The 144,179-nt window shown below is 43.3% G+C and overlaps 1 protein-coding gene across 1 annotated transcript; it reads left to right on the top strand.

Moving 5' to 3' along the window:
• Nucleotides 1-27,873: 27,873 nt before the first annotated feature.
• Nucleotides 27,874-130,477, top strand: CYTL1 (cytokine like 1). The gene is made up of 4 exons (XM_078678994.1): nt 27,874-28,054; nt 28,168-28,212; nt 128,876-129,004; nt 129,123-130,477. Exons 1-4 carry the CDS (start codon nt 27,911-27,913, stop codon nt 129,219-129,221), a joined length of 417 nt encoding a protein of 138 aa, XP_078535120.1. The 5' UTR covers nt 27,874-27,910; the 3' UTR covers nt 129,222-130,477.
• Nucleotides 130,478-144,179: the final 13,702 nt, after the last annotated feature.

Below are 144,179 nucleotides of genomic sequence, written 5' to 3'. Positions count from 1 at the left end.
CAGTCCCTAGGCTGGGGGAGCAGTGGCAGGGTAGAACCCCTGCACTGGTGGAGGTAGAGTGGAGCAAGGATGCTTTGCACTTGGGGCTACAGCCCCCAATCTGAGAGATTCCGGGGACCAGAAACCCCTGGATGGGATGCAGCCTGGTTCTAGCCATTGACAGCAAAGGAATCCCAATAGGTTAGCTTAGTTTGTCCTGACACCATAGACAGAGGGTTCCAACTGGGTTCAGAATGGCATAAACCTGGAACGTGCCCCTGCAGCTGAGGGCCAGGGTGCGTGTTCTGTCTCCCCAAGCCAGGAAGCCCATCAAGGTATTGATTAGTTCACCCTGGCTTTAGGCTGAAAGGGGTTGTGTTAGACTTGGCCCTTTTTGCAGGGCTTTTTCCAAACTTTTGCCTTCCTACTGTAGTTTTTTTCAGACCTGTTTTTGTTGGCTTTATGACTCTGAGCATTTTACCACTGCTGACCAGAGATGAAAGTGCATCTGATCTCTCCTTTAAACTTGGTATGAATAGCTTACACCAGTTTGCCATATTTAATTTACCTGTAAGTCCCTTGTACAGTGGTATTCCATATACCCAGGGCCTGTATATTAAATGCTACAAGTAGGCTTGCAGCGCTGCTTGCGCCACCCACAGAAGTAGCCTTTTAAGCCTGTCTCAGTCAACTGACACAGCAGGGCTTGCGTGTGCAGTTTGCCTGAAACTCCCCTTTTACTACATATAGATAGGCCCTATGTAGCCCTATGGGCAGGGTGCTATGTAGGTAAAAGGTAGGACATGTGCCTTGATTATGTAGCATGTCCTGGTAGCGACAAACAGCGTATTTGGTTTCATTGGGAATTCCCTGATATGTGTTTCACTGATAATTTCTTTTCCTTAAGGAGTAGTGTTGGCTTGTTTGGTATGTTTGGAATAGTGGTGTTAAATCTTGCTTATTGGTGTAGGTATATTTTTTATTACTATTTTATAAATGCCACTTTTAGAAAGTGTATGTAACAAAATGGGCAACCCAATATACCTGAGTGGGCTTAGGTAGATAAGTATTGGGTAATGTTGCCAACAAGGGATATATTTACTCGTAAATATATCCCTTGTTTGCAAAATTACCTGATACTTTTAGAAATTGGGAATTTCTATGTGCTTATGTCTGTTTGTGCTTTGCAGTCTGACTACACTCCATATCTGGTTTCGACTGACAGGGCCCTGTTGGGAATTCACTCTAGACAGTCACACAAAGATGTTGAGGTGTGTTCTGCATATCCTGATGGCCCATCACCCAACTGATAGGCCTTCCTGAGCTAGAGTGGTAGGAGTCGTTGTCACTGACACCTGAATAGGGTTGTGCCTGTCCTCTCAGAATGCTGTCTCCACCCGCTGTAGTGTGTTTGGAGCCAGGGCTGGGAACAAATGATCAAGTGGTGCACACTTCTGAAAAATGTTTGAAGTTACCTCCACATCAAAGACATTTTGAGTTAAAGTACAGGGGCTCTGACCCCATGTTTTTAGACACTGCGTGGGACTTGTTACCAGATGCTGCTGGCTCTAAATACTGCTGTGCTGTCAGGAGGAACCGCCAGACTGATTTCGGCCTACTGATCGTTGGGCTGCAGAAGGGTCTGCCACTTTGCACTTGTTGCCTTATGTGCTGGCCTGCTGCCTGCCCTCTGCTTGTGCCCCCAGTGCTCTCCAGGGGCATGTTGGCTCTTGCTACATCAGTGCATGGTGAGCGCTGCATTTGGAAACTCTACCTATGCCAAGATTAGTCATTGCAGAGCACTTTATACTTTCCCGGCAATTAGCACATGTGAGTATTTCATTGGTGCCAATCTGCTCAAAGTGAGACGTGTCCAGCGCTTTCATCGCGCACTGGAGCAGCATATTCCCTAGCCAAAGCATGTGCAGTGCACTCAGCTGACTGTCAGTCAAGCCCAGAGTCGCTCGAAAGCCTCCAATCTGCGTGGGGATTATTGACGCTGCAGCACCTGCTAGGCGGCCCCATTATCACCTTCACGACTCAGAGAGCTGTGGTCGTGACTTTGGGCCTGGGTCCTCTAAGGCCACCTGAATCTCTGATGCTTCCTGCACAGCTCCAAGGAGTTCCCAGGGCCAACAGAGCTTTCCCCCACCCCTGAGAAGGCACCGGGAAGTTGCAAGAAGCTTTGCTCAGGTGAGTGGATTGGGGCCAGTGAATGGCTGCATTTGGAAGCAGCTGCACTGCGCTTTTGCAGGCAGCTGCCTGTGATCACTCTTAGTGCAGGAGGACCCAACGAGGCCTCTCGTATATCTACAGTACGGGTGCCCCACACTTGCTAGCTTCTACTTTTGTTTGACACTGATGTCAATTGTGTGGATAATCCTTGATGGAGGCCCCAGTATCATTAAGTAAGGTAGCTGAAAATTACTGTGTCCCGTGCAATAGGCACACTGGTGCTCTGGGCTCTACTCTTAGTGATTTTTTACCGTATAACCCATAATAAGTAAGCTTCAACCTATAATTTTATAGGGACATTGGTGATCCATGTTGTTACAGTGACAGGTGATGATTTGTGGGATTTATTTCATAACCTGTTGCATTTTTGGGCCCTGATGTGAGGAAGTTTGTTGTGTTTATGCCTTGCACAGTCAGGATAATTAGGACTAATGCAGTATTGCCTAATATGCACATCATGTATGACTCTATGTGATCTCCCTAACCTAACTACTGCATTTACTACCCTGATGTTATGATATGTGTTGTTTGATGCCTTGCAATGACAGCATAATGAGCATTATTTCAGGATCTGCATAATAGGTACAGTAATGGTGTTTGCATGACCTGTGCAACATGTACGTCTTTATCTTATTGCACTAACTGTGATGTTATGAAAATTGCCTAGCTGGCAAAGTGATTATTGGTTTATGATGATTTGGTGTATGTTCATATGCAATACAGAAACATATTTTTATATACCACTGTGTGCAGTGCTTAATTTGTAAAATTTGAAGTCCAGGTGCTCAAATGTTTTTCGCTGGCCACACCCATTTTTCTCTGGCTCCACCCACTTCCTACACTGGGTCCACACACAATTAATCCTACGTATGTAAATCACCATACATGAAATCTTACATAAGCCAGGTCCAGAGGACTACAAGTTGTTGGAGTGACATGTCCATATGGGTAGGCAGTACAGCTTAAGACTGCTTGATCTGGAGAAGCACAACCTCTGAATTGAAAATGGAACACCATACTGGAGGGTTCTCTTTAATATTAAGAATTGATTTCTACCCAAATTAACACTTTTTGCAACATTAATCTATGCCCTAACCTACATTTTGAACTGTGCATGCAGTTCTTTGACGCCAGTTAATAATTTACTGTTCTATGTTAGTATTTTTAATTTATAAACAGTAACAATGGCTGTCTCTTAGAAAAGCAGTAACCCACTGACCTATTTACATTATGTGCACTTTTCATCTGCATGGTACGAATTCTTTACAGCAGGCACATTAACCCTCACCTAATGATGAGTCAAAAAACCTCTATTAGACACAATTCCCATCGCTCTCCATGAAGGACATTAATGACTGAGTTATCTTGGCATCTTTATTGTTGCCCCGGAAAATTGCTGAAGACAAGGAACCGGGCAGCAGATGCTTTTCAGTGTGAGACGATCCACTGGGGCCCTGCCCTTGAAGTAGCACAGAAAAGCCAGAGCTACACGTGGCTCAGACACGTTGTGGTGAGGAACATTCACAAACCAGTAAGGGAGGAAAAGGCACCGTGTGGCCTCGACAAGCCGAGCAGGAAGCTGCCCCTAGGGTGGCTGAGCACCCGCTATCTAGAATCGCTCTTCCTCAGAGAAAACTGTAGAAGCGAATCTGGGTGCAGTCCAGCTTTTAGCCCGCGGGTGCCGCTATGAAGCACCAGTTCCTGCCACGGGTTTTACGTCTCCGACCCCAGATTAAACAGTGGCAAATGAAGCCTGGAGCCCCGAGAAAGGTTCTATTTAGTCGCTAGAGCAGGAAGAGCAGCATGTTACTGAATCTACAGCCAGTGCTGCGTGAGAGTCGTGAATTGCCGCTGGTGGGCTCAGGGACTCATTTTAGAATAATGGAACTCACTGTTAGCAGCCTGGCTGGCCACTGAGGTGAAAAGACCGGACGGCGTTGTTATAGCATCAAGCGCATTTCCTCTAAATTAGCAAAAAAAATGGAATTGTTGATCTGACTGGCTTCATGCATATTTGTTTTACAGGAAAAAAATACAACTATTTCACCAATGAAGTTCCCCACAAAACGCAAGGGTGCCCTACCTTATATGTAATGTGCCGCCATGAGGAAGGCTACGGAGCCGGACAGTGCCGAGTTTGGTTGTTTATGAGAACCGAGCTGTCCAAAGGATTATGCAACTGCTCTTCTGCAGTCCTGCCCCGCATCGCACCCCCAGAGCAGGGCACAGGGCCTCTCTACATACATACATGGCATAGTGCGTACTGCTTTGATTGTCAAGGCCACCGAGCGCAGTAGCCCGGTCCGGGGGCGGCCTGTGTGTGCGTCGCGCATCCAGACTAGTCCCTCCTGGCACGTACTCCTGCCTGCCGTGGTACCTCAGGTGCCTTTCCACGTGGACTCTGCAGATTCCGCACGACAGCTGCCCCTACACAGCACGCAGCGGCACCGGGAGGACGGGAGGCAAACCAGAGACAGGACAGGGCCCACCTCCCCAGGCACTGCGCCGGCCGCCTACACCCTTCCCGCACAGCAGCAGCTCGAGCCTGGGGACCTGCCCTCTAGTCTTTTGCCCAGTTGTACATGTCCTGCACTGGGCGCAAACTGCCACTTCCTGAAAGTGGGGAGCGCCAAACTAATCAGAGAGTCTTGCCTCAGGTCCCCTCAAGGCATCCATGGAACTCTATCAGGAGCTCTCCGGAGGAACTAAGTGCTGTGCTGAGGGAGCCCCCTGGAGCTTGAGGCCCCCCCGCACTGCGGGGCCCTGTGTTACGCCCCTGACCCACCAACACCACATCTGCCAAAATTTGCCTCGTGGTAATTATACTCAAAGTAAAGTTAAACAGACTTCGAGTCCGGTGGCATGATTGCTCAGACTCGACTGTTTAACTTTACTAAACACGGTGACTGTCACACCACACGGCACGCAATGAAAAGCATAGTTAATATTTGGGGCCTTACTTGTTTACCGGTGGCACTTCCTTTATACGTCATGCTGAACTGGCAGTGACTCCAGCAGTGAGTGTATGCAGGCGTTGGAATAAAAAAAAAATGTTACGCACACGCACGCTGCTGGCGCCCCTACCCCACATAAAATCCAGCCCAATCATTCGCCTGCCCACAACAACACGGAACTGACGGCAAATTTGCACCGAACCACGATATGGATTTATTATCGCTACAACAGCAGCGTTCGCGGGGACTATGATAGTGTGAATTACTCTGTAGTGAGTCAATTATTTATACTGCTATATATTACAGGCAGTTCAGTCATTGACGTGAGTTGACACAGGTGTAGACCCGGCCCTGAAAAATAAGGGCCGGTGCTAAGCACCGGAAAGTACCGGCACAAATTAAGCCCTGACTGTGTGGTATATTCATTGTGTCACTGGTGTGTGTGTGTGTGTTGCGCAAATGCATTACACATTACCTCTGGAATAAGCCTGACTGCTTGTGCAAAGTTACCAGGGGGATGAGCAGGGGTTATCTTAGGTGTATAACTCTCTTACCCTGACTAGAGTGGTGGGTTCTGCCTGGCTTAGGTGCATACCCTAGACAACAAGAAAACCCATTTCTAACCATCTTCAAATTAAATTATTGAGATCTTAAAGGGAAGCACGATATCAGCCAGGGGTTTCATAAATAAATTAAAAAGGAAGTGGCTCAATGAGGCTCCCGGGGTACACAGCATTTTAGGGGGAAAATGTCTGATGTACAATCCCCCCCAAAAAATCTGAAAACTTGTGTCTCCGAAGATGGACATTAGCCATACTTGTGCAGTACTGGTGACTCCAGCACTCTGTATTCTGTTCATGAGTATATCAGGACTTACAGTGTCAAACGCTGAGCTGAGATTTAAAAGAATGATTCGAGTTGATCCTCCCTGATCAAGAAGCTTTTTAGCTTCTTCAATCACTGTCAAGAGAGCTACAACTGTGCCATGATAGGACGAATTCCAGTCTGTGTTGCATGTAAAAAAACTGCTTTCCTCAAAGCCTCTGAAAACTGAGAAATGACATGTTTTTCAAGTGTTTTGCTTATCCCAGGCAAACGAGATATAGGTCTTTAGTTCCGGGGCATAACATAGGCCCCCCCGCAGTGCGGGGGCCCCCCGAGCTGCAGTGGGACCTCAGCACTGTACTCACACCGGAGCGCTCTGGAGTGAATCCGGAGCGGGGGCCCCTCAGTGTGGCAGGGGGGCGCTTTCAACTTTCGTTACACCACTGTATAGTTCCTTAAGTCCTTGGGGGTCAAGGTTCAGCTTTTTCAGAAGAGCTTTAACCATAGCGTGGTTAAAGAGAGGTTAGCCAGTTCAAGCAGTGAGGGGAAAATCACAAACCCTGCTTTGGCTAAAATAGATTGGGAAATCGGATCCTTCGGGGAGCCTGATCTGATTTTACTCCAGAACTCAGAGAAGCTTTGGACAGGGGGAAAATATGGTGAGTTTGGCCAGGTTTGCGCTGGTCATATTTTTCTTAAAAATACAGTATTTATATGTGACATAGATTGTCTGGATTTTTCTCTGGAAGAAGGATGTCAGACAATTTGCACCGTGCTGAGGAATATTGTGGAGCTTGACCATTTGAAGGGGGCTCTAGAAGAGTTTTGACCACACAAAACATTTTGTGTTGGGAGCTAGAGGCACAATTTATTTTCTCCTTACAATATACCACCTGGGCTTTTTTGATTTTGTCCTTGTAGGCTCCAATGGTATCTCACTATTTCTGCTTGGATAACTCCCCATAATCTTGCCTCCAAATCCTTTAAGCTCTTTTACCCTTTTGCTTAAGTGTTCGAAGATGAGGAGTATACCAGGGGGCAGATTTTACTTTAATGTTGCTGGTATAGGTTTTTTCGTGAGTACGGAGTTGAGTGTGGACTCCAACCAGTTACAGATTCTGTCATTTGCTAGGGACGGGACAGACCCTAGCAGAGGTCTAGAAGACTGAATCGCATGTCTACAGGAATCAGTGGAAAATGTGGACCAGTCTTGGTTTTTCTTGTGGGCAGATTTGGTGTTGGCGGATGAGTGCCAAACATCCAAGGTAAACGGTATTAGGAAGTGATCCGACAAAGTAGTATGAAGACGTTCAAGGGCCTTTAACATATTATCCATGGAGAAGAGCAGCTTGAGCAGGTGGCCCTTCTTGTGTGGGGGTCCTGACACTCTTTGTGATAAATGCATAGTCTTCAAATCCTGTAGAAGGCCGATGGCCTGAACATTAGTTAGGTCCTCGAGGTGGAGATTCAAATCCCCTAAAATGGGAGAAAGTTAATCGAGTACTAGCCGTATCTCAAGCTACTTCTAGGAGAGAGTGACAAAAGCTCTCACTTGGACCGGGGAGTCTATATAATAGAACCCCAGAGAATTCATTTGTAGAGGAGAAATTCATAGCAAAGGACATACTTTCGTAGTCTGCAATATGTGCGGATTCAGTGATACAGCTAAGCACATCCTTGAGAATCATTGCTAGTACTCCTCACTTCATGTGCTCGCGGTCTTTGCCTGTTACATAGTATCCTGTGGGAATGGCGTGAATAAGATCCCGTCCAGACTCACCATGGAGCCAACTTTCTGTAAGGAAAAGAGCATCCGGTTTCTTGTCATCTGTCAGGGCAAAAATATCTAACTTGTGAGCTGCAAGAGTTCTGCAATTGATTAGGAACATACCTTGACTAACTTTATCAGAAGTGTGTTCCATAGCAACCTGTACACCTAGGATGGAGAAAGAACAGTTTTTACAAGATGTTTATCCAGTATAAACATTGATGGAGTGAAGACAACTTTCTTTGATGTTTCTTCATGAAGTGATTATTTGAAAGGATGAATAGACTAACTTATTTACTGGGGAATAAGCAGGGTTCCGGTTTCTGAACAGTGAATGAACAGGGGCAGACAGGCTTTCCTTTGGCGTGCCTTTGGTGCCCCAGCGGTGCCTCCGCACACCGCCCCTCATTTTATAGGAGAGGCAAATGCTGGACCTCAATGAATAACCCCCTCAGTCTTTGTACCTCATTGATGTGCCTAGGTATATATTCAATTTCCCCTCCCTGCACAGACCATGGGCATTGGATCTTGAGAGCTGTAACATTAGGTCCTAATCTCTGCAATTAGGCAAGCTTGCCACTATGGCCTCAGGGCAGCCCCAAGTGGGGGGCAATCCAGACCCGGTCTGCCCGTTCAGTGGAGAAGAATTTTGGTACCTTGCCCGACAAGATTTTCATCTTTCCTGCAGGTGCATCTCCAACCTCAGGCATTCTTCTCTCTGCAGCAGTTCAGTGATCCTAATACTGTTACACCTAGAGAGTCCTTCGGCGTCTTCTGCTCTCTAGTGAAGTCGGTTCAGATCCTCTTTCATGGCCTTCATCTGGCTTGCACCACGGGATGTAGCAATGTGAGGGCTGATTCATTATTTTCGACCCTTTGCACTAATTTCCTGATGTTGGCCCTCAGGAAACCTATGTATTTCGGCACTGCATCTATTTTGGTTTCTAAAATATATTTTGTATCTCATATTGCTTGCAATATTTTATCAATTTTCCCGTTATGCTTATCCATTGTCGATTCCATTTCGCGCGGAAGATCTGCAGAGTCCGATGAGTAAGACAGCTTAGTGGTCCCCCTGGTCTGCATCTGTTTGGTGTTTTTGGGCTTCACCATCAGGCTGCACTCTAAATCAGCACAAATTTGTTTCCCGACACCTCACATCACCTTCTCACATACTTGTTCTTACCCAACAGTCGAGTCGGACCCTAATCAACGCCATCCCCTGAGGTCTTCGGTCCAAAACCCAAAACCCATACCACCCTAAATCCTAACAATACCTTGTCACCCTAAATCCTAAAAATACCATTGCCACCCAAAAACCCATACGCACTCTAACCCGAAAAAACATTCTTACCTAAAACTTACATTTAGAATGCATATGCCTTTACCATTCATGCCTTTACAATGAAATTTGTTGTAAAGGCATGCATTGTAAAGGCATATGCATGGTAAAGGTTTGCATTGTAATGGTATCTGCATTGTAATAACTGGGTTGTAATGGCATGCATTAAAATGACTGGGATGTAATGGGTGAGGAGATGGTTACGTCTCCTGCCCTCCCCTGACGAGACCCGCATGGAGTCCCTGATAGCCGTGGGGGAGCCTGCAAAGAGGCGCTATCTTGCAGTAATGGCAGCCTCTGGGCACATAAGGCCCACTAAAGAGGCACCAGCATTTAAAAAGCTACAGCACTCTGCATCACTGGAACATTCTTGGAGAAAATCAGAATAGACTTGTAGAATTGAGTGCCCCATCTCCTTCGGGACTCTCAATGTCTGCTCTTAAAAAATGAGTCTGGCAATGAAGCGCATGATCAAGGGACCGCTCAGTGGACCCTCCCAATAGGACTGTAGCCTGTGAGGAAATATCATGAAACCATCAACTTCTATGCAAGGGGGATCCTGTCCTGCTTGAGGTGAGAAGAGGCAACAAGGACCGACTTAATGGTGTGTCAAATGCAGAAACACGATTGCCACTAGCCGCCTGCCTAATACACATTGGGGAGAGCTCTGTTCTGTGATGAATATAAGAACCCCCCCGTTGGTGCCTTTTTTATAAGCGGTAGTCTCTAACTGATGCCTCAGCCACAAGATCTATGGAACAGCATACTACAGCGACCTACTGTATTTTACTCCATCTAAAACTATGAGCTTTTCTAATAAATGGTGCCTGGACCGAATGCTAATTCCTAACTATAACATGTCTGAAACCTATGTTTTTTTCAGTGAATTTCAAAGGTTTTTTAAATGCTAATTCGTAACTATAACATGTCTGAAACCTTTGATTTTTTAGGTGAATTTGAAAGGTTTTGTGAATGACGATTTTTAAATATATTAATTCTTATATTTATTTGTTTTATACTGATTTACTACACTTTTAAAAACTATTTATTTTTAGATAGTTTATTTTTTAAATTACATTATAATTACATTATACATTACATTACAAAATATACTTTCTTAGAATTAATTACTTTAGTTTAAATATTTTGCAAATAGGCAATAGACTTTTAAGTACAGTCGTTACAGTTGTTTCAATGGGCAACACAATTTCAAACACAATGCAACATTGAGCTCAAGGGGAATTTCTAGTTAAATGCAATTAGTTACTTTATGGATTACTTTTCTAACCACAGGACTGGATCCTAGATTCAGTCCTGGGACATCTCCTGTAAACAGTTCAGTAAAATCGTTTTGGTTACAGTAGTGATTTTTAAGGAATAATATTGTATTTTAAAAGTTGGCACTTAGAAACTTTTTCACATAGAATCACCAATGTTATCCTATGGCAGGAAATTCACTTAGCAAGTAAGTAGTGTTATCGTTACTTTTTCTTACTCAGAGGGGGATCCTGGATCCAGCACTGGTGCATATCCTGTAAATAGTTAAAGAATGCGTTTAAGTTATACAGGCGATTTTTAAGGAATATTTGTAGTTTGTGAAAATCGACGCTTAGAAACTTTTCTTGTGAAAAACAGACAATGGATTCCTATGGAAAGAAATACAAGTTACTGGTAAGTAAGCTTAGAATTACTTTTCAGGGTCAGTGCTGGGCTAAAAGATGCAGCACTGGGTTCTCTCCTGATTACAGGTGAGTAAATCGGAATTCGTTGTTCGAATGATTGAGGTGAATATTTAAAAGTTCGAAAACTCCACACTTAGAAGAATTTTCAAGTGAAACCAGTCAATGTTAGCCTATGAAAGGAAATACAAGTTACTGGTAAGTACGGTTGGAATTACTTTTCAGGATCAGTAATGGGATCAAAGATGCAGCACTGAGGTATCTCCTGATAACAGGTGAGCAAATCAGAATTCGAAGTTGGGCTGATTTTAGAGGAACCCTTGTTGTAAATGAATCTAGGACCCTAGTGTAAATTTTCCCGATTCATGCCCTTATATAGATACGGATTATCCCATCCTTATATAGGCATAGAAATCATTACCATATTGAGACTGAGCCTATGCAGCCCAAATACGGCATGGCTACTTCCACCATGTTCCAAGAATCAGCAACGATTTCTTAGAGAAACCCGCCTTCAGTAGCTCGGGACATCCCCTTGCCTGAATACTAATTTATCTAAGAAATCATGGAGTTTTCAAAGCACTGAGTCTTCTATGATGTTATTAAGTCCAATCACACGTCAAACTCGGCACCTTCATAGCATAAATATGCCTAGATTTGCCCAAGCAGACACTCGGTGGTTTGGAGCAGATCGACAAACTACTTGCCCGACGCCCTGCAGCAGCATGTGCTGAAGGAAGCCGACCCTCCAGCTGACGCACTGAGAGACTCTGTCTTTTCTCCTGCTGAGAAATCTAGCTCCAGTGTTTCCAGGCTACCCTTGCGGGTTGCTGGGAAATTGAGTCCTGAGAGAGAGATACCAGAACTCCTTCATTCTAAACCAAGGTACGGAGCTGATTAGACCCGTAGAGAATTCTTGATTAGATTCTTAGCAGAAAATACTAAACTTAAACTACTCCACACTTACTTCTTCCCTTGTGCTAGGCTTAGGTCAGGTACACCGGGGTAGGCGTATTTTAGAAGAACCAGTTGAGTACTTTTAGCCATCATTTTATCACTGTATGTATTTTATACGTTTTGAAGCAATTTATGGCTTAGAAACCATAGCATGCTTTTACAGTACTACTTTATAATACTGTTTGTATTATATACTCTGTACTTTATTACCCGTATTACGATTGTAGCAGTACATTTCCTATGCTTGAGAAAGAAGACTGTTCAATAAATACTTTTTATTGAAAACGCCTGTCTCTCTATTTTCTCAGCACCTCTGGTGAAACAAAGCATACACGAATGACTGGGTAAAATAGCTGTCTATTGTTTCCGCAATTCTAGAGATTGATTTCTTATTCTTGGGAAACAAAGTTGTCATGTTTATGCGGTTGTCAGAAACTAATCCCTTCTTTTGAATTCGAGAAAGTTTCTAGTGACCTCTGAGCTAGCTGGCACTCACAATTAAGTCTAATAGATTCGGTAGAGACCTAGTCGACCTCAGTCCTACGTCTAAGCTACAGGATTTATTATTCCAATGCACAGAACCTATTGGGAATATAGGAACTACACTACATGGCGCCCAACGTTTGGTAAGGCCATAATTTAACGCTAGATATTAGAGTAACTCAGTCGTGCTTTTCACACAGACACCTTTTTCCCGTAAAAACCTAAAATAGACGTCTGGAGTGGGTAAAAGGTTAATATCCGCCAGAACTGAGTAGGACGAAAATCCTATGTATTAGTTTTTGGTTTGTTCAACGTTGAAGGATACAGTGTTCCAAAATATTGTGCACCTAATCTTTGTTTCCTTGAAACTTGTTCAGAAAATACTAAACTTAAACTACTCCACACTTACTTCTTCCCTTGTGCTAGGCTTAGGTCAGGTACACCGGGGTAGGCGTATTTTAGAAGAACCAGTTGAGTACTTTTAGCCATCATTTTATCACTGTATGTATTTTATACGTTTTGAAGCAATTTATGGCTTAGAAACCATATCATGCTTTTACAGTACTACTTTATAATACTGTTTGTATTATATACTCTGTACTTTATTACCCGTATTACGATTGTAGCAGTACATTTCTTATGCTTGAGAAAGAAGACTGTTCAATAAATACTTTTTATTGAAAACGCCTGTCTCTCTATTTTCTCAGCACCTCTGGTGAAACAAAGCATACACGAATGACTGGGTAAAATAGCTGTCTATTGTTTCCGCAATTCTAGAGATTGATTTCTTATTCTTGGGAAACAAAGTTGTCATGTTTATGCGGTTGTCAGAAACTAATCCCTTCTTTTGAATTCGAGAAAGTTTCTAGTGACCTCTGAGCTAGCTGGCACTCACAATTAAGTCTAATAGATTCGGTAGAGACCTAGTCGACCTCAGTCCTACGTCTAAGCTACAGGATTTATTATTCCAATGCACAGAGCCTATTGGGAATATAGGAACTACACTACATGGCGCCCAACGTTTGGTAAGGCCATAATTTAACGCTAGATATTAGAGTAACTCAGTCGTGCTTTTCACACAGACACCTTTTTCCCGTAAAAACCTAAAATAGACGTCTGGAGTGGGTAAAAGGTTAATATCCGCCAGAACTGAGTAGGACGAAAATCCTATGTATTAGTTTTTGGTTTGTTCAACGTTGAAGGATACAGTGTTCCAAAATATTGTGCACCTAATCTTTGTTTCCTTGAAACTTGTTCTGCAAACTCTTCAATCAGTAAAAAAATAATGGTTACTGACGAAGAATTAGCTGCAGCAGCAGTACAAACAGATTTAGATGACAGAAATAGGCTACAGAATGACCCAGATGCTATAATCATCCCGGCAAACGTAAGGAAAATTATACAATTCAAACTCATAAATAATGGGGTATCATTGAGAGGTGGTAAAGTAATCTTTGTTATAGAGGCACATGAATATCGGCAAACAGAGGTATTCTATTCATGGATTCACTTTCCTCCAGCAGATGGAGGAACACACGAGTTTCCCTACTACAAAGTAGAGGAACCTCCAGAGGAATACGTTCCTTACGAGGACATTGACATTCCATTAACTTACCAAGAGCATCAGCTCTGGTTTAAAGGTGCCCTAAAACATGAAAATCACATTACCAGGCTCGGTCCACTAGGTAGACCAGGAGCTACATGGCCAGTACTAGCCAGCTATACACCACATCCTGACAGAAAAAGTATGACAGGTAGAGAACTGCTAGCACAGCTGAAACAGTTAATTAAAATACATAGACAATTGGTTCAATATGTTATGCGGACCTTAACAGTACAATCTACTGTAAGGATTCCACAGCACACCCCTCATCAGGGGAACACAAACAAAATCACACCACAGACTATACAATCAGTCATTGGTAAAATGCATGCCAAAAGGGAACAAATTCCGTTTTGGTTAGCACAAAAAATTACTCAAATTGAGGCAGTATTCCCTGATAGTACACCTCATGAGAAACACAGAATTCTGACAATCTGTTTACCAATGGGGATAGCACCACATATGGAGGACTGTGACACTTGGGGTACAGTCTTTGCTTCAATCTACACAAAAACACATGGTGTACCGCCCATGGCGGTAATACCAGAAGTTCTGAGACAGATTCAAAATGAATACAGTCCAGAACCGGCCTTAAATCTAGGTATGAAATTGCTGAAAGATTTCAAACAGGTCTCGGCTATACTATTAGCCAACATCAAAGGTGAAGCAGCATCCGTGGTAATCCGCCAGAAGTTAAAAGAAACAGATATAGCAGACCAACCATATGAGCTTGCAAGAATTATTGAAAAATCATATGAAGAACTAGGAAGAGATAGTTTGGGAGGGAAACCATTAATACCCCAGCTAACTGAAAATCCTGAAAAGATATTTATTAAAAATAATCTCACTACTACTAAAAAGAAGTGGGAAAATACTAAACAGACACTTCCTAAAGAGAAATATTCTCAGTCCAGAGGAAGATCTCCCCAAAGGGGAGATAGGTCTCCCCAACGGGAACCCTCTGAAAGAAGGTATAACCTTAGAAATAGGAATACTTTAAGAAAGCCTGATAGATATCAAGATACTGATACTCGTTCCTCTCGTACCTTTCAGACTTCTACGCAGAAATCCGAGAGGAGAGAACGATCGGAAAAGAAAGAGGAATGCGTGAAGTCCAAAGAAGAACAGCACGTTCCAAAAAATAAGAAAACCCAATCCACAAAAAAGAAGGTAGCAAGCATAAAGATCAGACATGCCGAGGATCTTGAGAACACAACTCAAGAACGGGCAGTGGGCCCAGACAATGCTAGACAGCGCAGCAGAAGTCACAATAGTTTGCTGGATCCTGATGGATCATCTGGAGACAGTGGACTTGAATGAATGCATTCAGGTTGAAACTTCCGACACCAGGGTTAGTGTACCTCACAAGTTATAAGAAGTAACACTCCGGATGGAATGGGACATAACTAGAAAAATAAGGGCACTCTTTTGGGAGAAGCTCTCTAAGGGCTATGAGATACTTCTAGCTAAAAAAGACTGGTCACATGAATTTTTAGGGAGTGCCCTCATGGCGAGGAAGTAATATGCCAGCCTTCTCAAATTACATTCCTATTCATAAAAAATACACATATGCCAGAAAATGGGCTGTGCTCCAGCATTATTTGAAAATCATACAGGATGGGATGAGGATTCCCCTCACCATAAAATCCAGTTAAAAAATCAACCTACTGCACAATGGCAGTATCCAGTTAAGCAAGAAGCTAAGAAACAAGTCAGGGAGATTTTAAATCAACTTGAATACCAAGGGGTGATTGAAACATGCACCTCGTCAATGAACAATCCTTTGTTTCCTGTCTCCAAACCAGACAATTCATATTGTCTAGTTTTGGATTACAGACACTAAAACTCCTGTTGCAAAACATTTGCAGTACAAAATGCAAATAGTGCAGCACTGATGAATAACATCGTGAGGAAGAAATATAAAACTACATTAGACATTTCAAATGGGTTTTTCTGTCAAAACTTTGCACCTGAAAGCAGGCATTTGACCGCTTCCTCAATTATGGGGACACAGCGACAATGTTGCCGTCTCCCCCAGGGATTCAAGAATAGTCCAGGGTTATTTTCAGCCCGAGTAACTGAGTTACTACAAACGTTCGATGATGAGGCATTATCATATGTCGATGACATCTATCTTACAGATGATGATTTGGACGTGCACTTGAAAAGAGTGAACACTGTAATACTTGGGTTTGCTTCTGAAGGGTAGAAATTTAATTTTAAGAAATCACAAATTGCCCACCTCAACGTCCTATTCTTAGGATACGAGTTATCAGGTGAAGGCAAAAGCCTGGCAGCAAACTTTCTAGAAAAATGTGCGCTGCTCCAAACTCCAAGAACGCTGAAGAACTTACAGTCAAATCTAGGTTTCCTGAATTTTGCAAGAACATATGTTCTGAATTACGTAAAAAGGGTTAAACCTCTCTACGAACTATTCAAACCTGATTTCAAACCAACGAATTGGACTAAAATGCATACAGGAATTTTGCGTTTAGTGCAAACAGACATATTAGCAAAAACACAATTAGATACACGTGATAATACACGCAACCTTGTGATCTGAATCATCCCAGGGAGATGCGGATACACGTACCTGACTTTTAATGAAGGTGAAAAGGTACCAATAGCATACAAATCACACTTGTACACACAAGCGGAAATAAAATTCACTTCTACAGAAAAAATTCTGACAGCGGTTCAAACTGCAGTAGCAAAGGAGAGAGCCCTGGCACAGGGTCAACGCATAATGATCGTTACACCTGTACCTGCCTTAGAGGCAGCGACAAAAGCAAGCATTCCCAATGCAAAAGCTTTACATCCAAGATGGATACAATGGGTTAATTATCTTGCTGCAACAGACGTTGCATACGTTTTTGACCCCTACTTAAAAGCACAAGAATTCCTACAATAAGAGTACGAATGTCCCCTGCCGACCGAGATTCTGCCTCTAGAACATTACGGTTGTATAATCTATACAGACGGATCAGCGCAACTCGCAGTTGGGGGTAAACAAGCCTATAGTGCTGCGTGCGCGATCGTTAAAGGTCGTTGGCACGAAGGTCAATTCAGACCTATGGTCACTAAAACTCAATCACTCGGAGACTGTACAGCTCAGTGAGCTGAACTACAAGCTTTCAAGATGGCCCTTGAAAACACTGATCGCGAATTCCCCACACTAATAGTGTGTGATTCGTATTACTGCGTACAATCTTACAATGAGTATCTACAGAACTGGGTTCAAAAAGGTTTCAAAGACGCAAAAGGTGGCACAATTAAGCATAAAACGCTTTGGGAACAAATAGTTCTTTTGCAGAAAGAACTACAAAAGACTCACGTGATTCATACACTGAGTCATCAACGTGATGGCTTTCACGTTGCAGGGAATTAATTGGCTGATGGAGCCGCGAAGGCAGCTGTGCAAACGGCTTCCGTAGCTGCGATCACTCGGTCAAAAACAAAAATAAACAGCGAAATAATGCAAGCTGTCACTGCTTCAGTCAAAGACAGTGGTAAGACACTCCCGAAAGGCTTTCCAGTAAAGTACTCATATATAACTGATGCGAATAATGTTCCTTTTGCTCAAATCCCTGGAGTGGGGGATAGGGCAATTCCAAACATGGAACATAGGTTAGGACTAAACTTAGCAGCACATGAAGGACTAGCGTCTGCACACGCAGGGGTTTCCGCCACAGTATCATTATTAAAACAGAGATATTGGTGGCCGTGCATGAGGAAACAAACTAGAAATTATGTTCTAGAATGTGAAATATGCCAGAAAATAAAAGTTTCCACAGTGAAACGACCTGCACAGACGCCCCTTCTTATTTCAGATAAACCACTCGCATGCGTTTACCTGGACCACTGTGGTCCCTTAACAAGGGATGGCAACTATACATATATCATGGCCGCAGTGGATTCCTGCATAAGATTTATTTGGGTGTGGCCCCAGCGCTCGGTTGACGCCAGAACTGTTATACAATACAGCTGCAATACAGCCCTGTGGCGCCTACTGGAGGTACCTGGTGGGCTAGTTGGCCCCCAGGAACACCCAGTATTGAAGGAGAATTAATTCCCCAATTTAAAACGGTGAGCAAAGGCGTGGAGGCTGAAACGCGTTGGTTGGGTCGTTTTTGTTGAATAAACAAGTTCAAGGACTTCTACTCCGGAGTGCTGTGCATTTTTGCCCGCAAAAAAAAAAAAAAAAAAAAAAATATATATATATATATATATATATATATACCCATTTTGCACTTTTTTACACATGGTGTATTTAAAATAAACTAATTAACTTATCTTACTGTCGTGGTGCCGTGACTTTCGTCGTGAAATCGGAGGACGTGAACATTCGAAGAGATATATATATATATATATGTTCAAATCGTAACTTGCCTCGCAATGAAAACGCCACACACTGGTGAGTGTTGACTCCTTTAATCGCCGACCACAAAGTTGCAGGCTTCGTCACCACAGCCAGAATAATTCCACAATCGCCCTACGTGTTTCAGACAGCGTGTGTCCTTGTTCACGGGCATGGAAGAACAAAACAGGAGCAGTTTTTGTCGGAGGAACACCTGATAATTATATTTCAAAGTCCCGCCCCAGTGGGCGTGTGCTTGATTGCATCCTGGAACTTGCAGTCCCTTCGCATTGCCCCCAATTGTAGTTTATATAATTTCCCCCTGTGGGTGATGGGGATAGGAAGAAACAGCCACATTGTCCATTATTATGTATGGCGACACGGATCTTACCATTCCCAATGCGAATTGTATTGCAACTCGCTGGATCTGTAAAGTAGCAGCAGGGCGTTTTTGCGGTATTGGCTAACCGCTAAAAATTCAATCGTAACTTGCCTCGCAATGAAAACGCCACACACAGGTGAGTGTTGACTCCTTTAATCGCCGACCACAAAGTTGCAGGCTTCGTGACCACAGCCAAAATAATTCCACAAACGCCCTACGCGTTTCCGACAGCGTGTGTCCTTGTTCACAGGCATGGAAGAACAAAACAGGAGCAGATTTTGTCGGAGGAACACCTGATAATTATATTACAAAGTCCCGCCCCAGTGGGCATGTGCTTGATTGCATCCTGGAACTTGAAGTCCCTTCGCATTGCCCCCAATTGTAGTTCATATAATTTCCCCCTCTGGGTGATGGGGATTGGAAGAAACTGCCACATTGTCCATTATTATGTCTGGCAACACGGATCTCACCATTCCCAATGCAAATGGTATTGCAACTCGCTGGATCTCTAAAGTAGCAGCAGGGCGTTTTCGCGGTATTGGCTAACCGTTAAAAATTCAATCGTAACTTGCCTCGCTTTGAAAACGCCACACACAGGTGAGTGTTGACTCCTTTAATCGCCGACTACAAAGTTGCAGGCTTCGTGACCACAGCCAAAATAATTCCACAAACGCCCTACGCGTTTCAGACAGCGTGTGTCCTTGTTCACGGGCATGGAAGAACAAAACAGGGCAGTTTTTATTGGAGGAACACCTGATAATTATATTACAAAGTCCCGCCCCAGTGGGCGTATGCTTGATTGCTTCCTGGAACTTGTAGTCCCTTCGCATTGCCCCCAATTGTAGTTCATATAATTTCCCCCTGTGGGTGATGGGGATTGGAAGAAACTGCCACATTGTCCATTATTATGTCTGGCGACACGGATCTCACCATTCCCAATACAAATTGTATTGCAACTCGCTGGATCTGTAAAGTAGCAGCAGGGCGTTTTCGCGGTATTGGCTAACCGTTAAAAATTCAATCGTAACTTGCCTCGGAATGAAAACGCCACACACAGGTGAGTGTTGACTCCTTTAATCGCCGACTACAAAGTTGCAGGCTTCGTGACCACAGCAAAAAAATTCCACAAACGCCCTACGCGTTTCAGACAGCGTGAGTCCTTGTTCACGGGCATGGAAGAACAAAACAGGGCAGTTTTTGTTGGAGGAACACCTGATAATTATATTACAAAGTCCCGCCCCAGTGGGCGTATGCTTGATTGCATCCTGGAACTTGTAGTCCCTTCGCATTGCCCCCAATTGTAGTTCATGTAATTTCCCCCTGTGGGTGATGGGGATTGGAAGAAACTGCCACATTGTCCATTATTATGTCTGGCGACACGGATCTCTCCATTCCCAATGCAAATTGTATTGCAACTCGTTGGATCTGTATTGCGAGGCAAGTTACGATTGAATTTTTAGCGGTTAGCCAATACCGCGAAAACGCCCTGCTGCTACTTTACAGACCCAGCTAGTTGCAATACAATTCGCATTGGTAATGGTGAGATCCGTGTCACCAGACATTGTAATGGACAATGTGGCAGTTTCTTCCAATCCCCATCACCCACAGGGGGAAATTATATGAACTACAATGGGGCCAATGCGAAGGGACCACAAGTTCCTGGATGCGATCACGCACGCGCCCCCTGGGGCGGGACTTTGTAATATAATTATCAGGTGTTCCTCTGACAAAAACTGCTCCTGTTTTGTTCTTCCATGCCCGTGAACAAGGACACACGCTGTCTGATACGCGTAGTGCGTTTGTGGAATTATTTTGGCTCTGGTGACGAAGCCTGCAACTTTGTGGTCGGCGATTAAAGAAGTCAACACTCAACTGTGTGTAGTGTTTTCATTGCGAGGCAAGTTACGATTGAATTTTTAGCGGTTAGCCAATACCGCAAAAACGTCCTGCTGCTACTTTACAGATCCAGCGGGTTGCAATACAATTCGCATTGGTAATGGTGAGATCCGTGTCGCCAGACATAATAATGGACAATGTGGCAGTTTCTTCCAATCCCCATCACCCACAGGGGAAAATTATATGAACTACAATTGGAGGCAATGTGAAGGGACCACAAGTTCCAGGATGCAATCAAGCACACGCCCACTGGGGCGTGACATTGTAACATAATTATCAGGTGTTCCTCCGACAAAAACTGCTCCTGTTTTGTTCTTCCATGCCCGTGAACAGGGACACACGCTGTCTGAAACACGTAGGGCGTTTGTGGAATTATTTTGGCTGTGGTGACGAAGCCTGCAACTTTGTGGTCGGCGATTAAAGGAGTCAACACTCACCTGTGTGTGGCGTTTTCATTGCGAGGCAAGTTACGGTGAATTTTTAGCGGTTAGCCAATACCGCAAAAACGCCCTGCTGCTACTTTACAGATCCAGCGAGTTGCAATACAATTCGCATTGGGAATGGTAAGATCCGTGTCGCCAGACATAATAATGGACAATGTGGCAGTTTCTTCCAATCCCCATCACCGACAGGGGAAAATTATATGAACTACAATTGGAGGCAATGCGAAGGGACCACAAGTTCCAGGATGCAATCAAGCACACGCCCACTGGGGCGGGACATTGTAACATAATTATCAGGTGTTCCTCTGACAAAAACTGCTCCTGTTTTGTTCTTCCATGCCCGTGAACAGGGACACACGCTGTCTGAAACACGTAGGGCGTTTGTGGAATTATTTTGGCTGTGGTGACGAAGCCTGCAACTTTGTGGTCGGCGATTAAAGGAGTCAACACTCACCTGTGTGTGGCGTTTTCATTGCGAGGCAAGTTACGGTGAATTTTTAGCGGTTAGCCAATACCGCAAAAACGCCCTGCTGCTACTTTACAGATCCAGCGAGTTGCAATACAATTCGCATTGGGAATGGTAAGATCCGTGTCGCCAGACATAATAATGGACAATGTGGCTGTTTCTTCCAATCCCCATCACCCACAGGGGGAAATTATATGAACTACAATTGGGGGCAATGCGAAGGGACTGCAAGTTCCAGGATGTAATCAAGCACACGCCCACTGGGGCGGGACTTTGTAAAATAATTATCAGGTGTTCCTCCGACAAAAACTGCTCCTGTTTTGTTCTTCCATGCCCGTGAACAAGGACACACGCTGTCTGAAACACGTAGGGCGTTTGTGGAATTATTCTAGCTGTGGTGACGAAGCCTGCAACTTTGTGGCCGGCGATTAAAGGAGTCAACACTCACCAGTGTGTGGCGTTTTCATTGCGAGGCAAGTTACGATTTGAATATATATATATATATATCTCTTCGAATGTTCACGTCCTCCGATTTCACGACGGAAGTCACGGCACCACAACAGTAAGATAATTTAATTAGTTTATTTTAAATACACCATGTGTAAAAAAGTGCAAAATGGGTATATATATATATATATATATATATATATATATTTTTTTTTTATTTTTTTTATTTATTTATTTATTTATTTTTGCGGGCAAAGATGCACAGCACTCCGGAGTAGAAGTCTTTGAACTTGTTTATTCAACAAAAACTACCCAACCAACGAGTTTCTGCCTCTACGGCTTTGCTCACCGTGAGCAGTATAACTTGCCTCGCAATGAAAACGCCACACACAGGTGAGTGTTGACTCCTTTAATCGCCGACCACAAAGTTGCAGGCTTCGTGACCACAGCCAAAATAATTCCACAAACGCCCTACGCGTTTCAGACAGTGTGTGTCCTTGTTCACGGGCATGGAAGAACAAAACAGGGCAGTTTTTGTTGGAGGAACACCTGATAATTATATTACAAAGTCCCGCCCCAGTGGGCGTATGCTTGATTGCATCCTGGAACTTGAAGTCCCTTCGCATTGCCCCCAATTGTAGTTCATATAATTTCCCCCTGTGGGTGATGGGGATTGGAAGAAACTGCCACATTGTCCATTATTATGTCTGGCGACACAGATCTCACCATTCCCAATGCAAATTGTATTGCAACTCGCTGGATCTGTAAAGGAGCAGCAGGGCGTTTTCGCGGTATTGGCTAACCGTTAAAAATTCAATCGTAACTTACCTCGCAATGAAAACGCCACACACAGGTGAGTGTTGACTCCTTTAATCGCCAACTACAAAGTTGCAGGCTTCGTGACCACAGCCAAAATAATTCCACAAACGCCCTACACGTTTCAGACAGCGTGTGTCCTTGTTCACGGGCATGGAAGAACAAAACAGGGCAGTTTTTGTTGGAGGAACACCTGATAATGATATTACAAAGTCCCGCCCCAGTGGGCATATGCTTGATTGCATCCTGGAACTTGTAGTCCCTTCGCATTGCCCCAATTGTAGTTCTTGTAATTTCCCCCTGTGGGTGATGGGGATTGGAAGAAACTGCCACATTGTCCATTATTATGTCTGGTGACATGGATCTCTCCATTCCCAATGCGAATTGTATTGCAACATTCTCAATGACCAGTAAGATCGGTGAAGAGAACACAAAACAGGTGATAAGGTGCGTTAGCACCAGGAAGTTTACACCTGATCTGACCTGGTGTAAAGTCAGACTACAACCTGCTACATGAAAGGGAGCCCAGCCCACAGCCGGACCTGAATGACAACAGTTGCCATGGAGCCAACGATCATGCAACTCGGACACCTAACAGTGCCGCCACCCTCCGCCACCACCCCCTTGTCCGCCGTCCCCCCTCAAGCCCCCGACAAACAAATGTGACAGCAACCTTCCGAAATCTAGAACGTAACAAATTGGCTGATGTTGCACAATTATAACAATCAAGATGCATGTGAGGTTGGACAAATGAGAATCACAATCATCTATGGATTTTCATATAAAACATTTTATTTAAACAAAAACAACAAAATAAAAGTAGGTACAGCCATGGTGAGTCATTCCTTGACAATCTGTGACTCACAGCCTGCAAGACAAAAAGCAAGATAGATTGTGCATCCTGCACCCATCAAAGGAGAGGGAGAGAGAGAAAGAGGGAAAGAGTGAGAGAGAGACAAAGAGAGAGAGAAAGAGAGAAAGAGTGAGAGAGAGGGGACAAGAGAGAGAAAGAGTGAGAGAGAGGGAGAGAGAAAGAGTGTGAGAGAGAGGAAGAGAGAAAGAAAGTGGGAGAGAGAGAAGAAGAGAGAGAGAAAGCGTATTTGAGAGAGAAAGGAAGAGATGGAGAGGTAGTGCCGACACTGCAGACAAACCCCTCACAGCTCACCTTTCCGCCACTGGTGTGTCTCCAACCATGTGCCAGGACATACTGCAGCCCTCAAGCTCACTCATCTGAAACATAGTATAGAATCAGTAATGGCAGAGTACATACAACTGCACACGCCTTCATCGCTGTCCCACCCCTCCGCACCCAGGCCGATGCACCCCATCCACTCCAGCCGCCCAGAAGTGTCTGCAAGCCCCTGCACACCCAAGCTGCTGGACTCATCATCTCCCACCGCCCAAAGGTATCTGCCTGTCCCTGCGCACCCAGGCTACTGCACACCATCCACTCCTGCCGTCCAGAGGTGTCTGGCCACCCCTGTGCACCCAGGCTGCTGCACCCCCATCCACTCCCACTGCCTAGACGTGTCTGCCTGCCTCTGTGGACTCAGGGTGCTGCACATCATCCATTCCCACTGCCCAGAGGTGACTGCCAGCCCCTGCGCACCCAGGCTGCTGCACACCATCCACTCCCACCACTCAGAGGTGTCTGCCCGCCCCTGCGCACCCAGGCTGCTGCATGCCATGCACTCCCACAGCCCAGAGGTGACTGCCCGCTGCTGCGCAAACAAGCCTCTCTGCTCACTTTCCACCACCGGCGTGTGTCCAAGAGGGCCCACCACGTGCTGAAGTGAGCTCCAAGGCAGGGCCCGAATCCTAGGCAGCCAGAAGGTCTCACATTTGATTCTGGGTCTTGATATCGCAATGGCCAAGAACATATCAATGCAACGCGCTGAGGAGTCATCTTTGTGTGGCGTACATGTGGCCCACCCGAGCTCACTATTCAAATCAGGTATTGATTGCCAGGATGGTGTATCGAGGCCTACGCATCATCGCAGGTGGCACACCCGCTCAGCTTTGGTGGCACTAACTCAGCGGAAGTCAAGTCATCGCCACGTGGCGGGAGGCCCGTGTCGGGCAAATTGCCTCGGCTGACACCTACTCTGTGTACTTCAAGTAATGGGAGAGAATGGAAATGGCCTCCAGCACGTGCTCCTGGCCCTTTTTATTGGAAGGGTCACATGTCCTGTGATGCCTGTGCTGCATGGGTGTGGTGTGGGTGTAAACCAGCCATAAGGGAGTGGCTGTGGCATGCTGATAACTAGACCAGTGATCAGGAGATCACTACGGGGAAGACCTGGGACATGTAGCGTTGTCGTTCCTTCCCTGTAAGAGTTAGCGGAGTGGACTGGCTGAAACGCGCATCCTTCACGACTTCACCAATATGGCGGTTTGAATCCGAGCACACACCGAGATAGGTACACATACACGATGAGTGTGCAACTCCACTTTTATCACAAAGAAAAAATATATATTTTAGTATTTCATAAAAAAATAAGACATTATATACTTTTAATAACAAACACAAAAAAATTACAAAAACTATTTTTAGGATATTAAAGTTACAAAATATCACCAATTTCTTTTTTAAATACTGAAAAAACCATAGGTTTAATAAACATTATAATTAGAAATTAGCATTTAAAAAACCTATTGAAGTTCACAAAAAAAACATAGGTTTCAGGGACGTTTGTTAGAAATTAGCATTTAAAAAAACCTTAGAAATTCGCTGAAAAAACCATAGATTTCAGGGACGTTATAGTTAGAAATTAGCATTTACAAAAACCTTGGAAATTCACTGAAAAACCATAGGTTTCAGGGACTTTATAGTTAGTTAGACATTTCACTCGTACAAAACCAGAGAAATTCGGCTGTTATAGTTAGTAGAGCTAACTATAACTCGCGCTCCCGCATTGCACTGCTGATGACGTCACAAATTACATCATTCATTACATGGTCAGTGACATCACTGATGACATCTCAAATGACATCACTGATTACATCATCCAGTGACTGTGTGTTTCTATAAAGTTTAAATATGTTTTATATATATGCCAAGGTGTATTGAAGAATGAGTGGGTGTATAAGTGTCTGGGTGGAGGATATAATGGGTGTGTGACTGACTGTATATGTGAGTGATTAATTGTGTCTTACTGAATGCATGGGTTAGTGTGACGTGGGGGACCCGGATGAGGGGCCCCCTGGTATGCCTATTAATGTTTCTACCCTTTTTGTCCAGCATACAGAGGCATGGAATACACCTGATGTCATACGAAGACGGCCCGATGCGGAGAACCGACAAGCTTACCCCTTTAAGGGGGCGGATCTGGAATGGCGGCACGCCCTCCCCGAAGAGGTAAAACCCATCCCGGAGTCGATCCAGGTGTGCGAGACACCCGGAGGTGGAGTAGGAGACTGGTGGCGTGAGTGGAGAGACAGCGGAGTGGAGTGGACGGAAGAGGACGGCGATCGGAGGGCGGAGGAAGGACTGAGAACAGAGGACGAGGAGGAAGGAGAGCGTAGTACGGAAGCGGAGGAAGTGGAGGAACATCGCAGGACATACGAGGGAATACCAGCGCGACCTCGGAGGAGGACGGGGAGAGAAGGAGAGGCGGAGCGGAGCTACGAGGAGACTCCAGGAGAGAAGGCGACGACAGGACCGGAGGACGAAGCTGAGGGCGGCTACCGCTATAAGCCAGGAGGCTCTGTGGAACGCCATCGCCCAGCCACACTAACACGGAAGTGTGGCTCGACCAGGTACGGTCCAAGTTCACAGGGTGGGCAGGCATCAGGCGAGGGAAGCCCCCGTAAATGCACGAACCCCCTCTGCACACCCTTGTTGTTGTTTTATGAGCACAAGGGGTCACGTCACTGAGCAGGGGTATTAGCGTGCACGTGTGTTTTCCTCACCCCCTTTCCCCTACAAGAAGTGTCTTACCGAACTCTTGTACTGAGACGGATTTTCTTTTCTTTATCTTATACCGGCACAACGAGGACATTGAGACGGCGGGGAAAAGGCCTACAACTCCCAGGAGACCTTGGGATCGACGCTCCGGAGGGGGAAGAACCACGACGGAGGAGGCAGAACAACCCCTACCCTTTTACCGTGTGCCTGTACAGAAACGCAGACTATATAAATTAATAAAACCTGCACTACCCGACAACCCGTGTGTGCGAATCTATTTGAGACCCCCCCTGAAGTCCCACAGTTAGTGACTAAACTGTGTGATGAATTTCGTTGCGCGCGCTGCGTCGCCAAATGCGATGCAGTGCGCGCAACGAAATTCTTTTTTAAAGTTTGTTTGTGTACTTTCCTCTGTGCGGCCGTATTCCGGAGTTTACTTCCACCCACCTCACCTCTCCCCCACCCCACGTCAGCGTTCGGCAGCACTCCCAACATGGGCCAGTACTGATCCATGGTAAGCGTTTGCGTTGAATGGTAATGCATTGTAATGGTATATGCGTTGTGATAACCGCGTTGTAATGGCACACATTGTAATAGCAAGCGATTTAACGTCATACAACCTTGTGATGTCCTTTGTTCCACTTTGGTCTTGCCTCCCTAGTCCACAGCTGGACATAGAACAGGTCCGTGCTCCAGCGATTTTGGATCTCTCTTGGTCTACTACATGACCATCACTCATCTTGGTTCATGCCTCGGCTGCAGGGCATTCGTGGCTACATGCAGAGGAGGGCTTGACTCCCTGCTGTTTTTGGTTGAGGGGCAAATCTGCCGATTTCAATCCTGAATTTCTGATAGGCGCCAGGTTTGGCACAGAGCTCTGCAGAGTGTGTCCCAGTGTAGCCGCCATCGCCATGCCCTTCACCATTTCATTCTTTTAGTGTGTTGTGCATAGGTTATTGAGTTTGTGTTGGTTCTTTATGTAAGTGGGTGAATGCAAGAATGAGTATGTGGATGGATGTTTGCACATATGGAAAGATGCGTAACAAAGTGAACGCATGACTTACTGAGTGCCTAAACCCATCAGTGACAGAAAAGGCACTTTAATACGAAAGTCAAGGTTATTCACATTGCCAGTGCTTGTTTACTGCATTCCATTTCATTGGAAAATCTAAGGCATGCCCGGATTTTGGCAATGCTTGAAACCGAGGCTCAGGAGTAAGCAGCGTGGTGGAACATGGCCAAAATGTTGTGCTTTTTTCCCTGTTGACATACTGTCGCGGGCAGTATAAATGAATGCACACGGACATTGAATCCATCACTTTTCAGCAGGATTTCGAACTGGAAACAGCGTGTTTCGGATACTCCCGCACAATGAGGCTGCTGTTGGCCTTCGCTGTAGTGAGCCTAGCGTTTCTCTGCACGTCTTCTGCTCCTCCGACGTGTTATTCCAGAGTCTTGACTCTGAGTAAAGAAATCATGGACACTTATCAAATGCTGCAGAAATCTGTCCCAGTAGTGAGTATTTTTAAATAGTTGATATGAAAGGGGTGATTTTGTCCTCTATTTTTACATTTTTAAATTAAAGAACGCACTTGCTGAAATGTGTTTCGCTTTTATTTGTATAATAGGGGCCTTGCATGGAGGCAGTTCCTAATCTGTACTTGGACATACATGTAAGTATAAGATTTGATGTGGGACCGTCGTAGGCATGTTTGGTATTTTTAGATTAGTATTTTCTAGCTGCAGCTGAGTGACTCCAAGTGATGTGAGATTCTGCTTATTACTAAAATATGGATTGTTTTTACTATAGCACTATTACCTTGATAATGTATGTATTCTACTGCTTGAAAATTAAGATATTTTTAGTTGGGTTTGTAAAAGCAGACTCGTTAACCTGTTCTTAAAACATGTTAAAATAAGTTAGTAGCATATATACATAAAAGAGCACGAAATCACACCCACACACGTCTCACCCTCCATAATAGTTTCATCGATGAATGCTAGTTTCATTTACATTTATAATTTTTAAATATGTATTTGACTTAAATACCATGGGTCACATTTATTTTTGCTGGAAAAGAGGTGTGTGAGCGTGCGTACGTGCTTGCGTGTGTCTGTGTGTGTTCGTGTCCTAGTGACATCATAAACCATAAGTCGGATGGCCGAATGATTTGCAAATGTCACCAAAACACTCAGCGAGTAATATGGGGCCATATTACACGTCACTCATTATTTATTTTTTATATTGCATTCTTATTGCCAGGTAGTTAGGAAGAAAAGCGGGTTTCTTTAAGCCACTGATTGCATTTAGAATGTTTAGGTTTTGTTTTACTTTCATGAATTCATTTTTTATTAAACAACAGATGGTTGTGAGTGCTAGTGGAACTATGTGATTTTGTGACTAGAGTGTTTAATGCAAATTATGTATTTACTGTTTTATGCCACATAATTTTCAAATTTCTCAAAAACTGTGTTTGTAGTTCAAATGAATTACATGTGCGGCATTATTTGCATTTTCGCCTCATAATGTAGCTAATCTTGCGGCATCATTTGTTCTTCCAAACCTCATAATCCGAGGAGACCATACAGTGGTAAAACTCCGCAGATTGGTTTGGGATTGCCATTAGCGTGAGGTAATTCAAAGGGAACACACACATATTTATTTGTTTATTATCACAGTACAGCAAAACTAACCAGAAGACACCATTTACTGCTTGACAGACTGCATGTTACAGTGACTTTACCCAGGAAAACAACTCTGCTAATACTCACAGGCCCCTTTAAAGTGATTTTACTTCACTGCATAAAAGTCATAGCTTGCATCATGGTCTTTGTAAAATGCATTATTAAAATCATGAAAAATCGCCTCAGCATAAACCTTAAATGCAAGCGTGGAGAGTGTTAGATGCTATTTATTACCTTTTTTGAGAGAAGGGCATCGTGCCATAATGGAGACATTGGTTGTTCCCAACACTCAACTTTACTAAAAGATAGCACATTGCACTGCACATCTGCTTATGTGCTATATATTTAGATAGTATCGATTAAGAAACTTGGCCATATTCTTTTATATGGACGCAATTGTTTCTAAAAAAAAAAAAGGCAATAAAGCATTTTTTTTTAAAATATAGTGGTTCCTAAACTTTTGACTCCTGAGGACCCCCACTGAATCACTACTGGAAGCTGGGGACCCCCAAGCAATTTATACAATTTAATTTTCTTTTTAAAAACGCCTTTTGAAGCAGAGGCTATTTCAAGAGGGAGACAGCCTGAATTGGGTCTATTGGCATGGGCATCTATGCATACAGCAGTGTATTATTTAGTGGTACAAGTCTCCTGCTCTCAGCCATAGCAGCACTTCTACATTCTCATTCCAGAGCCTTGGAGTGGTGACCCTTCCTTACAGCAACAGGTTGAATGATTGTGAATTATTAGCATTTTTACCTATTCACAGTTTAAGAAGGTCTAAAATATTATACAATTATGAAGCATTTTATAATAAAGACATGACCCAAGGAGCAACGAATATTGTGAAAATTCTAACAAGATAGTGCACAAAGCGACGAGTCCAGTGTACAGAGCAAATTCAAGGTCTGTATTAGGAGTTCATCATGGTAGTGCAAGAGATGGCAGGAAGGTATCTGCACAGGAGGCATATTGTTTCAGCGAGATCATGGAACAATGCTATGCCAATTACCATAAACCCCTGTTAGACATAATCTTTAGTCACAGACAGCAGAACAACATTTTACCACCAAGGGGTGAGCAGTGCAGTTAAGGCATATTTCAGAGAAGCCTCGCGTGGCACCTGACATGACCTTCTCCTGTTAGGATGCCCACTGTCCCATCCCTTGCCAACAACAACCTGCAAAGACTACACAGAATAAGAGCTTGATATGTCTGAATATGAAAGCTTGACAGCACAAATAATTCACCCCAGGGCCTCTGGAAAGTGAGCAATCAGACAGCAGCACAAAAATCCTACTGCTGATCCTAGCTGCATCTATTTTTACCTGCCTGCCAAGTAATGGTAATCTACACATGTGCCTTTCAACGCTTTATTGCTTTTATTGTATTGCCTGTATTTTCATTGTTGTGTCTGTGACTGCTGTTGTCTGTCTCCCCCCGCTGCCTGTACGTGGTCCGTGCCCATTTTTCTTCCCTCTGTTCCCCTCGCTGTGCCTGTGCTCTCTCTGACCGGTCTTTCATTCTGTACCTCTCGCTGCCCCGTGTTTCTGCCCGGTTTTCCCTTCTGTTCCCTTCGCTGCCCCCGTGCATCTCTGCACGTTCTGCCTTCTGTTCTTAGCTGTCCCTATATTTCTATATTCTGTATTTTGCCTCTGTGCCACTCGTTTTTTGTGCCCTTCTGCCCTCTGTGTCACTTGTTTTCCCTCGTTTTTGTGCCCCTTTTGCCTTCTGTTCCACTCGTTTTTCCCTCGTTTTTTGTGCCTTTCTGCCCTCTGTTCCCCTTGTTTTTTGTGCCTTTCTGCCCTCTGTACCACTAAATTTTTGTGCCTTTCTGCCCTCTGTTCCACTCATTTTTCCCTAGGTTTTTGTGCCTTTCTGCCCTCTGTTCCACTCGTTTTTTGTGCCTTTCTGCCCTCTGTGCCACTCGTTTTTCCCTCATTTTTTGTGCCTTTCTACCCACTGTGCCACTCGTTTTTCCCTTGTTTTTTGTGCCTTTCTGCCCTCTGTTCCACTCGTTTTTCCCTTGTTTTTTGTGCCCTTCTGCCCTCTGTTCCACTCGTTTTTTGTGCCTTTCTGCCCTCTGTTCCACTCGCTTTTCCCTCGTTTTTTGTGCCCTTCTATCCCCTGTTCCACTCATTTTTTGTGCCTTTCTGCCCTCTGTTCCACTTGTTTTTCCCTCGTTTTTTGTGCCCTTCTGCCCTCTGTTCCACTCATTTTTGTGCCCTTCAGCCCTTTGTGCCACTCGTTTTTTCCTTGTTTTTGTGCCCCTTTTGCCTTCTGTTCCACTCGTTTCCTCAGCCGCTGTGCCACCTGCGGCCCCGCCCCCCTGACTGCCCACTGCCCATTCGCTGCCCCCGCCTCCCGATTGTGTTGTTGTGGTCTCGCCGCCCCTGCGCCAACATTCACAGCTCTGGAGCCCTGAGGCACTGCAGACGTATTTCGGGATTGCCGAATACCAAGGCTGATTAGTATTGATTTCACCTCATGAATATTTTTCCACCTACTCGCCCCTTTATTTCACTTTAGGCCTTGCTTTGTGCCCTTGTCACTGCTTTTCTTTTTTTCTCTTTCTCCTTTTGTGTTTTACTCTCTTGTCTAGGGTCAAAGTTTCATGAGGGAAAGTAGTCCCCAAAAGTGAGTCCTGGTGGGCTCCACCTGCAACCACGGCTCAAACTAAGCTACTTACAGCGCCCGAAATGATCATGTAGCAACAGAAAAGCTAAAATCGCTTAAATAAATAGAATCTTTCATAGCGATGACACAGAGAAAAGATTAGATAGAGAAGTATTCATCCATCTTTCGAAGGTTATTTAAAGTTTCCAAAGTGCTTTCAATATCGGGAAGTATACTAATAAAAATAACATTTGCTTGATGTTCATTTACTCCTAATCTGTACTCGTCCTATACAATGTGTGATGGGCTTCATATACAGTAAAAGAACAGACTTTCTGCACAGTTTACAGTGTGGCAATGTAAGGCACAGTGTGACAGTCATTTATTGATTAGAGAGAGTCTTACATATCCAGCCACCTACCTGTTGTATGTATAAAAACACAGCTTTCTTCAGTTTCCCTCCATTTTTTACTATCCACTACAAAATGCTGTGTATCTTGGGGCTCAAAAATACACCGCAGGGAGTTTCTTCCATCAGCATCGGCCACGTTCAGAGTGCTTTTATTTTTGTAACCAAGCACTGTTCCTTTTTTTACTTTTACTAACACTTTGTTTTTCAGTTTTTTTTTATTTCACATAACTTTGATAATTTGGGACGACGCATATGTTCTCTATTACTGTCATATAGTAACACTTTTAGGTAACTGCACGTTTGCAAAACTCTTCTTCACCTATTCCATATCTTTGGATTTGGAAGGGAGAAAGGAATCAAGTTGCAATGTCAGTGTGGCCATAACCGATGGAAGTAAAGCCAGAAATGCGTACAATATTAGCCACTTCATGTATTCGTTCAGTGATAAACCACTTAGTGGCGAAAGGACTGTGTCCCGATACAAAATAAACATAAATGGCATTGGCTTTCTTATAAGGCACACACAGACAGAGAACACTGAATGTGCCCGGAGACATATCGTTACACGATCCAGTTTCTGCGTTGATGGCAGAATCTGAACACCGGAGCTGCTGGTACCGACTGCGGACACAATCGGCCTCATTACAGCTCCAATCAGGTACAATATCGGCAGAGAACTTCATTCTCTGTCCACTGCTGTATATGCTGCAGCCTGATCTACTCACAGGGGGAGCCCTTCTTCATATTTGTAAGGGGAAGAGGAGCACTCTCTGCTTCTACTCACTCCAAACAGGGAGCGCCCTGCAGGACATTTTCATTTTCATTTCACTGCCATTTGAGTCCTATCACTCAGTGAACGTTGTGGTGTGACTATACCCTTATGGGGGCAGTGGTTGCATGTGCCGAGTCAGACACTTGTGGGACTCGTGCTGTATGTCCATACTTGGGCTGAGGCTGTTTGTGATGACCTCCTTGTCTTTTTTGTATTGGTGCAGCCATTTTGAGGCTGCTTGTAAGCACAACAGAAGTTGTCCTCACTTGCCCTAGTCATAGCAAGCGAAAGTGGACTTTTCCTTACTTGCCCCTTCATAGCAAGTGACATAGGACTGGTCCGTGATTCCATAACAATAGAAAACGGACTGAGCCTGAACTACCTACAGAAATAGAAAGAGGACCTACACAGTGGCCATCTTGGCATGGGCATTTGTCCAACATCCTTTCCAACTCCCTTACTGCACTAAAAGCTCACTTGCCCCATTCTCAGCAAGCGAAAGCGGACTGATCCAGGCTTCCACAACAATAGAAAGAGGATTTGAGCTTGTAGCTGTAGCTGCTCGGCTTCCACACCCCAACCATCCATGTTATTTCCCCCCACCCAGGCCCCCCATACCCAGAACCTGGATCCCTGACCCTAAGATGGCGGCCTTTGCCACCAGGCAGTGCATAGAACAGAAAGAGGAATGCTCCTTCAACTCTTTGATGACCATCTTGGATTGGTGCTTCCTCTTCCTCTTTTAGAAACTGAAGAGGTATGCACACATGATTCAATGCTGTTTCTCCCCAGTACCTTTCTACCAGTTTCTAGCCTTGTCGTATATCTACCTTTGGTCCTGTTTTGACCTCACTCCTATTGATTTTATTCTCACTGACTTCCGGAATTTGCGCACCTCCTCTTATTTTACCTCTTTGCGCCATCACTACCCTAGTGGCCCCCCTTTTTCTGTCCACCACACCACGTCTTCGCCTCATCTCCTTATCATGGCTTCCAGTCGAATTAAGTCTGGAATCAACTGCTTCAAAATAATCTATCCTCCTCATATGTCCAAAGCAGTAGCTAAACGGTTCAAACATACCATCATTGAACAATTTCCAGATTCCCTCTTTATTGACCAATTCCATAATGGGCGCCTAGGGAAGATTAAAAATTACTTCCTTTTCTTCACTAATGACATCCCTTCCTGGTCCTCCAGCTTCTCCAATTCCCTCAACGTATCCTCCTCCTCTTCTTTCCTACATGGGAAGCGGTTAAAAATTTCTCCCTCCACTCACTTTAATGGCTTCTCACCATTACACTTTATAACAATGGCACTGTCATGATCCAAGCTTCTGACTCCTGCCTCTCTCTCTTTGACCACATCTTCCACTCCCTTCGTCCCACCCATGCGACTACTATCTCTCTAGATTCTTCCTCTTCTTCTTCCTCTAGCTTGTCTTCTTTCTCCCTTTCTCCCCCCTTGACCCCCACACATTCCTTGAGACCGCTCTCCCAGGAGTCACAGGTCAACCCTTCCCCCCCTTTTCTCGTTCCCTCCCCTCCCATTCTGCCACCTTCCCAACTGGACCTCCCCCTTACCTCATCTGCTTTACACCCCACTACACCTCTACATCCTGCATCTCCCCACTATTCCACTGCCTTCTTCCACCCCTTAACTCCCCTATTCCTTCCCATTTCCACCTTTTTAATCCACCTTTCTTACAATCTGAATTACCGATCAACTCGCCTTGCCCTCACACTCCCTCCCCTCTGCTCCCCACCCCTCTCTGCTCTGCCTCTTTCCTTTTACCCTCAATTCTGTTCTTATATCCCCCATCTCTCTACAACCTTCTTTCCCCCTCCCATGCCTCACATCTCTGCCTCCCCTATTGGTAATACCATCATCTTCCCTCCCACTGATCTCACCCCCAATCTCTCCTCATCTTACATTCGCCCCTATGCTTCACAACCCTGTTTCCCCTCTTGGTAATTCCTCCCTCTTCCCTTCCTTTGACTGCTCAGTTCCTCACTCCTCCCACAACTTTCCTTTTGCTCGACCCCCCACTCTGCCTGGTGCCTTTACCCATACATTCATCTTTCATTACCCATGGTACCTGACCTGCACCCTCTCTCCTCTCCCCACTCGTGTGGCCTACCTTTGACCCCCCTCCCTCCTCTACCTGTTCATCCCCTTTTCCTCTCATCTCACCGTATCCATGGCCTTCCCATAACCCCACTCCTTCTCCCCTCCTCCTCCAGCCATCCATTTCTACTTCTCAACTTTCTCCTCCTAGGTATGATCTCTATTCTTCACCTCTTCTCAACACCAGTAAAAATATCTTAGTAACTCCATTCACTCCTTTCTACCACTTTCTTTCCCCCCTCAGACCCTTACATCACATCTTTCTCCCCAGTCCCCCACAGCCCATTGCCCTCCTTCGCCTACTTCACTTCCTCCCCCACCTTCGACCCTCGCACCCCAACACTCTCCCCAGTCCCCCACTTCCTCCTGTCCTCCTTCGCCTAGGCCACTCTCTCCCTTAACCATTGAGCCACCCTTCACTCGTGCTCAGCACACCTCTCTCTGGAAACTAAACTTGTTTCTCTCATCTCGTCCATTTCCCAGCTTGAAGCGTCCATTTCACTCCTATGTGCTAAGATATCCCCCTCTCCGAATAACCTCCCGAGGAGTTTCTTGCTCCCACGCCCCAATAGAGCCAATCACAATCTGTTCTCCACAGACATTACCAACTTATTGGCTACCTACAAGACCATCAATGTCAATTCCCCTACACTCGCCTCTACTAACAACTCTACTCAATTTGCCATTCAGACCATCTCTTCCATCAGAACTTACCAGCCTCCCCCTCAAGGGGCACCCTCATTCAAGAATCTTATCCCTATCCCCCTCATCAGTCCAGACACTCACATCATCAAAACAGTTGTGTCAGAGCTACACTGTATGCTCCATAACTGCAGATCTGCAACCAAACATAAGCTGGAAATATCCGACACCATAACTCACCACAGTCTTGACTTGCTCTTTCTCACTGAGACCTGGTTTAATGACTCCTCTAACACCTCATTTGATCTTTTGTTACCTACTGACTACTCTATCCTCAGAAACGACAGACCAGGCAAGATCGGGGGAGGTGTTGCGACTATCTTCAGAAACACCCTCCAAATCAAAGCCTTTCCCACCACCCTCTTTCGCACCTTTGAATGCCTTTCCCTAGAATTCCAAGTTCATCATGGCTCACCCTTCAGGTTCCATACCATCTAACACCCCCCTGGTAATTGCTCTTCCTTCATGGAGGAATTTATAGACTTGATTAGTGACCAATATTCACAGAGCGACAAGCAGATCTTCCTAGGTGATTTTAATCTCCACTGGAGCTCCGTGGAAGACTCGGCTGCCAACAAGCTTGCAAACTTTCTCTCAGCTAACGATCTTGCCCAACACTGCTCGGAAATTACACATGCCAAGGGCTCAATTCTGGACCTTGTGATATCCAAATCAGACCAGATTACCACTGCTTCACCCATCCGTGTTGACTGGTCTGACCATTTCCTCATTCCCTTCTGTTTTCACCTCTCTCACATTTTATCTCTCGGACAACCTAAAATAGCCTCTACGTGGTTCCGCAACACAAAAAACATTGATCTTGAGACTCTATGTGATTCTGCTATGCAGTCACTTCCTAGTCTAGACCCCAATATGGATGTCAACGATCTCACTCCCCTTTGCCTCTCAATCCATGCAGTCGAAATCAACAAGGTTGCTCCACTCCAAAGCAAAAGGAAAAGACCCACCCCATCAGCTCCTTGGTTCAACAAAGCTCTCTATGACGAAAGGAAAAACCTTAGAATCCTGGAGAAGCACTGGAGACAATCTCCTTCCACCCCAACCTCTCTCTTTTACGTTCAGCAAGATCCATATACCACAAGCACATCTTCCAGGAAAAAACTTCACATTTCAGATTCCTCCTCAATTCAGCTAAAAACAGACCCAAAAAACCTTCCGACCTCATCAAAAACCCAAATTGTTCTCCCCAAACCATCAGGCCTGAGGATGCATCAAAGAAAGCAACTGAGTTTGCTATATTCTTTGATCAAAAGGTAAAATCTCTGGTGGAACAGGTCACCCACCCCACCCCCATCGAGGAGCGAAAATCCCTAGTCACTTGGCAGAACTTTGCCGCCATCTCAGAGGTTGATCTCCTCAAATGCATCCGCGAATCCAAACCCTCTAACTATTCTTCTGACCCCATACCCAGTGGCATTGCCATTGATGTCTATACTAACACTCTCTCCTACTGGACCAGGCTAGTCAATCTCTTCCTCAGTCAAGGATCCCTCCCAATTGTCCTCAAAACAGGACAGGTTACCCCCCTTCTAAAAAAACCTCTGCAGATGCAAATGACCTCAATAACTTCCGCCCCATCACCAATCTCCCTTTTCCTTCAAAGATCACAGAAAATTGTGTTGCAAAACAACTATCCCAACACATTATGGACAATAATCTCCTCAACATGTTCAGTCGGGCTTTATTCAAAACTGCAGCACTGAAACAACCCTGCTGCAAGTGATCGATGATGCGCTGCATATTCTTGATTCGGGGGAATCGTGCCTTCTGATTCTTCTTGACCTCTCTGCAGCTTTTGACACTGTTAATCACAACACCCTCCTTAACATTCTCCAACAGAGAATGGGCGTGGACGGCACAGTACTCAAATGGTTTGCCTCTTTCCTCTCGGATAGATCCCAAATGATCAAGATTGCGAACAGTCTCTTGTCTCCACTGGTGGTTGATCAAGGCGTCCCTCAAGGTTCTATCCTTGCTCCCACTCTGTTCAATCTCTATCTGGAACCATTAGAGAATCTTCTAAGCAAAACTGGAATCCTCTACCATCTCTATGCGGATGACACCCAAATCTACCTCAAGGTGTCTTCCCCTCATGATCTCTCACTACTCAGCTCTACTCTCAACGCTATTCACAACTGGATGTTAGCTCACCAACTCATTCTCAATCCCTCCAAAATGGAATTCCTCCTCTTATCTAGCTCTCTCTCCGCCTCCTGTTCAATCCTGGATGGATCAATCGAATCTACTCGACAGTAAACCCATCATTGTGGACTGCGCTAAATCCTTAGGTGTCATACTTGACAAAAGACTCAACCTAATCTCACACATCAATTCCATGGCCAAGAGCTCATGTTATCAGCTGTGCCTATTATGGGGGATTCGTCGGTTCTTCCTGGAGAATGACCTAAAAACCTTGGTCCAATCGCTAGTTCTCTCTAGACTGGATTATTGTAATTCCCTTCTGACTGGCCTTCCCAAACCTTACCTCTCCCCCCTCAAATCCATCCTCCATTCAGCAGCTCGCTTCATTTCAGGGTCCAAACGAAGTGACCCCATCACTTCTATCCTGTATTCTCTCTTATGGCTTCCCATCGAGGCTAGAGCTATCTACAAAACAGTGTGCATCACCCACAAAGCTTTGCACTCTTCCTCCTCTCGCTATCTGGCGAAGAAACTGAAATTGTATGGCGGCTCAAGACCTTCTCGGAATGCATAAAAGTTCCTTCTTGAACCCCCCTCCTTCAAAAGGGAAAAATTGTTGGCACAATCGTTCACAGGTAATGCGGTGAGAATCTGGAACTCGCTTCCTCCTTCGCTCCGTGCCATCACCTCCATCCAGATCTTCAAAGCGGACCTCAAATCTCTTTTATTCCAAAGACACTTTCAGAACTAATTCCCTCCTTCTCAGAGCCCGCAGGAAGTTCTTTAGTCATTCTTAATTTGTCACATATATTTATATTTTTGTTTGTATATCCTGTGCTTGCTGCGTTTGATATTGTGTTCCTTTTGCCTGCGTTGTTTTGATTCTATGCCCTGCTATTTTTCGCCAGGAAGTTCTTTTGTCATTGTAAAATTTGTCATATTTATTCTTATTTTTGCTTGTACAGTTCATGCTATGCTTGAGATTGTGTGCCTTTTGCATGCGTCGCTTCAATTCTATGGCATGCTATTTTTGTTTGTTCCATTCCTGCAACAGTCCTCTCATGTAACGTAACTGGTTCTATTGTACAGTGCTCTGACACCTTCGGGTAAAGTCCGCGCTTTATAAAAATGCATTAAATAAATAAATACAAATAAATAAAAGGAGTCTACTAAACAGAAGGGTTGACGCAAAATATGGGCACACATTCCAAAATTACAGGCGCAGATAGGACATTTTCAAATAGGCGCCGCACATGCTCGCTCTGCACATAGCCAAATGCATGTATATTTGAGGTGGCTATTTCACTCAAATTAAAGAAACTATGTGAAACAAAATTATGAATCTCAGGTCATGCCCCTGTTACATCAGTCTTAGATGCTGAACCATCGAGACTGAAAACAGAAGATATGGTTTAGCCTTCAAGGCATACCTTAGCGGTTTTTCTGAAAAGCTTTTACATTTCTGACATGTGGTTGGTGGCGAACCCAAGCAAATGAACCAATCAAAAGAGGTATATGACCTTGACTTTGCATGCTCTACATCGGGAGTCATTAAATTAAATTGTGGAAGTCTCATTCGGAGTCTTACATCACAAGTAAGTTCGGTCTTTTGAATCACAGATTTTTTATTTAGCACGTAAGGCCGTTTTGATTGTTGTTTGTGTGGGTGGGTGTTCCTAGGTGTGGAGAAATTTAAACTACACAGTTGTAATTCATGTAATTGTGGGAATTTCGCCAAACGTTTGTTAGGCAAAATTCCAGAAATTATGCAAAACAATTGATACACGGATGCATTTTGTGCTAAAATGTAGTACAAAATGACATATTTGCATTTCACGTAATATCTCATAATTTTGCAGAAATTTCACGCAATTACGCAAAAGCAAATTATGCAAATGTTTCACAGCCCTGCTGGTAAGGTAAGGGCATTAAAGTTGTAGCAGGAATTTAAATAAAATTTGAGGAATTGTTTAGTAAAAAGCAGTTTAATTTTAAGCTCAGTTAATTCACTAATAGAGTAACTCATTTAAAAAAAACATTAACATTTGGGATTAAGCTTTTATTTTCATATAGGTAGCCATGAGTTTGAAGGTTCATTGTTGGGTAGTGTTGAGTGGAAATTATGAGTTTTTGGTTCCAGTCATTGAGGTAATAAAGCTTGTTTATGCTCATGAATGGGTAGTGTTTATGGGTAATGGGAGACTTGCAGCCACAGTGTCTGAACACTGACCTTTGTGTTCCTGCCGTGAGGGGAACGGCCCGCTGAACTTGTGCCCACCCCTGCCGTGAGGTGAACGGCTGCTCCACCGGCAACAACATCGCCGCAAGGGCAGGGACTTCATTTCCCAGCTGTCCCTGGGAGCCACGGCGCACGTGTGACGCCATTGCTGCGACCGGAGGCGCTTGAAAACTGCAGAACGCCTCCCGCGTCGCGGGACGCGCGCGGGACTAGCCGGGCTGAGCCCGGGCAGAGGGCGGGCCATCTGTGGCCGTTCGGGGCTGGGCTGGGACACCCCTATTGGTTGACATTTTAATAACCGTGGACTTACTGGACATACTAGTAAGATAACATTATCTCGTTCTCTATTTCATTTTTTATTTTTAAGTATTAACCTTGTTATATTGTTTATTTTGTGGGTTTTAATGTCATAATATCCATCATGGACACCATCCCAATTTTAGCCAGGAAATCCCTCGTGGTTGGGTCCGTACAGGGAACATTAGATCAATTCATCACAAGGGCGGCGGCGGTCCTAGAGCGTGAAATTGCTCTGACCGAGCGGCGGCTATCTACTGAATTGCAAAAGAAACGCTCCTCCCTGGGCCATATTCGCTTAGTAAATACTCCTCCAGAGTGGGTGTTGGCTTCATATCACTCCTCCGATATCGGCATACCACCACAGCTTCAAGATCTGCCAGAAACACCAACACGAAGCAGGTCATTTAGTCAGGTGGTCCTTAGCTCTTGTTCACAATCCGTGATTTCCTCACTTGAAGAGCCAAGTACACTAGCCATCGACCCAAACAACAAAGGGGAAGCACATACACTAACTACCACCTCTGGTATAGGTCTATCTACCGAAAGGATTACGGGGGGAACCAGACGAAAGGGCAGACATACGAAACCAGCTAAATCGGATAAATTAGTAATGAATCCAACTTACATTAAAACCCCAGCTGAAAGTAAAAGCAAGCAGTCTAAACCATGTACTAAATCATTCTGTACACAAGACCTAATGAGTGACTTAGAGAAACTGATTAAATCCCTGGTCATACCTCTTATTGAGAGGGTTAAAAGGCTGGCGGAGCAAGTGGGGTCTATTCATGAGGCAAATTTAGCGAATACAGAGCTGCTTAAAACACTAGCATATAATCACAAACATTTACCGGCTGACCCAACGCCAGATATGGTCAAACAGTATTCCCAGCAAAACTCTGAACCCTTGATAAATAATGGAAATATAATCCCATCTATTCAGCTAGAGAATACTGTTCGGGCTCCAACGAAAAAGGCAGTAACGGCCGGTAGAGGGTTAAAAGGTAACCAAGGTTGTGATCAGACTAAAAACCCAAATCTAAATCCACCTCATATAGGGCATCGGCCACCACGATTTGATCAGCATATTGATCTACCACCGCAGGCAGAACCTTATGTAATTGTACTTACCGGTGTTCCGGAACTGACATCAGGGAAACATGAGGTATATCAGGTTCTGAAAAACAAGGTAATACACTGGCTAGGTAAAAATAGGCCCCTACCTCCCGAAATCGATGGCACAATATTGTTTGTCAGAATATTAGGATGGATAGGAAGGAGGCCAAAGGACATACAGGGGGACTGTATCATTATTAATTCTAGAGACCGTAAGGCTATAAATTACATCAGAGACTGGTTTCCGGAGGGATATGGGGGTGATATATCCACTAAGGACTTGAGTTACTTTTACCCACGTGCCTTGGTAGGGACGAACTTTGGTCCCCTCTACCAGTCTAGCAGGAGTATGCAAGGTTCCATCTACAATGTTACCACTCTAAACAGGTTTGCCCCACTTGAAGGAATGGAGGGAGTAGACTGACGTCCAACTGAGACAAAAGAAGTGGAGATGGTCGATTCCGAAACTGTATCTGGGAACTCTTTACCCGTAAATGAGGAAGCTGAAGTATGTGAGGCCCTGGTGAGCATAGGGAAGATCTCCACCTGTAATAACCAAACCGAAGTAGGATACCGGTTCTTGTCCTGGAACCTAGCAGGGCTAAAGGACAAAATAGACCTCCCAGATTGGTTAGACCTGGGTAAAAATTATAAAATTCTCTGTTTTCAAGAAACTTGGTCGGTGATAGAGCATAATTTACTTGGCTATCAAACATTTAATACTCCGGCTATTGCTACCCACCGTGGTAGAAATAAAGGGGGCCTATGCACCTACATCGCAACTACCTCTGACATATTAGTTCATAGTTTTGTATCAGCAGATTGCTACCAGATTCTGGAAGTAAGTTGGCCAGGCCAATATAGAGGGGCAATAATACATTTTTATAACAATGCTCACCCCTCTACTTGGGAGGAACTCATTTCAAACTTTAGCAATTCACTCAGAGAGTTAGAAAATTCAAGAGAGGGGACTTAGTACTATTATGGATGGGTGACTTTAATTGCTCCCTTTGTACTTCACACACTACAGGTATGTGCCCTCTGATGGGTAAGAGAGAGGAACCTCTAACACACTGTGTCCACTCTAAGCTAGGGGTTTTGCTCAACACAATAATATATGAGTTCGACCTGCGTTTTATAAATGAATGCTGCACACCAGAAGAAAGCTTTAAGCCGACTTTTGTTGGGAGAGGGGCCAATACGTTAATCGATTTTACTTTTCTATCGTATAGAGATCAATCACTCGTGGTATTCTGGGAGACACTCAATGTTGCCATGAGTGACCACTATCCTATTTCTTTTCGATTGAATATAGTTGGCCGGGAAGCAGCTAAAAAGACCTCATATTCTACTCCCATTAGTTTAGGTAGCACAAATGGTTATACTCTAAGATGGGCTAAGGAAGACCCTAAACTGTTTATTCAAAAACTAGTTGTAAAAAAGTACGAACAACTATTTATCTGCCTTTCAACAACTGTGGGAAGCGGGCAAGTTCTTGAAGCATTTAGTAAGATTACTAACGAGATAAAAAAAGATTTGTCCAGACAATACAAAAGCCAGACTAAGAAACATAAGGGATGGTTTGATAAAAATTGTAGTAGGGCACATCGAAATTTGAAATCTGCCTTACAGGAAGACCCCAGATCAATTGAACGTGTAAGATTCCACAGGGGAGCCTACCGGGTAGCCATTGATAGAAGAAGAAAAGAGTTAAAAGTAACACTTTGTCAAAATCTCCATGACGCATGTTTAGCAAGAGACAATTCCCCGTTATTAAAGGATAAAGAAAGGGATTCTATTGATATGGCTATCTCTGGTGACGTGTGGGTTGAGCACTTTTCTAATCTATATGATAACCAACCTGGGTTAACTACTTCTAGTACTTACCCCTCGATGTCACAGATAGAGTCAGATCGAGCAGAAATTTTTCCCGGGGTTCCAATTGATTTGTATAAATCTGTGCTACCTCTCTGGTCCCCGCTGATCACTAATGTCTTAAATCATGCAAATGGTGTTGGCTTTATTCCAACTTGGTCAGAGGCAGTGGTAATACCCATCTTCAAAAAGGGAGATAGAAATAATCCCGCTTGTTATCGTCCTATCTCCCTTTTGGATGCCCTCATGAAAGTAGCGGGAAGGATAATCCTTAACAGGCTTCACGAATGGGCTGTAGAAGGGGATATTATCATGGATTTGCAATATGGCTTCCGTTCTGGGATGGGCACAATCGAACAAGGCTTGAATTTAGCTCATTTACCTGCAAAATATACTGAGGCTAAGAAGGAAAGCCTGTACATAACATTCGTGGACCTGAGTTCAGCGTTCGATTGTGTTGATCATGCGAAGATGTGGAGCATTCTATCTGACATGGGTGTGGATCAGCGTATTTTGTCATTTATAAGGGAGTTGTACAGAGATGCAGGTGCCAGAGTACGCTATGGGGCGGGGGGTTTATGTTCAGACAAATTTAACATCAAAAGACGTGTGAGACAAGGGTGCATCCTTGCACCCTTTTTATTTACACTATATATCAACTCGGTGGGCCTTCACCTTAGGAAGTTTCAGTTTGACTACCCGGCTGTGGGGGGGAAGCTATACCCATCCTCCTCTATGCCGATGACCCTGCTTTAATATCTCACACCGTCATCGGTTTACAGAGGGTGGTGACTGAATTTTCCGAATACATGGGTGCCCGCGGTCTAATAGTAAACGTTGCAAAAACTTACTCCATGACCTGTGGTACTCGGAAGAAAACAACTAGAGCCATCTATCTGGGAACCAAAAGTATTGAAAATACTGACTGCTTCTCCTATTTAGGAGTTACATTTGATAGTAGAGGCTCCTGGAAAGAGGCTGTCTGTACTAGAAGATTGGCCCTTAGTAGAGCAAACGGCGCCTTGATTAATTTTTCTAGAAAAATAGGCGGGAGACCAGTGCGGGAGCTTATACAGATTTATAAAGCTAAGTGTGTTCCCACGGGTACATATGGGGCTGGTCTATGGGGATTGGCCAAAACAGATCAGATTCAATATGCTGAAAACAAATTCATTCGCTATTTATTGGCGCCGCCAAGTTCAATGTCCACCTATTTTTGCCATGAGGAAGTGGGCTTAAATTATATAGAAGACATTATTAAATCATCCCCACTTCTTCTGTGGCAAAAAATCTGGGTCACCACGGAAACATCGCTAAACAGAGATGTTGTGCGAGACTGTTAATCTCTGGACGGGGCAGCAAACATTAAATGGCACAACTATGTTAAGGATATGTCAGCCGAGTTGGGTCACAAGAATATTTTGACAATCCATCTTGTTTAGAATTTTTTTCGAAAAAGACCCTTAAAAGATCTATTATGGATCACTTGGCTAAGAAAAGGTGGCATAAAGAAAAACATAAGCAATCAGTTATGGCCTATCAGCAGTTGACCACCCATGTTGGGATACAGCCGTATTTATTGCTGGAGTCTAGCCCATATTCGAGGATGCTGTTGACTAGGCTGCGTGTGGGTTCTTTCTTTCGTTTAGTGACATTTCCCAAATGCAATGATTGGTCTCCTCATCTAGCGAAATGCCCCTGTGATGAATTTTCATCCCTCCCAGACTAACACCCACTGTATCTTCTTCTGTAAACTGTATGTTATCCCCAGGAAAAACTTTTTGTTACCACTATTAAAGACCTGGAGTATTAGAGGGTGCACTGCTGCTTTCTCTAGACTGAAAACATTAGAATCACTTTTAGTGATGAAATCAGTCACCTCTTATTTAAGGATTGTCATTGCTTTGAGGAAATCTTTGTGATCTGTTCCTTTTATGAATGTGGTTAAATCACGTTCTGGCTTTTTCCTTTGACCCTGAGTACCAAATCAATCTACCAACATATTCGAAACGGGGGAGAGATTCTGTTATTGTGGTATATAATATGCTCTCCGAATATACGTTATGTAATATGAATGTGATGGAAATTTTTAATTGGTTTTAATATTTTTATCCAAATGTTTTTTATATATGTGCTTTCATGATTTTAAAACAAAAATCGAATAAAGCTGATTGTGAACCTTTTTTTGGGTAATGAGGAGTTTTTAAACCTCATGAATGAGTTGTACATAGGGATAGTAAGAAGGATTTAGGGACAGGAATGGGTAGTCTGTAGAGGTAGTAAGGAATGTTAGGGCTGTGGATAGATAGTATTTAGTGTAGTGTAGTTGGGAGGTGTTAGGGCTCACGAGTAGTATGTAGAGACAGTAAGGGTTTTTTAGGCTAAAGGGTGTGGTAGTTTACGATATAAAATTGAAATTAAATTAAAAGTAATATTAATTTAGTTTACAACAAATTAAATCATTAAAACATACAGATACATTTGAATTAAAATTGAATATTTATATAAAATATATAAATAAAAACATTAACCATCAATACAAATGGACTCCCCAAGTACTCCTGATCTAATGACGTGATAGGAAGGTACTCCTTATGTAATGACCACAATGTATTGACTCATGATGTGATAGTATGCAAAGTACCAACCGACATTCATCAGAAGAACCTCTGTCAATGGAAGAACACCTAGTTCAAGGATCTCTCTTCTTGTTCAATTTAGACGAAATACATTTTCTTTTATACACAGAAAGTGCAGTCTAGGCATCTGTGATGTTTGTTTAGTTACTTGAATTATAATCCTGTGTCTGGTACACGACCCTTTCATCGATCATTTTGAAAAGATCACAGATCTATAGTGCCCTACACTTAAGGGATACAGAGATTAAGGAAGATTAGTGCAGCTTGCTTCTACTCATCCACGGCACAGAGTAGATCTTCCTTAATATTAAATAGTGTGGTTTCCAGTCCTCACTACGTCGTCAAACCTAATTGTATGCCATGGAGGATATGATTGTAAATTCTTGCAGTTTCTTAGTATTCTCTTTCCCTTTGCAGAAAAATCTGTAGTTTTGAAGTTCTTCTAAATGTGTTGTTGGTTTTCCTCAGGAGGGGTGTAATGGCTGTGTGTTTAAGATGGCCTTGAACAAATCCACGTAAGATGGTCACATTAGAAATGTGTGTGTTGTCAGCAGAAACTGGAAAAAAAGTTCCTCAGCCATACTGCAGAACAAGATTTAACATCCAGGTTAGAGCACTCAGGCTTCTGGGAAAGATACTGGATGTGGTGAATTTTCCCTTGTTTAAGAATGGTAGAGAGGGTTATTGATGTTGAATTGATTATGTGAGAAATGAGGTTGTTGGTTGACTGTGGTGTGAGCACTGATCAAGCAACATCCACAATCCCCTGTAGGGTGAACTACAAAAAGTCAATGAATCAACCTGTGCTTAACCCAAGGTAGCTTGCCACTAAAAGCAGTCAGGTGTACTTTAGGGGTAATGTATAAATTATATATATAAATATATATATATTTTGGACTTGGCCCTGTTGGCAGGTTCACCTCTAAACTTTTTGCTTTTAAAAGTGACCTGGTGTTAGTTGTTTTTGGCTGCTGCGCAGTTTAACACTGTGTTCCTGTGTAAAGTGCGTGCGCACTGAGTGCATGTTGTGAGATTGACCTGCCCTCCCATAGGAATGCATTGGGGATATGTGTGTCCATGGTAGTTCCTGATGTGAGAGGAGTGCAGGGGCGAGTTTGGTATGTGCGAACTTGTGAGATTAAATGCTGCACGACGGTGTGCGCAGATTTAATGTGTCTAGTGTAGAAGTGCCACTTCTAGAAGTTGGCATGTCTGTGTGCAGTGAATGTGAATTGACTGTCTGGCTTGTGAGTGACAGGAGCTGGTTGGTGTGCCAGGCTCCAGGAGTCATGATGGGTCTGCCCGGTGGTGAATAGGGAGATCTGCATGTTGAAGGGAGGGAGGAGTTGCACCTGGGACCTGAATAGGGCTGTGCCTTCCCTCCACAATGCTCCGGCCCCTGTGGTGCGTCTGATGTCCCTAGCCTGTCCTGTGAATAGGGAGAGGGGCTGAGCAAAACAAAGTGCTCAAGAACCCCAGGTTTGTTCTCTCTGGATCCTGACTCCAGGGGGGCCTGTTGCTGCTGCTGGGCGCCAGGAGGAACCACCACTAGGGACTGCCTCCCTGCTGGAGGGCCCTGGCAGCTGGCCCCTTGGCCCAGCCTTTGCCCCCCTTCCTAAAGACTCTTCACTGGACTTTGCCTGTAGCACCTGGGAGCGCTTTATTTCAACTTCCCTAAGGAGCGCTTTGTGGGGTTGCCGCAGCAGCACGAGGCTGCAATCCTCTTAGGCAGGGGGACCCCCGGCGTGGAGATCCCCTCGCGTTTGTGCTCGTATGCGGTGCGGGTGCCCACCCCGCATTGCCTGCCGTGTATTTCCTGATTTTAAATATCCCTAGTGGGTGCCCACCCCGTGAGGGGCCTTGTGCCACTGTTTATATCCCTAGCGAGTGCCCACCCCGCCAGGGACTTTGGGTTGCAGGGAACCGTGAGGGCCACCGTGCTGCCCGTGACGACCAGGAAGTGAAGCAGCCAAACCAGAAGCCGACGGGAGCCCACCCCGCGCTCCGGTACCAGGAAGCAGGAAGCGGATGGGAGCCCATCCCCGCACCTGCAGACGGAGGGAGTTTTGTCCGGCTCTGCTGCCGGACCCGGTGAAAGTGACCCTGAGCCTCGCCGGCTCCCTAGCGAAGCCCCGGTCCCAAGAAGAGGGACCGGGTGAAGCGCCTTGCAGCAGCACAGGCCTCCCCGTAGGACGGAGAACCCCGCGAGCGCCGCTGACCAGCAGGGAGGTGAAAGGGGGGGGCCTGAGGTGCATTGTCGGCGCCTGCCCCCGGGAGACCAAGGAGAGGATCAGAGCTGCCTTGGATGCCCCAGTGAGAGGAGCGCCAATGGGGTGGTGGTTTGGCTGGCTCAGTGGTTTCCGAGTCCCTGAGCGGGACTCCAACGTTGGGGGCCTTTGTTTCTTAGAGTCCCCGGGCGGGGCTCGCTAGTCCAGTCGTGCCCATTCTTCCTTTGGGCTCACAGCAGGTGCCGCAGTTGCGGGCTGCTGCAAAATGGGGCACATTTGTTTATTCATAGAGCCTGGCGTGGTTCTATTGGGGGCATATTTCATTTTCGAGCACCCGTGGCTCCAACATTGGGGCACAGTTGTTTATTCGTAGAGCCTTGCATGGCTCTATTGGGGGCACAGTGTTCACAGAAGTCCCACAGTACTTGGGGGCCAGGTAAGTTCTTTCCCTAGTTGGGGCAGTTATCTCAGGAACCAGCATGCTCCCAGGCACCTGTTGTTTTCAGAGCGTTGAGGGCTCCAATGTTTGGCGCAATTTGTTTCAAGGGCACTGAGAGCCCTTACAGTATTTTTCCCTACCTCACAGCTACCCAGCAAGTAGTGGGCAGCTGCACCATTTAGGCATTTTATTTTTAGGGGACATGTTCTTTTGGATTTCACAGCTGCCCAGCCCACGTTTAGGCTTGATCTTTGGCGGACTTCGCTTTTGCTGCATGCGGAGCCAGCCCGGACATTCTGGACATCGGGCGTTTGAGCCCCACGGAAGGCCAGTTGGCCTGGGGTCAGTACCTACTGTGATTCTGCGCTAGGTGATTGGTGATTTGGGTTTGTGATGATAATTGCCTAATGTGACTTATGTGCAATGCCTTTATGCCTGTGATACCTCTAACTGTGTTTTCATGCTTAGGAGGTTGTTTTGCCTAGTATAGTTTATACTAGTGAGTTTATGTGTCCCTGCATGATCTATGCCTAAGGTGATTAGTATTGCGTAGTGTGTACCTACCTTTTACCAGTGGTTACTGGTTGTGTCCTACACTTGTTTTTGTGCTACAATTGTTCTATGTTCTAGAAGTGCTATTTCTACTCAGTGCTGTCTCTGACAGTGGCCCACGTGGCCCTGCCATGTGTAAATAATCCCCTGTAAATACTGCCCAGTGCCAGTTGGCACAGTGTAATTGTGTGATTATGATCTAACGTGTTTATGGTAATACAAAGGCTATTTTTTATATATAACCTTGTTTGGAGTTCCTTTTTGTGGTGTGCCTAGTGTGTTGCTGCTGTGTGTGTGTTGCACAAACGCTTTACACATTGCTTCCGGGATAATCCTGACTGCTGGTGCCAAGCTACCAACGGGGTGAGCAGGGGTTATCTTTGGCGTGTAACTCCCTTGCCCTGACTAGAGTGGTGGTTTCTGACGGGCTTTTTATGCAAATGCGTTTCGGCGTGATGCCTTCCTCAGTGCAGTAAACCATTAAATATCTTCTCGGGAAGATGCATTGTGGGTTATTGAGGCCATCTCATTAGCCACTGACATCATCATGGAAACTAAACAGCAGCTTTTGCCATCCACCTATAGGTTGCAGCCCACCAATAGGAACAACATTTGAACAATTTAACGGACCCTGTGCTGTGCTTGGGCTTTTATTGGTTTACTGCATTATGGAAGGCATTATGCCGAAACGTGTTTGCATCAATAACTCATTTTGTATAACGCTGTGCGTGCTCCAGAATTTTCTTGAGGCACAACACAGACCACAACTCCCAGCATGCACACGCATTGGAACTCACCTGCGAGCTCCACCAGAGGGCAACTATCTATCAGCATGCAGAGGTCAGAGGAGGGTTTGTTGCTGCTTCTGTAAGCTGTTATCAAGCCTCTGGTTAAGAAAAAGGAGCTCTGAAACCCGTCAGGCCAGAAAAATAATTGGAATTCAAATGCCAGTGTGAAAATAAAGTTTCTGATGAAATGTCCGCTGCTGAGTGCGTCTTCAATTCAGGACCACAGATGGAAACATAAATCCCCTCCTAATTGCAATTTGGAATGGTGGTTTCAAACCGTTATAAAATTTGGAACTTCTCAAATATGCTTGTAACCGATGATCTGCAAAAGGGAGCTTACCCTCTGAGAAATGTTTCAGTTGACCACAGAGGAAGAACGCTGTCATTCAGAGACAACTTGCTCCCTATATTGTGTTCCTAAATTTGATTATTTTTAAAGGAGGCACTGATTCCTCTAAGCAAGATGGACTGTTATGCAAAAGAAGTTTCCTTGTGTTTGAAGCCAATTACAGGGGTCACAAATAGTTACCTGCCTAATTAATATTAATAAGACAGGTGATGGTGATCTAGGGTCTGCGTTAAAATTTTGAATCATAAACACTGATCAACATTTCTTACTTGGTCCAGAAAAACGATCATGAAATTGGATGGTGGTGGAGGTTGAAAAACAGAGAAGATTAGCACAAGATCAATCCATAAACAATTAATTCACTTTCTCGAACTACACGTAGTGCTAGCCTGGACTGGAGTGAATTTTCCTAGGCATCTTACTCTGTGGCAAACAGGATAGTGAACAACATCACCTCCTTGTTGGGCATTTCAACTGGCTTTGCAGGTACAGACACCTCCTTTGGAGTAATGCATGTAGGGTAAGAATTGAGCAGCCTAGTAACTGGGCAAACTAAAGAAACATGTTTAGGGATCGAGAATACTACACATTGCACAGAAAAATGAATATGTGTGAGGCAAATGGAATGACACAAAGAAAAAGGATGGAAAGTAATATAGAAAAGCAAGGGAAGATGAGAAAAGAGAAGAAAGGAAAGGAACAAGAATTGAAGGAAACTTTGCTTTGTGGAACAATTCCAGCTGACCTTCCCTAAAAGGGTCAGTATTCCATGATTTCCTCACTCACTGCACATGGTTCAAAGTGTAGAGTATTTTATATTTTTTGTAAGGATTGCATCATCTCATAAAGATCAACAAGCAAAAAATAGTACAAACCTAACTCAATTATTTGAACTGGATAGATTTTAACCCCGACTTTTACTCAATGTTAAGTCGCGTTGACTCACCCACAAGGAATACATTGGGGAAAAAAAGACAGGCTGGTACCTTTTCTGTTAAAATAGGGATTTTGGTTGAGGAGGGTGTGAATTTTTAGCAACCTTTAATCCTAACGCTGTCAGAGTGAACGATAAAAAGTCACCACCAAATTTAACTGTGCTTAACCCTCTGGTAGCTTGAAATAAAATCAGTCAGGCTTAACTTAGAGGCAATGAGTAAAGTAGCTATGAAGCACTTAAACAGTAATAAAGTGAAAATACATCAATTCAAAAAAGTAGTCGACCTTTAAACTTGATGTTAGGAGGGTGTATGCAGTACTTCACAGTTCACATAGGAGACATGATCAAAATGGCACAAGGTGTCAGAACAACGAACCAGAGAGCCATGTTTTTTTTCTTTTTATTTTGCGAGGAAAGGACAGACTGGGGGAGAGGTGAGTGAGAGGCAAGAGAGGGTGTTGCAATAGAAGACTATGGTGTATTTGATGTCTTAGCAACACTTCACATAGACCTTATTTGGGTTGCTTCATGTTGGGTGGGGTCCCATTTGTCTTCCACTTCCCTATCTATGTCTCCTCTTGAAACTTTGTCACAATAGGACTTTGCGTTATATAGCTGCTATGATCACTTGCGTAGCCTTTTGTTTTTGAAAAGGGGTAGGTGGTATTTTTGAACGGGATGTCAGTAATAAGGTAACCTTTTTGGTGCTTGGGTGGGAGGGCTGCCTACAGGGAGGCGCTTCTAGTTTTTTTTTCATATAACATCCCGGCCCGTGTGCAATCTTGTGTGCAGGTGAGGTGCTAGAGTAGTTCAGCTTTCATTTTCTTTGTTCACCTGAAAAGGTCTGCCATATACCCTGTCTTCCCTCCCCCAGATGACCGGAATACTGTTTTCTTGCTAGTGGGTAAAGGCATCTCCAGCTAGCGAGAGCAAATGCGTACAGATTGTGGGGTAGGTCAACATGCCCCCTTCCTTTTTTAATGCTGAAGTGAAAGATTGGTTAGAGTTTGTCCCAGAATTTTCAGATGCTTGCTTTTGAAGATGGTTTTAAGGCCTCTCGGTAATTGGTGATCTGAAATTAATTCCTTGTTGTATTGATGCTCTTTGTAATGGTGCTATTTAGTTAGTTAGTAAACATCATAGCTGCCGAGCTCGAATTCTACAAAATGATGTATTTAGATGAATTTAGCACTGGCAAAGCACCACTACGCCTAGATAGGGCTGCAAATTCAGACTGGTAGGAGCGTCACAAAAGGCCTTCGGTGTGACTGACACACAAAACGGGAAAGATATTGAAAGGTTTTTCAAATCGCTATTACGAAATTATCAAGCCCTTTAGGACGGTAACATGTACAGCTCTAAGGAAATAATCAGTGCACATTCAAAACAAGAGCATGTCCTCAAAAAGTACTTTAAAGTTAGCTGTGATCCATACTGAATGCTCATGTAGTATCTTACTGAAATACCTGAATGTTATGTAGCACAAGTCGTCACATTCCCATGTGCAAATCTAGGGGCACATGAAGTAGCCCGCTACCCTAAGACATGCTCCTTATTGCGGTCTCTATGAAATGATGTGGGTTTAGGACAATGACATTCCTGGCGCTGTTCATCTTGCTTCACAAAAAGAACATCCCGTTGTTTGCACATTTATGTGTGATTGTAGGGAGACCTGATGTCCCAGCTTTGCTGGGCAGTCAGGTTTTTCACCATATTTTACTGTACATTTAGCTCATGTCCTAGCTTTCAGAGCAAGTCCACTGAACACAGGGGGAGAAAAGCTTCAGTGTTGAGTTCCAGTGCACGATTAGTTAGCATCACTTAGAAGAAAGTCATTTAATTGGATGTATCCATGCTAGGGTGACCAAATGTTGAAAACCAAAAACTGGGACATTTAGCAAACATAGAAGAAGAACTACACTTTTACATTATCTGTGGGGCACAAAATGACAGCACACATCAAAATAGACAATGAGGCACTACAGAACTAAATTAAAGGGAACTTTTGAACTAAGCAGCATGGGTTTTATTTAACCCCTTCCGTACGGGGCACGTTGAGCGGACGTCGTGTGCACTACCTCGGTAGTGCTGCGCACGTCCGCTGACCGATCCGGCCCTGCCCGCGCAATAGAACATTCCGCACCAGCGCGGAACTTTCGGCGCAGCGGAGGGGTTAAATCATGCTCTAAGAAGAGCTGCAAACTCGTCCAGCCTTTGAGCACATACAAAACTGCTTGTCCATGTCTACAGTCGATCTTCTCCAATAAAAACAGATTTGAGATACATTTCTCAAGATCTGCTGGGACAGCTGGTGAAAAATCCAGGACGCCTGGTCACCATTAATCTATTGGTATTTATATAACACAAGCCTAGACAAAAAGGCAGCAGGGCGCTGTACTGCAGCAAAAACAAGCACACAGTCAACAAGCCATAGGTGCGGTAGCTGGGTTCTAGAAGCAGAAGTATACTATTACTTTATTGAGATGTAGTGTTCTTATAGAGGCTAGCCTTCTACTAGTTCCTACATTTGAGTATTGTTGGAGAAGTCCTGATGGATATGGGGATGTTGGTCCAGATCCTGGGTACATAGATGGAAAAGGCGTGCTGGCATTTTTCTTTTTTTTTTTTACTCTTCTTAGTGTTCTGGCTTTAGATAAGCCAAGAGTGATCAGACATGGTGAGTTTTTCTGCTAGATAAGCGGTCATGATTCCGTTGTAAATGGTGCAGCAGATTTTGAAAGTGGCGTGGACCGGCAAAGGGGGCCATCAAAGATCCATAAGGATGGGTGTGACATGAACATATTTCTTTAAGCACTGGATGGGACAGGCTGTGGTGTGTAGAATGCCCTTAAGAGGAGTCTATCTGCAGTCTGGGGGAGCAGAAGTAGTGAAATATGTCAAATTCAAGCATGGATTTTATGAATAAACTTTAAGAGAATCATAATTTATTTTTTTGTGTTTTACTAAAATGGCTTTTTGAATGTAAAGGATTAATCAATACAATAAGTAGCTTTATGTAATATTCCTCGCTCCCAGCTGAAACGCATTGTATGTTGTAAAGTGTATGCCAGAAGGGTTTTTGGATTAGTAGGTTTGGGACTGCACACATGCCCGGTCTCGTTCCTGGCGCACATAGCCAGTAGAGCCTCCACTGCCGCAAAAAAAAGGAAAAAAATTGGAGGGAACCTTGGTTAACACATTTAATAAATATTAACTTTGAAATGGGAGAAAGTAGGAATGTCAAGTTTGGTGTCTAAAGAATTATAATTTAAAATCCTCTTTACTAGTAAAGTTGATTTTTAAGTTGTGGTAAATAAATAAATAATACCCTATTTTTGACTAGACTTATAGCATAACAGATAGCTCAATAAATAAGAGTCAAGATTCGAGGTAGTAGGAGTTTTTGCAGGTTTATTACAGCATAAGGACAGGATCAGGACAACCTGCATAGGAATAGGACAATAAGGCCCGGCAGCTGCCGGGGCTAGGTCTGGGATGAGCGCGCTAACATTTAATAACATAACATTGACTTATATACATAGCGCAAACACATAGCATTACATTGCAGTAGGCGTAGCAGTGGGTGGAGTAGAAGGCGTGACGCGTAGCAGTCGCGAGAGATAACAGTAAAAAGAGGTGTAACTTGGGAGTTTACTAAGACATGTGATGCAAACGTAACAGAATATGTCATGGATGGGCGGACACATAGGAGGGGGCTACCTAAGGAGCCGGGACCTCTAACCTAATGGTGCGCGAAAACTAGCAATGACGTGTTACTAGGAGAAGCTGGGGGCTACGAACTCTGTGTTAGGAGCAGAGACTAGAGTCTGGAGGGTCGGAGCGACATGTACCTAAACCCTATCTGGTATCTAATGTTTAGGGAACATGTTGATATAAACTAGAAGTCATGAGGGGAGAGGCTAACTTGATTTCTAAGACTGGACCATGCATTATTCTACATGTAGTGCGTGAAGAATATTAAATGACTATTAAATACAGTATTTCTCTAACATGGAGACGAGAAGGCTAGACAATGACGGAAACTATTGATGCAGTTCAGTAGCTTAGGAATGCAGAGGAGGAGGACTGAACTGATAGCAGGAACTATAACATACTTTTGGCAGACTCAGAGGCAGAGCCGGGCTGCACCGGGCACTGCGAGACAGGAAGTAAGTGAAGGGTCGAGGATACAGGTGGGGGCTGTATCGCTCCTTAGCGAGGCTTTCAGGAGACAGGAGCTGAATCTGTGGTCCGGGCCCTTTTGAGGCCTAGAAACGGGGACTTTATAATTGAATAACGTGCACACTGAGAAACGTGGCAACATTACTTACATAGGCCTGATATTCGTAGTATTCACGAGGACTGGAAACTAACATACTAGAGGTGGACACAACTGTAATTGCGTCTTTAATCAGAAATGGGGAATAACATATGCATATTGATCATGCACACATAACATATGATGGATGGGGCGTAGGGACACAGAACATGGCAAAATTTACTTTTCCACATTCCCTCCTTGTCACTACGTTTCATCAGGAAACATCAATATTCATGATACCGTCTATCATTTCATACAGTACCATTTGCTCGTCTCGAATTGTCGAGGAACGGGATTTAGAACGGGGCTTGGGACTGGGAATACAAGAGGTAGCACACATGCTGCAAATCGCAGGGCCACATTGTATACAGAGGCAGCAGCTAAATATGATCGCTACTGCAATACCTAGAAAGGACAGGACTTTCCATCCCCATGCGGAAATTATATTCCAGAACCAACCGGACCATGTCCAGGTGCCTGGATCTTGGTGTAACAGATGGGCAATTTTATGGAGTCTGGTTATAGCTGAATAAACAGACGGCGCGTTATTTGGAATGAAAATGCAACAACTGGATCCGAGAATTCTACAGGCCCCGTCCCTATCGGCCAGTATGACGTCAAGGACGAGACGATTCTGTAAAACGACAATTCTCATAAAGGATTGTTCTTCGGTTAGGTTACCTAGAGCGGAGGCAGTCTCATCTACTACTGCTTCAAGGGTTCTTGTTAACCTACGAATTAGCTTACTATTTACAACTGTACCTAAATAAGGAAAAACACCTTTATCTACATCAATGAATTGCTCTGCGGCGGTTTCAGTATAATCGACAATCGGGAGATTTCTCTTGTGTCTAGTGTGTACTAAAAAAGAATTCCTATGATAGTCAGGTGGGGCTAGAAAAACAGGTGGCAGTAGGAAGGCAATGTAACAGGTTCCCTCCCAATCGAGGGGCAGACGGACATATGCAGTTTGACCACAAACAAAATAAGAATGACGTGAAGCTTTAAAAATAGATTTCCTACTGTCACTATACTTGATAACAGTAGTACATTCACTATGACCTATATGTACAGAACCATAACTACGGACACATAATTCGCCTTTGACTGGTAGTACTGAAATAGCGGGTGAGTCTGGAGTAGTATCAGACTGAACATTCAGAACCATGAAATTCGACGAATAATTTCCTAAATTATATACTTCATTTTCTAGATCTAAACCTGTTCTGTGGGGGAAACCTTGCTTGTCTGGGAAACATGTACTGTTAAGAAAAAACATATCTGTTGAAGATGACGTTAACGTGGACCATGCTCCACACGAACCATTGTGTGAGAATGGATAAGGAAAGAGTGGCAGAACTCCCTTCGGTGTCTGGAAAGGGGGGAGTCGACCACACACCCAACAATTAGTGGCATTGCTGGTCTGGTGTGAATAATGTAACATACGGATGAATGTGTTATTACGCATTGCGAGGCGGTATGAATATTCGTGAGGAGGCAGATCACTAAACGTGTGCTCTACCGTAGCATCAGCAGACATATTTACATGAGGAACTGGAAAACACAGATAGAAAGCATAACTGGTGCAGGAAATCATTATGCTAAGAAACAATATGAAACCTAGAAAAACGATACATTTGAGTGAACTTTGACTGACTCTCTCACTATGGGGGTCTATTTTATACATGTCAGAAACAGTCTAACCGTTTCACCTAGGGGAGGACTTATACAATCAAACTGGCTGACTTATTAGACCTGAGCTTTAACTTATACTCCTGTTGCGGAGTTTTCTCTAACAAGGGAGGGGTTGTAATAATGTCCGGTGCGGGACAGTCCTTTAAAACAATGTTCTGGCAATCCTTTGAATCCTGGGAAATGTTCTTGGAAATGTTTTTGAAGACTGGTTTCGGTCCTTTGAAAAGTTTTACATGAGAAAGGTGTACCCACCCCTTCCTGCCTTCCAACTTGACGGCAGTTCGGGTGGTCAAGAGGACCTGACGTGGCTCCTTCCAACGTGGTTCCAGCGGACTTGATCTGTCAAAATTTCTGATCATCACCAAGGAACCTGGAACGATCTCGTGCGGTGCCACCTCGGTATTGTCTGGAAATGCGGCGGCAACCTGTGAACGACATGAGTTGAGGGCAGACATCAAGGAAGCTAGGTAATCTGTCAGCATATTACATGAAACATCGGTAATACTTCGGGGTCTAGGAGTACCCCACATGTTAGGGGGGCGGCCGAAAACGACCTCATACGGGGACAGACCTGATCTGGAATGTGCAACCATACGCATGTAAAACAGAGCGACTGGCAAAGCTACTAACCAGTCCACACCCTTGTCTTTACAGACTTTTGCTATACGGATCTTCAGAGTCTGATTATGTCTTTCGACTAGTCCAGCTGCTTCTGGATGGCGTACACAATGGAACTTCCACTGGTACCCTAACAACAGGGAAACGTGTCTCATGAGTTCTGATGAGAATGGCTGGCCGTTGTCAGAATATACGACTCTAGGGAGTCCATATCTAGGGAAGAATTCACGAACCAACTGCTTGGCAGTGGTCGCGGCTGTGTAATCTGGGACTGGATATGCTTCTGTCCATCTGGACAAGGCGCATACAACTACAAGGACATACTTGAAACCTCGACATCGCTCCATTTGAATATAATCCATCTGGAGGACCTCAAAAGGGTGGTCAGGGGGCTGGAAACCACCTTGTTCCACCGGGACACTTTTACCTGGATTAAACTGACAACATATCATACAGGTACGGACTTTCTGCTTGGCTGCAGCTCGTAAATGCTTGTTGAACCAAATGTTCTGGATACTGTCTAACATAGCTTTTTCTCCTAAATGTGCTGGACTATGTGCGGTATTGATAATGACTTGAACCATAGAATCGGGGAGAAACCATGTGGCTCTACCCTTCGTTAACCATCCTTGATCTGTCTGGACCCCTCCTTGTACAGACCATTTCTTGATTTCATCGGGAGTAGCATGTGACTGGATATCTATGACATCTTGAGTAGGGTCCTTAACTGTCATGCATGTAATCAGATCTGGAATATGTGTTTGATTAACTGGAATGTCTGGAGTCTGTGCTGTAAGCTTGGCTGTGCGGTCTGCTAAATCATTACCTTGGGAAATAATGTCAGCAACTTTCGTATGTGCTTTGCACTTCATGATAGCAATAGATGTCGGTAAATGTATGGCATCTAACAGGGCTTGAATAAGGAGACCATGCTGAATCTTGGTTCCATGAGAAGTCATAAAACCTCTCTCCTGCCAGAGCACTCCGAAGTCGTGTACAACTCCGAATGCGTAACGTGAATCTGTGTAAACATTAACCTTCAGGTTCTTGGCATGTATACAGGCTTGTGTCAGAGCGACTAGCTCTGCTGCTTGAGCGGACAGAGTATCAATACGGTGTGTTTCAATAACTTCAGTATCAGTAGTCACTGCATACGCGGCGACTAGTTCTCCTGTACTAGTTCTCATACATGAACCATCCACATAAAGTAATAAGAGAAGAAGTTCCCTCCTAGGCCTCAGTTATTTCAAATCTGTATTTATCAAATTATTCATTTATTAGTGACAAATTGTACCAACCACATTTTTTCTCATTTTTTTCAAAAATATATATCATTTATTATTTTTATACTTTAAAGTATTAGCATTGCTTTCACAAATACAGTACAAAATTCATTATTTGAAAACACCAGATGAAGCCAAATCACAAAATCCATATGACAAAAGTAAATAATTAACACAATATATACAACAAAGAAAAAGGAATCACTATTTACAACAACATTATACAAAAAGACACAAAAGAAATTATTTTCGTTAAAAAAGGGAGAAAAAATGATTATTCATGTGTCCCAAAAGGTTCTCACCCACACAAACAACTAACACACTCATGCATACTCATTCACAAAAGCTCCAATTGTGAAAAGGTAGCTGGGTACTAGTAGACAGGGAGCCCCCTGTCACTAGAGCAGTCTCAACCAGAATTTTGAGACCCGCACTCTGGTAGTCGACGCGCGTTTCGGCGGCTCTAGGCCACCTTCCTCAGGACCTTTCCCCAGATGAAACAGCAACCCAGTGAGACCCAAGGGGACCTAAAAAATATAATGACAGTGGTTGTAGGCCTTGCCACCAAACACAATAGAAAACCCCACAGATTTTTAACAAGATAAAAACAGATTGTTGACACCAATCCCAACCTAGTGACGCACCACTATCAACCTCCACACAGGAATATGTTTGATGTTGATCTTACAAAGGGATGATTCAGTATGTCATACGGGTCTCATACTATCCTAATACCCATGTATCCGGACTTTATCCACAATTACACACTGGTCAAAGATAGCGAGGAAAAGTCAATAAACACTCACACCATAAACTCTTGGTGTGTGTTCAATTCTTGATGTGTATTCAAATGTATAACTGTATCACAGGTATGTGGGCTTTCTTTCCGTTCATTTCCTATGACAGTAAGAGATTTATTATTAAGAATCATAGTCCAATGGTCACTATGCATGTTACTCATGTATGCTCCAGCCCAAAGCTATACCTTACCTCATTATCCAAACATGGATGTCTCTTCGAAAATGCCCTATTACTGGGTCCCCGATGTCGCACAGTTATATCGCTTGATCCGTGGGTTGTCTGATACCATGTAGAGACCTATTACGGACCACTTTTGTGCTTTTTTCTTCCTCTCTATGGTCCAGCTTATCTCAATAAACCCACGGATCAAGCGATATAACTGTGCGACATCGGGGACCCAGTAATAGGGCATTTTCGAAGAGACATCCATGTTTGGATAATGAGGTAAGGTATAGCTTTGGGCTGGAGCATACATGAGTAACATGCATAGTGACCATTGGACTATGATTCTTAATAATAAATCTCTTACTGTCATAGGAAATGAACGGAAAGAAAGCCCACATACCTGTGATACAGTTATACATTTGAATACACATCAAGAATTGAACACACACCAAGAGTTTATGGTGTGAGTGTTTATTGACTTTTCCTCGCTATCTTTGACCAGTGTGTAATTGTGGATAAAGTCCGGATACATGGGTATTAGGATAGTATGAGACCCGTATGACATACTGAATCATCCCTTTGTAAGATCAACATCAAACATATTCCTGTGTGGAGGTTGATAGTGGTGCGTCACTAGGTTGGGATTGGTGTCAACAATCTGTTTTTATCTTGTTAAAAATCTGTGGGGTTTTCTATTGTGTTTGGTGGCAAGGCCTACAACCACTGTCATTATATTTTTTAGGTCCCCTTGGGTCTCACTGGGTTGCTGTTTCATCTGGGGAAAGGTCCTGAGGAAGGTGGCCTAGAGCCGCCGAAACGCGCGTCGACTACCAGAGTGCGGGTCTCAAAATTCTGGTTGAGACTGCTCTAGTGACAGGGGGCTCCCTGTCTACTAGTACCCAGCTACCTTTTCACAATTGGAGCTTTTGTGAATGAGTATGCATGAGTCTGTTAGTTGTTTGTGTGGGTGAGAACCTTTTGGGACACATGAATAATCATTTTTTCTCCCTTTTTTAACGAAAATAATTTCTTTTGTGTCTTTTTGTATAATGTTGTTGTAAATAGTGATTCCTTTTTCTTTGTTGTATATATTGTGTTAATTATTTACTTTTGTCATATGGATTTTGTGATTTGGCTTCATCTGGTGTTTTCAAATAATGAATTTTGTACTGTATTTGTGAAAGCAATGCTAATACTTTAAAGTATAAAAATAATAAATGATATATATTTTTGAAAAAAATGAGAAAAAAATGTGGTTGGTACAATTTGTCACTAATAAATGAATAATTTGATAAATACAGATTTGAAATAACTGAGGCCTAGGAGGGAACTTCTTCTCTTATTACTTGTTTTTTTCCCCTCTGTTCCCTGGCCTTTACTTACCTTCTTGAGGGGGTCCCATCAATTTCGCTTTCTACCATCCACATAAAGTGTCAGGTCAGGATCTGGTAACGGAATATCTGTCAGGTCTTGTCTTGGCTTTGTCGTAATGTTAACTAATTCCACACAATCATGTGTGTCTGGATTTGAACTAACTGATGGTAACAGTGTAGCAGGATTCAGGACGTTGCAGCGTCTAATTTCTATGTGTGGCTGGAACAGTGTCAATTCATAACCTGTTAAACGTGCAATTGTCAAGTGCTGAGTTTGTGTTCGGTTTAAAAGAACTTCTACTGAATGTGGGACCTGTACTGTCAGGGAATGTCCTAAAACTATGGAATCACTTTGTCTGATAGCTAGTGCTGTGGCTGCAACTGACTTGAGACACGCAGGCAACGCCTGGGCGACTGGATCTAATGTGCTCGAAAAATAAGCACAGGGCTTGTATTGACCTGCTTGATCTTGTGTGAGAACAGATAATGCTGTACCTTCACGTTCTGTAACGAAAAGTGTAAAAGGCTTACCGTAGTTCGGTGTAGCTAGAACTGGAGCTTGGCATAGGGCTTTCTTTAACTCGTTAAAACTAAGTGTATGGTCAGATGTCCAAGGGAGGACAGTCGATACGGCTGCCTCCTGTGTCGTTAACTGTATCAGTGGCTTGGCTAGGAATGCATACTGGGGAATCCATTGTCTACAATAAGAAGTAAGGCCGATAAAAGCACGTACCTCCTTCTGGGTTCTGGGCTGGGGAAGACTCGCTATTAGCTGGATACGGTCGGGTGTCAACTGCCTACCCCTCTTGGACAGCAAGTGTCCTAAGTATACCACTTGCTGGACACAGAATTGAAGCTTTGAAGGTGACACCTTGTGCCCCATCTCGGCAAGAAAATACAGGACTGTAAGTGATGCACGCTCGCAGTCACGTTCAGAACGGGCTGTGATCAGTAGATCATCGACATACTGGAGCAGGGCAGTGTCAGTTGGCATGTGAATGTTGTCTAGTTGTCTCTTGAGTGCTTGACTGTAAATACTAGGGCTTTCTGTGAAACCTTGAGGAGCGCGTGTAAACATATAGCTCCTTCCATTTAAACAAAATCCGAAAAGAAACTGGCTGTCTGGATGAATTGGAACACTAAAAAATGCATTCTTGAGGTCAATAACAGTGAAAAAACAGGCTTCGGAATCAATGGCAGTTAACAGAGAAGAAATGTCTGGAACAACTGGGTACTGAGGAATAATACATTTGTTAAGCTCTCGTAAATCAATCACTAATCGATATACTGGGGGTGCATTTGGATCAGTACGTTTCATGACTGGAATGATCGGAGAATTGCATACATTGGAGTCAGTTTCTACAACTACTCCCTGAGCCATGAGCTCGTCAATAATTTTGGATAAGGCTGCTACAGCCTCAGGTGGCAATCTGTACTGCCTGATTCGGGGTAACACTACACCTGGTTTGAGAGTCACACGATAGGGTGTGATTTGCATGTAACCCACATCAGTTGGACCTTGCGCCCATAAATGCTGCGGAACATTAGACAATCTTGAATCAAAATCTCGTAATACATAGTGACCCTTAAAGGCACGTAGGAACAGACGTATTCCCTCTGGGGAACAGCAAATAACTGCACCTAACTCTTTCAGTGTCTTAATACCTAATAGATTTTCTGGACATGACTTAGTAAGTAACAGACCAGTAGTACGGGACAATGGACCTACTTCTAGAGTAACTGGCTTTGATATTTCATTAACTATGGGTTTTCCTGAAAATCCAAGGGAAACATTTCTTGAGCCTGAGAGCGGAGCCCCTGGAACTTCGGCATGACTAATTGTGGTCCTACTTGCCCCTGTATCGATCAAAAACTTTCTGTCTTTCCCTAATACTTGACTATGAACATAGGGACCTTCTTGGTCTACAGGTATCTCGATGAGAGGCAAGCCTACCTCCCTCTCTAGGCTGTTTCATGAATATGACTGGTACTCAGGATACTCGGACTGTGCATACTGGTACATCTGCGATGTAACGTGCTGTGTTGCAGCAATAGGCTGCGGTACTGTAACTGTCTGTGGTGCATTCTGTGACTGAGGAGTCTGTGAAACTAGTTCTTGTCTCGGCGGACGTGGTCTTTCTTTAGTCTTACCAGTAGCTATGTTGTGTTTCAGAACTGCACACTCGTTTATAAAATGACCTGGCTGTTTACAATAATTACAGTTCCCTTTAACGGGAGCCGCAGGATGACTGGCTTGATTCGGACCCCTCTTCTGACTGTCTTGAGGAATAGATTGTGCAACTAGCACTTTCATTTTCGTGTCTTTCATACGTTTTCTTTCGTGTTCTTGTTCTTCTCTAATTCTATTCTGGTGATACTGGAGCATCTGGAGCATCTGGGACGGAGTATTTGCTTGCCAGGTGCTTTCGACTTTCAAAACTCGATTTTTAATTTGTGGACTTGAATTCTCGACTAATTTGGTAACGAAAAGATGAGGGTATGACTCACTACTTGTCTTAAGACCACTGTTAATACTGAAACATTTCTCGAATCTAGAATAAAAATCACTAATGTCTTCATCTTGTTTCTGTTTACAGGCTGAGATTGCATCCCAGTCTTCTTTTCTAGTTGTCAATAATCTGGGTAAAACTTGAATCAATAATTCTGGTAATTCTTTACATTTATCTCCAAGACCGGTACCTGGTACTCGTGCCTTGTCTTCAGCTTCTAGAGCTGCCCAATCGATCTTTTTCTCTCCCACCTCCCATTCTTTTTCCTTTAACTTTTCATACACCCCTGCGGGTAGCAGAACCTTTAACATTTTAATGATATCTGGGTAAGTGTATTCTCCCATACGGAGCATGTCTTTTAATTCTCTATGGAACCCCGCTGGATCTTTGTCATGACAGGGAATTAATTTCTTCATTTCAAGAAGTTCCATCTTTGATATCGGAGTGTATACAAACACTCGTTGCATTTCGCCACCCGCCCCTTGGACTGGGTGGACTTCTCGTAGCGGATTCTGTCTGTCTATGTAGAATGGTTTACTTTCTGGGGGTGAGACATGAACAAAATGCGGGTTCAGGAACGTTCTATACTTGTGGCGCTGTTCTAGAATGACACTAATTAAATCGGTACCTAGACCTCTCCATCTATACTGGAGTAACTCGTTCAGGATATCATGTAACGGGCCTGGATCAGAATGTTGACCCTCATACAGGGTAATGAGGTGCTGGATCATATACATACCCACCAGTCGTTGCTCGGCTGGGGGCAATTTCAGGAACATTTGTGCCACTATTTCGTCTGGAAAAGTGGTAGAATCAGTAATCCAGCGGACTGCTGATCGGGCTAGTTCTTGTTCGTGCATGGTACTTAATTCGCTATAACCGACTCGTGATTTCAGAATGTGATCGGTAGCTTGAAATACTTGTTCTAAAGAACGAGGCTCTCGTTCTGGTGCTGGATGATGAGAAATAGACTTAGGTTCTGGACGTAAATGGCGATCCGGAAATCTGGATTTTCCTACATACGCTATTCTGGCGGAATTCTCGTCTTCCTCTTCAGGATCAGAGATACTTTCTTTCTCGCTTACTTGTGCTGCTTTACGTTGTTCGTGTAACCTTACTATTTCTTTACGAATTTTCTTGTACATACTTTCCATGGCACTAATGGTCTTGTGCTTACCCTCGGCTATATTATCACTCCACCTTGTTAGGATTCTCATTTCGGCGGGATCTTTAGACGGGTAATCTTGTTCTCTTATTAGACAATTGATCAGGAACTTTAATATCATGAGCTGAATCTCGGCTTTTCTTTGAGACATAATCTCGCCTATACTTTCTGGATCATCCCCTGTACGGATGAAACGATATATTCTGTCTAGATCTTCTTTCATATTCGGTAAGGTGACTAGATACTCGGTCACCCTCCTTACGCGTACTGAATATAAAACCATGTTATACTCGCCTGGGACTGTGTCATAGACACATTCGGCAAGGGCTTGTCTGATTTCTGTAACAGACTTATTACTTTTAGGAGTACGCTGTGATGCTTGAGCATGTAATTCAAGTGCTGATAAACGCTTGTGTGGCGGCGGGGTTTGAGGAGGACCTCCTCCTGCGGCCCCTAGACTAGAATCGTCGACTGACATTCTTCGTGCTTGCAGGGTCGGTAATTGTAACGTGGGCTGAACTTGTATGGCAGGCTGACCCGGGGGTACCGTAACAGGTACTCCGGTGTCTGGAGGAACGGGAAGTGCCTGATTTACAGGGACAGGTGGAGCGCGGACTGGATTTGCATATTCTGGAACTGTGTCGTCCAAATAGGACGAAATAAAAATATCAGCTGCGGTCGGTTTGTGACGTAGCTTGGTCGGAACTAATGGTGGCGGGAAATTACTGGATGCCTCTGGGGTCGCTTTTGGCAAGCCTTCGGCAAGGAGAGGATACATACCCTTAATAAGGGCATGCCTCTGTCGGTCTGACTGTTCGGCTTTGACTTGTTCACCTATCTCGATTAATTCTCTTTCTTGAGCTCGTTCTTGGGATTCTCTACTTAATTCTGACTTTCTGACTTCCTTTTCCGTTCTTCTATGCGCTTCCTTACGCCATAACTCGATGGCATCTTGCTGTGACTGTCTGGCTTTCTTTTTCCATAATGCTTCTTCTACTCGCATGATGCATTCAGCATCCCATGTACCTGATACGGGCCATCTATACTTTTCTTCTAACTGTTTGGTATACTCTACCCATAAATCTAGATACAATATGGCGCTTATGCCATGTTTCTGATACATAAAGTGACCTGGACTGTCCCTAGGCGGAACGGGAACTGCTGCTTCCAGCAGACCCTTTCTAGTTTTTAACTGACGTAACTTTGAAAAGAGCGGCATTCTAAACTTGAATCGGAACACAATACAATACACGAGAAAACAATAACAATTGGGAAAACAATTCAGGCATACCACGACATTGGGAATACATTAAACAACATTATGAATAACAATTCGAACAGAATACTACCTGAAAAAACTGAAAACAGAAACAGAACAGAATTCTCGAGAACGGAACAGACTAGAGTTACTGGATGCACTGCTGTAACAGTACGGAACATACCGGTCCCATAAAGGAACACATCAAGACCCGTATCCACCTAGGTGAACACTTCGTTTGTGGGCTTGGGTACCACCAACCCACGGACCAGGAGTCAATTTAGATTGGTCCTGTCTAGATACTACCCCAGCAATGGTACTCACCGGGCAGCACGGAACGGAAGGCCTCGGACGGGACTGGACTACGACGACGAACTTCGGACTTCGGACTTCAATTACGGGTGGACCTCCGGATACCTCGGACCTTGGACTCTCGGCTTGGGCTCTGGTCGGGACTCGCCGCGTTCCTCCACCGTCTCGTTCGGATGCTGGACCGCCTCCTCCGTCTCCTCCGTGGGCCTGAGGGATACTTGAGCAGAAATATCTGCCACTGCGCAGAAGAGTTCCGTCACGACTGCAGAGGGTCAGGGGGTCGGCGTGGCTTCACCGACGCGTGGGGAAAGGGCAAGTCCCTATTCGGGCGCCATTATGTGGTAAATAAATAAATAATACCCTATTTTTGACTAGACTTATAGCATAACAGATAGCTCAATAAATAAGAGTCAAGATTCGAGGTAGTAGGAGTTTTTGCAGGTTTATTACAGCATAAGGACAGGATCAGGACAACCTGCATAGGAATAGGACAATAAGGCCCGGCAGCTGCCGGGGCTAGGTCTGGGATGAGCGCGCTAACATTTAATAACATAACATTGACTTATATACATAGCGCAAACACATAGCATTACATTGCAGTAGGCGTAGCAGTGGGTGGAGTAGAAGGCGTGACGCGTAGCAGTCGCGAGAGATAACAGTAAAAAGAGGTGTAACTTGGGAGTTTACTAAGACATGTGATGCAAACGTAACAGAATATGTCATGGATGGGCGGACACATAGGAGGGGGCTACCTAAGGAGCCGGGACCTCTAACCTAATGGTGCGCGAAAACTAGCAATGACGTGTTACTAGGAGAAGCTGGGGGCTACGAACTCTGTGTTAGGAGCAGAGACTAGAGTCTGGAGGGTCGGAGCGACATGTACCTAAACCCTATCTGGTATCTAATGTTTAGGGAACATGTTGATATAAACTAGAAGTCATGAGGGGAGAGGCTAACTTGATTTCTAAGACTGGACCATGCATTATTCTACATGTAGTGCGTGAAGAATATTAAATGACTATTAAATACAGTATTTCTCTAACATGGAGACGAGAAGGCTAGACAATGACGGAAACTATTGATGCAGTTCAGTAGCTTAGGAATGCAGAGGAGGAGGACTGAACTGATAGCAGGAACTATAACATACTTTTGGCAGACTCAGAGGCAGAGCCGGGCTGCACCGGGCACTGCGAGACAGGAAGTAAGTGAAGGGTCGAGGATACAGGTGGGGGCTGTATCGCTCCTTAGCGAGGCTTTCAGGAGACAGGAGCTGAATCTGTGGTCCGGGCCCTTTTGAGGCCTAGAAACGGGGACTTTATAATTGAATAACGTGCACACTGAGAAACGTGGCAACATTACTTACATAGGCCTGATATTCGTAGTATTCACGAGGACTGGAAACTAACATACTAGAGGTGGACACAACTGTAATTGCGTCTTTAATCAGAAATGGGGAATAACATATGCATATTGATCATGCACACATAACATATGATGGATGGGGCGTAGGGACACAGAACATGGCAAAATTTACTTTTCCACAAAGTCACAATTCAAAAAATGCCACTTTTAGAATGTTAGCATTTTCTTGTCCTAACCACTGGGTGCCTGCAGGCTGTTTCTTAAGTCATATGACCCGAAGTAGCTGACTGTTGGTCTTTGTATTTTGTTCTCAGACAGTGAGACAACGGAGCATAGTTATTGGCAGGATGGGTCAGCTCTGACTTCATGAAGGGGAGGAGCTGTCACCTACCACACTTGCACATCATAAGGCTATGCCTTAGCACACTCACAAAGGGCTTAACACTAGTCTATTGTGACCACAAACAATTCGGGCCATGGCAGGGAGGTAGGAAATTCCAAACATCTCTGGTGGTGAAAAACTCCAGAACTTTCCCCTGCCAGCCCTACCAGATATAAATATTGGACCCTCAGATGCAACACTCAGTACACCTCTGGACCCATGGAAGGCTCGAAATGACTACTTTGCTGCTCTGCAAGAAGAACTGCTACTCATTGCTACTCTGTTGCCATGCTGCCTGAGTGAAAGGATTGGACCTGCACCTTGGACACAGGACCACCACAGTGACTCCAAGGGCTAGTTGGCTGGCCCTCTAATCAAAGCGCAAAAACCATGAGTCCTACCCCCCCAAGTGTGCTATCCTAGTTCTGGACTCTTAGACGTTTTCATGAATGTGCTCTGACAGACCAACTGTGGTTTGGGGGACAGATCCAACACCAACGCATTTCCTCTCAGCTCTGCTTCAGAACCACAACTGTGCAATGCGTCCCCGATTAAGAATCTTGCATCGTATATCACAGTTTCCTCGGAATTGCTGCATAGTGATGCCTCCTAAATGCAGATCTATGCCTCCCAAGCCCCTCATCTATAGCATCCAAGACAATGACGGAGGACTCCTCAGCGCAGCCCCACAGCTTCTTTGGAGCAGCTGGTGTGGGACACATCTAGGATGAAGAAATTTGCATCACAAGCTCCTTATTGATGGCATCCTTGACGACTATGCAGTACCTTGCATTGCAGCCTTGCAGCTCCTTGGAACCACCGCTATCCAACGCTGCCTCGATGCGGGATCCTAAGGTACTTTGTCCAGCAAGCCTAAACTGGTCCCTGTATAAGGCACATGCTCCATCATGGTCGGTCTGAACTTGTGACTTTGTCCCTGTCCGGTGCGACCATCTAACCATAACATAGTGCTTTTAGCCACTATTTTCACCTAAATCTTTAGGATTGCATATCTCTGGTTCTACTTATTGGATTTTTGTCTTTTTGGACTTGAATATTTAATTACATGTTATTCTATATTCCTTAATTGATGTGGGATTTTTCTTGAGTTGTGTTTTGAATGTATTACTTTTCGAAGTATTGCATAAATATTTTACAAATTACCTCTAAGTTAAGCCTGACTATTATGTGCCAAGCTACCAGAGGGTTAAGCACACGTTAATTTGGGTTTGGCTGGTGACTTCACTTTGACAGAGATTGTGGCTGCTGCTTGAGTAGGGTTTCAACCCCCTCAGGCAGTAACCCAATGTTCATTCATAGTCAATCTAATTTCTGAATTTAATATATATCACAACTGTGACCCCATCAAGAAGCACTAGAAATGTAATATGATTTTGACGTATTTTTGCAATACTCCCTATTGTTGAGTAAATGGATCATGTTTGGCTAACTGCATGTGTAGCTGGGCTCTTCTTTTAAGATCAAAATAGTTTTCTCTAATAACGTTGGCCATTTAACCCCAGATAAAATAAAACAGGCAACACAGCCATGAGCTGAAAGGCGGTACTAGTTTCAGCTCAATCATTTTAGGCTTGGCATTTGTTTCAATGGGTGGATGAGGAGGTGTGTGGCGGGATCAACGGAAACGCAAACTCAGACGGTCTGGGTAAAGCAGGTTTTATTGTTTTTCTCAATACACGCTTTCTTTGAGGTGGATTTCTATAGTATGGAAGGGGCGGTTCTGATCCTCTTCGCGCCGGTGAACTCCTCTCTTTCCGATGATCTCCTCCCGCTTTTCCTCCCTCCAGCTGGCTTCTGGGAGATGTAGGCGCGTCCGTGGTGTCAGCCGGTCGAGGGATGCATGTAAGGAAAAAAGAAACGGTCTCAGCAGGGTGCTCTGCATTCTCTGCGTGTTCAAGGGAAGGGAGTGAGGGGAGTTACACACGTGCATACAGATTACAGCGCCGTGTCGAGAGTGAAAAAGGGGAGGGATGCGTGAAGGGATACGATAACGGGTGCTCTACGGAGGTTTAAGACCTCTCCTCCCCGCCCAGCCCACGATACGATCCCGTACCTGGGTTAGCCACACTTCCCTGGAAGTGCGGCTGGGCGAAGCGCCTTGTCGTTGGCCTCCTGGCTCTGTACCCGCTGGGCTCTCTTCCTCCGTCTCTCCTTCCTCCGGCTCGTTCTCGTCTTCGGTTCCGCTTTCTCTACCTCTCGACTCCTTGACTCCTCCGGGTGATGAACACCCCGTCCTTTCTGTTTCGTCGTCTTTTGTGTCCGCTGTCTCCGCTGACCATGGGGCGTGGTCTATGTCCAACTCCGCCCAATTAAAGTAACAGCTCTCTCCCTCTTCTCTGGAGTCGAATGCCTGCCAGGGTGTTATTCCGGCCCTGGAGATAGGCTGATGTAAGGACGACAAAGAGGGGGTTGAGGAAAAAGGGGCGGTGGGCGCCTCCCCCCGTCACAAGGTGCCACTGTTTTTGTTCCTTCTACATAAAAGCAGGGATCTCAAGGTGTTTCTAGTCTTGGTCCATAGCATCCCAATTAGCCTCTTCATATCATTTTCATTTTTAGGAAAAGCTACCTGTTGCTTTCAACCAGTCAAACGTATTTTTACTGAATTGCAGTTCCACAAATCTGAGTGCTGACTGCCTCCTGGCCAATCGTGGGCTGAGGAAAGGGGAATAGCAACAATTTACGGGCACCTGATGGGTCTGGGAGCTGCTGGCTTCCCAATCCCACTGGTGAAGATAATAGAGAAGCTCCTCCTACCAGATGATATTCTCGTACACTTGTAAAAAACTTTGTTTGCCAACCACATAACTTCTAGTCAGGCTCAGTCCACTGAGTCCTCTTTGTGTATGTGGTTTCAGCCAGTTGGAGATGTGTCCCACGCTTAGATTCTTAATTCTGTAAGGATTGCATCATCTAGTATGAATCTAGACTTGATCCTGGTATACTCTTCTCTTTCGATAGTATGTACATCTCCTCTGTGTCCGGACACTGATGATAAACAATTGCTAGTTAAAAACTTTAACCAGTCTGCTGGCCAAAGCATGATGCCTGAGCCAATGAAAGAATCTGAATCAATCAAATGTTTATCTGCTCCATCAAATATGGAGATATGTTCTACCTTTGTTAATGGACACATTTTGTGGGCTACTGAGCAGAGAGTCTACATTTAGACCAGTACAAGCATTTAAAATTGTGATGTGTATCCACCTCATTCTAAAGGCCCGCACCTGCTCCTATCGCCAAGGGAGATTGCCACTCACCAGGAAATGAGGGATGGGTGAATGTCATTAGGCAGCAGAACCTACACTGGAATTATGGGAATTGGCTGAATACTGCCACTACCGATAAGGTACAGAAGTTGTAGGAAAAATGTCAAGGATAATTTATGTGAAGGCTTGGTTGAATATCTTCAGCTCAACATAAAGGGTACCACCATTTTGTGTAGCAGATAACAATGGGGCACACAAGGAGCGCACTATTCACCAATTCTTCTGTGCAACAGACATACTTACATAATGCATATAAATCATATATATGAGGAGAGTAGTTGATCCATTTATGGTGATTAGATAGACTTTACTGTGGAAAGGATAAAAAAAGTCTACCTATAGTGGCCGCTTTGTGCCAGACTGCAATCATGCTTCCACCATGGTCAGTCACCGCATAGGTTAAGTTGAGAGTCTGGTTGTCACCCTCACTCAGAAATGTGGTACATTTTCTGTGCTCCTACACTTCAAAGCACAGAGATTTTAACAATAAAATGACATGGTACATTGTTAGGCTCGTATGACTGTTTAAATCTCTGGGATGGGGAAAGAGCAGGGCTGTCCAGAAAAATGTAGAAGAGCAGAGCGCACAGCTTCCCCAAACTATGCAGATAGTTTTTAGTAAAGACCACACAACCTGTTAAAATGAGCTGTAACTTAACTTGTTCACCAATAAGCGAAACTCGACAGAGTTCAAAGAGTATCGAATAAAACGCTCTATTATTTATCGCCACATCAACATCTGCATTCAATGCTACTAGATGTCACGATCACCTAAATCAGATGCACTTGTCTTTATTTTTGACCTCTGAAGAAGGAAAGGATGAGTTGCTCCTGGTAGAATAATTCCTGTGATTTGCAGAATGTATACATTTTCTGCAGCAATTGCTTAATCGCAGGAGCAATAACGACAATGACAAACAAGCATTTGTAATGCAATAGGTCTCACAATTGCGAGATTTTTAGCTATTTGAATTGTAAATGACAATGACTTTTATGTATGTGTTTAAAACCCTGCAATAAAAAAAGGCATTGTCATTTAAAATAACAATAGGTCAAAGTTTCTAAAATGTGAGACCTATTGCATTGCAAATGCTTGTTGATTACAAGCCCCCATGCTGCGCTTTCACGTTAATAGAGGCCGCGCCCCTTTCTTTAGACGAGATGTGTCTAAAGAAAGGTCCATGGCCGTTATTAAAGTGAAAGTGCGGTACTGGGTAACAACCAAAGTAAAAGGGCCAGTCCTCATGAGAGGTTACAAATGAAGATAGGGCGGTAGTAAGGCGGGACTAACAGGTTTAATAATGGATCAGAAACCAGCATTTATGAAGAACAATGACACAAGCCATGACAAATATAGGCGGAGAATGGGCGGGGCTTTAAGTCCACACTCCAACAAAGCATGCCTCGCAGAGCAGCGCATGCGCAGACTCGACCTAAAAAATTAATGCATTATTTAGCAGCTCTGATCATCACCAGTGCAGCCCTTCGTCACATGACAACTGTACGAGTCCCTACAGACAGACTGTCTGCGATAACATGTACGATTGTAACCAAGGCTTTAAGTGTGCCAGGTCCTGCCGATGCTGAGCACTGGCAGTTCTAAAAGGCAGCTGCTGAGGCGGGTCCCTATCGATCTCTCCATTTTTGCCCTCACCGTCAGGATGGAAAAAAATCTTAACCCTGCAGCAGCACTTCCCATCACTGCCTTTGATGTAACTTCAAATAAATTTGTTATATTTTTTTCACTGTTTTTTCACAGTCATTTCAGAATTGAAGCATTTTCAATATTCTATACAAAGAAGCCATAGTCGTTGCCTTTTTATCTTATTCAACTAACAACCATTGGCAAAGCCAATCTTCCTGGCTTGTTATAAGTGTAATGTTACTTGTATTATATATCTGGATGTAATGACAGAAGTAACAAATCACCAGTCAGGCAGCACACTATGCTAAGCACCCATTTTTAGCTTAGGTGTTTTATGACACGCCCTAATTACATTGACCAAGCCCCTTTGAGAGACACGCCCCACCCAGTATTTTCATCCCACTTAAAGACCTGGTAGTAACTGTAGAAAATATGTTTATAAAGCAAAAGGTGCAAGTACAATATGCAGCAATCTTAGAACTGTAGATTGAAGAAATCAGCGACAGGTGTAAAATCACCCTCACAAAACCGATCATGATGCTGAGCTCTCACATTTCCCTGGTCTGTAAGTGACAAGCTCATCTAGCCCAGGTTTCTAACTTTGCATTCTGGATCTTGAAGTCCTGATTTGATAATGACATAAAACATTACTAAAAGTCCCAGAAAGCATAGACAAAGCACGAGAAAGATTCTCACGCATGTTCCTGGAAAAAGTTAGAACTCAGAAGATGATAGCTTACGCCATGCCACACACACTTCCTTTCCCCAGCAATTCAGCTCACCACTTCCCAGAAGAACACCCCAACACCAGAGGTACGGTACGGCGAGATCAGCAGCTTCTGAGTCGTATGCCAACCCCTTCACCCTCAAGGATTTCCCCAAAAAATAAAAATAATAGGCTTGCACTTGTGTTTTTTAATGAAATGCGGAGCACGGCCGTCCCTGGCGCGGAGTGTCTTGAGAGCCGTGGTTAGCTCTGGGGCAGCGCAGGCGCGTGCAAGGTGGTAAATTCTCTCCAAAGCAGGATCAGCTTACCCACAGGATTCCTATCATGCTGGAGTCCGTCGTCAGTGAATGCCTGTACTTTGCTGTATTAGGGATACCTTCGCCTCTAGTTGGCCGTTGAAGGATGCTGGGTGGCGGGGTTCTGGGGGGAGTATCAGCCTTATGTTTATGGTTCACAAACAACAAAAACTGTTTCCAGCAACTTCCTCCTTACCTAGTGTCGCACCTCTGGCTGCATCAGGTAAGGTAGCTTTGGCTCTTAGAGAGCCCTCAGGGCAAAGGTTGCACTTGCAGTCCCCCACACACTAGTGCTTAAAATAGTGCAAAAGTAAAAAAGGAATATTTGAGTTCAAGAAAGGGGTCACCCTAGAGGTCAGTAATTCTAGAAGGATTGTTACCAAATTGAGCGGTGTGGAATAATTAATTCCAGATTGTGTGTCTCAATTTAGTATTTTTTTCGTTGTCGGATTGGGGAGAGCTGGTTCTGTGCAGTGCACACTAGACTCAGTAAATATCAGGTCACTACTTTTTTCCATGTGTTTGTACCATGTAACAACCATGTAAGGGGGCAGTAGCCATAGGAGGTTACAAATGACGACATGGCCATACTAAGGAGGGAGTAACAAGCCTCATAATGAATCAGATGCCAGCATTTACAATGGACAGACACACAAGCCAATGAAAAATTAGAGCGGGAAGTGGGTGGGGCTTCTCTTTGTACTGAACTACCACAGCTCTTCCCAGAGCAGTGCTTGCGCGCTAGTTCATGCTCGACCTAAAAAGGTGTTTTCTCCAAACTAGTTCGTAGGAAAGCCTAGTGAGTCTGTAATAGGCAAGTGGCTCTGAAATTCTAGTGGAGGTTGGGGAAAGCCTGCCGTGAAAGGTGTACATCTGGAATAAGTGATTCTGCTCCAGTGCTGACAGTCATCACGTGGATTGCCCTTCTGAATAACTGGAAAACTTCACAACTTGTCAATGTCTGCAATATGTATTGGGATTGAGGTAGTGGTATCTATTCAGTATTTAAGGTATGTATCATATGGAAGTCATGGACCTCAATTCACCAAAATAACAGGGGTAGCGGAAGTGACTTCACTTGCCCCTTGACCTACACTTTCACTCACACATACATATGCTTATACATACACACCCATTCGCACATATACACCTGCTCATTCATACGCACACACTGCCTACACAGGCACATGCATTCACACATACACACAATCTCTTTTACATAAACACACTCAAACCTGCAAGTGCACACACAACATACGTACATTTAAAAGCCTTTGTTTACTTACCTCACCTGCCATGGAAATTCATATTCCAGCAATTTGTACTCCATTTTTTATTAAACCAATAGTGAATAATGTAATATTATTCACAATTAGTATAATAAAAAAATTGACAAAAAACAAGGTGTGTGAAGCCCCCACCGATGTCCATAAGGACGACCTGCTTCTGTACCTGTCACTGATTTGGCCACTGATGATGCTAGGGGTCGCAAAGGCAATGCCATGGCTCCCTGGGGGCATGCCAGGGGTCGCTGCCCCTGGAGCTCCCTTGATGATGTCCAGGAGTTACTCTGCAAAGGATTCATGGCTGGGATTATATTATAAGGAAAACATGTCAATTTCTAAAATGTGGGTCCATCAGACAGGCTGGTAGGATATAGAAGTATCTATCACATGCCACGCATGACAGGGTATGAACGGCAGTGTAAAAAAAAAGGAATGGTCCAATAAAGAATACAGATGTAGCTATAATATGTCCAAGCCTACATCGATGGTAAGCAATGTTGGTACAATAAAGCCCCATTTTATATCACACACATGGTATCAAGTATTGTAATAATTATGTTATTAACCATAAATAAAGCACATATCCCAAAGGCAATTGTATTTTAACGGGCATCGTCATCGCTCATATATTGCGCTTGGTAGGATGGAAGTCTGCATTAGTCCCTGATCTTTTCTGTAAATGCAAATGTTACAGATTTATTTGCTATAAATAAATGAATGAATGAATGGGGGTCTTGTAATGCGCTGACGTAGCCCGAAGGGCATCAAGGCGCAGGGAACAAACAGACATAGAGAGTCCGAAAGGCAGATGACACAGAAATTAATAAGCCTGAGAAAAGAGCCATGTCTTTAAGAGTTTGCGAAAAATCCCCAGTGAGGATTGACTGGAGAGTTCAGGGGGGAGAGAGTTCCATAGTTTGGGGGCCACGGTGGAAAAGGCTCTTCCTCCCCACTTCGCCCTTTTAAATCTGGGAACATAGAGCAGATTTCTGGAGGCCGAGCGGAGGTGTAGTGTAGTTCCTATCTTCCCAATAGGCTCTGCGCATTGGAATAATACCTACAGCAGTAAAGGCCTAGGCCAGACGTTAACTAGGTCTACTACTGTCGATACTAGACTTAAGTTTTGGGTTTGCCAGCGTAGCTCAGAGTTCGCTAGAAACTTTCTCGAATGTTCAAGGAGGAATTAACTTCCCTGATTAGACAAGAAGGGATTTAGTTTCTGACAACCATAGAACATGACAACTTTGCTCTCCCCTAATCAAGAGTCAATCTCGAGAGTCATGTGAACAAAAGGCAAATTATTTTACTCAGTCAGTACGTGCATTCTTAGTCTCATCAGAATGTAGAGAAAAGGAAGAGACGGGCGTGTTCAATAAAAAGGTGTTATTTATTGATCAGTCTCTTTTCTCGTACAAGAGAAATGGATCGATATTATTGCGATACTTATAGTTAAGTAAAGTGCATACATTAAAAGCAATAGTATAAAGTAATACTGTAAAAACATTGATATGGTTTCTAAGCCATATGATGTTTTAAAATGAATAAAATATATTTACATACACATATACATTTGACTAAACGTACTCAACTGGTGTTTCTAAATACGCCTACCCCGTGTACCTGACCTAAGTCTAATGCGTGGGCGGGAATAGAAAGTTACAGTTTAAGTTAAGTTTGTTTTTGCCAAGTGAATAACTAAAGAATTCTCTGTGAGGGGTTATTCAGTTCTGTACCTGGAAGTTAGGATGAATGAGGAATGGTATCTCTCTCTCTGGTCTCGATATTCCAGGCTGCCTGCGAGGGCTGCCCAGAAACGCCGGTGCTGGATTCTCGGCAGGAGAAAGCAGCGCGTCTCTCAGCGCGTCAGAAAGGCGGGGCTTCTGCCAGCGGGGTCTGCTCTGCTCTCGGCTTCGGCAAGTATGGCTGCTCTGTCTCGTCACCACGCGTGTGTTTGCATATGGCAAGATCGGTAATATTTATACCTTTAAGGTGCAGAGATTGACGTAAGGATGGACATAGATACGTCAATAAAGATGTCATACGACTTGCTCGTTAGCACATTCTTTTACTAAAGTTCTCGGTGAAATCAAAACAATGGCCGCAGGGTTTTGCCCAGGTTGTCATAGGTTTGATTTGTTATGAGAACTCCGTATGCCTTATCAGGGGCTGGAGGAATATCACTTGTCTAATTAGATCGCAAGCGTTATGACCTAATCAGATAACACGTTCCTGTGCCGTAGTGTGACTGCGTCAGATAACGGTATCTGCATCATGGGGGTTTTCTGCCTCATGGGCTGACTGCTAGTTAACTTGTTGGTTTGTTTAACTAGAATAGGGTCAGGAATAGGGGGATCGATTCAGAACCGATAGGAATACATGACACCCACTCCACGCTAACTATGGACATATTTACTAATCTAGGCATAGTATAACATAGTACAACATACTATAGAGTAGTGTGTATACCTTACCACCCCAAAATACATAAATGCATTTTGAAACTTTCAAATATACTGAAAAATTGCAGACATATATATATAGTATGCACTCAAGCTGTAGAAAAATGCCAAAGTAATTGCATTTGTATACATTATTGCTTATTTGGTATATGAGAATTTACACATGAAATGATGTCTTACAGAAAAAAGTTTCGAGACCATTCCATCACAGAATAAAATATCTTTATGAACATGCCAGCGGGCAGCTAATGTCTATAAGCTATCTAAAATTTAGAAACCTTAGTTCTTTAAGAATAGTTCTTACTTTAAGCAGAAGATAGTGTCCCGAAAAATATGCAAAAATATTTGGGGCTGCTGAAAAAACTGCTGTCCGTGAACTGGAGCGAAAATGTTCATGTGACTTTATTTTTAAAGTTGAAGGCCGAATTCAGGGAACGCCGTGTGCGAGCTTGCTCAAAAGTCTCTATTTCTGTTCGGGTGAGAACATCATATCATTTAGGCTTTCGAAAAAACTGTCATCAGCTTCCTGGGAAAGTTCCACTAACTCGGAAATAGGTGTAATCATGCATTCTTGCGCATGATTGTCTCCATTGACATTCTGATTTGTATTACTGACAGAAGGTCGTACCTGTTCGATGCTGCTTTCATCTTGAACTTCACTACCCATCAATCGTAGTGGTGAAGCTTCCACGAATGCCGTCATCAGGATTGGTAGCCTTTGAGGGCAGCACAAAGCATGAACCTTAATCGGGCTCAACAATGTTTCTGCATCCATCGGCGCATCCGATTGTAGCGTCAGACAGGTGTCTAACACGCATTCTTCTCCGCATAGCAGACACCTCAGTACAGGTAAAACACATCTTTGCCACATTGGTCGAAATGATAGAAACCAAGTCATGTTTAGGTCTCTAAGCCGGGAGAGTCCCAGGATTTTTGATATCCGGTCCCGGTATCCAATGGCTAGGATTGTTTCTTCCCTTGTCGCAAGAGTTTTGTCTGTGACATGGGTTGCCATAACGAAAAATAAGGACTAAGAATAGGATTCCTGCAATTAGTCCCAGGATCAGGGGAAGTCCGCCAAAAATCGAATGGACGAAATCTGGAAAAATACCCAGTATGGCTTTGAATGGTGTTAATGCCATCGAAAATACTGTCTTAAATACATTTGATACCCCATTGGTATCAGAAATATTTAAGATTTCACTCAGGATTTCCGCGAAATGTACGGGGGAATTAGTTGATAATAATGTATGTATCTCTGTAGTCGTCCTTGCGACTTGTAGATCATACGTTTCTTTTGATGACGAGAGCCTGGTAGGCGTCTGAAGAAGGACTATTTTCATTCTGCTTAAAGTATCTATTCGAATAGAAGTAATTTTCAAATCGGGCCATGCCCTTGCCTCCCTGTCTGGGAAGGAGCTGGGGAACAATGAGCGTCCACAGCACTTGACCTTCGCAGTCGTAGTTACTAGATAAGGAGTCCCGGGCATAAGACTACAACATCTGCGGTCTACAATAAGAATGTAACTCCCATTATAGAGTCTTTGAAAGAATGGTTCTATTTCTGTTGCAGGTGCGCCTTGCTGGTGACATGAAAGGTTGTATGAATTCCCTTCACAGGCTCCATGCAAACTAATTCCGTTACACAGAAGCGTGCCGCTTAGTGACATCGCACAATTGTTGCCACTAAGAAACACTTTCTGGCCTTTATTACTGACACATGCATGTGAATAGGGCAGGTTCCATGTTGTTTTAAGGTACCCCTTTCCCAATTTCTCGTACATGCCAGCCTGTATATATTTTTGGCAGTATTGAAACCTGAAGGTTGAGATTGGAATATTTATGATTCCGTGTATTATCCATTCACTGACAGGTCGTTCTGACATTGTCATTGGTAATCTTTCTAGTTTTTCAATGCTCAAGATTGTATAATCAGCACCCTTTTGTGCAATACCGATTTGTCTATCAGTAAGGTTAAAGATTTGGAATAGTGACGTTGTGTTGATTAAACGCCAAGGCACATAGCCTGAACGCAGATTTTGTAACGTCCAGCCAAGCTGTACAATAGAACGCAATTGTGACTGACCATGTTGTAATAACAGTAAGTCTTGCGATAATATATCGATTGCTGAAGACACAATGCTGTCCAATGAAAAAATTCTGGAGGACAGAGTCATTAACCCATTGTCCACTACAGAAAGTGATTTTTCCAAATTAATACGGTCAATTTCCCGTATTCTCTCTGCTGTTTCAATTTGATTAACCTTCCAGGCCTCATTGTATGCTGCATATACAGAGGCTGCTATGAAACGCTTTTGACGCTGTTTGCGTGGTCCCAAAGTGAAATCACGCAAGTCAGCACCATCAGTAAGTAAGGTTAGGTGTTGCTTAATTTCAGCCAGTGTGGAAGTTTGTAGCCATTGAAGGCACAATTTGCCCACACTGTAGGTGGTTATTATCCCTGGGTGATGTCTTTGAGGATATCTAGGGTCTGGCCTGTTCATTTTGAAACCCTGTGTTTTGTTCAGGAATCTGTCTTGACAGTTATTAGTATCTGTGGGCCAGATCAACCACTGTTTCCAATCAGGATGTGTTCTGTTTTGGTTTAATAAATGGTTTACGTCTATCTCTTCATCTTTAGAAGTGTTGCTAAACATTGTTGGCTTTGGAATAGACGGGTTATTTAAATCTTTGATTTTGGCTAGGCCAAGACAGGTGGTTTGTTGAACAGTGTCATTTAAAAATATCATTTGTTCTGGGATCATGCAGGCTCTAAACAAAGCTTCTATACCCTGTACTTGCCATTCTTTTGTACCCCAAACACTTTTCAATTCAACATTTTTATCCCAATAATCAAATCCAAAGGTATTCATGTGTGCAAAAAATGAGTCTGAATATAACAATTTTGTGTTGGTTATCATGGTTTTGGTTCCTGTCTTGTTTGACAATTTAAAATAAAATGTTTCAGCATTACTTGTGTTAAAACCTGAAAAATATGAATATTTGTCGTAAACGGTTCTTGAGCTCCCTTTTGGAGGTGTTGCACAATGTTCCCATTGATTATAATTTAACACATTTCTAGGTTGTGCAGATCTATGTAAAAAGTGATTACCATAGTGGTTATAGCAATACATACTGTCATAATTTGTAGAACCCTGCAAATAATCATGTTTGGTAAATTTAGCAGACATTACTAAGTCAGACATCATATTATTAATACTTTCGAAGTCCCAATCATCAGCAAATGAGTTTGGTTTTGCAAAGTCACTCAATGAGATCTTAATTTGGTGTGGATATTTCAGGATCTCGACCGGACCATAAATTTCATAGTCAGTGTTGTCCCAAGCTACCCCACCAGGTATCGGATTGGCTGTGAAGTTGGCTGAAGAAAGTTCTCTTTTCTCGATGTGTGAAGATGTGTGTGGTTTGAGGACCAAGTTGATGTTCTGGCTTGCTGTGTCCATTTTAGCATATTTTCCCTCAATGAAGCGTCCCAAAGTAAGTACCATGATGAGCCAAAGTATGAGGATAAATGCACCAAAACCCACCCAAAATTCAATCCATGGGGAAATCAGATATGTTTCTTTCAGTTCTTTCAAAAGTTCCTTAGTTTTGTCTTTAAAGGATTTTGATGATGGCTGTGTCTTTGATTCACTGAAGTCTTCAGAGGAATCATCGAAGTTTATGAAGTAGCCGGATGCAGTTCTGTCAATAGTTCCAATTGCTTCAGGATTTCTGTTTCTTGCATTTTCACTTGGTACTTCATTATAGATTGGTGTGTCTCTGCTAAATGTTTTTATTTGGGTTTTCAGAGGTCTGAGTTCTATTGCATTGTTGCATAGTCCTTGTTGTTCTTCTGTAGGCGTTTCGAATGTGATGAGCCTCTTCGTTAGGACCTCTGTACTGGTAGCAAATCTTGGTGTTCTGCTACTTATTGGGAGTCCACTTGGCCTACTGTTTGTTATCGGCCACATGTTGTGGTTTTACCAGGTCGATGGATACAACTCGGTTCTCCTTTTTACCAGCAAGTGGCGGTAGTACAACTGATCTTGTCCCGTTGACAGACAAGACAGCAACTGCTTTTCTGTAAGAAGGCCCAAATTCCTTCTTTACCGCGATCTTTTCCCTGACTAGATCCCCGACTTTTGGAATCCAGACAGGTCTTGCTGGGACAGGTGGTGGTTCTTCAGTGGTTGTTGGCTGTTGTTTCAACTTTATGTTGCTCAGGTCTTTTCTTGTTTTGTTTAAGTCCTGCAAAATAGCCAAACGGTCTTTGATATCAAAGCTTTTTTCTTTCACCACTGAAGTCTGACTATCAATGTCAGAGATAATCATCCTAGTTCCAAATAATAATTCGTACGCACTGAATCCCTTCAGAGAATTTCTTGGCAAGTTATTGAGACTACGTTGGACACTTATTAGATGTTTGACCCACCCAGCTCCCGAACCTAATATCCTTTCCGTTATAGATTGCTTTCTGCCTTGGTTTTTTCTTTACACCATCCCGTACCCTCAGGAAGGAAGTGAGAAGATTCCCGCTGGACTGTGCTCATTCGGCCATGTTTCCCCCCAGGCTGGTGGGCTTGAGTGAAAACAGTGGTCGAACGTAGCATGCTCTTAGCGTATATGCCATTTAGACTCGCAAATCTTTGTATAACAGTCCGGACGTCAGCCGAGTGCTGGTGATCTACATTATAAGTGGAACTAGCCTGTATATGTTAATCGCAAGCCCTGATTTTTACTGGTGATATTATCTGCAGTCAGATTCCACCGTATTATATTTTTTCTCTCCCCACTGCGATTTCTGTTGCAGTTTGGGCAGTTTTTTACAAACATGGTATGATGTAGGCTCATGCCTGGCCACCAGTACCGTGATTTTAATTCTTCCAGAGAATATTTTAGTTTGAGGTGTCTGAGACCTACACCCATATGTGCGTCTGCGATTAACAAGTTTCTCCTGTCCATGTTTGGAATCACTCTATCCCCCACTCCAGGGATTCGAGCAAAAGGGACGGAGTTTGCATCGATTATGTATGTATAATTGAGTGGATAGTTGATCGGTAACGCTGAGCAGTCGCCTTTTGATGACGTTTTCACCGCCAGCACTGTTTCACCGTCAATGTATTTTAATGTACGCTTTTTTCGAACTACGGGAGCCGATTTAGTGGCTGCCGCTGTGGCTGTTTCAGCCAATGAATTCCCTACAACGTGAACGCCATCACGCTGATGACTCAGTGAGTGAGTCACGTGAGTCTTTGGTAGTTCTTTTTGTAAAAGAGCTATTTGTTCCCAGAGTAGTTTCTGCTTTATTGGTGCATCTGTGTCATCTTTGTAACCGTTTTGAATCCATGCCTGCAAATCGCTGTTATATGATTTGACGCAGTAATATGAATCTGACACTATAAGTGTCGGGAATTCGTGATCCGCATTATCTAGCGCCATCTTCAATGCTATTATTTCAGTTTGTTTTTCTGAATTCGTTTCTACTGAGTGTGATTTTGTTAATAGAGGTTTTAGTTTACCTCCGCGCCACACTTCTTTTGTAATCTCGCATGTGGGGTTGTATGCTTGTTCTCCCCAAACGGAGGGTTGAGCATGTCCGTCTGTATAGATTACACAGGCGTAATGTCGTAAAGGCAGAATGTCGATTGGCAGAGGATATGTTTCTTCATATTCTAGATTTTTTAATTCTTCTAGTTCTGGGTCAAAGTAGTAGTATACTTTGTCCGTTGTGATAGAATTCACCCATTGTATCCATTCCGGATTCAATGTTGTTGTTGGTAAATTACACGGTGTTGTTAGTGCCTCAAAGGCTGATTTTGCTGTTCTGACTGTGATATGTCTACCGTCCGCTTGATCTTTTTCTCTAGCTATTGCGGTTTGAACTGCACGAACAATTTTTTCTTTGTTGCTGAATCTCTGTTCAGCTTTTGTGTACAAGTGTGATTTGAATGCAATTGGTACCTTTACTCCCTCATTAGAGGTCAGGTATGTGAATCCGCATCTCCCTGGGATGACTCGAATCACAAGATTGCGTGTGTTATCACGTGTTTCTAATTTTGTTTTAATTAGCATGTCTGTTTGTAAGGATCTCAAAATTTCTGTGTGTATTTGAGTCCAATTGGATCTTTTAAAATCTGGTTTAATTAAGTCATAAAGGGGTTTGACCCTTTCTGCGTAATTTGCAATGTATGTTCTTCCGAAATTTAGGAAGCCTAGAATTGACTGTAGGTTTTTTAGTGTTCTAGGTGCTTGGAGTACGGCACATTTCTCTAGGAAATTGTCAGCCAGGCTTTTGCCTTCACTTGATAACTCATATCCTAAGAACAGGACTGTCAGATGGGCAATTCTGGATTTTTTAAAGTTGAATTTGTAACCCTCTGCTGCGAACCCAAGTATTATGGTGTTCACTCTTTTCAAGTGAGTCTCCAAGTCATCATCTGTTAAGTAAATGTCATCGACATAAGATAATGCTTCATCATCATATAGTTGTAGTAATTCTGTTACTCTCGCTGAGAATACCCCCGGGCTGTTCTTGTACCCCTGGGCTAACCGACAGAATTGTTTTTGAGTGCCATTTACTGAGAATGCAGTTAAATATCTGCTCTCTGGTGCTATGTTTTGACAAAAGAATCCATTGGAGATGTCAAAGGTTGTTTTGTATTTTTTGCGCACTATGTTATTCATTAGTGCAGCACTGTGTGAGTTTTGCACTGCAAAAGTTTTGCAACATGTGTTAAGGTGTCGGTAATCCAAAACTAGACGATATGAATTGTCTGGTTTGGAGACCGGAAACAAAGGGTTGTTCATTTGTGAGGTGCAAGTTTCAATCACCCCCTGATATTCTAGCTGATCTAGTATTTCATTTACCTGTTTTTTAGCTTCTTGCTTAATTGGGTACTGCCTTTGTGCAGTAGGTTGTGATTTTAGCTGGATTTTGTGAGGAGGAGAATCCTCATCCCATCCTACATGATTTTTATATAAAGCAGGTGCTAGAGCCACTGCCCACTTTCTAGCAAGTGTGTATTTTTTATGAATTGGAATTTGATTTGAGAAGGCAGGCATAATTACTTCTTCGCCATGAGGGCACTCCCTGACAAACTCTGGTGGCCAGTCTTTTTCAGCTAGAAGGATATCATAGCCCTTGGAGAGATTATCCCAAAATAGTCCCCTTATTTTCCTAGTCTTATCTCCCTCTATACGTAATGTTATCTCGTATATCTTGTGAGGTTTGCTAACCCTGGTGTCTGCAGTTTCCACTTGAAGATATTCATTCGTGTCCACTGTCTCCAGATGATTCATAAGGACTTTGCGAGCTATGCTCACTTCTGCTGCACTGTCTAGCATTGTCTGAGCCCACTCTCCGTTTTTCAGTTGTGTCCTCAGTATTCTCGGCATTGTTAACTACCTTGATACTGGCTACCTTCTTTTTTGGAAATTGTAATTTCTTTTTTAGTTGAGCAGGTTCCTTGTCTTTGGACTTGGCGTGCTCTTCTCTTTGTTCTGATCATCCTCTTCTTTCCGATTTCTGCGAGGAATTCTGAAAAGATTGAGAGGGACGTGTATCAATGTCTTGATATCTATCAGGTTTTTTAATATTATCCCTATTTCTAAGGTTATATCTATTCCCAGAGGGGTCACTCTGCGGTGACCTCTGTCTTCGGTTTGGAGATTTTTCTCTTCGCCTAGGGGACCTTCCTCTGGACTGGAATTTCTTTTCTTTAGGATTGGATTGTTTGTTTCCATCCCAGTTCTTTTTTGGTGAATTATTATTAAAAAATATTTTTTCTGGACTTTCAGTCAGTTGCGGTTTTACTGGTATTCCACCTAAACTATCTCTACCTAGTTCCTCATAGGATTTTTCTATGATTCTGGCAATTTCAGCTGGTTGGTCTGCTATATCTGTCTCTTTAAGCCTCTGGCGGATCGCCACGTTTGCTGCTTCACCTTTTATGTTGGCTAATAATATAGCCGAGACCTGCTTGAAGTCTTTCAGTAATTTCATACCAAGAGTTAAAGCAGGTTCTGGACCGTATTCATCTTGAATTTGTTTTAGCACATCTGGTATTACCGAAATGGATGGAACACCGTGCGTTTTTGTGTAGATAGAAGCGAAGACTGTACCCCAAGTGTCACAGTCCTCTATGTGTGGTGCGATTCCCATTGGAAGACAGATAGTCAGAATCCTATGTTTTTCTAACGGGGTGGTGTCAGGAAACACCGCCTCTATTTGGGTAATTTTCTGTGCCAACCAGAATGGTATTTGTTCCCGTTTAGCCGGTACTTTACCTAGGCAGGATTGGATGTTCTGTGGTGTAATTTTATTTGTGTTCCCCTGGTGAGGGGTCAGCTGTGGAAGTTTAATCGTTGGCTGAATTGTTGAAGTCCGCATTACATACTGGACTAATTGTCTATGAATTTTTAGTAATTGTTTTAGCTGTATTAACAGCTCTCCAGTAGACATCCCTTCGATGTCTGGGTGTGGTGTGTATCCGGCTAAGACCGGCCACGTTGCTCCTGGTCTAACTAAAGGACCGAGCCTGGTGATGTGATTGTTATGTTTTAGGGCGCCATCAAATAAGAGCAAATGCTCTTGGAATTTGAGTGGTACTTCCACCTCCTCGAATGGAGTGTAAATGTCAGGTGGTACCTCTATTTTGTAATAGTGGAAGTACTTTGTTACAGCATTTGCTGCTGGAAAATGTATCCATGTATAGTATACCTCTGTCTGCCGATATTCGTGTGCCTCAATTACGAATATGACTGTGCCACCTCTAGGTGTCAGTCCATTTTCTATAAGTTTTAAGGTTATAGATTTCCTTTTGGTGACCGGGATTAGTATTATATCCAGGTCTGCTGCTTGCATGGTAGCATCAGCATCTGCGAGTTCAGTTGCTAATCTAACTGCCTCTCTTTCATCCTCATTGTCAGACATTTTACTGTCAAAAAGGTTATTTTGTTTGTTTGCAGATCAGGTTTCTTATGGAACAAAGATTAGATGCACAATATTTTGGAACTGTTTATCCTTCAACGTTGACAAAACCAAGAACCATACATAGGAGTTCCCTCCTGCGAGGTCTGGCGGATATTACCTTTCACCCACTCCAGACGTCTTTGGAGTATGTGGGAAAAGGGGTCTGAATGAGAAAGCACGACTGAGTTACTCTAAATGTCTTACGTTAGTTTTATCGCCCTTTCCAAACGCGTTGGGCGCCATGTAGTGTAGTTCCTATCTTCCCAATAGGCTCTGCGCATTGGAATAATACCTACAGCAGTAAAGGCCTAGGCCAGACGTTAACTAGGTCTACTACTGTCGATACTAGACTTAAGTTTTGGGTTTGCCAGCGTAGCTCAGAGTTCGCTAGAAACTTTCTCGAATGTTCAAGGAGGAATTAACTTCCCTGATTAGACAAGAAGGGATTTAGTTTCTGACAACCATAGAACATGACAACTTTGCTCTCCCCTAATCAAGAGTCAATCTCGAGAGTCGTGTGAACAAAAGGCAAATTATTTTACTCAGTCAGTACGTGCATTCTTAGTCTCATCAGAATGTAGAGAAAAGGAAGAGACGGGCGTGTTCAATAAAAAGGTGTTATTTATTGATCAGTCTCTTTTCTCGTACAAGAGAAATGGATCGATATTATTGCGATACTTATAGTTAAGTAAAGTGCATACATTAAAAGCAATAGTATAAAGTAATACTGTAAAAACATTGATATGGTTTCTAAGCCATATGATGTTTTAAAATGAATAAAATATATTTACATACACATATACATTTGACTAAACGTACTCAACTGGTGTTTCTAAATACGCCTACCCCGTGTACCTGACCTAAGTCTAATGCGTGGGCGGGAATAGAAAGTTACAGTTTAAGTTAAGTTTGTTTTTGCCAAGTGAATAACTAAAGAATTCTCTGTGAGGGGTTATTCAGTTCTGTACCTGGAAGTTAGGATGAATGAGGAATGGTATCTCTCTCTCTGGTCTCGATATTCCAGGCTGCCTGCGAGGGCTGCCCAGAAACGCCGGTGCTGGATTCTCGGCAGGAGAAAGCAGCACGTCTCTCAGCGCGTCAGAAAGGCGGGGCTGCTGCCAGCGGGGTCTGCTCTGCTCTCGGCTTCGGCAAGTATGGCTGCTCCGTCTCGTCACCACGCGTGTGTTTGCATATGGCAAGATCGGTAATATTTATACCTTTAAGGTGCCGAGATTGACGTAAGGATGGACATAGATACGTCAATAAAGATGTCATACGACTTGCTCGTTAGCACATTCTTTTACTAAAGTTCTCGGTGAAATCAAAACAATGGCCGCAGGGTTTTGCCCAGGTTGTCATAGGTTTGATTTGTTATGAGAACTCCGTATGCCTTATCAGGGGCTGGAGGAATATCGCTTGTCTAATTAGATCGCAAGCGTTATGACCTAATCAGATAACACGTTCCTGTGCCGTAGTGTGACTGCGTCAGATAACGGTATCTGCATCATGGGGGTTTTCTGCCTCATGGGCTGACTGCTAGTTAACTTGTTGGTTTGTTTAACTAGAATAGGGTCAGGAATAGGGGGATCGATTCAGAGCCGATAGGAATACATGACAGAGGGTTCTGCTAGGAGTATAGGGGCTGACAAGGGACCTAATACCTTCAGAGCCCGATCCAAAAACTGCCCTGTGGGCCAGGCAGATAAGCTTAAAAGAGATCCTGGCTTGTATAGGTAGCCAATTGAGATCTTTCCTGGCCTGAGTTGCAGATGCAAGCCTAGGAAGGTTCAAGACCATCCTGGCTGAGGCATTTTGGACCATCTGGAGACGATGGAGAGACTTCTTATTAATGCCACCATAGAGTGCATTACAATAGTCGAGCCTGGAGGAGACCAGGGCCACTGTTGACTGTTTGCAAGCATCAGGCAACAAATAAGGGGCAATCTTTTTCAGCGTCCGGATGATGGCACAGCAGGTGGACACTATTCTGTTGACCTGGAGGTCAAAGGAGAGGGCCGGATATATAAGTACGCCCAGATTCCTGGCCGAACGGGAGGGGTGGGGACAGTCCCCCAAGGAGGAAGGCCACCAGTCCCCCGACCAGATATCTTGGCTCCTACCAAAAATCAAGACCTCCGTCTTTTCCCCATTTAATTTTAGATAGTTTCGTACCATCCATTGCGAGACTGCCTCCATACATGCTCGGAATTTAAGGGCAGAATCTTCTATCGACTGAGTAGTGGTGACGATGATCTGGGTATCGTCAGCATATGACAATACCTAGTAGCCAAAAGAACGTACTACTTTGGCAAGTGGGGTTACGTAGATGTTAAATAGGAGCAAGCTCAGGGCAGAGCCCTGCGGAACTCCACATTGCACAGACTGGGGGGGGGCAAGAAGCTGCCCAACTTCACTCTCTGCTGTATCTGCTGGAGGAAGGAGGATAGGAGATTAAGGGCACTTCCTCCCACCCCTATCCCCTTCAGCATGTCAACCAGGATTGAAGGGGACAGGGTATCAAAAGCTGCCGTAAGGTCAAGCAGCACCAACAGCGTGGTCTGTCCCCTGTCAACCTCAGGTCGTATGTTATTGACCACAACTGTGAGGGCAGATTCGGTACTGTGGGCAGCACGAAACCCATGTTGGGAGATGTCCAGTAGGTTCGCATTTTCCAAGTAGGAGGTCATATGGCGATTAAGATGGGCCTCAAGTATCTTGGCCAGGGCTGGTAGTAATGATATGGGCCTGAAGTTTTTTAGGACTTCAGGGTCCAAAGAGGCCTTTTTTAGAAGAGGCTTGACAACTGCAGTTTTCCAGGGTACTGGAAAAATCCCCTCGGTAATGGCCATATTCATGACCGCTAAAAGAGGAGGAAGGACAGCCTCTCTACAAGCCTTCAAAGTTTTTAGAGGACATGGGTCCAGGGGCGAGCATGATTTGGTGGCGTCAAGAAGGCGATTGAGTTCTTCCCGAGTCAAAAGAGGAAAGCATACAAAACCGGTAAAGGAGCCAAATGCGGATTCGAAGGCCTCCTCGTGGACAGGAGAAGGGAAGGGATGTAGGGATGCACGATCAGTGTCCAGCTCCAAGTTAAGGATTATCAGGGAGTTGTAAATGTCGGCAATTTTAGAATGAAAAAAGCTTGCGATATTATCGCAGAGCTCCTGTGTCTCAACAACAGAGTTAGCAACTTTAGGTGTCGACAGAGTGTCAATGATTTTAAAGAGCTCTCTCGATGATTTTAGCGAGGCAGTGATATTGCTGAAATAGATCTTTTTTTCCTCTGCAATGGCCCTTTTGTATTCCCTCAAAGCTAATTTGTGTTGGGTTTTCCCAGGGGAGTCAGGACGTGCATACCAAGATCTTTCTTTTTGTCTGCACTTCTGCCGCAAGAGTCTTAAACGTTCCAAGTACCAAGGCGACGAGGGACTCTTCCTGGCCGAGTAAGGATTTTTAGGCGACGCTAGGGTGTCCATCGCGTTAGATAAGGCGTTGGACAGACCAAACGCAGCGGCATTGGGATCTGGCAGGGAGAGGGAACTGACAGCGACCATAAACGGGGCAAGGGAAATGTTAGAGAGCTCTCTATAGTTTCTCCTGGTTTCCCATACCTTCCTATTCAATTGATTAGGCGAATTCGGCGATTGTGCGCCAAAGGCGCGCCAAAGGCAAGCCCGTCTGCGCCCGTCCGCGCCTGGACCGCGCCCAGCGCCAGGACCCCTGACCCCCGACGATGCCCGCCCACACGACGGACCTACGACGCTGCCACCCTCATCGCACTCAAACCCGACCGAACCAGAGCCTGCCACCGAGCCACCCCGAGACGCACCCACGGACCCTTCACCTGTCAAGCCTGCAAGTTCACCTGCCTCCGGACCGGCACCACAGCCACCAAGCCGAGCACCAACAACAGCCACCTCAAGTGCATCCTGCTCAACACCCGCTCCATCCACAGACACGCCATCGAACTTTGAAACCTGCTCGACACAACTTCACCAGACGTCCCCTAACTCACAGAAACCTGGATGAACGCCTCCTCTGCACCCGACATCGCCATCGCAATCCCAGACGGATACAAGATCACCCGGAGGGACCGCGTCAACCAGACTGGAGGAGTCATCGCCATCGTACACAAGAACACCATCCGCATCACGACCGACTCCAATGACACCTTCGCCGCCGCCGAGCACCTCCACTTCCAGATACACACCGACCCAAAGACGACCCTCAGAGGCACCCTCGTCTATAGACCCCCGGGACCAGGCACACAATTCAGCGAAGACATCACAGACTTCATCAGCCCGCACGCCCTCCCCTCCGCTGACTACATCCTCCTAGGGGACCTCAACTTCCACCTGGAGAACAACAAGGACTGCAACACCGCCGCCCTGCTGGTCAACCTCGCCAATCTCGGACTCAAGCAACTGGTCAACACCCCCACCCACTACGCCGGCCACACGCTTGATCCCGTCTTCTCATCCAGCAAGCACATCACCTTCAGCCACTCCACTGGACTTCACTGGACCGACCACAGCTGCGTCCATTTCAGCTACAAAAGAACCACGACCCACCACCACCCGCAACAGGTTCCCCACAGGAGCTGGAGCAAGATCACCGTCGAGCAGCTCACTCAGCCAAAACCCACCCGCCAGCACAACGGACCCCAACGAAGCAGCCCGCAACTTCACACAGTGGCTAACCGCCTGCGCCGACGACCTTGCGCCACTGAAGAACCCTCCCAGCAGACCCAGAAGCAAGAAAGCCTCCTGGTTCACCGACGAACTCAAGGACTCCAAGAAGAACTGCCGCACCCTCGAGAAAGCCTGGCTCCTCAACCAGACCACAGACAACATGACCACCCTCAAACACGCCCCCCGCAAGCACCACCAGCTTATCCGAACCACCAAGAAGAAATCACTGAAGGAACGACTGGACAACAACGCCCACGACAGCAAGGAACTCTTCAGCATCATCAAGGAGTTCTCCAACCCTAGCACCGGCAACAGCGACATCACTCCCTCACAAGATCTCTGCGACTCTCTTGCCTCGTTCTTCCACCGCAAGATCGCCGACATCCACAACAGCTTCGGCGCACCATCCACGCACCCAACCGTCGAACTAACGCCCCCCGCCGCCACCCTCCGCACCTGGACCACGGTGACCACCGAAGACACAGCCCGCACGATGAACACCATCCACTCCGGATCTCCAACCGACCCCTGCCCCCACCACGTCTTCAACAAGGCCGACTCCACCATCGCACCCCAACTCCGGAACATCATCAACACCTCCTTCAACACCGCCACCTTCCCGGAGAGCTGGAAGCATGCCGAGCTCAGCGCCCTACTGAAGAAACCAACAGCGGACCCCACCGACCTCAAGAACTTCCGCCCCATCTCGCTCCTCCCTTTTCCTGCCAAAGTCATCGAGAAGACCGTCAACAGACAGCTTGCCGCCTTCCTCGAGACGAACGGATCCCTCGACCCCTCGCAGTCCGGCTTCCGAGCCAACCACAGCACCGAGACCGCCCTCATCGTAGCCACCGACGACATCAGAACCCTGCTCGACAAAGGGGAAACAGCGGCCCTCATCCTCCTAGACCTCTCTGCAGCGTTCGACACTGTCTGCCACCACACCCTAGTTCAACGCCTCAGCAACATCAGTATCCAAGAGAAGGCACTGGAGTGGATTATCTCGTTCCTCGCCGGAAGAACACAGAGAGTCCGCCTCCCCCCGTTTCGATCCGAAGCCACCGAAGTCATTTGCGGCGTACCGCAAGGATCATCACTCAGCCCCACCCTCTTCAACGTCTACATGAAACCTCTTGCAGCCATCGCACGCCAACACAGCCTCAACATCATCTCCTACGCCGACGACACCCAACTGATCCTCTCCCTCACCAGAGACCGCGCCACCGCCAGAACTAACCTACACGAAGGGATGAAAGACGTCGCCGAGTGGATGAAGAACAGCCACCTGAAATTGAACTCAGACAAGACGGAAGCCCTCATCCTGGGACCATCGCCCTCCGCCTGGGACGACTCCTGGTGGCCCCCCGCCCTGGGCACCACTCCCAAGCCAACAGACCATGCCCGCAACCTGGGCTTCATCCTGGACTCCTCCCTCTCGATGACCAGACAAGTCAACGCCATCTCCTCATCATGCTTCAACACCCTACGCATGCTCCGCAAGATCTTCCGATGGATCCCGACCGAAACCAGGAAGACGGTCACCGAGGCACTCGTCACCAGCCGACTGGACTACGGAAACACCCTCTACGCCGGAACCACAGCCAAGCTACAGAAAAGACTCCAACGCATCCAGAACACCTCCGCCCGACTCATCCTGGACAGTTGGGTGTCGCAGCCACATCTCCGGCCACCTGAGGGACCTGCACTGGCTTCCCGTCAGCAAGAGGATCACGTTCAGGCTCCTCACCCACGCACACAAGTCTCTCCACGACCTGGGCCCCAAGTACCTCAACGACCGCCTGACCTTCTACACGCCCACCCGCCAGCTACGCTCTACAAGCCTCGCCCTCGCCGCCGTACCACGCATCCGAAGAGCCACCGCCGGAGGTAGTTTCTTCTCCTACCTGGCGGCCAAGACATGGAACTCCCTCCCATCCACCTTCGGCGGACCCAGGACCATCTCACCTTCAGGAGACAACTCAAGACCTGGCTGTTCGAGCAATAGCGGACCCCTTCCCCCAAGCGCCTTGAGACCCTTCCGGGTGAGTAGTGCGCTATACAAATGTTATGATTGATTGATTGATTGATTGATTGATTGATTAGGGGCGAAGGAGATGGTGCTGAGATGGAGAGGTACTGCCCGATGGTCCAACCAGGATAGAGGAATCGGGATTCCTGTCACCAGTCTGGTGTCGTTTGAAAAGACGACATCAAGCGTGTGCCCAGCCAGATGTGTAGGGCCTTCAACCAATTGGCCCAACCCACAGGCAGTCAGACCCTCCACCAAAGACCTAGTGTCTCTGTCATCTACCACCTCCAGATGAAAGTTAAAATCGCCAAGGAGGGTTAAGTTGGGCCTATTAATGAAAGGCTCTAACAGTGTGAGTATTTCCTGAGAGAAAGAGGCCCTGGGGCCAGGTGGCCTGTAACAAAGAATGCCGGAAAAGGAGGCAGTGGGTTCAAACTGTATAGAAAAATACAATGCCTCAAAATTATCCAAGGAAGACGAGAGGGGGTCAATACGACAAGTAAAGCAGTCTCTACATAGGATTCCCAGTCCTCCACCCCTGTGCCCGGTTCGGTCCATTCTGATCAGGGTATAGCCTTCCGGAATGGCGTCAACCAGGTCTGGGCCAGAGGAATCCGAGCCCCAGGTCTCAGTTATAAAGACCCAGGGGGGCTTTCATTGTGATACAAAGTCGTTGAATGCTACGTTATTTTTGACCAGTGACCTGGCATTAATAAGAAAGCCTGCCTCCTTTAGAGGGTTATCTGAAGCCTTAGCTACCTCTGAACTAGCCCGATGTTTTCTAAGATGTCGAGTGCGTGCAGGTCTGAATGCATTACAATCACAGGTATTGGTAGATATATCATCTGGGGATAGAATGTGATGACATTCCATGGGAGGGGGGTCTAAGAGCGAGCAAGGTGGAGAGTTATGTTATGTTATGTTATGTTATGTTATTTAATTTTTATATAGCGCACGGATGCCGCAGCAAAGTGGTGTCCCGGCGCTTTGGAGAGTAATAACACAACACGACAGAAGGAAAGGTGAGGAAAACAGTGAAAAAGAAATAGGTCTAGATTGTGGCAAAAAGGAAGGTTTTAAGTGCCTTCCTGAACGGAAACAACTCAGGAATGGAGCGCAATGAGGCAGGCAGAGAGTTCCAGAGGGATGCTGCCATCACTGAAAAGGAGCGACCGCCCATCCTAGCTTTTTTAAAACGCGGCACCATAGCCAAATTAGCTCCGGCAAAGCAAAGAGCTCTGGCAGGGACATAATGCTGGATCATATGTGCAAGAATAGGAGGGGAGGCTGCTTTGAGAATTTTAAAAGTCAAGCACAAGGCTTTAAATTTGATTCTCTGCCCCACTGGCAGCCAGTGGAGGTCCCGAATGGTCCGACGAGCCGAGACAAACCTAGGAAGTCCAACAAGCATCCTGGCCGCCGCATTCTGAACCCTCTGAAGGCGAGAAAGCTCAGCTTGGTTTAAACCCAAAAACAAGGAGCTAGCATAGTCCAATCTGGTAAGAACCAGGGCTTGAACAATGATCTGTCTGGTCTCCGCATCGAAGAACTTAAAGATCGGTCGTAAGCATTGCAGAGTGCCAAAACAAGTGCCAGCCACGCGTTTAGTATGGGAGATGAAAGAAAGCTTATTGTCAAACCACACCCCGAGGTTTCTGACCTCCGTCACAGGGAGGGGACAGGACCAAGATCAGAAGGCCACCACTGATCTCCCCATGATTCACTTTCCCTACCAAAAATAATGACCTCGGTCTTAGAGGCATTAAGTTGTAGCCGATTGTTCGCCATCCAGCCTGCCACGGCTTTTAAAGCTGACTGGAAAGTGGGGGCATCCATATTGGAATCACCATTAAGTGCCACCGCCAACTGCGTGTCATCGGCGTATGACACTAAGGAGAGACCAAAACTGTGTGCAACCTCCGCTAATGGCTGAACATATAAATTAAATAAGGTAGGGCTTAGGGCAGACCCTTGGGGGACACCCTGGAGTATGGGGTGAGAAGCAGAAACAAAAGGGGGCGTGGAAACCTTAAAGGCACGATCCTTAAGAAAGGAGCGAAACCACTCAAGTGCCACCTCTCCGACTCCCGCTTCCATCAGGCGATGTAATAGGATCTAGTGAGACACAGTGTCGAATGCGGCACTAAGATCCAAAAGGATCAGTGCCGCCGTCTGACCCAGATCTAGCAGATGCCTGATGTGTTCCACCACAGCCAGAAGGGCAGTTTCTGTGCTGTGGCCTGCACGAAACCCATTTTGGGAAATATCCAATATATTTGCTTCCTGCAGATGAGAAGATAAAATAGCATTCGCATGAGCTTCTGCCAATTTAGCTGGCCAAGGAAGGAGAGATATAGGTCGGTAGTGTTCAGGCTTGGTAGGATCGAGGGCGGGTTTTTTTAGAATGGGAATGACCGTCGCCTGTTTCCAAGCTTTAGGAACACTACCCGAGTTGAAGGACAAATTAATAAGGCCATGTAAAGCAGGATAGCAGCCTTCAGCAAATTCCCGAAATTGATTGGGTCTCATGGGATCGTCTGGGGAGCCGGATTTGACTTTAATCGTCAGGGCAGTGAATTCATCCAATGTCGGACTCGGAATCGTCAGTAATGGTTTGTGAACCACAGACGTAGAGCTAGTCTCCACAGAAGGAAGCTCAGCGAATGACTTATAAATTGCCTCCACCTTTTCCACAAAAAATAAGGCTAGGTCCTCACAGTGTGCCCTGGAAGGTTGGAGAGCAGCAGTATCAATCCTTTTATTGGTAAGGTCCTTACACACCCTGAAAATGACCTTAGTAGGGTTAATGCTATTCTTTATCTCCTGTGAGTAGAACGCAGCCCTGGCCGTACATATAGCCCGATGATACACTCTAGTGCAGGCCCTATAGGCTGCCTTGAGGTCAGTATCATAAGTTTTGCGCCACGCGCGTTCAGCCTTTTTACAGGAGATTTTTAGTGTTTTAAGAGAATCATTAAACCAGGGGTTAGAGGGACTAGATCTAGTCTTGCACCACTTGGCCGGGATAAGTAGGTCTAATGAGCGATTTAACCACTCACAGAAACTGTCGTAACCGCTGGAAACTTCAGTAGGGGGCGAGGGATGGAATTCCAGCAGGAGCTGATGAAAATGCTCTAGATTTAGGTTTCTCCAGGGGCGTCTAAAACTAGCAGAAGAGTTATTCTTAGGGGAAGAGAAGGAGGTGGTAATACGAAATTCAATAAGATGATGGTCAGTCCATGCCATAGGTCTGGGATGGAGCATTGAAATATTCGTAGAGAGACTCGTTAGAACGGGATCTAATAGATGGCCGCCTGTGTGCGTTGGGGATTGTACCATTTGGGTCAGCTGGAACGCCTCTAAATCAGCCAGCAAACTATGGACCGAGTTGGAAAAAGGAGCGTCCATATGCAGGTTGAGGTCGCCGATAATCGTGAAGTTGGCAGTTTTTAAAGCCAAGGAGGAGATCACCTCCGGAAGGCTTTGACGAAAGGCGATATCAGGCCCAGGTGGTCTATAGATGAGAAGTCCCGTAAAGGTAAAATGAGGATTCACTGATATATTAAAAAGAGCACTCTCGCAGCCAGCTATGGTGATAGGTTTCCAGATGCAGGGATAGCCGATTTTTACCGCAACTGCGATACCTCCACCCCTGGTCTTGCGAGGAAGAGAGTGCAAAATATAACCCGTAGGAAGTGCTAGATTAATGACTGCCATGGATTGGTCATGTAACCAAGTTTCCGTAAAGAAAAAGATATCCGGATTTTCATCAGACATCAAAGAAAAGACTTCTTGGGAGTGACAAGACAATGATCTGACATTCAAGTGCATCACTTTAAGGGTGGATTGATTAGCTGTGCCTATGATATCAGTAGACAAATTAACCGCCGGGGGCTTAGACTGAAAACTATTAATGCACAATGGCATAGGGAGTTTAAAAGGACAAGTAGGGCATTGAAAAGGGCCACTAAGAGGATCCAGAGAGTCGCCGCAAGAATCGCATACCTGGAGCCGGAGAGTGTATAAAGCTCACCTTTAGCAGGAAGTGGGAAGCGAGGCCTGGCTCGCCCGGCCCGCAGCGCGGTCTCTGCGCGGACGAGGGCAGACGGGCTGGACTCTGGCGTGACTCCGGCACCAATGCGGCGCGTCCGCTGTGCGGAGGCATAGCCGTCTCTTTTATGTGCTGGCGACTAGAATGCTGCAGGTGTAGCCTCCCACCCACCAAAGATGGCCGCTGCTAGTTCCGAGGTCCGCGTGTCTCAGCGCCTGAATCGGCTGAGCACTGGATGGTCAGCAGAAAGCAAGGTCTGTTTCAAAATGAGTTATAGGAAGGGTTTTAACGTAAATCTTAAAACACGACGATTTTAAAAGTAGTATTAAAATAGGGCACAGCAAAGAGGTCAACACACACCACACAATCTCCCGGCTTTCCGCCTCAGGAGGGAACAACACACAGCAAGGGCTCACGCCTGCCTCGAGTGCTCTTTTATGTGCTGGCGACTAGAACGCTGCAGCCTTATGAAAGCCTTAGACAGGAGCACTCTCCCTGGAGCCGTCACAGACTTCAGTAAAGCATTTGACAGCAAAGCTATTCTATGCATTAGGAAACATTGGATAATCAGCCTGCAAGGAATGACAACCAACTGCTAACATGTCATACACACATATGGGTTGTTTTACAAAGGGCTGCCATATCTACTGGGACAGTGCATTCTGAAACTGACTAGTGCAACATTTGCACGACTTGTATGATGGATTAGTACAGAAAACCATATTGTTGAACTCTTCACTCTGATTTTATTTTACCTGGTAGCCATGTTTTTTGCCTACAGTCTCCCTTCAGTCCCTACTCAAATGCTTTGGTGAAGAGGGCTTTCAGATTTTTGCGGGCAAGTGTCTTCTTTGGAAGGGAAAGGGATGACATATCACATAACATCCCACTCTCCCACAGATATTAATCCTTTTCATAACCTAGGGGTTGCCCATTTGATGTATCAGCCTTGCAATTACCATATGGAAATTGAAGTGCATGTACTATTTTTTTTAACAGTTCATGCAGATGTGTCAAACAGTAACTTTTTTAAGAAAACGAAATATGCCATCCCTATAAAAACATTGACTTAACCATAACTACACTGACTCTGTGTGTTTGTGTGTGTGTGTATATATATATATATATATATATATATATATATATATATATATATATATATATATATATATATATATATATATTATATATATTGCTGTACATTATAGTATAATATCCATGTCTGAGAGCCTGATTTATTGTCATCAAGTGATGCAGCGGAGAGTCGTTAGGTAACATATTCACCACACGTAACCAATTTAATAACCACTAGACTTTTCTCCTTATGAAACTAACATTTGGCCCATACCTATAACTGGTCCTCCGACGAACCTTTTGAGAGTTGTCAGGGACTGACAACTATTAAGATGGATAATACCCCCCTTATGAGGACCTACAATAAAGGGAATATTCTTCAAACCAACTATACATCACAATGTATATATCTCATTAATCATAGTCCTTAATAATGGCAAACTCAGTTATACTATTCACTTAGCTTTTATCTAATTCTTTGTGTTGCCTATGAAATGGTCAATTCAAAGACACAGCTTCAAGTTACAGATCATCACACAGTAGAAAGTAAGCAATTCACAATAAAATCTCATTTAATAAGCATGAGTGAATGGATATGGAGAGCAACAAAAGAGCATTGTAACAAGATCAATGCAATTACATAGTATTATATGAACCTAGAGAAACTATAGCACAGCGTGCTAATAGTCTGACGAGCTAACCCTTCGGCCAGAAGGGACAGCTGGGGCAGCCTCACAAAGGTATCAAGAGCAAAGTTAAAGAGTCAGGATTCAGGCAGCAGGAGCCAAAAAGGAGCTTAAGTGAAATAGCTCACATGGAAATATTTTCAACCTCACCTTGCCAGCCTAAGCACACTTACAGTACAAATCTAACACTAGTAGTTATACCCTAAATGTTAAAGTCCATCCCTATTTTAGTATCAAAGCCCAAGCAAATTCACGGTTCTCATTTGTTCAGGAGCATATGGTGTTCAGTCACACCACTTCCGTCGCACCTCACTCTCAAGAGTTCTTTGTTTTAAGCCAATCGGTTGTCAACGTCCTTCAGCAGTGAAAATCACGATATTCTTCTTCCTAGGCTCGCGCACATCTTTGTAATAATGCAACATTTTACTAGAGTAGTCATCCACAAAACTAAACATTTCCCCAGACAGCAGGAAGTTCCACCGGTATCTCTCCATGTAGCCGTTGACAATGAAAGAACACAACAATCATAACGAAGGACAAATACATTTCTCTACAAGCCTACGTTCAAAAAGCAAATTAATCCTAACAGTGATTTGAGGCCTTCTCTGTAAAACGTGCAGTTTCTCTAGGAGAAATAATCAGACTGAGTTATTTGTACACATAAAAATCTCCTTTTCATTATTCATTTTACTTCTATTATTCTAATAAAAAGCAAACATTTTCATTAATTATTCTATGTAATTAATATCTCTCATATAAAAACTCCTTTGTCAACGCGTTTCATTCAGGTTGCACATTAACCCATAGCATTATTTCTCTGCTGTCTCTTGTGCAGAAATCATTTGAAGCCTACTGGTACCATTTGCCATTTTTCTACATGTTTCTTGTCTTTTCTTTCCCAAACACCCCATGTTAATATTTTTCTCTGTTAATCTCACAACTCTTGTTAATTATTTTCACACTAGGAGGTTTAAACCGAGCAGGTTTATTCGCAAAATCCTGCTACATCATATTAGGGAGAACAAGACAACTCAGCAGCTAGCTTCAAACTTCTAACCACACTCTGCCAGTCCTTACTGCTGCAAATTAAGCTTTGTGAAACAGTGATTGTTGGCCTAGATATCAACATTAAAAACCTGCTTCTAAGTTGATAAAAAGGAAATGTTGTTACCTCTGATCCCGAACATTTGGAAAAGTAAAATGTATTGAAATGGACTCTATCTGAGCCAATGTCCAAAATACCTTTTTCATAGAGGCTAGAGAGGTCATATACGATTCACTTGCATCAGCTAATTAGCAGAAAAAGCTTTCAAATTAGACTTATTGAAGAACACTAAACGCCCCAAAAGGGTTGCTATAGAGAGTCAAAAATGGTGGAGCAGAAGAGATGCTTCCATTTATGTTATGAATTAACTTATTGGAAAGAAAGCAATGTCCATGAGTACATATAATCTCAACCCAAACAACAAGTAGTTCAGTGGATAGAAGACTCCATTATTCTCAAATTGGAAACTTTTTCTTTTTATTACAAACCTTTGTAGAGGTCGTTGCATAGTGCAGAAGCACAATATAGAGTTTAATGTACATATTTAGTACACTCAATGATCATCCAGAATGGTAGAAAAGAAAGTAAGAAAACAAGACATAGTAACTATCACAGCTAACAGTGACGGCTCCTCCATGTTAGCAGAGGAGCGTCGCCCCACTGCTTTCTTGCAGTGTGAGAAGCAGAAACATAAAATGGTATTATGAATACCATTTTATGTTTCTGCTTCTCACACTGCGAGAAAGCAGAAGGGTTTGATTGGGGGTGGGCCGGTGGGCGGTCCTGCTGTAGGGCTGGGGAGGAGTGGCTTGCCCACTTTTGTGGGCGCTGACTGTTTGGTTGGCGACAGAGCTGACCAAACCACTCAAACTTACTCTCCTGTTTCTCCATGTTGGCTACATGCAGCCTGCATGGAGAAAATGGCCTCCCAATAGATGCCTGTGTGGTAAGTATCCCAGCCAATCACAACGCTGCCATTGCAGCGCTGTGATTGGCTCAGGGGAGGAGAGAGAGGCTTCCTGGGATTCGGAGCAGAGAGAGAAGGAGACGGGACGTGGGACCGGAGGCGAAGGTACTTTTTTTTTAATTAAGTCCCTCCCCACCCGACCCCTAGCACCCTTCCCTGCGAGTCATGCCAGCTGCGACTGAACAGTGGCCCTCCAAAACACATTTCCAACAGGGTAACATTGTCCATGTCAGGACGAAGTGTCAGGAGAGGGTGTTACATTGAGACTTCGTGGCCAAGCAGAGAAAAGTACAGCATCTGCTAAGTGAAGTACAAGGTAATAAATAAGGAGCCCACACACTGCCTGTACTCATGCATCAGGTGCCCAATGAAGACTGAGCAACTCATGGTTGACAGCAGCTCGGGTCATAAAGCTGTTACTTAAAAGGAAATATAGCAACCAGAATGCATTTACTTTTGGCAAGTGAGCTCACTCCACAAAGCAGGAGCGTGCTCGCTTTTAACAAGTTCTTAAGGTACCGTGCATTCCATACATTACTGCAATGTCTTATGGTGCAACACCTTCCCCTTTTTCAAAAAACAATGTTAAATAATTCCTATGAAAAGATGTCAAATAAAAATATATAAAATAAGCATAGCAACATAATTTTCACATCTCTACATCTGTTATTTTTTTGTAAGGCATTTAGTAATCCTTAAATCTAGAAGGCATAGCAGTATTGGACACAGCTCTGGAGTTATGGGACATAATGCAATCATAAGATTGTTCTGGAGCAATGTCTGTACTAGGTTGCGTAAGTAACAAATCACTTACATTATCAAACTGAGAGGACCCTTGACTGTTGAATGGTTGGATGGTCTTAAGATGTTTCACACTAAGTGCTTTTAAGAGAGGAATTGTTGCCCTCATAGTCTCACACAGTTTGAATTTTGGCTGCCTGCACCTGGGTATTCTTGACCAGATCTCTCTTAGTTGACCAGCCTATCCCCTAGATTCATCAAAGTCCCGTTTTGCGAGTCTGTAATAGCGATTATTAAGGAATCGCTATTACAGACTCGCAAAACGGGAATCATGTACAAATTGCAATTTATTTTGCGATTCCTACAGCTTCCTTATTTGCGATTAGCTAATTGCTAATCGCAAATAAGGAATTACTCCCCATTCATTCCTATGGGCCTAAAGGCCCATAGGAATGAATGGGAAGACATATCAATGTGCGAATCGCTATTAGCGATTCGCATTTTGAGTTTGCGATTTCAAGGGTGCAGGTGTGTCCAAAGGACACCCTGTTGCACCCCATAAATGATATTGGACGCTGGTGTTACGCACACACATGTCCCAAGGACATGTGTGTGTGTAACATACAACTTAGAAAAATGCACTTAAGTGCATTTTTCTAAGTTTCCGCTATTTTCCACGAGGTTTGACTTCGCGGTAAATAGCGGCCCAAAATTGCGAATTCGCAATTTTGAAATGTTTCATGAATTGCATTTAAGGAATCTCAAATAGAGATTCCTTATATGCAATTCCTCACAAAATTGCGATTTCTATATTAGCGATTTTTGCATTTGGGATGATGATTCCCAAATGCAAAATTTGCGCTCGCAAAGGGCCAGATTCTCAGAATCTGGCCCTTTGCGAGACGATTTTTCAATGATGAATCTAGCTGTATGTCCTTTAAAAGTACTGAGCCTTTATACACTCACTCAACACAAATTGGTTTTGAAAATGTTGATAAACCTTTATCGACCTCAGTGTGATTTCTGATAAAAACCCAATCCCCTGCTCTCAGTGTTGATTCTTTGACAGGGTGTGTTTAACCTGACTTAGCATTGCTTCACCTCTGGATGCAATAGTCTGCAAGTCAGGTGTGCTCTTTGTTCTTGCCTCTCTCAGCCAGTCAGGACAAACTAAAGCCCTTGAAAATTGTGTGTGTAACTGTGTGGAGCTACTAGATATGACCAATCTTTCTCCCTAAGAAAAGTTTTGAACTCAAGACCATTGGTCAAGGCTGTTTACACATTCTCTTTTAAGAACGTATTCATGCGTTCCATCAAACCATTAGCAGAAGGTGAGAAAAGCACTACTCTGCGATGAGTAATAAGAAAACCCTCAATTAAGTCCTTCATGAACACTGATGTGAAGTGGGTGCCATTGTCTGCAACAATTTGTTTAGTTGCTCCTTCCACATCAAAATATTATTTAAAAAAATGTGATTATAGCATCAGTGTTGGGAACAGAGGTAAAACAAAACAACTCCCGTTTTGAAAATTAATCAATCAAAACCATTTGGTAATAGGCAATAACTAAAATAGACCCACAAAAATCAAGTGCCACTTTCTGACAAGCTTCCTCTGGTAGAGGGACCATATGATATGAAAAGGTGACTCATACCTTCCAGCACTTATCAGGTACCAAGGAAGTACTGCAAATATAAATAAACTTAGTGGCTTGAGCTTCCAATGCAGGCCAACAGTTAAACTGTTTTATACAGTTGCATGGGCTACCGACCATGAAATGGCCCTTGTGTGCCTCCTTAATAATATTGTTAGACCTGCCATCCTTTGCGTGGTATCATCTGTCATTTTGGCTCTACCTCCTGTTTATTTACTTTATGCTGGATGTCGTTTTTGCTGGTGTTTGAACTCTAGGCACTTTACCGCGACTAATCAGTGCTAAAGTGCAAGTGCCTGTGTAAATTGTGATTAAGTTTGGTTATCCATGATTGCCATGTTTTATTTATTGCTAAGTCCCGAGTAAAATACACTCTGTGTGCCAAGGCCCTGTACATCATATGCTACTAGTGGCCATGAGCAGTGATTATGCCACCCACATGAGTAGCCCTGTAAACATGTGTCAGGCCTGCCATTGCGGTGTCTGCATGTGCAGGTTTAAACTGCCGTGCCGACCTGGCAATGGCACCCACTTATCAGTCCCAAACCTTCCCTTTTTAACCTTGTAAGCCAACCCTAAAGTAGGCCCAATGAAGACCTGTGGGAAGGGTGCAGTGTATGTGAAAGGTAGGGCATGTACTGGTGTGTTTTACATGTCCTGGTAGTGAAGTATTGTCAATTTAGTTTGTCACTATTGCAAGGACTATCTCTTCTAAAGGTTATCATTGGAGCTGCCTTGTAACACTTTACAAGTGTAACTTTTAATTGGGAAGAGATGGAGATTTAGAGTTTGGGTTCCCTAAAAACACAACTTTCTGTGAAGGGTTTGTTTAATTTTGTGTTTGAAAATGTCACTTTTAGAAAGTGGACAGTTTCTTGATTTACCATCCTGTGCTTCTGCCTGCCTGTGAAATCTAAGTCTGGTTCGGACTGACAGCAGGGTTGTTTGTACATTCTCAAAAAGGAAGCTGAGGTGTGCCCTGCATATCCTGATTGCCCATCACCAGGCTGATGATCCTTCCTGAGCTGGACTGGTGGGAGGATTTGTCATTGATACCTGAGTATTTCTGTGCTTGGCGTATCACAATGCCAGGGCATCTGGAGACAAAACAGGGCAAGGCAGGATCTGTGCGCTACAAAGACTATCCTTTGAAGTATGCCTACTTCAATGGCCAAAAGAGGAATAAATATTGGACCTATAACCCCAGACCTTTAGAACACTTCTTGATCAAGAAGAGACTCTATCAAGAGGAAGAGTTGGAGTGCTGTTAGAAGGAATACTGCACCTTTGCTGTGTTGCTATGCTGGGTTGGCCTTCAGTTGCTGCTTTCGACTTGGAGAGGAAAAGGACTGGACTTTGTTTTTGTATCCTGCTTAAGAAGATTCTCCAAGGGGTTGTGCGTGATTGCCTACTGTTAAGAAGTCTCAGGGCCATCAAGGTCTTCCTTTGTAGTATCGCTGAACTCCACTACTGGGAATTCTAGCCTGCCAAGTGGTGCCATTTCCAGTTCTGGGCCTTTGGAGGTGGTTCTGCTGCTTCAGGGCTTGAAAATCCACTCATTGCCTTTCCAATGCCGTTTTCCCACTGCAAGTTTGCCGTGCAGTTGAAAAAGCAATGAATCGCAAAGAGTACCCACAAACAGAGCCCAGAGCACTGTGTCTCCAATGTCTGAGACCCCCACCCGTAATTCGATGCAGGCCCTGCTGTGCGGCTGGAAGAATTGATGCATCACCAGTCCGTGTCTGAAATAATCGATGCAGCGCCCATTTTACTGTTGCTGCATCAACCCCAGTATGTCCGTATTTACACAGATTGAATTTTGCGGCAAGTTTCCAACACATCCTTCCACAGAAACAAGCCGCCTTTGGAAATCGGCACACCTCTTCTCCTCGCAGTAAGGAATCCACGCAAAACTTCTCCTGCGTGCCGCAGACATGACGCCTCCATTCCCCTCGGACTCAAGAATCAACACATTGCTGTGCTTTCAAATGCTTCTCTCCGTTGTGCCTATTTTTCATCTTGGATTTTGACTCTTCAAAGGTACTTTATGCTAAAATCACAGCATCCATAGAGTGATATCTTGAGTTCTGTATGTTGGATTTTTGTCATTTTGGTCTTGTTTGGTTAAGAGAAAGATTGGTTATTCTAAACTGCTCTGGTGTTCATTTATAGTGTTTTATCTTTGATGCTGTGTGTTTATGTACAAATGCTTTATACATTGCCTCTGAGATAGGCCTAACTGCTCATGCCAAGCTACCAAGGGGATGAGCAGGAGTTATCTTGGGTGTGTAATCCCATTACCCTGCAAGAAGGGAGGGTCCGTACTTGGGCAGAGTGCACACCACTGCCAACTAGCGACCCCCATTCCTTACAAATATCATCTGTGAAAGTTACAAGACACAGTGGACACAGTCCCTCAGTGCCACCCAACCCAAATTTTCATCAGACCTTGACCAGGCGTAAAAAACTTCTCAGCATGGATCACCGAATACACTGACAGTCACCCAATGTAACCAGCAAAAAACAACAAAACCTCAATACAAGCCAGCTGGTACTCCCCATAGCTCAGAACTAACCCTGGGTGGTGAACTCCGCTCCACGAGTTTGCAGAGTTTTCCGCACTCTTATGTTTTTCCTACCAGGTATGTATTTCGCAGTAAAAATTTAATTCTTGCAGCTTTGATAACAAGTTGACCAATTATGATGATGTTTTACCTGAACCATTGAAATTCATCGTGTGGAGCAATGGTTTGTGGTCTGTGAATAGATTAAAATGGAAACCCCAAATGAAACCTTTCTGCCACCCAACAGCATCCCAATGTCTCTCGCTCAATGGTGTTGTATTTGGCTGCTGCACTACTGAGAGCGAGAGGCAAAAACATTGGTGTTTTCTTTGTCCTGAGACAACTGATTGGCATCTACAGTTATGCTACGCTTTCTGCCTGCTATAAATAAAGCTGGGGCTGAAATAATAAGATGTATCACCTTCTGAAAAGCATCTTGCACATCTTCAGACCAGATATAGTCCACTCCTTTCTTGAGTAAATTCCTCAAGGGGCTGCACAATTAAAGTATAACCTTGCACAAACCTTGAATAGTATTCACTTAGCCCGAAAAAGAGAGCGAAGTGTATCTTTGTCCCTGGGTGGATGTGCATCTTCTGTTGTTTAGTTTCCACTAATCAGTAGGAACAGCATGTTTGTGGATGGCGTAAAGGTTGGATGGTGCCAGACTCATTCTGTGCACCACCTCAGGACCAGTTAGTTCCCAGTGCCACCATAAGCCCCCCTAAACCAGAAAGAGAGAGAATAGTTCTGGCAACCACTGAACATGACAACCCTGATCCCTCAGCAATTGCTGTCACAGATTAAGAAAGCCTTTTGCTCAGACACTCGTGCTGTCTTTTGCTCAGAGAAATATAAACAGAATACACAGAGTGATGTTTTCAATGTTTATTGAACCAACATGATTCTTGTATAGAATATATGCGCTGCAATGATCAACAGACATAAGCAGTAGAAAGTTATTAGAAGTATCATGACCGTGAACAAAATAATGAGTTCCACTATCTTTCTTAAAAAATGTACACAAGCAAGGATATGAAACAGTTTTACAATCTGGTGTACTCCTAACATATGTGTCTAGATTGTATGTGTATGGTCTGCCATAAATCCCTGTGGTGGGTGACCCCCTTCTTGGTGACAAGCTGTGGACACCCCTCACAGAGATATCAGTCAGCTGCTGGGTGAAAGAATCAGCATGCAGAGACCTCTTGATCACAGCAGAAGTGCTCTTCTACTAGTACCTGGAAAACGGATGTGTATTTATAACAAAAGGCATCCTTGCCCTTGGCTGCCATTGTTTGTGTGCTTCAGATAACTATGTCATCATATGTACAAAAATACCAAACACATTTGCACAATGCATGTGTAGGTCTTGCAAGGTTGGGGCTTCCAAGAAATTAATTCAAACTGTCATGAATGCAAAATTGTGTCAAAAGTCAATTTAAAAAAAGTGAAGGCAATTTAAAGAAGAACCAGTGTTTATACAAAATAGCAACGTTTCCTTCTAGGTCTAACTGGGACACATGACATTCAAATAGCTTTAATCAATGAACATTTTGAATAAATTACAATGGGAGTGATAGAGTGTCCTAAGCAGTCAAATTATTCTGCTAAAAAAATTGCATTTATCTGTGTGAAGAGTGATACCAAACTCGTTACATTTAGTGAAAACTATTTCAAGAGTGTGATTATGCTCAGCTTAACATTTTGCAAAAACCAGTACATCATCTTGAAATACTTGAACCTTACTCACACCCTCCAAAATGTTATCCATGGGGCTCTGAAAAGCAGTAGCTGCTGAAGCCAATTCAAAGGAGAGTCTTAAATGCTTCGTGAGGAGTTGTAAAGGTGGGTAATTCATGGGACCATTCATTTAAAGTGATCTGGTGGTAAGTTGATTTGAGATTCAAAACTGTGAACAATTTTGGGTCTCCAATGTTGTCAAGTAAGTATTGAACCTTGGGCAAAGGATGGCAATCAACCACAATGTTCCTGCTGAGACTGCACAAGCGAATCTCATCATCCTTTTTGCTCAAAATGACAATGGGACATACCACTTCGGAGGAGTCAATGGGTCTGATAATGGCATCTCTAAATAACTTCTCTAATAGCTTTATTAATTCAGCTCTAACACTTAAGTGGACAGGTTGGGCTATGTGTGTAACAGGTATAGCATGCCTGCCTCTTCAACTTAATTCTGTGCACAAATTTCTGAATAAGCCCAATATTACCAGAAAATATTTCAGGAAATCTTTCACAACATCTTCTATGGGATTAAATCATCAGCAGTGAGTAAAGATACATGTGCTACTCTGGCTGGTGGATCAGCACCAGGCACAAGCATAAGACTAGGTTTTGCAATGTTCTTCCAGCCAACTGTCTGTATTTTTCTTGGAAAAACTACATTTCTCCAATAGAACGCTAGGTTGTCCTGAGAATTTGACTCTAAGTCTTATAATTGCTTCCGAGTACTCATTAGAATCTCAGGATTGTCCAGATGTGGAAGCAGCTTTAGGCAAACTATGAAAAACTTGTTGCCCTTCATTTCCCAAATGACTAAACAAAATAGCAGTCTATCTTGTAGGTTCAAAGCCATCTGGTACACTGTGATTAAATAGGACTCAAATGTTCTTACCTAAGCATTCCACTTAATCAAAGGCTTGCCAGGACATTTTGTCTCTCTCATTGCATGAAGCCAAGTCTTTGATGTATTTAGCTGTGCTGGGCACCAGACCCCGAAACCATGGCATGGTTATTCTGGGTTTTGATAGCAAGAGAGCTACAGTAGCAAATCATCTGGTGGGTTGTGGTAGTGGCCTCACATATCCCAAGATGTTGACAATAGGAATATTTTGGACAGCTTCTGAATTGCATATTGTCAGCATTCATATATTTTGGGGCAAGCAAATCCAAAGGGCATAAATCTGCGTGGACAGTCCTATTTCTATTATAGTTAAGCCTTTTTCAAGCTATTTATTTTATACATCTTGGCTGGGGTGCTCAATGTAAGATATTAAAATGCAGTAATTTGTGCCTAAATTAAACTACAGTGTGTATAGCTATTTGTCTAGCAGCTATCCCTTGTTATTTGCCCTCCCAAGCTAGTCTGCTGAGTGCGGAATTATTCTACCACTCCATGCTTAGCTCAGAGTATAGTATGTCTACCTGGTACTGTTAAAATATGAGAAATTTCCCCTCAATGCACAGATGCCTCATCTTTGAGAAGCCTGCTCTGAGCAATGACTCTAAAATGATTCACTCTTTTCCAAAGAAAAGAACGGGTTACAGATCAGAGGGCCCACAGATGAAGACTTTAGTTCTCAGTAAGCTTCCTACATGCCCAGTAGGTGGCAACTATTGTGACGATCTCAGATAGCGGTCCCTGCAATCTATGCAGAAAATGATGGACAGTGGATTGCTGCCCATTTCCTCATATTGTAATATCTGAGGTGGGAGCCGGGTGCTAGTTGCAAAATGGCCGTGTGCCACCAAGTAGTAAAATTTCAAATCAGGGATATCAGAACAACCTTTCCTATATGATAGAATTAAAACCTCCCAGCTAATCTATAGTTGCTTTCCTCTCACACCAATACAAAAGTAGCGATTTAAGAGAGCATAAACATTATTTGGTAAGTGATATTAGTATGCACGCAAATAAATATAAAAATAGCATAGCACCATCATTTTAATGAGTGCAATCCAGACTGCTATTGAAAGAGGAAGCTTGAGCCATGTGTCTATGTGATGTGATATTTTATTGATTACTAGGCCGTTGTTTGTTCTGATGATGGTCTCCTGATCTCTGTGGAGTACTACATCCATGTCACTGAAAGAATCTTTGCACCAGTGTATTGAGAAATCAACTCTGGTCTCAATAGGATTTTCCCTGTGTTAATGGAAATTATTGAGTAGCTGACTAAGTAAATTATTATTTTATGGATTACTGGAGAAAGGTTTTCTAATGGCTCACTGACAAAAAGATGATCATGTTCATACATGGGTATTAGAATAACACCAGATTCAAACTGCAGGCCCTTCTTGATTTGCTTCTCCCAGTATGCCAGAGGTTGCCTCATCACAGTGCCCACACTGATAATAAGTTGAACAGATGGTAATCCATTGACCTATACCTAGGCAACAAGCTTTGTATAAAGCAGGGCAATCAGCTGTAACATGTAAGACCTCCTCACTAATATACAGAGTGTGGTCATCAGAGAGAGCATCTAGGGAATCAAATGCCTCCTCAGTGTAAAGGAGAACCACTGCATTTTGGTATATTGCAAAAATCATGTGCAAGAGCAAATATTAAGTCAGTTATACACATTGATGATTCTTCTTAACCTTACCATAGAATAGTGATGGAAGAAATTCTCCTTCGGACAAAATTCAGGCCAAACTAGCACCTAGAGGTATATTGCTCAGACTGAATAGCACCAGATTCAGTCCTGAGGCTGCTGAGTTGAAGTGATTCATAGACTTTGGTTTTAAATCATCCACAATGTTGGCAAATATATGTGATTTCTTCTTGGAGACCATTGCAATTGTTGCATTCTGCTGAAGGCCTCGAAAAGCATCATCAGCAATGAGCCCATATGTTAGTCATTACTTCTGTCCTTTGAAAGAGAACCAGTATGCAGCCATGCACATGTAATCTGTTGCTTGACAACTGGTTCACAAGTCTGTTGTGAGGTGGATTGAGTTAACAGCTCTCTCTATCACAGATTTGCCAACCAATTGCAACACTTGAAGCTGCAGTGCTATCACAGCAGCAGTAAAAAAAATCTATATTGAAAGCTTTCTCTTCCTTCAGGGGGTCTCCACAAATTAAAGAAACCCCTGAACTTTCATGAAAGAAAAAGGAGGGAGGTCAAGCGTTATCATTTCGGACAGCTTCTCATTGTATAAATGGACTTTCTCATAGGCTCGGTGGTGAAGCGACTCCTTGATGAACACAGCTTTGATACTTGGGTGTTGGGACTCCTTTCTTTGTGATATCTTTGCAAGTGACCTATAGGAAGGCAGGTAGGATTCTTGGGTGCTTTGGGGTGACTGTATCCCTGCCTCCCTTATGTACTCCCGAAGTTGCTCTAGTTGATAACTGCACACTATGAGCGACAGTCATAGGGCTTCTTCCTAAATACCGCTTCCTTCTATTAGTTGATCATCTTCTTCTTTCTCCCCACCACCACAAGCTATGTTATGGGTGTGCTCTTCCTAATGATTGCACTTTGATTTTTCAGATGGGCCTGTAGGCACTGGTACCATACTGCCCAGCTGGCTTACCATTACAAACTTTGTTTCCAGCAACTTGAGCATTATGCAATGTGAAATAGCTGCTCTGAACACAAACAGCAGTTCTTTTAACACAGACACTTGAAAATAAACCCAACATGCATTTTGTAGTTGAATTTTTAACCGAGTGAACCAGTCAACATTGTTTTGTAAAAACACTTTCTTTTTGTAGGAGGAAACGTTGATAAAGCTTGGGAAACTACTATATTCACTGTGGCAAGTTCCTTTCCTGTCTTGAAGACTCCTCCCTCAGCTTTGATCAGCTCCTGATCATTTTAAATTTGCCTTTTCTACACCATTAGAATCTTCGCTTTTAGGGATAAATCAAATGAGTTTAATGTAGTACTTTGAAAAAAACTATTCCTTAATGGGGGTCAGGTACCATTGTTTTTGTTACTTTTTTTCTGGATGGCCTGGAGTTTGGAGTAGGGGCCCTTGTGGGTTACTTTTTTTGGAGATAATGTTTGCACATTTTTTGGATGGTGGAGGCCTGAAGTTTTACATACATTTTCTCTGTTTCCTTGTTTGTTTGAAAATTGTAAACAGATTTTAAACAGAATTGTAAATAATTTCACTTTGTTGTTGCTTTACTGTTTTGGACCTGCTCCGCCCTACTAAAAATGCTTTGGGTGCATTTTCTAACGTATTGTTCACAATTTGACTGCTGCTATTTTTAATAATTTAAGGAGCCTCTGGATGACCTTATACTTATGCACAATGTCGATTATTATGTTGTCTGCATGTAACACCTGATGGACAGTGTCTGGGTAACTCCATAATTCCATGTGCCAGCAGCCAGATATGTATTCCCTTTTGTTGCCAAGTCCCCTGGTGCTTGCCCATAATTGTTTATGCAAGCAGGATATGCATAAAAAGAACCAATCTGGAAAGGACAGTGTTTTAATCCATCCAATGCCTGAAGCTGTGTTCAGATGGAACTACATGGTAATGTTGGTCTTTCTCTGGGGGTGGGTTGTGACTGTGGTAGTGGTGATACACAATGCGGCGTAATGTTGGTAATAATGTGCAAATGTGCACATTTCATTGCTCAAAAGAATGCAAATTATGTCACTAATTAAAATGTTGCCTGAGCCTACGATTTGTTTTATGAAGCAAAAAAGAATTTCAACCAACTATTTAACCTCATTAAAAAGCCATAAACATTTTCTGAGATATTTTAATTGCATATCTGAAAGAGTTGGTGAAATCAGATTATTTCAAGGTGCACCACATATTAGTGTTGGGGCTCCTTGTAAGAATGCTTGTAGGACTTCTGGCTAGCTCATGAAACAGTAGACAGTGGATCCTTATATTGTAAACTGAATCCATGACGTTGGCCGCTGGTTTTGTTGTTCTTGCTTCCCCTTCAGGCTTCTATTAAGGTCCAATTAGGCAGAGAAGGACAACTGTGAAGAAATTTAGCAAAAGGACATTGGAGAGGAGTGGACTGCCAAGTGTTTACCCTATTCTTAATAAATGTGCATTTTTTGTAGTCTTTGTTTGAAGGTAATATATGTATGTTTTTCTATTTGCATTTGTATAGCACGATCCTCACTAGGCAGCGGAATATTGTACAGGTGAAAGGCAAGGATTTAGGAGATTTGTGGACTATTACTGCCTCTTTACCTGCACAGGCGTGTTTCCTTCTCTGCTCCTGCACGCTCTTTTCGCTCCTCGTCTCTATGCATTGCTCAGATCCCACGTGTCAAGAGTCAGAGGATGGGGGCAGTTCCTTTTCAGTTGAAGCAGCGGTTGCATGGAATGCTCTTCCTCTGGTCCTTCGTACCATCCAGGATCCAGTCGTATTTAAGAAAGAACTGAAAACTCACCTATTCATTTTAAGCCCACTGATGCACCCTGCTGTTCTCACGCCGGGACACTCATGAGTAGCCGTACATGTAATAAATCCATATAACATAACATAACATGATGTATTGTTTTTTGAGTTTCGGATATCCAGATGAATATGGGTATGTTGTTCTGGATCCTGGGTGCATAGATGGAAAAGGCCTGCTGCTTTTCATTTTCGTCTTTGTCTGTAGGCTGATAGGTTCATGACTAAAGGTGTGGCAGAAGTACCAACAATCTTGAACTTGTTTTTTTGAAGAATGGGGTGCAGTTGTGATTACTTTGTAAATGATATAGTTGATTTTGAAGATGGTTGTGGGCCACCAAGTGTGAGCTTGATTATCATATAGGTGGGGTGTAGGTTGTGATGGCTTTATAAATTATGAAGTTGGTGTTCAAGATGGTGTGAGCACAGCAAGAAGAACCCGGTGAAGTTCAATCAGGATGAGGATGATGTGATATTATTTCTTTAGGCCCTGAATGAATGAGATGTGCTGTCAGATGCTCCTACCCCTGTAAGAGCATGTGTGGAGCCTGGGAGCCCATACAGGAGGGGGTTTCCTTCATCCAAGTTCAATTATAAAAGAACTTCAACTGCAGTTCTGAACTCATTTTCTGGGTGGAACTGTTTCACTTTTTTCAGCAGATAGAGTTGGTATAAGGACATCTTTTTTTTCTTGACAATGTGGCATTGAGGGTGAGAATGATGTCCAAGGTGAATCAAAGTGCCTTGCCATTGGATGGAAGCTGGGGTTTAAAGCTCTCAATGTTACATCAGTGAGCCAAGTTTGCACTATTTCTCATTTGTTGTTGTTCTTGGCAAATACCAGGAATTCTGTCTTGGTGAAGATTTCCCCCAAAAGTGAATCAGAGCCACATGAATGTGATCCATTAGGCTAATGAACTTATTATCTTGGACCATATTCCAGTTTGCAATCACTTTCGTCCCTCTCTGTAGTAACATAGACAAAAAACAGCCCAACATAAATAAACTTGGATGATAATCACGTGTTAATTGTCTTAGTAAGACTCTGTAAGTGCAAAGAGCATGCCAATGACCAGACATGGGACCCATGCTAGATTTGCCAAAGGACTCAGGCTGTGCTTCGTGGAGCAGAGCTAAGCCTGATTTGTATAAAATTGCTCTCTGTCTCTAGTGGCACAGGGGGCTAAAAAAGGAATGAAATGCAACCCAGAGTAATTACTAGTGCAATTACCAGTGCATATGACTAATTTAAGCATTCTGATTGTCTCTTTTTATGTTTCTCTCTCTTTCATTTTCCCAATTAGACTCCAGAGAAAGTTGAAATATTTTCTGTGGAGAGAAAACTTGTTCATACAACTGAAACTAAGAATAATCATATTTGGGATGAAGACATTTTCCCGTACACAAAAGATGGAAACAGAATCCTTGACCTAGGTCAAACAGTACAGTTGCTTTCTTTTCGTATAGACTCACCAGGAAGGATCACTGTGCCATGGTAACTAATAATGTTGCTGTGTAAGTGGGTGCAATGGCCATGTTTAGTGATGCTTATGGAGTTTGTTCGTTTCAATGGGAATATGGCTCCAGTTGCCCTTTACAGTTAGCCAGCAACTATGCTTGAGTCAAAATGTGACTTCAGTAAAGTAGAACTAAAATGCTGAAAGTCAGCTTTAACCATTTCTAACTTATCTAGGATGGAGTTCTAATCTTGAGCTGGGTCTAAATTTTCTAGATTATGAGTCGGAGATCATGGAGGGAACATGTTTACATTGATTTAAGGCAAATGAAGTCAATTCTGTTACAGGGTTTTACTTTTTCTCATTTGTTGATCAGTGAATTACAGTAGGCATGTTCCTTGGTTTAATGCATGTGTATGCCTTTATGTATGTATGATGTGTTTGAGAAGCGTAAAACTTTCTAATAAGGCAGCAGAACTGTGTACTGTGTCACAGGCAAACCTAAACCTTTTTTTCAAGTAGGTCATGTTAGAGATTGCGTAAAAAGTTGAGGAGGGTGTGACCCTTCTCAAGCAGTCACCACAATTCTTGTCAAGTTAGAGTCAGAGGAAAATCCCAAGTTGACCTGCACACAACTATCTGATGGTCTGTCCCAGAACAGTCAGGCTTAACTTAGAGGCAATGTGTAAAGCATTTATGTAGCACTTCAAACAGTAACAAAGTGCAAACACAAGACAAAAAGGATACAATGCCAGATTAGAATAATAGAGTAATTGTTACTAAATTAAACAAGACCAACATGACAAAGATCTAATCAGTAGAACCAAAGATATGCAATGTTAACGATTTTAGTTATAATCACTGTTCCCTCTAGGCCGCGCACGCGCACCTTCCCTGACGTCAGCGCGCACCACCTAGCGTGGAGCGCGCACACAGGACGTCGCTAGAGAGTCGCGCTGCCCGCCGCTTTTAACCTCATGCGTGCGGCGCATTTTTCCGCGGTACGCTGAGTTTTTTTAAAAAGCGCGTTACATGACGACCTCAGCTCGTCATGAGTGTACGACAGGCGTACCTCATGACGAGCTGAGCTCGTCATGAGCGTCGAAGGGGTTAAAAAGCGAGCGGCGCGAACATGAAGCACTTTTCTAGTGGTGGCGGCGGGCGTGAGGAGTGCGGAGTGCAGGTAAAGAGGCGGGGGGCTGGTGGGGATTGTGGGGATTATGGAGATTATGGTGTTTGCGGCTGCGTGGGCACGTGGCAGACTGTGGCCTTTTGTTTAAATATTGCTGACAATCAGAGCCCCTTCACGGGCTCCGATTAACAGCAATACTTAAACAAAATGTCACAGTCTGCCCCGCGCTTTACTAACAAAAGCGTAGACACTTTCCAAACACAGCGTGTACTTTAGCACACGCTGTGTTTGGAAAGTGTCTACGCTTTTGTTAGTAAAGCGCGGGGCAGACTGTGGCATTTTGTTTAAGTATTGCTGTTAATCAGAGCCCGTGAAGGGGCTCTGATTGTCAGCAATATTTAAACAAAAGGCCACAGGTGTTGGGGAAACGAGCGGAACAGAATGCAAGAGGGCATAAAGGCACAAAAACGAGTGGGACACAGGACATAAAGGCACAAAAACGAGGCAGGAAGGCACAAAAACGAGTGGGGCAGAGGGCAGAAGGGCACCAAAAACGATGGGACAGAGGGCTGAAGGGCACCAAAAATGAGTGGGGCAGAGAGCAGAAGGGCACCAAAAACGAGTGGGACACAGGACATAAAGGCACAAAAACGAGTGGGACAGAGGGCAGAAGGGCACCAAAAACGAGTGGGACAGAGGGCAGAAGGGCACCAAAAATGAGTGGGACAGAGGGCATAAAGGCACAACAACGAGTGGGACAGAGGGCAGAAGGGCACCAAAAACAAGTGGGACAGAGGGCAGAAGGGCACCAAAAATGAGTGGGACACAGGACATAAAGGCACAAAAACGAGTGGGACAGAGGGCAGAAGGGCACAAAAAACGAGTGGGGCAGAGGGCAGAAGGGCACCAAAAACGAGTGGGGCAGAGGGCAGAAGGGCACTAAAAACGAGTGGGACAGAGGGCAGAAAGGCACAAAAAACGAGTGGGACAGAGGGCAGGAGGGTACCAAAAACGAGTGGGACAGAGGGCAGAAGGGCACCAAAAATGAGTGGGACATGGGACAAAGGGCAGAAGGGCACCAAAAACGAGTGGGACAGAGGGCAGAAGGGCACCAAAAACGAGTGGGACAGAGGGCAGAAAGGCACAAAAAACAAGTGGGACTTGCGGCTAGAATGGTCGACCTCGAAGAAGGGGAACCGGGTTCGAGTCTCTGCAAGGACGCGCAACATCCTGTGATTCTGGACAAATCACCTAATCTCCCCGTGCCTAACAAAAATGAATGTGTCCATCTGTAATGATACTGGTGCTCATGTAAAGCGCTCTGATACGCAATGTCTCATGTCTAGTGCTATTTAAAAACTCTAAAAAGGAAGACCACCATAAGGCTGACAGGGTCTTATTGGTTTTACAGTTTAAAGACATGAAAAGAAAGAAGCACAGCACATACAAGGTACATGCATATCCCAACTCCATTGCAAGGTGTCACACGTGATTTGTAGCCATTTAATCCTCATACCATCTGTGGTGGGTGGTGCCAGGGGCACAGCCAAGTGTTGGGGATGGTGAACGGCATGAGGTAAAGGCAAATATACACTTCAATTCAATTGAGGGGTAGCTGTTGTCTAAGAGTAAGAGTGGTCTGTTACATCATTGTAATGTAGTGTTCTTTACAATTGCATGCCTTGAACTCATTCCTAAAGTGGAGCAGAGTTGAGACAGACCTGGTGGATGTGGGGGTGTTGTTACAGATCTTGATTGCACAGTTGAAGGTGGCTTTTTGGTATTTTTATTTTCTGCACTCCTTCATCTCCAGTCTGAGAGTTTCCTGGCTGCAGTTGTGTCAAGAGTGGCAGAGGATTCTGAGTTTATTAGCCAGATTGGCATGAATGCTTGTTGAGATGCTTTGTAAATGATGCAGCTTGTTTTGAAGATGGTGCTGGCCAGCAAGAGGAATTCATGCCGTTCTATCAGACAATGGGTCACATTTCTTCAAGCATTTGATTAAGTGTCCCATGGCTTATAGAACACCCTTATGAGTGGCCAGTGCAGAGATTACGGGCCAAAGAGAAGAGTATTGCCACCAACCAGATATCTTGAGTGGAAGCTCTGAAGGAATGCTTTAATTGTCTTTGGTAGAGGGGGATCTGCTACCAAGCCATCTTTGTTTTTATGGTCATGTGTTCCTGTTGGTGAGTTAGTTGTCTAGAGTGAATCCAAGACTTTAAGATGTATTTTGCATTCATTTGAGTTGGCTACCAATGTGACTCACCATTATAGACGAACTCCTGTTACTAAATTGGTCCCGGATTTACCTATATGTTTGAGTGAGTACTCATACAACACACAGAAGTGCTAACTGAAACAAATGGTAGCGCTGCTCATTGAAACATAAGTTGACTGAAGTGCTGCACCAAAATCCCTTTTACTGCATGTAGTGTCAGGCCCTATAACAGCTATGCAAATGGAGTATCATGGGGTGAAAACCACACAAACATTCATGATTTCATGCAAAGTCAGATCAACATAAATAGTGTAGTATGGCTGTCTGTGAAACACCAGAGGAAACTAGGTGCAAAAAAGATACCAGCGCTATTATATTCTAGCCCCACCCATAAAATGTGTAAAGGATGCAAATTACACATCACAAGTAGCTTATGTTTGGGTGATTGTCCTTGCACTACTCTTTCTGCTGCAGTGTTTAAATCAAGCACAAATTTGATGCAAGGTGCCTTTAGGTCATCTTTATTATGTAGCTAAATGCCTACAGCAGGAGTGTGGCTTATGACATTTTGATATTATCTAATCTGGGCAAATGGCTCACAGAGCTGTCATACTTGAAATGATGCTTAAGGGTTTAGAAAATCATATTCAAGTGTTTATATTACACTGAGGGAAAGAACATGGTATTCTCAACTTAAGATATTGATATCTATTAACATTTATTTCATATTGTTATCTGATTTAAGGTGTCTTCTTAAAAAAATTAGATGAGCTTTATGGGTAGAAGCCCCCAGATTAAGTACTTAGCCACTGAGGCCATTCATATACCATATGTCAAAAATACCTCTAGAATTTTAGGGCTAGCGTTTTATTATAGTTGGCTGCTCCCCACAATCATGACTTCCCCACCACACCATAGTTTTCCTCTTTTATTCCAACCATTACCTCCAATACAGCAACATGAAAGATAAACCATGCATAGAAACTACAAAGAATTTGAATATTGATTTATTTGATAACATTTCCCTTCTGTGTTTTTGCATGTAAATGGAGGTGCTATTCCGCACCTAGTTTGTATAAAAAAACATGCACAGGAAAGTGGTGGTGAATACTTAATTTGCAAAAAAAATTAAATTAAAAAAACTAGTGCCAAATCCTAAAACACTGCTCAGAAGTCCGCAACCAGTGCTATTAAATGTCAGACCTCTTCGATCTCCTACCATAGATTCCCTGCCCTTTTATCTCACTCTTCGGGTACCTGGGCTCTCCCTTTGTGATGATTTTTCCGTTGAATATCTTCCTCCTTTTTACTGTTTGTGTGTTCTTTCTCTTTTGCTCTCGGTCAGTATCTGATATGGAACAGTAAGTGGTGGTCCCCAAAAATGAGTGCTTGTACCTCCTACCAAAACACACTGCTCTAATTAAGCACTGATGCTGGTAATTGCTGCTAGACACAACTAATCTATCCTTTACCAATCATAAACTTACATCAGCAGTTTTGTCCTTATATGCTCTGCTGGTTCAATACCATTTATTCAGAACTGTTGATAACTATAATATGAACTTTTTCAAATATTTCAGAGCAGCAGAAAAAAAATATTTTATGCCTTATATGGAAGAAAATAATCTGATAGTTGGTTTACTCTGATAGGTGGGTCCCCATCCACTGGGCCTGTGATCTCTGTTCCATAAAACAGACGTATCCTGAAATCCAGGAATTCATCTGGATTGCTTTTTCCCTACCATTTTCATACTCTTCTTTGTGATTGCATAAGCTGAAAAGTTGGGTATTCCCCCTAGTAGTACTTGGAATGCCTGTGCTTTGGCCAGTAATATCAAGTAAAACACCAAATGTAATGCAATCCTATCTAATTCTTCATAGATAACAGAAACAACAAATTGGGAGTACAAATGTTGTACACCTCTAAACTCAGCTGTAATAGATTATTGGTCTACATACTAGCAGTATCCTAGAATGTCAGGCAAGGTCAGCATGATACCAGCATATGAATGCATCCACTGCTCCTCTTGGAAGTTTAACTACTTAACTTAATTATTTAACTATTAAATGTTGATAGTTCCACAACTCATATCTGTTTAAATTAAAAATATTGGATATTTTTAACGCAGTCTATATGTATGTAGAATTTGCATTATGAATAAATCATCTGAGGCTTTCAAATTCCCATTTGTTCACTGTGAAAAAGGCTCCATATATTACTGTTAGTCTTCATTAAGGTCTGATGGCATGATTTCATATCCTTTAGCAGAGAGTAATCACAAGAAATTGGTCGAACATGTTTTTGGACGATCAAAGTATTCTATAAATTTATGGGGTGGGGAGTCTTCAAAAAGTAAGTGCTAAGCTGTTTACAACATTTTGGAAGGTGAATCAGTTAAACACCATGTAGTAATGCAAAGGGACCTGCAAAATATTACAATCCTCACTTTCTAAGGGTAAAAATATTAGCCTTGATCTGAAAAAGGGAAGAGTGCTTGGAAAAGAGTTCCCATAAGGTATGTATATTCTGGTAAAGTTTGCTGAAATGGAACACTCAAAGACAGTGAGTGAAATGATTACACTCATAGTCAACATGTCATTAGCACTTTGGCAAAATTGTCTGCTAATTTAGAGAGACAACCATCATAAATTAGTAGCAACACAATTTAAGAGACCCGAAGGATAATGATTTTGGACTTATCTATAACTGATACTCAAAATATTTTACTTTCATGAGAATACAATCATGCTAAACAATAAGTAACACAGGAAAGTGACACAATAGCTCTTCAAAACTGTTGCAATAATGTAATTGATTATAAAAGGATAGTTATTTTAAAAACCAAAGGGGTTCTGTTGAGTGCTATACCGGTTGTTAAAGGCACTGAATCAGATTTATAGCTTTTAGTGTGGGAGAGAAAATTTAACATCCAGGAAAGCCAGAGGCAGGAGGTCTATAAGGCTGTTCCACCCATTAAGAGTGGAATTTTCTACAATAAAAAGGGAGAAACAGAAAGACAACCACTGAAATGCTGGAAAGGCTTATACTAGAAATAATAAGGCCTGAGCCACCTCATATTCTTCATTAGACTTGCCAACATGTCGATGTTCTAATTGGATAGACACATGTATTCCTAGTGACAGTATTTTCTGTCATGCAGCATGCTTCAGTCTGCTATAGTGGTAAACAATAAATCAAGATAGGAGGTTTAAGCTAATGAAAGATAATTTAAAGAGGTCATATTGCAGATAAGATTGTATAGGAAGACGCATATGGGGACAAATCTCAATACATTTTAAACCATGCACATTATATAAATTACCTTACTTTACCGGTGAATGTACACAGAAACAGTGATTAACTGGTAACATTAAATTTCCATGTGCAAGAAATTCTCTTTTTCCAAACACTTGAAAGTGCAGTAATTTCAGGAGAAAATGTTTTGATGCTATCACTTTGTTCCTCCCTAGTTTTTAACCTGCTGTCCAAAAGACCCTAATCAATATCAGTCATATAATTTCGTACATATCAGTCAATGGCTCTTACCACATCATGTGTTAGTTCAGGGAGAGGTGTTCCTCACATGCAAGCGTTTTTTATCACAAATGTACAAAAGCATCTTAAACACTTATTATTGATCGCCTTCATGCAGAAGGGATCATTTATTTTTCAAATCAGATGGAAAGAATAATGAATTTGTAATCACAGCTTTCAGATTGATCCCTTTTTTGGTAACCTCCTCTGTTATTGTAGACTGGAATATTGCAGTTAGCCATCGGTGGACCACAGCATGATTCTGCTGTCTTTCTTCCCTGTTGACTACTTTAGCCTCTAGGCTGAGGCAGACATTTTGCGTCTCTCCCCAGTGGGTAATCATTAGTCATCTGGGGCTAATAAATTAAAGGCCGGGCAATCAAACCTGAAGAAACCTCCTGTTGTTTACGCTAATCTGTCTGGCTGCTCTCCATCTAATTATAATTAGTCTCAGTATACATATCATTCTTATTATATGCTTGCCAGTCAAAAGTAGCAAGGGGCACTTGCCTGAGGTATTTTGCTCTGCTTGTTGTTGAAGCAAATTAAGATGTCTGCTGCAGACAAACAAGAAAATAGCTGATGCCACAATTTTCAAATTTTGCGGTTTTAGTCAGTTGTACTAATGATGGCCTTCGTGGCAGTTTAATTATGTTTACTGCAAAGTATATGGGCAATACTCTGAACATTATTCTTGGATCTGATTGCTAAGGCTAAGTATCAAGGATTATATGGTCATACTAAATCAACAAAAAAGTCAATCAAGAGAGAATTAGGTTTTTAAATGTGGGGAAAAGTGGTGTGTGGTGATTTCTTATGTGTTAAATTAAATTCTTCAAAAAAGAAATTTTATATCAGAAATTAAATATCCTAAAACAAGGACCTAGGCCCACTTGACAACAGAAATTTAATATTGCATTTCACTGCTTTTTTCAAGACATACACCAAGATCAAAAACAAAGCACTACAGCAGTGAAGTTGCCACACAGTCTGTCACCACAGCAAATGGAACCAAAAATGAAGACTGTAGATGGCAATAAAAAAATTGCTAAAGTTTAGGAGCAGATGATCCTGAATAATATTTGTAATTGTATACTGAGGCTACAGAAGGTATATGAATATTAGTTTATCCTAAAATGAAATAGGTTCCATAGCATATTTCGATTTTCTATGGCACTTCTTAACTTAGGGTGTCCTAACTGAATAAAATGGATTTACGGTGTGAGCCATACATAAGACGTAAAACATGATCTGACTACACCAATCTCAAGATACAGGCTTTATATTGACTCACTTCATTTCGCTAACCTCTCAAACACCCCTGTGACTTCTCTTCTATCATTCAACAGTTTCTTTTCTCTCTCAGTTTCTCCCTCTTTACTTTCTTTGTTCCTATATATTTCTTTTTAATAAAATGATAGTGTCCTTATATTGGTGCATCCGATACGGCGTTTTATCAATGTACATATCAGAGTATACCATTTAAACAATTCGTCGTCATAGTGAGTAGCTGACAAGCTGTACCAATGTTCTGTATTGCAGACGCTTCACAAAAAATGTAAGAAATTAAAATATTAATTTAAAAATTTGGTCATTCCTGATTTCTGCTCATTACCATGGATTCAGATTTTGACTCTAAAAGAGCTGATATTAAATTGTTCTTTGTTAAATGATGTACTGTTTAGTTCACATCAACGTATAGAGTTAATACAGAGTAGCATGATGTTGAATGATAGCAACAGAAAGATCATGTGTTTTTTTTAAAGTTCAAACAAAATGCAATGGTGGTCAAAATAAAAGAAGAAGATTTCTTGCTGTTTTATTAAAAATGAATCGCTTCCATGTTTGATACTCGGCACATGGCAATGCAAAACATATGGTGGCCATATCAGAGGTTTGAAACTGTTTTAAAAATATTTTATAAGAAACTATATGCTGCAGAATTTCACGTCAATATATTCCTCCTCTAGTCAGACAGATTTAACAATTCTACTTGAAGAAAGATTCAACACCTGGTGAAATATATTGAGTGAAGCTTCAAGATCGCCGATATCCACAACAGCTTCGGCGCCCAGACTCCGCCCCCAGCCACCAAACTAACGCCGCCCACGCTATGAACACCATCCACTCCTGCTCACCCTCCGACCCATGCCCTCACCACATCTTCAACAAAGCCGACATCATCATCGCTCCCCACCTTTGGAACGTCATGAACAACTCCCTCACGTCTGCCACCTTCCCAGAGAGCTGGAAGCCCGCAGAGATCAACGCCCTACTGAAGAAACCCACAGCGGACCCTAAAGACCTCAAAAACATCCGCCCCCTCTCTCGTGTTCCCTTACCGGCGAAAGTGATCGAGAAGACGTCAATAGACAACTGACCACATTCCTCAAGGCCAACGGATCCCTCGACCCATCCCAGTCCAGATTTCGAGCCAACCACAGCACCGAGACCGCCCTCATCGCAGCCACCGACGACATCAGGAGCTTACTCAACAACAGGGAAACCACCACCCTCATCCTCCTAGACCTCTCAGCCGCCTTTGATACAGTCTGCCATCGCACCCTAATAACCCGCCTCGACAACACTGGGATTCAAGGTAAAGCCCTGGGCTGGATCATCTCGTTCCTCTCTGACACAACCCAGGGAGTCCGCCTCCCTCCTTTTCGCTCCGCGGCCACCGAGATCATCGGCGGCGTACCCAAAGGCTCATCGCTCAGCCCAACCCTCTTCAATATCTACTTGAGCCCCCTCGCCACCATCGCACGCAAACACAACCTCAACATCATCTCATACACCGACGACACCCAGCTGATACTCTCCCTCACCAAAGACCCAGCCGCCGCCAAGCTCAACCTCCAGGAAGGAATGAAAAACGTCGCTGAATGGATGAAACTCCGCCGTCTGAAACTGAACTCAGACAAGACGGAGGTCCTCATCCTCGGACCATCCCCATCCACCTGGGACAACTCCTGGTGGCCCACAGAACTGAGCATCGCACCAACACCCACTGACCACGCACGCAACCTGGGATTCATCCTGGACTCGTCTCTCACGATGACCTAGCAAGTCAACGCCATCTCTTCTTCATGCTTCAACACCCTGCGCATGCTCCGTAAGATCTTCCGGTGGATCCCTACTGAAACTAGAAAGATGGTCACCCAGGCCCTCGTCACCAGACAACTAGACTAAGGGAATGCCCTATATGCAGGAACCACAGTCAAACTTCAGAAAAGACTCCAACGCATACAGAACGCATCCGGACGACTCATCCTCGACATCCCCCGCCACAGTCACATATCAGCCCACGTGAGAGACCTGCACTGGCTCCCCGTCAACAAAAGGATCACATTCAGGCTCTTCACGAACACAAAGCGCTCCACGACAAAGGTCCCGAATACCTCAACAACCGCCTCACGTTCTACACTCCAACACGCAAACTCCGCTCCGCCAGCCTCGCCCTCGCCACCGTCCCACGGATACGCAGAACCACCGCCAGAGGAAGGTAATTCTCCTACCTGGCGGCCAAGACGTGGAACTCCCTCCCCGCCCACCTACGACTAACCCAGGACCACCTCACATTCAGGAAACACCTAAAGACCTGGCACTTCGAGCAGTAGCGGCACTCCCCCCCCCCCAACACCTTGAGTAGCGCGCTCTACAAGTGGATTGATTGAATTAGCAATGTACCCCTGGTTGCTTCATGACAAAATGCCAAAAAGCTTTGGTGATCATTTAGGTTGATATTTTTTATGATTAAGTGAATATATTGGTATGGTGTTTGCCCTACATTTTTGAATATCGTGTCTTTGTTGTATGATCCCCCTGATGCATTCATTCGTTAATGGGGTGCATCCTACTACATATTTCTAAAATGTGAAACCAGACGGGCCTTTTTACCTTTACTGCCTATTTTAACAATAAAGACTATTTTGGTAATTCATGTTTTTATATATGGTGACAGTGACATTAAATATTCTACTTCTGAATATATTTTCATGGAATGGGTGTCACAAATAGAGACTCACTATAAATAAGTATTTGAGAAAATTGATTAATATTCCAAACTCAAATATTGATAATATTCAAGTAATCATAATATTTTTTCAAGGAGTTTATTTAAAATTGTGATTTGGCATAGTCTCACAATATATATTTAGGAATCTGGTTTTCAGAGTTGATAAAAGAAACCATTACTTTGGATTTCAATTATGTCAGAATATTTCAAGTTTGCTTGTCAGAGACACTTTCCGGTAAAATGTATTTATGATGGGGTAGATCAGATAATGTTTGATCAGATACAGGACTATATTCCATTGTCCTTTGCAGTATCTCTGTACTGTCTGTTAACTTACCATTGAGCTTTGTTAGAATTATTTACTTAACAAATATTTAAAGAACAAAAAACATGCTTGGTTTTGCTCACAGCTTGCCTTTTGAAACTTGAATTTGATTTTGGATAGACAGGGATAATGAAATATTACTTCCTGTAAGTCTGAATAATAATAACAACCGTAGTTTCCTTTTTTTCATTTTGGGAAATTGTTTGTATGACAAAGAAAACCTGTGGTTCTGCTATTCTCTATTTTTCTCTGTTTGACAAAAGGCAATTAACTTTTTACTTTTATTGAAGCATTTGCCAGAAAAACATACATTTCTTAAAAGACTAAGTGGATCACTACCATGTTGGGCAGAGTGCCTCCACCCGACAGTCGGAATCTTCACAACTGTGTAATCCCCTATAGACGGCGTTTCCACTGTCAGTATTATGATGTCAGTTTGCAAGACCCTTTTGGCACTGGCCTTCCTGATATGGACGGGCTGTATGAAAGTGACTTTGGGGGCCTGGACGGGCCCCCTAACCCCTGCAGCCTACGGTTGGTGGGCGTGGGGGTAACTAAGGTACCCCCTGTAAAATCCTGCAGGGTATGGCAGGCACCATAGGATGCCTGCGACAGGGTTAAGGGTTTTACACACACACACCATTTCCCCATAGGAGCCAGTGTTATGGCTGGTTTTCGGACGTAATACGGGCTCCCATTGGAAACAATGGGAATCCGACCGAACAGTGTTCAGTCGCATTGTAATTTGGATCTTGGAAGCACCGACCGCAAGTTGGTCGGTCCGGGATCCTTTCCCCCAGACATCGTAATGAGCCCCTAATTGTAGAGTCATCACAATATAAGAATAAATGATCTGGCTATTTTGTAGCACATCTGAGATTTAAAAGGTTATTCAGGGTTGATCAGATATTTGAATATGGTCTAAGTGTGCTTTTGACTTGGTGCAGTACATAGGTTACCTTTCTTCTTCTCCAGTATGTGATTTGGTGCATTTTTCTGAAAATATTTTGTTTGATCAGCTTGGTTTGAATCTCTTCAACTGCCTGAAGGACCTCTTGAAGCTCCTAATATGTAGCTATCTTTAAAAGAAATAGTTAACAACTGAAGGAAAACCTTTTTTGAACTGGATTTGTAAAAGGATTTGATTGATATCACACCCACACACCTTTGGGGAAAATGTAATCAAAGATGCATAATAATTCTAAATGTGGTATGCAGAATGACTTTCTTATAATAAGTTAATTACATAATATGAATGGGTTTATTAGTAAACTTAGTAGGCCCTGCTATTATTTAATTTCCAAGGTATAGCATTTTTGATTTTGTATCTCATACTGTATATAACAAGGTTAAATTGTTTTCATTATGATAAATATGATAATTATTGGGTATTATCAGTTAATTATAGGGTATAATCTTACATTATATATTTAACATAGTCTTTTTCTCCTGTATATCTCAGAATTTTTGTTTCGTTTATATCTTTTTCAAATTACAAATGTTTACCATTTCATATCTCATTTGCCCTGCTATTAACCATTGCTATTATGACAACGTGTTCATACTTGGTATATATTCTTACCAATTTTAATAAAATGTTCAAGAACATGAAATAAAAGACCTATGTGCAATCTGGCTCATGAATTGTGAGATATACTCCCACCGGAATGTCTATTAACATAAACCTTCCGGTAGCACCTCCATTGAGTTTGTCCTCATTGGAGTGCTTAAGTTTCAAGTCCCAGAGTCTAGTGACTTGATTAAACTGAAATGCAGAGTTTAGATGTGCTTGAAAGGTTGGTTGGCGATATGAGGCATTCTATTGCTGTCAGTAAGTTGGATCTTTGCCTTTGCTAGCTCTGTAAACAAACTGCAAGTATTTAAACTCTACTCTAGCGGGCCCTGTTAGCCAGTCATGCTGTTCATCTAGATCCATTTCTACCTAAAATATTGTAGTCAGATTATTTTAAAATACGTTTTTTTCACATTTTGTACAGAATAATGTCAACTCTAAAAAGAAGAAGATAAGAGGCATTTCAGTTCTCTGTCATTTCAAGAAATATAACAAACATGTCGTCACAACTTAGGACAATTGATTTGATTATAATAGCAGTAAAACAGCAATTTGTAAGCTCGTGAAGCAAATATATTGTTATTTATGTTCCAGAATTCATGTGTAATGGCAAAGCTGCGCAATTTCATTTCTGCGCCCAGATGTGGGAGATTCCCCAGAGTCGCTGCTCTGAAGGAAAAAGCTCGGAGCCTATATATTATTATGATCGGCGTCTGCAGAAGGGTATGTCAATGATTTTGGCTCCTCTTTGCATTTTCCAGATATTTTTCTTGATGGTGTTTTGAGCTTCTTGTGTTCTTTCATGTCCAATATTCAAATGTATTTCTCATTATTTCTCCAGGATTTAGTATTCTTTCATCATGACTGTAATGCTCTGGAAATTCCAAGCCATCTTCCGACTCCAACTTCACTAACAAGGACACAGAGCAGTATCTCATGAAAACGTCCTATACTTTGGATATTTTTCATGTCCCTAATGATAAGAAGGGACACATAATGTAACCATTTGTAGACATTTGACTATGTTTTGCAAGTGATACTTGTGTGTACTACATCAATTATTATGATTGGAGAGAAATGAGAAACATAAGCTTTAACACTGTTGGTAAACCAAGTATACTGTGTGTTTTTTCTTCTAACCCTTGAATTCCAAGATATGGATTTGTGGCTACTCTTTAACTAAAGGTGTTCTATCATCAACACACTCTACCATACCAAAGCTGCTCATGAGTAATTGCTCACTTTTTATTGCCAATTTAGCAGATTTAAGAGCAGTAAGTACTCATGCGTCTTAGAGATACTACACTTTAAAACAACATATTAAATGAGGTTAATATTTAAGAATACCTATTTATTTGTGTCCACTTTTCTTTTTGTCTATTGATTTCTTTGTTCATTTGTCTGTCCGTTGCTCAGTCGATCTCCCTTTATCTTCCTTAGTCTGGCTTTCAGTCTGTCTGTAGATTGCTCAGTCTGGCTCTGACTTGTTTGCTCTTTTCTGGCTGTTGATAATCAATTTGTCACTTATTTACTAACATCTGTGAATAATCAGTTATTTACTTCTCATTTATTTTCCACAATCTATCTTTTCTCCCTTGCAATCTGTTGCCTGCTTAAGTGAATGATATGACAAGTAAGATGGGTCTATCCTATGTCTTATAAATCATCTATATACCATTTGTCTTGCTAACTTCTAGCTGCCACTTTAAATGCTTATTTGTATTTTTAAATAGGTAACGCTTCCGTGTATTGATGCAAACTGTTCATATATTTGTGACTTATTTTCATAGTTATGAAAAGGCAATTTAAGATATAAAATATTACATCTAAAAAGTTGTGACCACTGCGACTTTTGTCTAGAGTGTAAAACTGGTCTTGAATTTAGTGCAGTGAGTTCTATATATAACAATACTAGGAATTCAAACAATTGTTAAACATCACTAGAAGTATCTTGTTTGTTCCCAAGTTTACAAGCTTGTTAAAGTCAACAAGCAAAGCAATAAATCCCAGTGCTGTATGAAAAAAGTTATTTGTATGTATTTTACGTAGATGTGCATGGTCTGAATATCAATTTGAAATGTAGTCTAGCAAGAGCAACATTTTGAAATATTCAGAAGTACCTTGCTTCTCTTTCTTTGTGTTAAATGGCAGAGGATGTGCATTAAACATGTTCATGTAACTGGGTACAAATAAAATAAAATAAAATATTCAATTCACAAGTTGTACGTTTGTGATTCTCAGAACTGTCATGTCACAAAAGATAGTAAACTACTAATAAAACATGTAACATTGACAGCCCACTGTGTTTGTTCATGCCTTAGCCACCCATCTTAATAGCAGCACTTCTACATTTCTATGAACACATAGCAAGTGTACGCTCAAATTTAACAGAAACAAGGTCTAAACTGTAAAATATGTCTTGGCTTTCACAGATCTGAATTCATTTGGCTATAATTAGCTTTCCTACACAAACGTAAAAGTTGAATGGATGGTCAACAAAGCACCTATTTTCTTCAGTGCTGGAACAAAATGCTTTCAAAATGATAGTGGTGCTCTTAGAACATTAATTAGCTCATGCGAAAAGTTGACCCTCTTTATATACGACATCTTGAACCTACTCTATAGCGTTATTGTCCTACAAAAGAAAAGCACATTTTAGAATGTTTTTAATTTCCTTACAATGCGTCATTCATCATTATCATCTTTAGTTCGACAAAATAGTCATAAAAGAAAGTTACATTACATTCAACAATAAAATTGTGGGCACTTAGATCAATTCATTATCTTAAAACCACCGTTCAATCTTATACATTAAGGTAAAACATCACAGTGAGATGGCATTACAGCGAATGTAATTTAGAGCTGTCATTGGAAAGATGTCTGCTGGAGGCAAGATGGCGACCGTGGCGTGGGCTGTGTGAGCAGCTCAGCCCTCTGCTCCGCGTTCTCTGAAGGGGAATAGCTCATGGACTGAGCCCTGCTAGCGGATGGAAAATACACTTGAACAGAAAATCACCCGATGAAAGTACTTTTCTGACTGCAATTGATACAAGCTGGACATCGTTTTACATTATATTGTTTTCCGCGGGAACCGGCTGACTGACAAGACGGATTACCGCATTTTGCTTCTGATTCAATATCGAGCAGTGAATGCAGTTTGCTCTACTCCTCCCCCTGCGGCGCACTCCGCTCTGGCGTTTTCCGGCGGCTCTGGGTGGGTTTCAAAGTGCTGTCTTGCGAGGAAGCGGGATAACCGGTTTGAGGAGAATTCCACCTAAACCTCAAACGAAGGTTACTACGCGAGGGGCTAAAACGAAGCACACGACACTTGAAGAACCGTCTAAACAAGGTATGAATGCTGCAAGCGCTGAAAGCTATGAAGCGGACACTGTCAATGGCGGTAGCGCGAGGGGTGATAAATCATCCAAAAAAACTGTCTCACACAGCAATACTAAACAAGGAACTTTATTATTTGAAAGAAAAACTGTAAAACAATTACCTACCTTGATTCAAAACGAGACTGCTCATTTTGTTGTTTCAAACCTGGAGAGTTCTCTGGATCAGGCTCAGCAGGATGAAATTCCGGGTGCTACTAACGATGTCAGAAGCATTGTGGGTGATGTAGTCCAGATTGGAACGGGGTGTATCTCAAATGTATTAACCAGTCCTGGTTTCTCAACTCATGAATCACAGGTCAATACAATTAATAGCCCCACGAACGCTGTCACCTGCCCTGGATTAGACAATGAAATGCTTGGTCTACAAGAAGTAGGGGAAGTAGTTGAATTTTTTTTCTCCCTGTCAGATCATACCTCCGATGAAAGCATGAGCTTGAGTAAAGACTGGGCCGATTACACTGCTGAAAGCAGCTCGGGTGCGGAAGAGGCTTTGAGAACCAAATCAACCTCATCTAATAGCAATGCATCTACTGTTAAAAGACTGAAAAAAAGAGGCTCACGACATTCTGCTGCGAAAAACTGCGAAAAAGTGGACAACGGGACTATATTAAATGTCGATCAGGAGGATGGTGCAGCTAGTATTGGGACTGGTACTACAGTGAGCCACGAGGGCGGAGATGATGGGAATACTTCAGAAACGTGCCCAGAAGTCACTCTATCTATGATTTACAACACTATGATGGCACATCGTGCTGAGAGCAAAGCGGAAAATCTCCGTATTCATGCCATCTGCTCTAAAATGAAGAATGCCATTCGTCGTGTAACCAAAGCTGGGACGGAAACAGCAAATAGAGTGACTGAAACTGAAGCCAGGATATTGGCTCTAGAGGATGAATCAACTCTGCAGAAACAAAAACTGGAGGCGGTTAAAGCTCATAGGGACGATCTCTCGTACAAACTATCGGGCTTAGAAAATCAGGCCCGTAGAAATAATTTACGTTTCTTAGGTATTCCCGAGAAAATTGAAGGAAACAATGTCCGGCAATTTGTAGTAGAGTTATTAACAGAGGCCTTCCCAGGGGTGACGTCCTGGGACTGGGCGAAAGAAGTACAAAGGGCACATCGTTTTCCTTTCTCTGTTAAAAAAAATCAGCAGGGTGGGGACGAATACCCTCGGGCGATCTTAGTGGGTTTTAACAACTTCCTGGCTAGAGAGGAGATTTATGCCCTAGCTAGACCCGATAAAAAAGCAGTGGCTAAGCAATGCACATTTTTTGTTCGGCCGGATTATTGTCAGGCGACAGTTGCCAAACGATGGCATCTTAGACAATTAATCCCTGATTTTCAGAAGAAAGGGGCAACTGTTTACCTGCAAAGTCCGGCCAAATTGAAAGTCATTTGGAGAGGACAGACTAAATTTTTCTTATCTGAAGTCAAAGCTAAGGAATTTTTAGATTCTGTCTGAATTATAATCATGAGTTAATACACGTATGATTATTATTTTCACCCCTACAATTCTTGTATGCTTTTCCTTTTTTTTTCCCCTTCTAGGGTCCTCGGGGACGGGGGGACACGGCACTCCATACTTTACAGGAACTGAGAGTTCCTGAGCCTCATGTGTTGGGGAGGGGGGAGGGGGGCTGTACACTGTGCAAGGGCAGGCAGTGGTTGGGTTGGTGGTGGGTTTTAGGGTGTAAGACAGCAGTAGTTCAGGTAGAACAGATAAAGTTGGTAGTCATAAGGCAAAGGGTGATCAAGAACCAGAAAGTTGACATTTTAGCGATGGTAATGAAGAAAGATATTAGATGGATAAAAAAATGTACTTTAAATATTAATGGTCTGAATAACTATAAGAAGGTAGGGGCATTATACAAATTAATTCAGCTACTTCAAATCGACATACTATGTCTGCAAGAGACTCACGTCTCATGGGACAAGCGGAATATACTTACAAAATTGGGCCTTGAACTTTTAATTTGCTCTAAACAGTCCGGTGTTAAGAGAGGTATAGCAATTCTTATGAAACCCAAACTTGGAAAATGTACTAGAACCATAGCTGACAAATGGGGAAGATGGGGGCTAGCTGAAGTTGGTATAGAAGGGAAGAAGTATACTATCTGCTCGATATATGGTCCGAACTTAGACGATAATGAAGTATTCAATACAATCAATTTAGAGCTGGCTGCCTGGCCCCAACCAATTATCTTTTGCGGAGACCTTAATATTCACATCGATGCAGATTTTGATATTAGGAATACGTGGAATTATAAAGGTCGAAAGATCAAGACTTTTAAAGTTCTCCGCGAATTAATATTAGGCAACGGGCTAATAGATGTTTGGAATAAATTAAAACCTACTGAACCTGGTGCTACATTTTTTCTGCGCCATATCGAAAGCTTGTCCGTTTAGATTATTTCTTAATCTCTACTACTTTGACGGAAAAAATAAAAATCGAAATTTTACCGCAGGTCGTTTCTGATCACAACGCTATAATTTTAGAATTATCATTAACTTCAGAGGAACAATCATGCTATCGGCACTGGACGTTTCAAAGAGACTTGTTGTTAAACCAAGAGTATCTTTCCCACATGGCTAAAATCATCGAGGAATTTTTTTTATTTAATAATGAAACAACTTCTATTCAGACTGTTTGGGATGCTTTTAAATCGGTAATAAGGGGCGAGACCAAGAGCTATGCTAGCTCACATCGGATAAAGAAACAGAACGAGTTCAAATCTGCATTAGATAAGGTGATACAGGCAGAATTAAAGCTAGCTGATAGTTTTAAATCTGGATTAGATATTGAGGAAGCACAACGTTTGTTGTTCAGTGAACGCTCTACTGTATATTCATTTCTGACTGACCAGGTCGCATTGAAGCACAAACAATTTAAAAAGGAGTGTTACGAACTGAACGAACAAACAGGTCGAATCTTGGCACAACGACTGAGACAGAAGGCTGCCTATAATGATATAATAAAAATTACTGACTTAGTAGGAACTACGCAAACATCTAGACCTGGCATATTAAACGCTTTCCGTGAATTTTATCAATTATTATACAATAAATCGAATGATGGGACTAGCACTGATAGTAATGCCGGTAGTTTCTTGATAAATATGGACAATCTCCCCCTAACGGATACGGAAAAAAATCTATTAGCCGATCCGGTTACATGGGAAGAGATCGAAACGGCCATTCTTGGGTTAGCCTCGGGTAAGGCAATGGGACCCGATAATATCCCTTTAGAATTTTATCGGATTTTTCGGAACAGACTCAAACCAGAACTTAAGATCTTTCAGCAGGCTTTTCTAGGCAAACCTCCGCAGTGTTGGTCGTTGGCTACAATAGTTGTATTTCAAAAGAAAGGGAAAGAAGCCACTGAAATGGGGTCATATAGACCAATCTCCCTCATTACTGCAGATAGCAAGATATTTTCTAAGATTTTAGCCAACAGAATGAATAATATTATGTCAAGATTGGTCTCTAAAATACAACATGGTTTCATTAAAAAAAGGGATACAACGGATCATGTTAGAAGAGTTATTGCTCTCTTCGACTGGGAGCAGGCCACTGAATCCCCAGTCGGTCTGGCCCTGTTAGATGCCGAAAAGGCGTTTGACAGGGTCGACTGGGGGTTTCTCTGGTCTGTACTGGCCTGGAGGGGCTTTCCCGTCGAGTTTATAAATGCAATACGAGGGATGTACGTTGATCCTAAAGCTGTAATAAGGGTGGCTAACGAGATATCTGAGCCATTTTCAATCACAAGGGGGACGAGGCAAGGCTGTCCCTGCTCCCCCTTGTTGTTCGCTCTATATATAGATCCGCTCTTACAAAGATTTATTAAAGAAATCGCTATTCCACCCGTCACAATGCATCACGAATCGTACAAAATATTCGCTTATGCCGACGATGTCGCGATTGTGACTTCAGACATAAAAATGGCACTCCCTAAAATTCTCGAATTAGCATATGAATTTGGGAAATTCTCGGGATACAAATTAAACATCTCTAAAACACAAGTGATTCACTCTAACATAATGATACCAGAGGATGTGGCTTTGTCATCTACGGCTGTATATTTAGGAGTCAAATTATCAGCTAAGGTCGAAGATATAGTGGGACTCAATTTAGATCCTCTACTTGCCTCTACCGCTAGGTCCTTAGAAAGGATAGATAACCTGCATCTATCCCTCTATGGCCGCACTAACGTAGTGAAGATGATAATATTCCCCAAATTCTTTTACTTCTTTCGTACCATACCGTTACTATTCCCTTCTAACTTTTTTACGAGACTCGACAGAGTTGTTTCTAGGTTTCTGTGGGGCTATAGGAGAGTTAGAAGAGCTCTTAAATGGTGTACACTTCCGAGATTAAGGGGGGGTTGGTGGATTCCAAATTTTTGGCTTAATTATTGGGCAGTTTCGCTCAGATTAATGGGCACTTTAATCTTCCATGATTTTTTCATTGACGACTCAATGTGCCCCTCAGTATACGAGATGATTCTTGGAGCTGAAGCAAGACAATGTTTACTTAGGTTCACGGAACCTAGTTATTATAAAAAAAACTAAATTTAAAACCTTAATTGCGGCCCATCAAATTTGGAAACAATTCAGGAAAAGGTTTTGCTGCTGTGAAGAACTAAATTACTATACACCACTATTTAATAATCCTATCCTTCCAGTAATATTTAGAGACCGTGTCATGCAACGTTGGCATAGCGCCAAGGTCTACTTATTAGGAGATCTATATCAGGATGAGAATCTTGTACCATATGTCTATCTGCAACAAAAATATGGACTAACTAAAGGGGACTTCTTTAAATATCTCCAAATCTATAGTTTTTTAGAGAGAAAAAATCTCTTAAACACTAGTAAAATGAACAAATTTGATGTCCTGGAATGCTGCAGAAGGGGAAAAAAATTGGGGTAATATATCAGACAATGCTAAACCGAATTGAAGACAATGTAGAAACATTTGAAAACAAATGGCAAAGAGATTTAGGCACAGAAAATGTTGATATATTTAGATCATTGGAATTGGCAAATCTGGTCTTGTGTAATGGCTCACTTAAAAGTCAACATTTTATGAGCATATTCGATCTGTATTACACCCCAGCTAAACTATTGAAATGGAAAGCTAATAGAGGTGTCAAATGTAATAGATGTGGTCTCCTTGGTGCAGATTCAATTCATATGTTTTTTCAGTGCATCAGATTATCCCAATTTATTGATGATATACAATTCTTTTTAAACAATATCTTAAGTAAACCACTGGTATTGTCTCCCGATTTAATTATTTTTGGAATTCAGTTTGACTCAACTGTTTCTAAAACAGATGCTGAAGAGGGTTTCTTGTTTATCGCAATGTCGGTTTTCAGATATTGTATAACTTCTCATTGGTTAGATGCTGATCCCCCCACGTTTTACCAATGGCAAACCAAATTATTAAATATCTACCAACTCGAGAAAGCAATTTATAATTTAAAGGGAAAGAGAAAGAAAGCATTTGGCCAAAAGCTCTGGGCACCCATCTGTAACTGGATATAATATGTTCATTGTAATGATAATTTCTGTTTTCATTTTTTTTATCGTGTGTGCATATTTCTGGAATTGGCTGTTTGCTTTAACTACTTGCTGTCATAAAAATCAATAAATAAATGTAAAAAAAAAAAAGAGATGAAAAATCAATATAAAAGAGTTAAAACATGAACATCATAGAGCCCTAACCTTGAGTAATAAGTAGTCAAGCTCCCAAAGACTATAAGCATGTGTCTACACACTCACCCTAAGCTAAGCATTCAGATAGTTCCGTCTCATAAACCACATTGCTGATAAAAATTTGGTTACAGCAAAAACAATTGGAGGGGAAAGGTTGGTTTTTAATATTCGGAATGATTCTTAACACTGTCTGATCCCCAGGTTTTTACAGATTGGAACTATCCATTTTTTCCTTGGCATCTTATATCCTGGGCAAAAGAATACAACATGCATTTCATTTTCTAGCTCTGCAGAGCAGCCTGGACAGTTTGTTGGGGTAGGAGGGCACCATTTGATCGTGAGGGGTCTAATTGGCAAGGAGCCATGTCTCCATTGGAGATAGAGTTTCCTGGAGCTAGGAGGGCTGATGGCATTCAGGGCTGACTCAAATTTATAACAATCCTTGATCGACAGGAATGTGTTGGTCAAAGTTCCTAATTGGGCGTTTGATAGTCGTGCAGTTAAGTTGTATTCAAAGTACAGCTTAGCCAACTGCTTGCGTGATATGTTAAAGCATGCTTGCTCCGGGTTACTCCACATAAGAGGGAGACCGAGCCTCTCAAATTCCTGTCTTATGTATTTCAACCAGGAGAGTTTCCATGCATTGGGCAGTCTTAGGACCTCGGCAAGCTCTTGCCTGTAGATGTTAAGCTCTGGTGTTACCCAGCGTAGCCTCCAGAAGGTCAGTGGTTTAAGACCCAGTTCCTCATTTAGTGGCTTTAGGCCCAGGTCAAGGCTTAGGGGCAACAGTGGCGTGCTGAATGGAAGTAAAACCAACTGCCTGAGGAACTTGTTTTCGGCGGCGACAAGCGCGGGGGCACAATTGTGGCCTCACAATTCGCCACCGTAAACCACCGCCCCTCGAGCCTGCAATTTGTGGTCTAATTGGCTTGACTGTAGCTTTGCTTAAAAGTTTAATAATGCCCCCTGCCTTCTGAGTGAGCTTTAGTTGGGATTTTGTTTGGTGTTGAGCCCAGGTCATGCTCTCATTGAGAGTAAGACCCAGGTACTCAAACGTCTGCACTCTTTCAAGCGGGGCTCCTCCAATCACAGGACTTAGGCGCGTTACTTTCGGGGGATTGATAATCATGAATTTTGTTTTGGAAGTATTTATTTCCAACCCCCCGTTCGTGGCAGAAATCTACAAAGGCGTCCAAAACGCTGTTTTAAGGCTTCAGGTGCGGTGGGCGGGAATTGGATGGAGCGCTGCCGCGCGGGCTGCCGGTCCTCGCAGTCCCGCCGGTGTTCCAGTAAATGCCCCAGCAAAGTTACACCAAGTCACTGCCTCCGAGCGGCTCCCGCGAAGCGGGGGCCGCGAGGTGCTGTTTTAAGGCTTCAGGTGCGGTGTGGCGGGAAGAGGACGGAGCCCTGCCGCGCGGGCAGCCGGTCCTTGCAGTCCCGCCGGTGCACCAGTAAAAGCCCCAGCAAAGTTACACCAAGTCACTGCCTCCGAGCGGCACCCACCTTTAGAAATGGATGTATATTAATAAATATTATCGAATATAACACATTTTATATAAAAAGCCAACAAAACCACACATTTTGTAAAATAATGACAGACATATCTGCGGTCTCATGCAAACAATGAATACTAAATAAATGATGTGAGAAATATTTCTAATGAGTACTGAATTAGATTACGAAAACATGTACTATGAAAAAAAAACTAACATGTAATATTGTCCTACATTGCCATCTCAGTGACATTCGGCTTAGCAATTGTGTTATAAATGTCACCAGAACCCTTCAATCGGATATAGGCACATGTCACATAAGTACCTAGATATTTAAATATCTGTATGGAATATTTATATTACAAAGAAAAGTCAGCAAAGAACATGACCCAGTTTTCTGCACTCCAAGTTGTAGCAAAGTGCAAATTTATTGAAACAACAAAGTCATGATGGTGGTGCCTTCTCACAACACGTTCCAGCCTAACATGACCTTTCTTCATGGAATGTTTTGTCTAAGTCCTTTTTCTCTGTTTATAACATACATTTTAAAAAACAGCACTTCGGTCCTTACCTCTTTGATCTATGGGAGAAGTAGTTCATCCAATCATCAAATGTCATCTCTGGGAACATGGTGGCTAGCTAGAGTGTTGGCCGCGAGCGCCTGTGTCTCTGCTTCGAAACTCGCACTCACCATGTTCATGCCAGCTTTTGGGTTCATCTGCTCGCACTGCTAGAGCTCTGGTGTGTTTCTGCTACTAAATCTTACACAGCTGGTGCCTCTTCTGGCATTTCTGAGGGAGGGGGATCATACTGCAGCAGCCGACACGGGTTTCCAGTGCCTGCTCGCCGCCTCAGAGCTCCAACGCGATTGTCGAGCAGTAGCCCGTATCAACTTTCTGGTCTCCGGGCAGAGTCAGCACTTTCTGCATAACTCTCCCTGCAAGTCTACACAGTGCACAGACAGACGTGGGGAGAAGGAAATTCCTGCAATTATCTATGACCCCCAAAGAGGAACTGAAGCCCGCAATGGCAGAAAAATAAAGCCCCTTCTTCTAACAAGGAGTCTGACCCTGCAAGTCACACAACATCATCCAGTAAGGGGAAGACGAGCGGCTTTCCAGAAGGGTTACCAGTTGATTTTTCCTCCACCCCCGCCAAAATAGGTAACAACAGAGTAGCAGGAACAACCAGAGGTTCCCTGAAATAATTGTTTCTCCCACTGAGGTCAGTCAAATAGCTGCTCATAATCAACCCCTTTTATAAGCTGGCACTTAAAATATATCTAATAGAGTTACAAAACCCGTGCAACCCCCTACAACTGTTTTAGGAGAGAGAGTTACAATAACCCCCTCATTGAGGACATATTTCAAGACCTCCACACCGCTTAACAATACTCTGCCCTTATAAATGATGACTATGCCAATAACCCACACGAAGATAATCATAGAGAAGTTTGCCATCTCAGAGCATAATCAAGCCAAAATCCAAGAGGCCTGTGAAGATTTAGAGGAAAAACTGGTTGCTATCCCGGAAAGTCTTCTCACTATGGAAGCCTCCCTAGGGGGCTTGCAAGAGGAAGTGAAGAGTAACCAAAATGAGATCCTAGCATTAAAAGCAGGAGAAAAGGAAGTTAGAGACAAATTGGAAGTATTGGAAAATAATTCTAGAAGAAAAAACGTGAGGATCCTGAATGTCCCGGAGGGCGCAGAGGATAGAAATGTAAAGGGTTTTGTGGTTAGCCTACTCTAAAATACATTCCGGAAGCGGAGTTATATTTAGAAGCAGACATCCAGAGGGTTCATCGCAATCCTTTTTGAAGAATCACTGAAAAAAGGAAAGTGAGGAAGATTTTGATACACTTTTGCACTTACTCAATTAAAAAACTAATTCTTACAGCCGCCCTTAGGGCGTAGCAGTTTCAAAAACTTGACAGGTTCTTCACTATAAAATCAGACCCGCCAGTGGGAATTAGGAAGAAACATTCAGGATCTGAAGGCACTAGGTGCGACTGCGCAGCTGAAATTCATGGCAAGTCTTAGAGTAATGTCCAACAATAAAATGTATAATCTAAGAGTGGTACCTGATGTCTAAAACCTAATTTCTCAGATTAAGGCTCATAAAGGCGCATAAGAGCCCGCATATAAGAGGTTGGAGGTATGTAGCTCAAGGGTATGATGGAATAACCAGCTTGGATAAAGGGAGGGTTCCCCAAGGGAGGTAGGGAGGGATGGGACACAGAAGACTCACATCTTTTCTGTTTTTTTAGCACTGGGTGGGGAATGTTGGGGAATTTATTAAAATAAATATGGTCCTTATTGATACAAGAGTCAAGAACAATAGCAAGAGAGGAAGGACCTATGGCACCACAACAGGGAAAGGGGAAAAACATGGCATGTAGCTAAATGGTACTCTCTTGGAATGTGAATGGGCTAAGGGTTAATACCAGACAAAGGAAGATCTTAGAATACCTCAAACTCTCCGACAATGATGTCATAATATTACAGGAGACACATTTATGAGGGGAAGAGTGGCAGGGAATCTAGGAGAGGAATAAATGGATCACCCACCTTTCATGCACTAATCAGTCCTGAAATGTGAAGAGGGTGGCAGTTTTATATAAGAACTCTGCCCATGCTAAGGTGGAGAGTTCCACAGTAGACTCAGGGGGAAGATGGTTAATAAGCTATGCTAAAATACATAACATAGGATACACATTTGTGGGCTACTATGGCCAAAATGTTGATGATCAATCCCCACTCAGAGAATTATATTAACAGCTTCTCGATACAAAATACCACATCATCATAGGAGGAGACTTTAACACTGTGTTGGATCCAGTGTTGGATAAATCTACAATCAGACCAGCAGCGAGCTCACTTTAATGAGGGATTATGTATACCAGTTGATAAGAAAAAACTTAGCCTTAGTGGACATCTGGAGATTGAAATCAGGTCAGGAAAGTGGGTACACTTTTCAGAATAAAAAGTTGTCTCACTCCTCTAGGCTTCTTTCTTACTGACCGAAAACTTGATAAATCCATTAGTAGTGTAGTACACCAACCAACACGTCTATAAGATCATCCTGCAATGAAATTAGAGATGTCTTTAGAGGCCCCTCCATCACATACCAGATGGACCCTAGATAGAACCCTCTTAGTTGATCCAGAATAAGACCTTAAAAGCTGACACAGTCTTTTTCTTTAAACAATACGAACCCTCAGCTCCTCTACATATTGTTCGGGATGCTAATGAAGCATATTTTTAAGGGAAACTAAATAGCGCCGCAACCAATTAAAGAAAGGAAGGAAAGAATAAATTAAAGGAATATGAAATGTCTATTATAAAAATTCAGAAAAAGATAGTAAATAGTTTGCATACGCAGGATTCCACAAATGAGGTGTTACAAAATAAACTGAGAGAGGCAAAGGAGATTTCATCAGACCATCTGCAAGAAATTGTGAAAAAAGATAGGAGGCCAGCAAGTTGGCAAAATATGAATATGGGGAAGGATGTGGAAAGACGCTAGCTTGGAAGGTGAGCCAAGACAATACCAGAAATGAGATTTAAAAAATGTTGAACAAGATAACAAAAGGCTGATGTATGGAAGATCGGTCAATTGGGGAGGCATTCTTGAGGTTCTTCCAGGACTTATATACTGACTTTACAGAGGCCACACAATTCAAAATAAGAGAATGGTTGCAACAGGATACCCTTCCTTGCCTTGATATAAATCAGCAGGCATACCTTAATCAGAAGATCACTATTTCGGAAATAGATAGTGGTATAAAAAGCTTAAAAAACGTAAAAGCTCCAGGTTCTGATAGCCTACCCAACGAAGTGTACAAAGTTCTGAAGAAGGAACTCTCTCCCTTCCTTGGCACCTTATTGAATAATATATATCAGCATCATGCACTCCCTCGTTTACTTGGAATGAGGCAGTGATAACTCTGATACTCAAACCAGAGAAAGACCCTAAACGCAGATTATAAAATATACACACAGATTCTCACAAAAAGGTTGGATAAGGTCCTGGGAGATATTATAGGTGCAAACCAGAAGGGCTTCATGAAGGGAAGGCAGCTCTCAGATTTAACTCAGGACCTGGTGTGTGCAATAGAGGTGGTTACTGTTATGTGTGTCCCCTTATCATTTTAATGGTAGATGCAGTCAAGATCTTTGGTAGCGTTAGTTGGCCCTACCTTTATGAAGTAATAGAACGGAATGGTTTGGGTGGCAACATTCTCCTAGCTACTTAAAGTATATACTCTGCCCCCACAGCCAGGATAATGGTTCATGGCTTGTTAACTTCAAGCTTTTGGATAGACAGGGGAACTCATCAAGGCTGTCCTCTTTCGCCACCCTTGTTTAATCTATACATAGATCCTCTAGCGATGAAAATTAGAGCAAAGCACAGAACCCCCCCCATTTCGGTATTGGGGTTGGTATAAAAAAGAGGAGTTATATGCAGATGACTTAATAGTCTACATAAGTAATCTTGAGGTCTCACTGCCAGTAATCATGTAAGTAGAGAAAGTTTTGAGAACATGTCGGGATACCTAGTCAATGACGATAAAACAGAGACCATGACATGCAACAGACCTATCCTTAACCACCTCAAGCATCTAGATAAAACATTAATTCGATACCTAGGAATCTGAGTGTCGTAGGACTTGGAAAAATAGCATATATCAACTTTAATAGACTCAGGCATGAGTCTAAAAAACTCCTGCAAAGCTGGGCTTCCCTACTGATTTCCATCTTAGGAAGGGCCAATCTAGTTAAAATGATGATTCTCCCAAAATGTACTTTTATCTTCAATACTCACCATATACACTTTAAACAAGCTTGGTCAGCTAAGCAGCTTAATATGCAGGAGCAAGAGTGTGAGAATTTCTTGAAAAAAACTCAGGAAAAAAAAGATGGAGGGCGAAATAGCACTCCCTGATTTTCAGCTGTATTATTGGGCCTTCTTTTTGAAAAACGCTAAACAACTGTTGATGGACGCACACGACATGCCAATGTGACATAGAGCCTTAATAAGAGATCTAAATGAAGAAGGCAAGCACTTTCTATTCAAATAAGGCCATCCGAAATGTAAGGCTCTAATTGCAGCATGTAAAGTTTGGACCCAAACCAGCAGAATACTGGAAATCCCATATTAAGTAGTATGGCACCAATCTGGAATTCACTGGGGGCCCCACTCTGCCTGAAGGATAGCTTAGCGACGCCAATACTAAATGCGGTAATACTAAGGTGGGGTCAACTAGCCGAGCCAGGTGTCTTGGCTC

Source organism: Lissotriton helveticus, chromosome 2_2, assembly GCF_964261635.1.
Source record: "Lissotriton helveticus chromosome 2_2, aLisHel1.1, whole genome shotgun sequence".
In the NCBI taxonomy this organism is placed as follows: Eukaryota; Metazoa; Chordata; class Amphibia; order Caudata; family Salamandridae; genus Lissotriton; species Lissotriton helveticus.
The sequence above is the reverse complement of the archived record's forward strand: the minus strand, read 5'-3'. Positions and strand labels throughout refer to the sequence as shown.

Coding starts and splice junctions, on each gene's coding strand:
- CYTL1 (XM_078678994.1), top strand. CDS start 27,911: ATGAGGCTGCTGTTGGCCTTCGCTGTAGTGAGCCTAGCGTTTCTCTGC. Junction 28,213..128,875: donor ATCTGTACTTGGACATACAT/GTAAGTATAAGA, acceptor TTTATGTTCCAG/AATTCATGTGTAATGGCAAA. Junction 129,005..129,122: donor TGATCGGCGTCTGCAGAAGG/GTATGTCAATGA, acceptor TTATTTCTCCAG/GATTTAGTATTCTTTCATCA.